Below are 124,651 nucleotides of genomic sequence, written 5' to 3'. Positions count from 1 at the left end.
TCTGTGACTTCCCAAAATATCTAATGGGCCGACTTAACTTGTCCACCCCACAGACCGTTTTAGACTGAAATGAATCCAGGGAGTTTTTAGGGATGGGAAAGTATGCCCGCGCGCTGGCGTTAGTACACCATTCTTCTGAATAGGAATAAGACCCGCAATTGATGCATGCCGGTGTTTTAAGCCCGGCGAAGTGTCGACAGAACAGCTCAGTGTCCATTACTGCCCAATCGACAGTATGCTGGAATTGGGCTAGTAATGCGGCAGCTTTGGCGGAGAACGAGCGATGGTATTCGTAAAATGCCGTGCCCCCATACTTGTGGCCAAGGTCCACCACCTTGTAAAGGTAGAGATCTAATTCTTCTCTACGCATCGGGGACACTGAGCAGATTACGTCTCTGTATAAGCTGAAAGCTAGTACAAATTCGGTGACACTGAGCTTTCTGTTCAGTCTGGTGTCCCTTAATTTTAATATGACTGACACTTCACCACATGCAATAGTTTTATTGTCTGGTACTCGTGGGTGGTTATTAGTAATGAGGCTAAGTTAATGTCCTTACCCTCTAAGATATCTTTCCTCAGATTAGCAGGAATAAAGTGAGACGGGGATATGCTGGGGAAATTGGGCGGGGCATAGACGCCTGTGCCGGCAGATGTTGATGGAACCACCGGACCCTGACTGTCACCAGTGGAAGTTGATGCCCTGCTTTCAATGACCTCGAGTCTGGCCTGAAAGCTGGACATGGAAGAGGACATGGTCCAGGATCTGACTGATGGAAGTTTGTATGGTGTTCATGGAGACAACGTCTTGACTGGGGCCTGAATCCGCCTGAAGAAGATGAAACAGTTCGGCCTTCCTGGCCGATGCGGAAAAAGGGATGCCTCTTCGCAGGAGTTCTGCTGACAATTTTGGAATGGTCCAGGATCTCAGGGAATGGGTGTGACAGTAGATTAAGACTTCTCTGGGAATCGACCGTGCCTTGGCTCCCTTGATCCTGTGATGGTTCCATCTAAAACAGTATGAGACATAAAGGCCCTGTTACCCGAATGTTCCCCTGAATGTGCATGCACTAGTGCGCCCTGGATCTAATCACCTGTGAAGTTCTACCTTAACCGTGCACGCGTACCTGGTGATGACATGGAATGCAATGCGTGCGCCTGTCCCCCAGAACACGGTGAGTGGAGTGACCCTTAGTATCAGACAGAAATGTATGCGACATGACAATAGATTGGTGCATGAACTGAAGGTTTTAGGATGTGACTTATGAGAGTTGTACTGGAATGAGTTTCCGCTCCCTTTTTTTTTTTTTTTTGTAGGGTCCCGCAACTCCCAGAGGTTTCGTATGCCTGTAGTCGTGACAGGACTTAAATTGAGTCCTTAGTACGTGAAGGACTGTGTTTGTCTGTAGACGTGACAGGACTTAAATCGTGTCCAGGATCGTGTTGGACTAGCGTTTGCCTGAAGCCGTGACAGGGCTTAAATCGTGTCCTGACTGCGTGATGGACTTATGGTTTGCCTGAAGTCGTGACAGGACTTGATTATGATCCGAAGGTGTGACGGACCTGTGCGCGTGCGTGAAGCATACGTACGTTCCCTGTGATGTCGGACTGAATATCAGACTGCTAGGTTTTGGGGATGTTGAATTTGTGCCCCTGAAAAGAGCGGATACCGATGATTTTGCATTGAGAAACCGAAAGTCGTGCTAGGGGCCCCCCCCCCCCCCCCCCCTATGCCATTGACCCCAATGCGGAAGTTCTAGTCATGCAACAGAGTAATTTTCACAATCGCCGGCATTTCCCCCCCAACAGACAGATAACCGGTAACCGATGTTACCCTTTTTTTTTTTCATTTATCTTGTTAGTTTGCATTGAACCTGCCGCCCTGTAAAAAGTGTACACATGAAATGAGAGCGTCCCCAGTGTATTCTGGAGCCACAAACCCTGCAGTCCCCTGACAATACATTATATATAATAAACAAATCCTTATATAGTAGATGCCGAAACTGGCCACGTGTCACCACCTGCAAAGAAATACATGATAGAAGCGAGATGAACATCTGATCAGACCAGCGGAACGGGCATGCGCTGCCCGTGACTGCCATGAGTATGCTGCCTGCAACTGAGTATGGCCGTGTGTGCTGCCGGAGCCTGCGCTGTCAATGCCCCCCACTTACCCTCCGTGTGTACTGCCGTACCACCGCTTGTGCTGAGAAGCCCCTGGCCGACAGCCTTCTACTTACCCGACCTAACGATCGCCTCACGCTCGCCGGAGGAAGTTCCGGAAATCACGCTGAACGCCGACGCATGCTCAGAAGAGCACCGGAAATGACATCCTGGGAACCGCCGTAAGACGTGCTGTGAACCGCATCGCTTAGGAGCTCACAGCCCCCAACTTATGTAGCCGCAGCTGGCGCCTCCCCTCACACAAATGCGGCGTCTACCTCGCCTATACATATATATACACCAGGTGGAATTGTAAAATGCACTTATGTATGTGTCTTCTGATGAGATATACAGGTCCTTCTCAAAAAATTAGCATATTGTGATAAAGTTCATTATTTTCTGTAATGTACTGATAAACATTAGACTTTCATATATTTTAGATTCATTACACACCAACTGAAGTAGTTCAAGCCTTTTATTGTTTTAATATTGATGATTTTGGCATACAGCTCATGAAAACCCAAAATTCCTATCTCAAAAAATTAGCATATCATGAAAAGGTTCTCTAAACGAGCTATTAACCTAATTATCTGAATCAACTAATTAACTCTAAACACCTGCAAAAGATTCCTGAGGCTTTTAAAAACTCCCAGCCTGGTTCATTACTCAAAACCGCAATCATGGGTAAGACTGCCGACCTGACTGCTGTCCAGAAGGCCATCATTGACACCCTCAAGCAAGAGGGTAAGACACAGAAAGAAATTTCTGAACGAATAGGCTGTTCCCAGAGTGCTTTATCAAGGCACCTCAGTGGGAAGTCTGTGGGAAGGAAAAAGTGTGGCAGAAAACGCTGCACAACGAGAAGAGGTGACCGGACCCTGAGGAAGATTGTGGAGAAGGACCGATTCCAGACCTTGGGGGACCTGCGGAAGCAGTGGACTGAGTCTGGAGTAGAAACATCCAGAGCCACCGTGTACAGGGGTGTGCAGGAAATGGGCTACAGGTGCCGCATTCCCCAGGTCAAGCCACTTTTGAACCAGAAACAGCGGCAGAAGCGCCTGACCTGGGCTACAGAGAAGCAGCACTGGACTGTTGCATGTCATTCGGAAATCAAGGTGCCAGAGTCTGGAGGAAGACTGGGGAGAGGGAAATGCCAAAATGCCTGAAGTCCAGTGTCAAGTACCCACAGTCAGTGATGGTCTGGGGTGCCATGTCAACTGCTGGTGTTGGTCCACTGTGTTTTATCAAGGGCAGGGTCAATGCAGCTAGCTATCAGGAGATTTTGGAGCACTTCATGCTTCCATCTGCTGAAAAGCTATATGGAGATGAAGATTTCATTTTTCAGCACGACCTGGCACCTGCTCACAGTGCCAAAACCACTGGTAAATGGTTTACGGACCATGGTATTACTGTGCTCAATTGGCCTGCCAACTCTCCTGACCTGAACCCCATAGAGAATCTGTGGGATATTGGGAAGAGAAAGTTGAGAGACGCAAGACCCAACACTCTGGATGAGCTTAAGGCCGCTATCGAAGCATCCTGGGCCTCCATAACCCCTCAGCAGTGCCACAGGCTGATTGCCTCCATGCCACGCCGCATTGAAGCAGTCATTTCTGCAAAAGGATTCCCGACCAAGTATTGAGTGCATAACTGAACATAATTATTTGAAGGTTGACTTTTTTTGTATTAAAAACACTTTTCTTTTATTGGTCAGATGAAATATGCTAATTTTTTGAGATAGGAAATTTGGGTTTTCATGAGCTATATGCCAAAATCATCAATATTAAAACAATAAAAGGCTTGAACTACTTCAGTTGGTGTGTAATGAATCTAAAATATATGAAAGTCTAATGTTTATCAGTACATTACAGAAAATAATGAACTTTATCACAATATGCTAATTTTTTGAGAAGGACCTGTATATAAACCAGGTGGAATTGTAAAATGCACTTATGTATTTATCTTTTGATGAGATATATATACACCAGGTGGAATTAGTCCCTTGCTGGTGATAACATGCTTTATTGTTATGTTAAACTCTAAAACTCAATAAAATATTTAAACATAACTTAAGCGATTCACCGCCAGTGCTGGGCCTTATTAAGACCGGAGTCTAAAATGCCGGTCTTAATAAATATTGCTTAATATTTCCAAATAATTCATAATACACATCAAATAGAGATGAGTGAATCGAAGTTGACGAAGTGGAATTCGATCCGAATTTCATGAAAAATTTATTTGCACCTAATCCGAATTTCCTCACGGTTCGTGGTAATGAATCAAATTTTTTCCTAAAATGGCTGCTGCACATTTGGAGCAAGGAACTCTGGACATGGAGCAAGGAACTCTGGGAGCAAGGGATCACCCACAATACCATGCATGCAGCCAATCAGCAGCCAGCCAGCCCTGTGATTTCACAGCCCTATAAATAGCCTCAGCCATCTTGGATTCAGCCATTTTCCAGTGTACTTAGTGCAGGGAAAGACGTCAGCAGGCGCTAGGGATAGTGGTAGAAAATACTTTTTTGACTTGTATTAATGGGAAAAAAGGGGCTTAATAGCCGTTGTGTGGTGAAGCGCGAAAATTACAGCCCTTTTTGGCGTGTATTAGAGGCATAAAAAATAGTATTTGCCGTTGTGTGGTGAAGTGAAAAAATGTGTGTATTAGTGGCAAAAAAATATATATTTGCCGTTCAGCAGTGCAGTTATATGTTCTAAAGCCCTTTTTGGCGTGTATTAGTGGCAAAAATATATATATTATTTGCTGTTCAGCGGTGCAGTTATATGTTCCAAATCCCTTTTTGGCATGTATTAGTGGCAAAAAAAATTATATTAATTGCCGTTCAGCGATGCAGTTATATGTTCTTAAGTCTTTTGTAGCGTGTATTAGTGGGGAAAAAAGGCTTATTATCCGTTGTGTGGTGAAGTGAGAAAATTACATACTTTTTGGGGGTGTTTTAACTTCCTTTTCATTTATTTACGGTATTTAATCTAAGGCCTCATGCACATGACCGTTTGTATTTTGCGGTCCACATAAAATGGATCCGCAAAAAAAATACGGATGACGTCCGTGTGCATTCCGTGGGAGCTGGTGTTGCGAGCGGTCAGGCTCCTGACCCAGAGACCGTTAAGGAGGACATCAGTGACATGCAGACACTACTCGATGATGATGATGTAGCTAATCGCACTTGGGAGCCTGGTGAAGAGGGTGGCAGCTTGCCCGTGAGGTAGTGGCGGAGCGAGCAAGTCACTAGCATGGCCAGGATTCAGCAGGGTGGCAGCAGTGGGAGTTCGGGAGTCAAACGTGCCAGGGGTAGACCACCCGCTTTGCAGGAGCCTACCTACCCGGAAAATAGTGGTGTAGTGGTTCACGGAAGCAGCGGCGGTAGCAGTCAGTCTGTGCGGAGTGTTGGGGGTAAAATCATCTACTCATCTGTGTAGCAGTTTTTTTGTTAAGCCGCCGGAGGAGGTGAACATGGCCATTTGTAGAATCTGTGGGCAGGGTGCCAATATTGGCACCACAGCCCTGCGTCAACATATGCAGCGTCACCATAAAGTGGCTTGGGAGAACCATGGCTCCGATGTGATGGTCCAGCCTGCTGATTTCAGGAAGTCAAGGCTCCACCACCTTAGCCGAAGGGCGCTGTCTGTCCTTCCTATCACCTGCTTGTCCTGATGTTCCTGCTCCTCCTCGTCCTCCTACTCCTCGTCAGTCATTCCATCAGAAATCGATCACCGAAGCGATTGCCAAGAGACAACAGTATGCATGCACTTATCCAATGGCGCAGAAGCTGAATGTGCTCCTGGTCAATTTGATGGTGCTTCAGTTCCTCCCTTTCCAAGTGGTGGACTCTGCACCTTTCAGAGAACTGATGGCTTGTGCCGAGCTAAGATGGAGAGTCCCAAGCTGTAATTTCTTTGCCAAAAAGGCAGTACCAGCCTGCACACATATGTAGAACAGAAGGTGAGCCAGTCCTTGAGCCTGTCGGTGTCTGCCAAAGTGCACGGCAGCACCGATGTGTGGAGCTGTAACTACGGTCAGGGACAATACTTATCCTTTACAGCCCACTGGATAAATATGGTTCCTGCACAGCCACACCAGCAACTTGGCCAGGTGACGCCGCTTCTGCCTCCACGTTCTCACGCCGTTGGTCCTGCGACAATGTCCTCCTCTACCTCCTCATCCTCCACTGAGTACTCAGCCTCCACTGCAGGGACAATTCACAGTGCCCCTCCAGCATACCACATGTGCAGGACACGGCGGTGTCACGCTGTTCTGCACATCGTTTGCCTGGGCAAACGGAGGCACACAGGGGACTGCTCCGTGTCCTTCATCAAAAAAATAAAATCCTGGCTTTCTCCATGACTACTCAAAATTATACCCATGGTGACTGACAACAGGAAGAACATGACACGGAGCTGCGTCAAGGAGGGCTAAGCCATGCGCCCTGCATGGCACACATGTTCAATCTGATTGTCAAGCGGTTCCTGAAGTCTTCCACCCATCTGCAAGACATCCTGAAAATGGCCAAGAAACTTTGCATGCACTTCAGCCACTTGTGCACCGTAAAGCAGACCCTCCTTGAATTGCAGCGGCAGAATGGCATCCCCCAACATAGGCTGATATGCAACGTTTCCACCTGTTGGAATTCCGCTCTCCATATGTTAGACCGACTATACGAACAGAGAAAGGCCATAAACGATTTCTTGATGATCCAAGCGGACAAGAGTACTCCTCTGTGTAACTTCGATGTTAGCCAGTGGCAGCTAATGCGTGACACCTGCCGTTTGCTAAGGCCCTTTGAGGAGGCCACGTTATTTTTCAGTCGCCGGGACTATGGGATGAACGAAGTCATTCCACTGCTTCGTGTCTGGGAGCAGATGCTACTAAATCTAGCTGGTCGGGGGACTGGAAATGTGGCGCCTAGATCTCACGGCCACATGAACCCTGTGGGGGCTGAACTAGAGGAGGAGGAGGAAGACATTGGAGCACAAGCAATGTGTAGCGAAATGGGTGGTTTTTCTACACAGGTGACAGGAGAGGAGGAGTAGGAGAAGCCAGAAAAGCTACAGGGTTATAAGGAAGACGAGGCAGAGGACCCAGACACACAGTGACAGTATGCAGTAGAGATGGAGGCAGGGAGTTCATCCGAGTCACTTGCACAAATGGTCCGATGTATGCTCACCTGCTTGCGTAGTGACAGCCGAATTGTCAGCATTTGGCAGAGGGATGACTTCTGGCTCTCCACCTTGTTGGACCCTCACTACCAGTCCAAAATGGGGGCCTTTTTTACACCTGCTGAGAGGGAGGACAAACTGAACTACTATAGAGACATCCTATGTACCAAGTTGGCCGCTGCCTATCTGCGCCATCATCCATCCTCTCGCAGGTCTGACCAGGGGGGGCCCTCTGCACTCACGTTCCTCTGCCATGGCTGCTGTGACAGGGTGGGGGGGGGGGGGGGTAGGAGCAGTTCCAGCTCCATCAGCAGCAGCTTGAGTCTAGAGTCGCTGATGAGCAGCTTTGTTCACCCGCTTAGTGAATAAACTACTCACCAGCAGCAACAGCAGCTAGACCTGGAGCAGGACCTGAACCAGCAGATGGTGGCATACTTGGACAGCACCTGCCACCCTAGATTGAAGATCCGCTGGACTTCTGGGCAGCCAAATTGGATTTGTGGCCACAACTCGTAGCGTTTGCCCTGGAGAAGCTGTCCTGGCCGGACAGTAGTGTGGCATCAGGGCGGTGTTTAGTGCGGTGGGGGCCATAGTTACCCCAAGAAGAACTTGCTTGTCCACCTAAAATGTGGAGAGACTTACCTTTGTCAAGTCTGCCACCTCCACACTGTCATTGTGCCACCCTGTGGCCTCCTCCTGATGCTGCTGCTGCCGCCACCTCCACACTCTGTCATTGTGCCACTCTGTGGCCTCCTGATACTGATTTTACTTTATTTATTGGAATCCATTTGGCACCAGGAGAAGTATAGAGTGGCCCGGTATGCATGTGGAACCTGCACTCCCTGAATTTTATGGTGGCCATTTTGGCACATAACAGATAGTATTTAGTGTTAGGTTCCCATCTTATAGATATCGCCTTGACATTTGGCAGACGGGCCCAAATCATTTTGTACAAAATGTATTTTCCAAGAATCTCAAATTAAATAAGCGTATTATTAGCACCAGAATGTTTTCTATAATTATGGCATTTATGTACTTTATTTGTGTTTGCAGAGTGCTGTTGCATTTTCTTTTTTTCTTTGTGTTTCTAGCCATGGCAGCATGCACCTGCTGGGATGTGCTGGCTGACCCCCTTTTTTTTGCAATAGAAGAAAGTTGCAGAGCAGCACAAATGCACCTCCTGACCAATCCGGAATGCACCAGCCGCGATAGAACCACCGATCCACAGCAGTCACACGAACAGTAGTAGATAGCAAAAAGGTTCACAGCAGCATGTCCGGTGTGACTATTTATTGCCAATAAATAGTCACACCGGACATGTTGCTGTGAACCTATTTGCTATCTACCCCTTTTTTTTTACAGTTCTCCTGATACTGCCGCAACCTCCACTGTCATTGAGCCACTCTGTGGCCTTCTCCTGATGGTGCTGCCACCTCCAGACTCTGTCATTGGGCCACTCTGTAGTCTCCTCATGCTGCTCCCACCTCACTACTATGTCATAGGGCCACTCTGTGGACTTCTCATGCTGTTCCCACCCTCCCTACTTCATGACTGGGCAACTATTTTGCCTTTCGGCCTTGCTGACATCATCATTTATTTGACCCCTCGTCTGATCTGTCAAAAGGAAGGAAAAATTAGACACACAATGGATCCTGTCTATGTAACAGCTGTAAGGCCCGTATGACATCGTCCGTATTTTGGATCAGAATTGGCTTATGATTTGGTAGCCAAAAAACAGGAGTGGGTAAAAAACACAGAAGACATGCAAATATTGCATTCACGTGTCATCTCTGTTTTGGATCCACTCCTGTTTTTTTTGGCTCTAGCAATACTGATGGATTACTGACCAAATGCTGACCAAGTGAAGGCGGATGCTCCACAGACAGGATCAGTTTTTTGGGGGTTATTGTTCTGACGGATCAGAGGAAAGGCAAAATAATCAGTGACGTGAACACAAACTTATGCTGACGCCCACTCCACTCTGTCGGGGGGCTGTACTTGTATAAGCATTTAATAAAACTATAGAAATCTATGTCAATCAGTGAATTGGTGTAAATGGAGTGCATTCTTTCACGCTATAGTAGGATCTTGGGCCTCTGCACGGTTCTTTATACCTGGCACTAACATTGACCTGTAAGGCTGAGTTCACACTTGAGTTATTTGGTCAGTTTTGGCCCCATAACTGCCCAAATTAGTGAAGTGTGCAGTGATTCTAAGAGTGACGCCTGTCATCTACATGTCATACTGACTCACAGTATTGTTTCACTACCACAGCAGACTCCCATATGCGTGTTACTGCAAGGCACAATGTTCTACACCACTATAAAAGCTCTCTGAAGCCAGGAAAAAGCCATTTTTTAACGTGATTCACCACGAATAAATTCGGATCTAACCAAATTTTTTCCGAAAATTCGGCAAACCGGCCAAAACAAATCTTTGGGAATTCACTCATCTCTAGTATCAAACATAAAAAAGCTTTAAAAACAGTGAATAAGAGAACTAGGGTCCAAGGAGAGTATTAAAAGTGCATGTTTCAGGCACAGATTGTGGTGAAAGGTTAGTTGTGCCGCAATCTGCGACTTCGCCCCGCTCACACCAGGTCTAAAAAAGTGGTTGTGGCGTTGGCAGGGAAGTGGATGGGCCAGCATGCCCATCTCATTTACCATTTTCTACGCCTGTTTCAGGTGTAGAAAAAGGTCTAAATGTAAGACAGCTGTCTCACATTTAGGGCTCATTCAGACGGCCTTATGATGTCCGCAAAAAAGCGGATCAGTTTTTTTGCAGATTAGATGCTGTCCCATTCACTTCTATGGGGCCCTTTTCTTCCATTGCACGGCTCAGCAAAATTTAACATGTCCTATACTTGTCAGTGAAAATCAGGACATGGCCCTATTGAAGTCTATAGAATAGCAAAAAAAACGGATCTGCAAAAAAAGGATCCTCATTTTTGCGTACAGCATACGGCCGTCTGAATGAGCCCTTAGAAGCAGCGCTGGATTTGACAAAATCATGAAGAGGCTGGGGCTTTATTAAGACCGGCCCCATTGTTTATTTTTCTTCTTTTTGTATATATTATTTACCTGGTTTATTATACACTACTCACAAAAAGTTAGGGATATTTGTCGTGTGGGTGAAATTTCAGGATCAACCTAAAATGCACTCTAACCTTTACAGATGAACTTAATGTGACCTTTTCTAAACTTTTGAATGCACATGTCCAACTGTTCAATGCTTCAGTACTTTTTGCACAACTTGCTGTTCTCTAACAAGGAGACGGCAAAAATTACAACAGTGTTTGATCCATGAATCGCCCAATAAATTTCCTGGTTCAATTAGAATTGGTATTTAAACAACCCTCCTCATCATGCTGTTCACATGTTGACATCATGAGACCAAGATGACACCTAACAATTGATCAGCGTGGTTTGCATGCTAGGCGACCTGCAAGGGACCTGACCACACCACCAGGCACAGGCTGGATGAGGGACCCGTGGGTCTCAGTGCTGTTCACTGATGAAAGTCAATTTACGCTGAGCAGAAATGATGGCCGCCAACAATGTTGGAGACATCAAGGAGAGCGCTATGCATCAGCCACTGTTGTCACTAGACGAGCCTTTGGTGGTGGTGGTGTTACAGTGTGGGCAGGTGTTTCTAGTTAATACAGAACTGCCCCATATTTTGCGAATGGTACAGTGACAAGCCCATACTACTTGAATAACATAATTAATCCAGTCTTTGTGCCTATGCATGAACAACACAGGACGACAATGTACCAGCTCTTTGAGGTCGCATCATAAGAGAATGGCTGCTGGAGACTGGGGTACCTCAAATGGAGTGGCCTGCACTTTCTCCAGACCTGAATCCCATTGAAAACCTATGGGATCAGCTGAGTCGCCATGTAGAGTCGGATGCCATGCCTCAGCAGACAATAAGTCGACTTGTGTACAGCATGAAACATCATTGTCAAGCTGTAAGTGATGCTCAAGGCTACATGACAAGTTTTTGAGACATTGACATTTTTTTTTTCAATAAAAATGTTTGAGATGAGGAAATCACCATTGCATGCTTTTACTTAAATGCCCTACTTTCATGATATAATATCACTGTAGTGTGAACTTTTTAAATTTTGCATAAATTTCACCAAATATCCCTAAAAATTTTTGTAATGATAGTCAATGGTGTCACCCCGAAAAAATCCAACTTGGATGGACTTTTTGTGACTGTCGCATTCCAGTCACAGCATATCACATGTCACACTACAACACCATTGACTATCATTATAAAAAATGTTGCGCGACATTGGTGCGACATGAATGTCGTACGACACATGTGGCTGTGTAGACCTAGCCTAAATGAAGTACTAGAGTCAATGTAGTCATGCAGGTCTCTTAGAAGTCAACATCCACCTATCATAAATGTTATCTGTCATAAATGTTGATTATCATTATTTTTTGTACGTTTTGCTAATAGTGGGTTCCCCCAAATGAGATTGTGCACTATTAACAAAAGCTTAGAATCAGGCTTTTAGTACTGGAGATTCAGATGACTATTTCCTTCCCCCCAAAAAATAAAAACATATTGCTGAGCTTGCGTACAGGATTTAAAATCTGAACTAGTGTCTTCCCACATTCGATAACCCTTTTATGCGGATGTGATACATTTGTAAGTTTGTACGAAGACTGCTTTTCTATGTATCTTTTCTACAGAGAAAAAAATTGACATAAGTAAAGAATATGTAAATTCGACAAAATGTTTAATAAAAAAAAACAACATAAACCAAGTAAAACTCAGTTACATGAAGAAAATAGTCATTTAACCTTACTTTGCATTGGTGGTTTTAAGCCAAAACCAGGATCGGCTCCAAAACATACACAAGAAGCAGTATGGTTTTTACTGTTTAGGTTCCACTGCTTGGCTTTGGCTTAGAAATAATGATGCACAATACTGATACACAGGTGAGAAAAGTGGTTTTCCATAAAGTCATTAAATGTATTTAGAAAAACAAAAGGACTGTACACAGATGTACCTATAGTCCACCAAAACCAGGCCAAGACCCAACTAAGCACACCTATATTCCGATTAAGACATGACCAAAGGCCATGTACTTTTGTGGTCTGTAATTCAAAAGAACATCTTGAACATCTTAAAGGGGCTTTCCAGGAGTTCACTACTAATGACCTCAGGATGGGTCATCAGTATCTGATTGGTGGCACCCCAGACAATCAGCTGTTTGAAGAGGCTTGGCACTCCAGTACGAGCTGCAGCCTGTTCTAGTCTAGTGACATCACGTTCTTTGGCCACATGGCCTACTTGCAGCTCAGTCCCATTCAAATCAACAGAACTGCGCTGCAATACCAAGAACAGCCACTATACAATGTACAGCGCTGTGCTTGGTATTCTTTGCGGAGGCTGTAGTGCTCATAGGAGCACCTCAACCTCTTCAAACAACTAATTGGCAGGGTGCCGAGAGTCAGACCCTCTATCGATCAAATATTGATGACCTATCCTGATGATAGGCCATCAATATTAAACTCCCGGGAAACCCCTTTTAATATTATTAGCCTTTTGACTTACTACTACTATGTGATGAGCAAGACACGGGGCAACAGATTTGATCAGTTAAAGGGGTTTTCTGCGATTTTTATACTGATGACCTATCCTCTGGGTTGGCCATCAGTATCTGATCGTGGGAATCTAATACTTGGGACCCCTGCCAATCAGCTGTTTGAGGAGGCAGGGGCCCTCCTGTGAGTGTTACAGCCTTCTCTCTGTTTTCCCTAAGCTGAGTGACGACCCGTTCACTGTGACAACCGTCACGTGGCCTAGAAGCAGCTCAGCCCCATTCATGTGAATGGGTCTGAGTGTGATGCCAAGCACAACAGATATACAATGTAGGCAGATAGGATACGTCATCAGTTAAAAAAAATCTCAGAAAAAACTTTTTTTAAGTCAGACATTTATCACAAGCGTTACTAAAGTTGGTATTCCTGTCTAAAGGAATAAAAAAAAAATTGGTTTACAAAAACACTTTGAATATCAAAATGTCTGGGATTAGAAAAACCAGCTCTTCTCTCTTTTTTTCAGAAACAGTACCACTCTTTTGCATTGGATGCATCTGGCATAGCAGTCTCATTCCAGTGATCGGTGACGATGAGCTGCAATAGCAGTGACATCCCAGAAAGTTCAGAAACTGTTTTCTAATTCCTGAAAACCCCTTTGGAAATGTATTTTCCCAAATCAAGTATTATTTTTAAAGGGCATACAAAAACTGAAATTTCACACCAAAGTACTGTATATTTACAAAAGTAATAGAAAAAAAAACTTTCTAAAAGTAAGTACCATAATTCTAAGTACTATAACAAGATGCCTCCAGTGAATCAAATGGCAGATGCAATTCTTAACGTTAAAAGGGAGGCACATGTAAGCATTATTTTACTATTACTATACAGATATACATTCATTGACACAACAAAAATAGCACACCCAAATAGAAATGTCACATTGCTGAAAAACTTTGCATGTTGTTATGTCTCAGACAGGCATGTAAATGATTACAGGTTTGCTGTGATCAGACACTGTTTTACCACAAAAGGGCAAAAAGGTGTTTCCGCCGCTGCTCTACAAAAGGCTCTCAGACGCTATTTTGGAGTAGTGTACTTCTTAGTGAGAGAATGTTGGCAGCTAGACATTCCTCTAGGTCGCAGTCGAAGACATTTTGCCCAGTTGAAAAGCTTTGGGAAGGGGAGCATCAAGGATCAAGTTGGTTGTTTCGACGAATTGCCTGCCATCTACGGGGTTCTGAGCTAGTTGTTAGGAGCTGTTGGGAGCAGTGGTTATGTGAGGCATGTGAACTGGCTCCAGACAGCCCAGACAAACCATTACCAGAATTATTTGATCTCCCAACAAATATGAGCAGCTCCCAGTTTTGTTATCCACCATCCAGACACAAGTGGCTCGTTACACAACCCCATCTCTGCCCATGCTATTTCCAGGTGCTTACCAGAAGAATATTTTGTGTCACAACACCTATTACGTGTCCTGCCATTGATAGCCAGCATCCTCATTTACAGTGGTGATGAGAACGAAAAAAACCTGGACTGGAACTGTATCATCTTTGGCAATGAATCCAGGTTCTGTTTGGAAACCCACAACAGTCAGGTTTGAGTATGGAGGTCTTGTGGTGAGTGCTTCAATCCACCTTCGCTCTGAAGTGACACACTGCCCCAACTGCTGGTGTGATGATCTGGGGAGCCATCGCATACAGCAGTTGGGCACCCCTAGTAGTAATATGAAGGACGATAACAATTTTGCGGTATTTGGAGAACATTCTGCAGCCACATGTGTTGCCTTCATGCCAGAACTTCCAGCTGGAATTTTTCAGCAGGATAATGCTCATCCACACAAAGCAACGGCTTCCCAGGAATGTCTCGGTCAGATTGAAACATTTCCTTGGACTGCCCGATTACCAGATTTATTGCCAATTAAGCATTTACAGGACCAGCTAGGATGTGTGCAGGATCTACAGGCCCAACTGTAATCTGTGTGCAGAAACTATGAGTGTGCAGGATCTACAGGCTCAAATATAACATCTGTGTGCATAACCTATGGGTATGCAGGATCTACAGGCCCAGCTGTAACATCTGTGGGGAAATGTGCTGCAGGATACCACACAGAAGCTGTATGCCTCCATGCCCAACCACATCTCATCTTGTATCCAGGCTAGAGGCGGTCTAATAAACTCATCCTTTCACTCTAATATTGTATTCACTTACATATATCATCTTTACATTCACATGTATAAACTCTCATTAGATAACATCAACTTTTTGGTGCATAATTTTTTTGTCAGTGAGTGTACAATTTGATTTTCTTTCTGTATACATTGTATTTGTTATCTTGTGCAGTTTTATTAGCTCTGATAAGAATGAATGTAGTTTTTATTTTACAAACTGGATTCCCAAAAAGTTGGGACACTAAACAAATTGTGAATAAAAACTGAATGCAATGATGTGGAGATGGCAAATGTCAATATTTTATTTGTAATAGAACGTAGATGACAGATCAAACGTTTAATCCAAGTAAATGTATAATTTTAAAGGAAAAATATGTTGATTCAAATTTTCACGGTGTCAACAAATCCCCAAAAAGTTGGGACAAGTAGCAATAAGAGGCTGGAAAAAGTAAATTTGAGCACAGGCCTGCCATTAGAAATTTTGGGGCCCCTTACACAGCTCAAGGCCTGGGCCCCCCCTCCTACCCCACCCCTTTAGAATCCGTCCTGACTCCACCTCCCCTCCACCCCCAAGGACCTACCCCCAATTTCATTTTTTTTTTACAACTACAAAGACAGTAAAAAGTGATAATCAGCGATTTCAGTAAGGAATTAATTTTTGACCAAATAATATGAAGCCTGCTACCACGACAAGGTAGACTCTTTTAAGCAGGACCCTACACTAACACTAACTACACTACACTACCTGTTCTAATCTGCCCTAGCAATCTTCCCCTGGCACATTTAAGAAAAAACACCTTAAAAGCACAAGGTTTACTGTTACAGTGTTATGGGGGGATCTGTGGATGACGTACTGTTATGGGGGGAATCTGTGGAGGACTTACTGTTATGGGGGGAATCTGTGGATGACACACTGTTATGGGGGGATCTGTGGATGACACACTGTTATGGGGGGATCTGTGGATGACACACTGTTATGGGGGAATCTGTGGATGACACTGTTATGAGGAATCTGTGGATGACACACTGTTATGGGGGATCTGTGGATGACACACTGTTATGGGGGATCTGTGGATAACACACTGTTATTGGGGGAATCTGTGGATGACGAACACTGTTATGGGGGATCTGTGGATGACACTGTTACGGGGGATCTGTGGATGACACACTGTTATGGGGGATCTGTGGATGACACACTGTTATGGGGGATCTGTGGATGACACACTGTTATGGGGGATCTGTGGATGACACACTGTTATGGGGTGGTCTGTGGATGACACACTGTTATGGGGGAATCTGTGGATGACACTGTTATGAGGAATCTGTGGATGACACACTGTTATGGGGGATCTGTGGATGACACACTGTTATGGGGGGATCTGTGGATAACACACTGTTATTGGGGGAATCTGTGGATGACGAACACTGTTATGGGGGATCTGTGGATGACACTGTTACGGGGGATCTGTGGATGACACACTGTTATGGGGGATCTGTGGATGACACTGTTACGGGGGATCTGTGGATGACACACTGTTATGGGGGATCTGTGGATGACACACTGTTATGGGGTACTGTGGATGACACACTGTTATGGGGGATCTGTGGATGACATACTGTTATGGGGGATCTGTGGATGACACACTGTTATGGGGATCTGTGGATGACACACTGTTATGAGGAATCTGTGGATGACGAACACTGTTATGGGGATCTGTGGATGACACTGTTATGGGGGATCTGTGGATGACACACTGTTATGGGGGGAATCTGTGGAGGACTTACTGTTATGGGGGAATCTGTGGATGACACACTGTTATCGGGGAATCTGTGAATGACACACTGTTATGGGGGGATCTGTGGATGACACACTGTTATGGGGGAATCTGTGGATGACACTGTTATGAGGAATCTGTGGATGACACATTGTTATGGGGGATCTGTGGATGACACACTGTTATGGGGGATCTGTGGATAACACACTGTTATGGGGGGAATCTGTGGATGACGAACACTGTTATGGGGGATCTGTGGATGACACACTGTTATGGGGGATCTGTGGATAACACACTGTTATGGGGGGAATCTGTGGATGACGAACACTGTTATGGGGGATCTGTGGATGACACTGTTACGGGGGATCTGTGGATGACACACTGTTATGGGGGATTTGTGGATGACACTGTTACGGGGGATCTGTGGATGACACACTGTTATGGGGTACTGTGGATGACACACTGTTATGGGGATCTGTGGATGACACACTGTTATGAGGAATCTGTGGATGACGAACACTGTTATGGGGATCTGTGGATGACACTGTTATGGGGGATCTGTGGATGACACACTGTTATGGGGATCTGTGGATGACACACTGTTATGGGGAATCTGTGGATGACACATTGTTATGGGGATCTGTGGATGACACACTGTTATGGGGGATCTGTGGATGACACATTGTTATGGGGATCTGTGGATGACACACTGTTATGGGGGATCTGTGGATGACACTTTTATGGGGGATCTGTGGATGACACTGTTATGGGGGAATCTGTGGATGACACTGTTATGAGGAATCTGTGGATGACACACTGTTATGGGGGATCTGTGGATGACACACTGTTATGGGGGATCTGTGGATAACACACTGTTATGGGGGGAATCTGTGGATGACGAACACTGTTATGGGGGATCTGTGGATGACACTGTTACGGGGGATCTGTGGATGACACATTGTTATGGGGATCTGTGGATGACACACTGTTATGGGGGATCTGTGGATGACACACTGTTATGGGGGATCTGTGGATGACACACTGCTATGGGGGATCTGTGGATGACACTTTTATGGGGGATCTGTGGATGACACTGTTATGGGGGATCTGTGGATGACACTGTTATGGGGGATCTGTGGATGACACTTTTATGGGGGATCTGTGGATGACACTCAACCACTCTCAAACCCAACTGGTCAAACTTGTTAAATGAATTCCAAACACAATATGCACAATAACACCCCCCACCCACTCCAACACTTAATTAACCCCTTAATGGCCTAAACATTTTTTTCAAAGCAGAACCCAACGCTAAATAGGGCTGGGTGGGCTGGCAAGGGAGGGGTTAATAACAATAAGTGATGGAGGATCCTGGTCCTGTGGGATAATCCAGAAAACAGCTTTGCATTTTACCCCCGAGCAAAGACCACACAACATAGAGCTGCCGAGCCAAGTAGACAACATAAGGTTAAATATGAAAATAAATAATTTGGAGCCTTTGAAATAGCTCAGCTCAGTATGCGGCATAGGCTACTTTCACACTGCTGTTTCTGGGTCCGCCTGTGAGATCTGTTTCAGGGATCTCACAAGCGGCCCAAAACGGATCAGTTCAGCTCCAATGCATTCAGAATGGAGAAGGATCCGTTTAGAATGCATCCGTTTGGCTCCGTTCCGCCTCCATTCCGCTCTGGAGGCCGACACCAAAACGCTGCTTGCAGTCGGATCTTTAGATTCTTTTAACCTGTGACTCATTCGATTCTTAGACTCCCTATATTTGTGTCAGTGACTCAGACCTGCTAGTGCTTGCCTTGCCTCAGCTCTGATTGGTTGGGGGGCAGGGAGGGGAGGGGCTGGCAGCAGCAGCTTCAACTCTAGGATCAGATTACACTCCTTCCTCCCCTCCCTGCTGCCAGCATCTCTGCTATTGTGTGCTAGGTCAGACTGAGCTGTTTCACTCGGATCCGCTCAGTCAGGTGAATCGACTCCGGACATCACTAGCAAGGAATAATCAATTGCCCCCCTCTAGCGATGCAATAAAGTTCAACTCAAGTCACTGACAAATGGGAGGGGGGGGAATTATTTTTATTTTATTTTTTTATTGGAACTGGCCGGGCCCCCTTACTGGGGTATTTGCTGTACCCCCCTGATGGCGGCCCTGTTTGAGCATAACGAAGAGCTGGAAGACCAATTAACACTAATTAGGTCAATTGGCAACATGATTGGGTATAAAAAGAGCTTCTCAGAGTGGCAGTGTCTCTCAGAAGCCAAGATGGGTAGAGGATCACCAATTCCCACAATGTTGCGCAGAAAGATAGTGGAGCAATATCAGAAAGGTGTTACCCAGTGAAAAATTGCAAAGACTTTGCATCTATCATCATCAACTGTGCATAACATCATCCGAAGATTCAGAGAATCTGGAACAATCTCTGTGCGTAAGGGTCAAGGCCGTAAAACCATACTGGATGCTCGTGGTCTCCGGGCCCTTAAACGACACTGCACCACAAACAGGAATGCTACTGTAAAGGAAATCACAGAATGGGCTCAGGAATACTTCCAGAAACCATTGTCAGTGAACACAATCCACCGTGCCATCCGCCGTTGCCAGCTGAAACTCTATAGTGCAAAGAAGAAGCCATTTCTAAGCAAGATCCACAAGCTCAGGCGTTTTCACTGGGCCAGGGATCATTTAAAATGGAGTGGTCCAAAATGGAAGACTGTTCTGTGGTCAGACGAGTCACGATTCAAAGTTCTTTTTGGAAATCTGGGACGCCATGTCATCCGAATCAAAGAGGACAAGGACAACCCAAGTTGTTATCAACGCTCAGTTCAGAAGCCTGCATCTCTGATGGTATGGGGTTGCATGAGTGCGTGTGGCATGGACAGCTTGCATGTCTGGAAAGGCACCATCAATGCAGAAAAATATATTCAGGTTCTAGAACAACATATGCTCCCATCCAGACGTCATCTCTTTCAGGGAAGACCCTGCATTTTTCAACAAGATAATGTCAGACCACATTCTGCATCAATCACAACATCATGGCTGCGTAGGAGAAGGATCCGGGTACTGAAATGGCCAGTCTGCAGTCCAGATCTTTCACCTATAGAGAACATTTGGCGCATCATAAAGAGGAAGGTGCAACAAAGAAGGCCCAGGACGATTGAACAGTTAGAGGCCTGTATTAGACAAGAATTGGAGAGCATTCCTATTTCTAAACTTGAGAAACTGGTCTCCTCGGTCCCCAGACGTCTGTTGAGTGTTGTAAGAAGAAGGGGAGATGCCACACAGTGGTGAAAATGGCCTTGTCCCAACTTTTTGGGGATTTGTTGACACCATGAAATTCTGATTCAACATATTTTTCCCTTAAAATGGTACATTTTCTTAGTTTAAACTTTTGTTCCGTGATTTATGTTCTATTCTGAATAAAATATTAGAAGTTGGCACCTCCACATCATTGCATTCAGTTTTTATTCACGATTTGTATAGTGTCCCAACTTTTTGGGAATCCGGTTTGTATTATTTAAATATACTGTATATATCTTAACTGTAAAATGACAAACATGTGTTTTCATGTTACACTACTTTTTCATCTACACACCCTTAATTGGCATTTTACTTTGCTGCCCAAAGTATAGTCGTATATTGTTTTTGAAATTACAAAATTTCCTCTATGACTTTTCCTCTTAAAGGGAACCTGTCACCCAAAAATCGCCTATTAAGCTGTTTACAGTACCTTATAGTGCTGTATAGTCGTTTCCTGATGCACTTTTTGTTAGTTTTGCAGCATGTATGCTCAGTCAGAAATCGATGTTATATTCAGCTGCTGCCCCGTGCTTCAAGTCAGGCTTGAAGTCACGGGGGCAGCGGCCTCGGCGTCTTACATGGCCCTCTCCCCGCCCCCTGCCTCTGTGACTGACAGCCGAAATCCGATTCCGGGACCGCGCTCAACGGCCGCATGCGCAGTAAAGGGCGGCAGGAGCGCGGTCCCGGCTGCCGCGCGTACTACGCGCCGTCTTACTTTCGCCGCACTGCGCATGCGCCCGACATCCTGTATCAAACGCGCCCGCGCCCAGATGCCGGGCGCGGGCGCGTTTGATACAGGATGTCGGGCGCATGCGCAGTGCGGCGAAAGTAAGACGGCGCGTAGTACGCGCGGCAGCCGGGACCGCGCTCCTGCCGCCCTTTACTGCGCATGCGGCCGTTGAGCGCGGTCCCGGAATCGGATTTCGGCTGTCAGTCACAGAGGCAGGGGGCGGGGAGAGGGCCATGTAAGACGCCGAGGCCGCTGCCCCCGTGACTTCAAGCCTGACTTGAAGCACGGGGCAGCAGCTGAATATAACATCGATTTCTGACTGAGCATACATGCTGCAAAACTAACAAAAAGTGCATCAGGAAACGACTATACAGCACTATAAGGTACTGTAAACAGCTTAATAGGCGATTTTTGGGTGACAGGTTCCCTTTAAGTATACTCATACATACAGAGCCAATAATTGTGCTGTGCGAAGGGTGATAATGCGCTCTTCTGGTCATCACTGGTATTGCTTAGTAGTAATGTGTAACTCTACTGGTGATGTAAATGGTCCCACAGAACCCTGTATCACAACTAGGTTCAAGTATATGGATGTGATCCCACTGAGTCTCTAGGGTGTGATTCCCTTATGGGTGTCCATCCTGGGAGCATGGTGCAGTCAGATTCACCAATCCCTGTAGTCAGATTTCCCCTTTTAGAGCAGATCTCATATTTCAAGGTACGGGGATGCTTGGGCAGCAGCCTAGACTATAACCCGAGCACTTGTACCTTTAGGTTGAAGATAAGGATAGTGTTCCTCCTTTTTATTTTATTTTTTTATATAACGCTTATTGGCATAAAAAACATGCTTTTTGAAAAAAAAACTCACATACATATATTTATGGATTTGGAATATGACAGTTATACATATAATTTTCAATGTAACATCTACAGAACTATAAGCCTACTTTAGATTCATCTAAAATGAAACTCCCACCTTAGCCCACAGGAAAAATAAGGACGGAGTTAAAACATTCAGTTTTGCACAGTTTTTTTTCTCATCTATAAATTGTTTTAATTCCTTTTATAGAACTGCCAAAGCTTCCCTGGCCAACAGAAACTACAATCAGGTCATGAATGATTAGACATTCTGCAATGCAAAATTATGTCTCCAGTTCCCAGCACTTGTCATCACACGCTGCTCCTGTATGTTTTATGGACCCTCATCGGCCAATCCACATTGACCCATTTTAGCAAGACTTTCTGAACATCAACTCTTTTATAGAGTTTACACAAGTCGATCAGCTGTGCCACAGTCCTCTCACTGTTCCGTAACAAGAAACCAATGGTTGGACTTTGCTGCCTCTGCTCCAGGAAACATAATTCATCGTAGCTCATTCCCCACTTACTGGCAAAGTTTCTCCAGTTTTTCACTGTAGGGTGACACGGATCCAATTTTATCTTCAGAGTGTACAGCAGATCCTCATCATCCAACAAGTCACTAATAGTTGGTGGCAAGCTGGTTTCACTGCTTTCTTTATAAGAATTAGTTAAATCTGTGAAGAACAATAATGAAAAATAATAAGATATCTTGGCCAACTGTCTATGAGCATAACCATACTCTTCATATTCTAAAATCAATGAAGGTCATTTATCAAAGACCACTGTTTTATGTTGGTCTTTGATATCCTCTACTCCGTCAGAGAATGTGCTAAATTTATGACGAGGTGCAGACCTCGTCATAAATTAGTTGCAATCTCCAGCTTTTAATGTGCCTAGACTGAAATCTACCCCAGCCCCTAGCTGGATTAGATTTCATGCGTCATTTACATCAGTAGACTACACGCCATGCCCCTGCTTCTCTTCTTTTTCAGAAAGTTGCAAGGGGAACATAGAAACGCCACTTGTGCCTAAATTTGCTACTTTTTTACACCATTTTCTGGTCTAGGGCCCCCCATATTGACCCTCAATATGATTGGAGAGTTGGGCCCCCAGTGTGAGCAGGTGGTCAACACATCCTTCAAACTTTATAGGACAGTGATGGCTAACCTTGGCACTCCAGCTGTGGTAAAACTACAACTCCCAAGATGCCCCCCTTGCTTGGCTGCTCTCGGAACTCTATAGAAATAAATGGAGCATGCTGGGAGTCGTAGTTTTACCACAGCTGGAGTGCCAAGGTTAGCCATCACTGTTATAGGGTCTACCACTCAGTGTTTCATTCTGTTCAACATGGCAGCAAGAACCTTAAAACAAAGCAAATTCATCACGACAACTGCATCAGTTTGGAGACCACCTCCTTTTCTCCAAACCTATTGATCAAAATAATCTGTTAAAAATAGCTTTTATGTCCCTCAAAGTTTAAGGAGATCCATAGAAGTCAAATTTCAAAGGCCCAGAGGATCTTCAGTAGTGATAAAGATTACAGGTCCTGGGTCACATGCCACCTGAGGGACACGTCACTGATGTGTGCCCTTGTAGTCAATGAATGGCCGCAAGACTCCCATCCACTCCAAAAGCTGACAAGCAGGGAACCGGAGCTCAGCAAACCAAAGGAGATAGAACCTAGTGGTGGGGAGAAGTTAAGTATCCCTTCCACCACAGGTCCAGCAGCGAGAGGGGGTTGCGTGGAAAAAAATGTTTTAAAGCTTTCCAACCCCTTTAACAGTAACAAACTGTTGATATATTATTTACATTACTTGTAATGTATTTTACACAATAAGACACTTTCATTAGACAGCCTGGACACACAATTGAATATAATGGGAAATACTTTTTCATTTCTTTTAGATAAAGAATGACACATACTATAGCATAAATTACCATATCTACATGCAGACAGGTAAGGCTACTTTCACACTAGCGTTCGGGCGGATCCGTTCTGAACGGATCCGCCCATAATAATGCAGACGGAGGCTCCGTTCAGAACGGATCCGTCTGCATTATATTAGCTAAAAAAAGCTAAGTGTGAAAATAGCCTGGGACGGATCCGTCCAGACTTTCAATGTAAAGTCAATGGGGGACGGATCCGCTTGAAGATTGAGCCACATTGTGGCATCTTCAAACGGATCCGTCCCCATTGACTTACATTGTAAGTCTGGACGGATCCGCACGCCTCCGCACGGCCAGGCGGACACCCGAACGCTGCAAGCAGCGTTCAGCTGTCCGCCTGTCCGTGCGGAGGCGAGCGGAGCGGAGGCTGAACGCCGCCAGACTGATGCAGTCTGAGCGGATCCGCCTCCATTCAGACTGCATCAGGGCTGGACGGCTGCGTTCGGGTCCGCTCGTGAGCTCCTTCAAACGGAGCTCACGAACGGAAACCCGAACGCTAGTGTGAAAGCAGCCTAACATTTTTCTATATATATTTTAAAAATGTACATATCTACAAATTTAGGTCCAGGCAATATCCAGAATCCGCATAATACTTTAATGTATCCTTTGTCTACATAATAACTTTTTTTCCCTAGAAACAGCCCCACTCATTTAATTCATTTCATCTAACACACGTGAAATGAATGTACTCCAGCAAATGGGCACAGAATGCACTGGTGATTAATTTAATAAAATACACAGTCAAGCCTTATTATTATGACCACTTCCTACTTTCAACATTGCAGTGCGTAGCTCATGAGGGAAGTCACGTATCGTGGGTTGGTTTGGTGGGTATAAAAGATGTGTGATAGGCTGTCTGCACACATGTCCTTTGTTGCTAATGTAAGTAAAAGAGGCCATTTACCAGAGTTGCAAAAAGGGACGATTACTGGCTTTCGGGCCAATAATCTGAAACTTCGCAGTTTGTGCTGCTGTAGTGAACGTGTGAGTGGATGTGAGTGGATTAATGGCTCCATTGCAAATACATCAGCGTTGAAACTGCGGAGCACCATTTACCGTTAATGTGAGAGGTGAACATTGGCTATGAAGGTGCCTAAGAGTGCGGATTGAAACACCACAGTGAAGCAGTTCACTGCCAAAATGAAGCAGGAGGCTACCAGAAGTGTGTCTAAAATAACAGTTCAGCGAACACTACTGTGTATTAAGCTCCAAAGCAGAGGGATGTTTACTGCACCTCTGCTAACAAAGAAAAGGCTTCAGTTTTCTCAGCAGTATTGAAAGTGGACCTCCACTCATTGTCAAAGAGTTGCCTTCTCTGATGAGTCATGTTTTCTGCTTCATTTAACCATTGCTGGAAGAATACAAGCTGGTGCTGGCAGCATTATGGTCTGAGGATTGTTTTTATGGCATTCTCTGGCCCATTAATCCATGTGGAAGGCATTCTCAATCGATTTGGCTGAGATCTTTCAGCAAGACAATGCGACATGTCACACATCTAGAAATGTCCGACATTGGTTGGAAGAGCATGAAGACTTCCAAGTGCTAACCTGACCCCTTAATTCCCCAGACTTGAACCCAATTCAGCATATGTGGGAGCACCTTGATTATCGTGTTCCCTCTATGGATCCTCCCCCAAGCACCCTCCAGTAGCTGTGGGATGCACTTCAGTCAGCATAGCTTCAGATACCTGTGACAATCTACAAGGACCTTATTGAGTCACTCCCAACCTGCTCTGCGCGCTGCACACAGTGGCTACTCTGGATATTAGCTGGTGGTCATAATAATGTGACTTGGGTGTGTATCTTTATAGTGTCCTGCATCTAGATTAATTAAAAGGCTTGTTGGTTGATATCTTTTTCTTAATAGGCTTGGAATAAGTTAAAAAGTCTTACACACCTATACCAGTTCCATTCCGACAATTCCCAGATTTTTTTTCTGCTCCCTTTCTCTGTGTCCTTTTTGACAAATAGAAAATGATCATTCAGTCAATGAGTGATGCAGTGGTGAATTTCCCCAATGATTGACTGAGTGGTCATTTCTTGTGGGTCAAGAGGAACCAAGACCCAGATATCAGGAGGGAGCCAGGAATCATCAGAACAGGTGCAATGAGGAATTTTATAAGGTATGACATTTTTTTCATATTTATTTTACAGCATTCTGAGCTGGTCTTAATAAAGGCCCATAGCTGGTGGTCGATCTGCTCGTGGTGGAGGCTCCAGCCTCTCCATAACTTTGGCGCATTCAGCACCAGTTCTAAATGTAAGACCGCTTCCAAGATGTCTTACATTTAGACCTTTTTCTACACCTGAAACAGTCGTGAAAAATGGTAAATGAGATGCCCACACCATGCCCACAATTTTAGATCTGGAATTAGCGGGTCGAAGTAGCAGATAGTGGCTAAACGTTCCACCGCCATCTGCGCCTGATATACGCCTAATTTAGGCGTATTTCAACATAGTAAATGAACCCCAAAATGTTACTTCTATGTTGGTCTTTGGTGGTCTAGGGCAGTGAAGGGGTTAATGTCACTATGCCTGATAGTCTAGAGCTAAAAAGGGGTTACAAGTCATATTTAATTTGCAGTTGGTTAAGTTCTACTATAAGTTATTACATTGTTCCTGTGATATAAAGTTGATCAAGCTCAGCTTCCCCTTTGTGTCCTTCACTGATGACAGAGATCATGACACAACACGGAATACAGCGTTATGTTATGGCTGCACCCAAGGGGCCTTTTGGGCAGACTCTCACAGCATGGTCAGACCTGTGGAGGGAATCATAGTTACCTGATCCCCACTGCTGGTCTCTGGCTCCTTCATTGCTTCACCACCTTCTTCAATCCCCCACTCCACCGTCAACATCTGGTTTGATGTGGGTCATATGGCCACTAAAGCCAAAAACCCTCAGAAGTGATGTGTACCTCATCATGCATCATGTGACACATGGTGTACACAACCCTGCTGCAGCCAGTCATTGGCTACAGCGTGCAGGTGATCAGAGTCAAAATGGATGTTTATGGGGGAAGACTCAAGATCTGCAGTGGCAGCTGGGGCTTGAAGGACCCGGAACCCAGTGGCGGGGATCAGTTAAGCATAATTACTTCCGCAGGTTCCCCAGGGAGTGAACAAACCCTTTAATTGGTATAGTGATTTTGTGGTCTGTAGCATAAAATAAGAGTGCTGGCCCTTATAAAGATATATTATCCAATGAATGGAAGCTATATACCATTATATTGCATATACGTAGTATGACTACATAGATAAACATGTTGCTCTTATTTTGGATTTATTATTCACTAATATCTGCAAAGTTCTGCAAAGATAGAGAACCCATTTATCTTACCTGACAGAGCATTTATGGTTGTCAGTGGACAGTCATTTTCTTCTGGCTGGAAATTAAATGAAAAAAGCTCCATATTATATAGTCAATTTTGCCACAAAATGTACTTGCTTAATATGGTACATTAAATTGGACATCACATGTGCAGTGGCCCTTAGGAGAGGCAAGAGGATGTGACTGGTGGCGGTAAGGATGGTGGTTAGGTTCCTCTTGGGTACCCCCTGGGCCAAGGACAGAGTAAAGGCAGGGCACACAGTTTCTTCTCCCTAGGACACACCCTGGTTCGGGGGTTTCCTGCTTGCTGGTGGTTGGGGTGCTCTTGGTGTCGGTGAGACAGGGAGATGGAATCGGCGGAGGATGCAATGAGGTGAAACAAGTAACTAGTTCTATACTGAAAACGTTACAGATGGCACATATACATACTAGCAGGAGTAGGCAGACTTCTACATGAGGGTCCTATTAGACCTGCTGATGAAGCAGGTGATTGTCGGGGTGGAAGTGTTCATTCCCGGCAATTGCCTGCTCGCCAGCGGAGGAGACCGATGCTATTACATGCAGCAATCTCCTCCAGAGTATTGGGAGGAGTGATCGCTAATGCCGTTGCTCATCCCCATACTGAAGCACTGATTATATAGCACAATCTGCTGCCAACAAACAATGTTTTTTAAACCTGCTGAAAGAATCGGCAGCAGTATTACACTGTCTGACCATCGCTAATGAGTAGTCATACGAAAGCTAGTTAGCAATGATCTGCACGATTATCTTCAGGTGTAATAGGGCCTTTATTGAACAGCTCCTGTTGCTGCATATATGGGCTTTGAGGTCAAGGAGGCGGTCCTATCAGTGATTGACAGCTTACCTCTATGACTGTGTATACAGAGATAGCTGTCAATCACTGATAGGACCGCCTCCTCGACTTCAAAGCACAGAATGAGCAGGAATATAAATGAATGAGATACAAGATTTACTGAATATTTTCCCAAAAACTATATATCAATCTGCTCAGCTCCTCCTGCTCTATAACAAGCTGCCTGAGGAGTACATTGCGATTTCGTGGTGAAAGGTTCCCTTTAAAGGTTCATTATCTCTATAGACTTATATCATGCACTGTCCCTCTATATAGCTTAACCAGAATACACGCAGTTCTCTTTTGCTCAGGGATTGGCACCTGGTCGCAGGGATCTAACTATAATTCATAGGGCCCCATAGCAAAATAAGATAAGGCCCTCACCACCTAGTGTAGGAAAATTCAAAACAGCAGCATAAGTGTCAATAACTAAAGGTCTATTTAATAGCACAATATATCAGAAAACTCTAATTATAGCAAAAAGCTGCCATTTTGTTATTCCCCACAAAAAGGTACAACATTCTCGCACCTGATTGGGCCGCCTCAACCTCTGGTCCCCATAGAAAATGCTATGACTATAGTTATGCCCATGCCTGGTCCTGTTTGTTCCTTCTGCTGGCTGCTACCAGCTCACACAGCTGCTCTGTGACTGCTTGTATCCCACTCACTGACAAGCTAGAGCGGCAGCCCCCTCTAAAGAGGAGCAGCACCACCTAGCAACTGTTTCTATAGGGTCGTTATTAATCCTATATTCACAGCTCTAAGTGTGGAAAACATAAAAATACATAATCTTAGAGTTTTACCCCTTTCTGCAGTGACCACTGGGTCACTGCACATGGTTGGAACATCTTGAGAATAAATGCAACAGGATTCTTACCTGCTTTATTCTGTCAGAATCAGGTATTGTGGCAGGAATGGGATGGACTGGATTCTCCATTATGATATCTGTCAAAAAACAGTCCTCTGTAGGAGAATTGGTTGTAGCAGTCACTGTAATAAAGATACCAATGTATTAACAAAAATTGTTAAAGAATATTTTTAGATTATTATTCAAGATTGCTTGAAGGGTTTCTGTCACCAGAATCAACCCTATTAAACTAGCTAACATTAGCGTTGTGCTTATGTCAGCAGACCCTAACTCTCCTATTCTTATGCTTATGGCTGTGCCCTTTACTGCACAATGTTAACTTTGATGATATGCAGATTAGCCTCTAGGGGCAGGAGGGGGGGTGTTGCTCTTGCTCCTAGAGGCTCCGTTCTCCCACCTCAAGTCACGCCATGCCGCCCTTGATTGACAGAGCCAGTGTTTGTCTTCTCCTGCCGGTCCTGTGTGCTGAATAAACACAGTGCCGTTTACCCAACACACAGGGCCGGCAGGAGGAGATGAACGCTGCCTGGCCCTGTCAATCAAGGACGGCAGGGCGTGTCATGAGGTGGGAGAATGGAGCCTCTAGGAGCAGGAGCTACGCCGCCCCCCCCCCCCCCCCCCCTGCTCCTAGAGGCTAATCTGCATATCATCAAAAGGGTGCAGTAAGGGGCGCATCCATAAGCCTAAGAATAGGAGAGTTAGGGTCTGCTGACATTAGCACATCGTTAATGTCAGCCAGTTTAATAGGGTTAATTCTGGTGACAGATACCCTTTAAAAAAAATGTGCCTCCAGGTTCGGTATTGATTCAATATAATACAATTTTACTGTTGTTTTATGCCCACTTTGCTTCTATTTAATTTATGAGAACCCTAAGATGACCTATGTGTAAGGCTAGTTTCACACTGCTGGTAGGAGTTTCAGGAGAGAACACCCTGCCTGAGCTCTCTGGATCCAGCATTGCCAGAGGGTACCCGAATGCCAGACAGCCCCATTAACTATAAAGGGATCCGTTCACGATCGTGGTGAATCGTGGAAAATACGCGATTGTGGTGCATCAGAACTAACAGAGTACCCCTTCACCCAGTCTGAAAACCAGACCCAGTGGGGGGGGGGGGGCACACTAAATTTTGTTGTGAGGGCCAATTATATCTTCTTCAGTTTCTTATGACTTGATTGTCAATTAGCCTATTTGACCTCATTTATATGTATCAGTTTAATAGGGTTGTGCATCTTTGGAGGGGTTTTTGGAACCCCCCCCTCTTGAGCAGACCTGCAAAGGGAAACCTACTTACCTGCTTCCAGCGCTGACTCTCCACAATTTTCTCCCCGGCCTTGGCTTCTCCTCTGTGCTCCCAGGATGTCAACTTCCATTTTGATGCCGCAGCAGTAGATCACTGGCTCAGTTGCGTCATGTCAAATAGTCACGTGACGCAAGGGAGCAAGTCACTGTTGCACCAGCAATTAGCTGCAGTGACGGCAAAACAGACATCCCGGAAGTGCCACGGAGCTGCTGAAGCTGCCGAGAGGCGTGGGGAACCATCTCCAGAAAGCAGGCACGTAGGCTTCCCTCCGCAGGTCTACGCAAGAGGGGTTGTAGTGCCCTGGAGCAAGGGTACTTTGAAGTATAGACTATGTGGACATTTGCCCCTATTGCTACGTAAAGCCATCAACTCATTACTATAGTGCACTTGGAAGGGTTAACTGGTACTATGATTTATGCTGCTGTTTTAAATTGTTGGACTGCATTTTACATGTTTATTGTAATATAGCCTGTTCTCTGCAGTGCCCCCCTGAGGAGCTGGTGTAGAGTATAGGAGTGGTAGTGGCCTTGATGAAGTGTTTTGTCATGGTGTACTCCCTGTGGAATTATAGTATAGTACACTTGGCACCAGCAAGGATATAGATGCAGGTTGGTTGGTGGCAATTCAGCATTTAGGTGATACTGGCATAGTGGCTGTTTGGTGAAGGACGGGGCATATCTATAAGGTAGACTATGACTTGGGGAGGGGGCGGAACCGTTTGCCGGGCTGTGGGAGGTGTTTTGATGATCAGGAGGCTGTCTTGGGCACTGCAGGGGGCGTCACTGGGCACCGGAGAGTGAAAAAAAAAGCCCCTCTGGGCACCTTGGACCCGAATTAGCATAACATAAAAATCGCATTTATATCAAAACTACCAAACGAAAATAAGTAAAAAGAAGAGTCCTGGAAATAAGGTACTTTAGTCAACATAGCGATGGTGCCAGCTTAAAATGCTAAAAGCAGGTGACATATTCCCTTTAATCATACAGCTGTTGGGTGCTGGACTGGGCAATCATTATTTAACAGGGCTAGTATTTAACATTATTTAACAATGCTGCTCACTGACTAGCCTAGTGCAGCAGACAGACTGAACTGAGCAGGCAGGACTTCATTCCTGCTGCTGGCATGTATTGCCACTGGCTTTGACTTGATCGAGAATGAGGAGGGGACCACCCGGATAAGCCCAGTCCAAGAGACTGCCTAGCCACAATGACACTGAGGAAGCTCTACAGCGCACGGCACAGCCACAGTGAATCATGAGCAGCAGTGTCCAGTGTGCACTACAGTGCAAAAAGAAAGTTTATGGTGGGGGGGAGGGGCCTGCCTGAGGCACACTATCCACTATATAACATGCATCAACAGGCACTGTCCATGGGGGAGGGGTATGGCACACTATATAATATAAAGCCGACACTGTCCATGGGGGGGTATGGCACACTATATAATATGTGGCAGGCGCTGTCCATGGGCGTATGGTACCCAAGTTTTTTTTTTAAACATATATTTTATTGTTTTCAATATTAAAATGAAATGTTACATAAAGGAGTGTATATTGTGATATACAATCAAGTCTTGCATGAAAGTTGTATTCACAGTAAAAAGTGAAAAACATTAAAATATAATAAACCTAACCAACTTAAATAATAACAGAAAAATAAAAGAGGTGACAAGAAGTTATCTAACATCACAAGAGTAATGAAACTTTGTAACGGGACACTACATTATACACAGCAGAACTCACAGTTCATGGGGCGTATGGTACACTATATAATACTGATTAGAAGGTACAGTTCATGGGGCTATGGTACACTATATAATGTGCAGTAGAAGCATAGTTCATGGGGGTTTAGTACACTAAAAAATACGCAGCAGAAGACACAGTTCACAGGGGGCAAGGTACACTATATAATACAAAGCAGAACACACAGTTCATGGGGTATGGCACACTATATAATAAGCGGCAAAAGGCACAGTTCATGATGGTATTGTGCATTATATAATATGCAGCAGAAGGCACAGTTCATGGGTGTATGGCACACTATCTAATACACAGCAGAAGACACAGTTCATGGGTAGTATGGCTCACTATATAATACCCAGCAGAAGGCAAGGTTCATGGGGGATATGGTACACTATTTAGTAAGCAGCAGTCACAGTTCATGGGCGGTATGGCACACTATATAATAAGCAGCAGGCACAGTTCATAGGTAAGGCAGGGGATTGGCAAGGGGACAATTTATATTCTTGCTATGAGGCCCAATGATTTCTATGTACGCTGCTAGTTGTCTACAGATAGGGACCAGTGTTTAGTATAAGAGACTCTGCCAGACGGCACAAGTGACCAGAAAAAGCCGCTGAGACAGGGATACTCTGCCAAAGACCCTGTTTCATCAGCCCTTTGCCCAGGGAGCCATCCTTCTGAGGGAGAGAGAAGGATAGCTAGCTCAGGCCTTTCCTCAACAGAAAACCTTCTTCTGCCAGGGAGGAGACTGGAGAAGTCAGCTCAGTGTCTTGCCTGTACTGTTTTGTACTGCAGACCCTGAATGTCTGAACTTATTTCCCTTTGAAGTCATCTCTGGAGAGCAGCAATGCCTGGTGACACCTCAAAGGTATCTGGGGGACCCAGTGAAGCCTTAGGATCCAACCAATCCCCGCCACTGCAAAGTCAATTAAAAGTAGATTGCAGTGTATTCTGTATACATAGAAAGTGAATTCTTATAGTGGAGGCCAATTCCAGCATGGCATATCATCTTTAATTTTACAATAGCTGAAGGTTTTCTGATAAGTCTTGTCAATAAGGATGCCTGGTCTCCATGCATTGCTACAGGGAAAATGCATCTAATAGCCAGGAGTTAGAGAATCCAGAGCTAACGCAGTATACTAATTGCTGCCCTCAATAACTCTGAAGCATTTTTCTTAGAATTCCAGATCTTACCAATCTTCTTTTTTTCCACTAGGAAATTAACAAATGTGGAAATGTGCCCTTATTGAGGCTGATACTTTCAGCATTGATTGGACAGTATGATAGTATTTTAGAATATACCTCACTAACAAGAGGAATGATAACACCTAGCTGTCAAATTGTTTGTACATTTTTAGGAGGAATATCAGGGAGACAACACTATGAAGTGTTCTTTAAAGGGGTTGTCCCACGAAAAATATTCTAAATTTTTCAAACCAGCACCTGGACTTTTGTCATCGCAACTAATTAAAAACTTTGTAAAGCCACTAAGTTATTCAATAAAATGCCTCTTGCTGTTTGTTCTTTTTCTTATTTCTTTGTCCTGCTCACTGAGATGGCCGCACACGCTCAGTTTCATCCTTCAACTGCCTCCTGAGCTGTGATAGGTAGAACTGAGACACGCCCCCCTGAGCTGCAGCAGTAAAGACACTCCTATTGAGCTGTCAGCTTGATATATATCTAGCAGAGCAATGAATAGGGAGATTTCTGGATCCATGTGAGGTACAGGGCTGGTTCTATCTTTGTTAGAAAGAGATTTTTATTTTTTAAAGGAATCATGGGATAACCCCTTTAAAAAGTCAATCCAACATTGCTATTTCATAACTATTTGCAAAAATAAATATGTGCTCTCATAAACTGTAATACCCCTTTAAGTATATTATTTTAGACAACTAAGTACCAGAAGTACCTTCCCAAGAGTAGAGGAAAGTGATTCTACATTGACAGCTAGCTATGTAACCACATTTTAACGTTAATATGTAAAAGTTCATGTAAGTCTAAATAACAGATGAAAGAACCCAGCTGTGTCTCTACAGGTCTCTGGCAGCTCCTCCCATCCATCCCTTGGGCGTAAAGCACAAAAATATGGCTTACCTCCAGACAGATGAAAGGGTTACAAGGTATTATCAAGCGCTATTACGAATTAAATTAGTTTATTCCAACTTGTCCCATTAGAACCTATGTGCAGGTAAAAATCCTTTAATCTTCCATGATATTAAACTATTTGTACACAGTTCTAGGAGATCAGCTTAAATCAAATCTGACATTTTTAATGAAGAAAACTATTATAACTGGATTTCCTGCCAACATTAATAATTTCCAACTACCGGTAATTTATTAGAAATTTTTCATGGTATCAGATAACTGCAGATCTGCTGGCGTTTCCTAGAACTCTGTACGCACCTCCATAGCAGATGTCTTTACAGTATATATAATATATTGTGGAAGGTTAATTTATCAAGTAGTCGCTATAAAACCCTTTAAAGGAGTTGTCCACTGCGCAATATTTTAAGTTTCCGCAATGTATTTCTGTCGCCTTCATTAACATCCTGCTGGTTTTTGACTTGGCAGCTGCTCCTGTTAACGGTTCCTGTGCATTGTTTTTGTAGGTCTGACACCTTTATATGACATCACTGAAAATGGCACCATTGCCACGCCCCCTCCGCCCATCCTGCCAGTACTGTGCATTCCGGTCCTGTTTTCTACTGCGCAGACTCCTCAACAAGTGTCCGGCTCCTGCGCAGTAGAATCAGTTCCTGCCTCCAGTTACACCAGTTTTGATAAATTTCCCCTACTGGTCCTTACACAAATGAATTTGGCTCTGGCATTTTCGACTACTAAACAAATCAGAATATGCTCATGCTTTTTTTAAAGAGTTTTTTAGTGCAGTTTTTGTGGCCTTTAAGTGGTGTTTTTTTCTACAGGGATATCTGAACTACATTTTTATGGCTTTTTTCCCTATAGTGAAAGAGATTTTTTTTTTCTAAAGAAATGTCTTTGAAAAGAAGCCAGAAGGACAAAGGACACCACCTAATTAAGAAAATGCTAATGCTTATGTTTTATGCGTCTCATGTTTTCCATAGACCATAGCTGAAGAGCTAACATCTGGAGCTGACACCCCAGATAAATGCCACTAAAAATACAAACGTGCAGAAACACACCACTAAAAACTATGGGGGTCATTTATCAAACGGGTGTAAAGTAGAACTGGCTTAGGCTACTTTCACACTTGTGGCAGAGGATTCCGGCAAGCAGTTCCGTCACGGGAACTGCCTGCCGGATCCGTCAAAATGCATGCAAACTGATGGCATTTGTCAGACGGATCAGGATCCTGATCTGTATTACAAATGCATTGAAATGCCGGATCTGTCTCTTCGGTGTCATCCGGAAAAACGGATCCGGCATTTATATTTTTCAAATTTTTTGCCTGATCCGTTTTGCCAGAACACTCGGTGCCTGATCCGGCATTAACACATGTCAATGGGAAAAAATGCCGGCAAGTGTTCCAGAATTTTGGCCGGAGATAAAACCGTAGCATGCTGCGCTATTATCTCCGTCCTGAAAATTCAAAAAGCCTGAACTGAAGACATCCTGATGCATCCTGAACAGATTGCTCTCCATTCAGAATGCACTAGGATAAAACTGATCAGTTCTTTTCCGGTATTGCCGAAAAGAATAACGCTAGTGTGAAAGTACCCTTAGTTGCCCATAGCAACCAATTAGATCACACCTTTCATTTTTCACATCTCCTTTGGAAAATGAAAGGTGGAATCTGATTGGTTGCTATGGGCAACTAAAACAGTTCTACCTTACACCAGTTGGATAAATGAGCCCCTTTGTGTGAAAGCATCCTTAGGTATGTTCGCACGATGGATTTTGATGCTGTCAAAATCTATTGTGTATTCCGTGGCAGAGGTTGACGTGGTTTCTGCTGCAGTTTTTCACTTTGAATGCTGCAAACCCGCTCACAGTTTAGCACCACAGAATGGAGAAAAACTGCAAGCGACCCCTGCCACGGCTTCCACTGACGTCTGTCCGGACACCACACCAAGAAGGGACATGTCTCTTCTTAGCTCGACTGTGGCTTTAAACCACAAGCCATGAGAATGGCTCTCCTGCCTCCCTTTGCAAACAATGGGAGACCGACACCACGTGCCCACTGCCGCAATATTGGCGCAGAATCAGTGCCAGAATTCTGACGGCAAATTCCGCATCATGAACCGGCCATTTTTTATTTATTTTTTTGCTGCCTGTGTCTGGGGGATCTGACATTGATTACCTATCCTGAGGATAGGTCATCAGTATTTATTACTGGATAACCCCTTTAATAGGACAGGCCGTCACTTAGTAAAGGCTGGACAACTCCTTAAAATCAAACCTGAAACCAGGACTACAAATACAATGATGTAACTTGAAGTTCCTGTGTCCCAATGCAAAACTTGTAACAGGGCTTCTCTCCAAGCAGGTGCCAGAGGGGCCTTTGGACAACCCTGGACACCTTGGTTCGAGCGAGAAAGCTACCTCAGTCTAATTATATAGTTTGGATGGATTTCTTACCTTTTGGAAGTGCTGTATCTTGCACTGGATATCTGTCTGTCTGTTGAAAGAGAAAGGACAAACATATTATGGCATCTACAAATTGTGTTTCTTAGGCCTCTTTCACACTACGTTTTTTTTTTTCCGTTTTGCAGGCCGTTTTTTTATATGGAACCATTCATTTCAACGGGTCCGCAAAAAAAAAACGAAATGTACTCCGTATGTATTCCGTTTCCGTGTTTCCATATCTCCGTTCCGTGCAAAGATAGAACGTCCTATATTTGGCCGCAAATCACGTTCCGTGGCTCCATTAAAGTCAATGGGTCCGCAAAAAAAATGAATGCATAGGTAAATGCATCCGGAACCATCTATTGAAAATGTTTTGCCCAGCCCAATTTGTTCTATGTAATTACTGTATACTGTATATGCCATACGGAAAACGGAACCGAAACGGAAACAAATAAAGCGAACGGATCCATGAAAAACGGACCGCAAAACGTTGAAATAGCCATACGGTAGTGTGAAAGAGGCCTTAGTCTGTGCCCATAGTCTATGCCCATAGTACCTAGCTTTGTTGTGTTTTAGAAAAAAAAAAATGCAACAAAATGGATGCAACTGTATACAAAGCATATATTTATTTTTGATGCATCTATAAAAATATACAGTTGTTATCGGGAAGGTGAAGGTTTTTTTCACCTTTTTATTCTTTATACTGTACTGTACAGGTATACTGTATGTTTAGATCTGTCTTTACATATACTAGTACTTTTCTTGTGATTCTATGCCCTAAAAAAGTATCCAGGATTTTCATATTGATGGCCTATGCTCAGGAAAGGTCATCGATATGAGATTGGCGGGGTCCCAACTAGCAGCACCCCCGTCAGCTCTTTGAGGAAGCCGCATTGCGGAGTGCTTACCAAGCACAGCACTGTCCATTTGATATTGGCTCACCTATTATGTTGCAGAATATCAGTGTGGTAAATCGGGCCGGCATTTCTTCAAGGGGGGTCACGTCATCAGCTTGCCAGCCAATGATCGCGGCTGGCAAGCTGATGATTTTTAAAAAACCAATCAAGTGCCAGATAAGACATCATATTAGTAAATATGATGTGTTATATGGCTGCCCTGCTCCTCTGCTGGTCCTTTTGGTCGGTTGGATCCAGCAGAGGAGCAGGCTTCACAGTGAGTAGCACCAACACCACACTTTAGCCCCAGATCACCCCCTGCACCCCAATTAACCCTTTGATCACCCCTTTGATCGCCCCTGTCAATCACTAGTAAAAGGAAAAAAGTGATCAGTGTAAACTGTCACTTTTTTTTTCACTGGTATTGACTGTTAGGTTTTAGGGATAGTTTAGGCCCCTTGGTTAGGTAGTTTAGGGATCAGTTGACCGCAGTCACTGATTCGCTGATCACGGTCAGATCTATAATAGTATTAGTGTCACTTTAGTTCGCCCTCCACCCAAAACGCAGTGTTTGCCCGATCAGGCCAGATCGGTCGCCCACATGTGCGTTCGCCCGCCCCACCGCAGTGACCCAAAATTTTTTTTTTTGATCACTGCACATTCACTTTACACGCGCTGCGGCGATAAAAAAAATCAGTTTTTATATTTTTTATCAACCGTAGCGGCCTCCGGTACTTCGCTAGCCTCCCATTTGTAAGACAGGCTTGCTTTTTTTCTTGGGTAGTCTCAGGGAATACCCCTAAATTTAGTTGCCCAAATGTCAAACAGGGGGTATTCTTCTGAAGAGGCCTACAGGCTTCTGACCCAGTCGGATGAGGAATGGGAACCCTCATCTGACGAATCTAGCGGGTCAGAATATGAACCTGTAGAAAGCAGTGGCACTCTGACCCAAAGTTCGGACGAGGAGGCTGAGGTCCCTGATAGCACCAGGCATACCCGGCCCCGTGTCGCGCAGGATCCGCTTCAAGGGCAGCAGAGTGGGGCTGGCGCTGTCGGATTACGTGGTGAGGCATACACCAGCAGCGCAGCCCTCCCTGGACCTAGTACCAGCACTGCCGTACAACCTGGTGAAGTGGCGAGCACCAGAAGGGCAGTTGAAGCTGGTACGGTGGCACGAGCAGTAGTTACCCCGTCGCAGCCAACGCAAAGACGGGTCCGTAGACCCCCTAGAATCCCTGAGGTGCTGGCAAACCCTGATTGGCAGTCCCCAACTTCAGCCGCACCTGTAGTTCCCCCTTTCACCGCCCAGTCTGGAGTTCGGGTTGAGACAGCTCAGATCGGTTCGGCCCTGGGATTTTTTGAGCTGTTCTTGACTGCGGAGCTCTTAGACATAGTCGTGGCCGAAAAAAAAAAAACGGTATGCCACACAATTTATAACCGCCAACCCGGGAAGCTATTATGCCCAGCCTTTCCGGTGGAAATCAGTCCAAGTTTCCGAAATTAAAATTTTTCTGGGCCTTCTCCTCAACATGGGTCTAACTAAAAAGCATGAATTGCGGTCATATTGGTCCACGAACCCAATTCATCACATGCCCATGCTCTCTGCTGCTATGTCCAGGGCACGTTTTGAGGCTATCCTGCGTTTCCTGCACTTTAGCAACAACACCACCTCCCGTCCCAGAGGCCACCCAGCTTTTGACCGGCTCCACAAAATTCGGCCCCTCATAGACCATTTCAACCAGAAATTTGCAGATTTGTATACCCCAGAGCAAAACATCTGCGTAGACGAGTCCCTAATACATTTTACCGGGCGCCTTGGCTTCAAACAATACATCCCAAGCAAGCGCGCCCGGTATGGGGTCAAATTGTATAAGCTCTGTGACAAATTTCATGTCTATGAGGGAAAAGATCAGACCCTGGAGCCGGTCGGTTGCCCTGACTACCTGGGGAGCAGTGGGAAGACAGTCTGGGACTTGGTGTCACCCTTATTCGGCAAGGGGTACCATCTTTATGTGGACAATTTCTACACAAGTGTGGCCCTCTTTAGGCATTTGTTTCTAGAACAGATTGGCGCCTGTGGCACAACGGCTCGTTACCACCCGTCTTGCAAGGGGGGAGAGGGCTGCCTTGTGTAACGAAGAACTGCTTGCGGTGAAATGGAGAGACAAGCGTGACATTTACATGCTCTCCTCCATTCACGCAGATACGACAATACAAATTGAGCGAGCAACCCGTGTCATTGAAAAGCCCCTCTCAGTCCACGACTATAACCTTCACATGGGAGGGGTGGACTTCAATGACCAGATGTTGTCTCCGTATTTAGTTTCCCGCAGAACCAGACGCTGGTATAAGAAGGTGTCTGTATATTTGATTCAATTGGCTCTGTATAATAGTTTTGTTCTCTACAGTAAGGCTGGGAGAACACGATCCTTCCTCAAATTTCAGGAAGAGATCATCGCGAACCTCCTGTACCCAGGAGGTTCCGTGGCCCCATCCACCAGTGTAGTTAGCCGTCTACACAAGCGACATTTCCTCAATGTCGTTGCCGGTACCTCAACCCAACCGTCACCCCAAAAAAGATGTCGTGTCTGTAGCAGGAGTGGAATAAGGCGTGACACCCGCTATTTCTGTCCTGACTGCCCTGACCACCCTGCCCTATGCTTAGGGGAGTGTTTCCGGAAGTACCACACACAGGTACACCTAGCATAGGGATCACATCTCACCAGGACACGCACACAGGGCTATTAGGGCCCATTCACACAGCGCTGCTGCAAAAAAAAAACACCAGTAAGCAAAAAGGTTAATGTTCAGTTCAAAAAGTTAAAGTTTATATGTTCTGTTCCAAAGTTAATAAAATTATTGCGTTGCGGCCATTTTTTATTTTTTTTTTACCTTCCAGGTGGACCAACCGATCGACTAGCTGCAGCACTGATGTGCATTCTGACAGAAGCATTGCGCTGCTGTCAGATTACACGCAAGTCGGTGTATGCGGCACTGCAAGGTGAGATTTCTCCTCTGCAGTAAAAGATACGTTTGCCAAGGCATATGAGCTGAGGAGGAGGCGGTGTTCCTATGCTTTGGCAAACACTTTGTATATAAAAAAATAAATAAAAAAATCCTGGCAATGATTTATTCATCCACATCGGTTGATGTGAATGGAGAAATCTGGTTTGCCAGGGCATACGAGCTAAGTGGGTATGGATGTTGGGCGGAGCTCCTATGTCCTGGCAGACGCCTTTCCCTTCTTTTTTTTTTTGGGGCAGAGATTTTTTCATCCACATTGATCGATGCGAATGAAGAAATCTGTGCCGTTCATTTTTTTCTTTCAGCCCAGAGGCTGAACAGAAAAAAAAAATCTCATTACCTGTATGCTCAATATAAGGAGAATAGCAGACCAGGGGCGTACATACAGGGGTCGCAGGGGTCGCAGTTGCGACCGGGCCCGGCACTCCCGGGGGCCCGGCCGCCTGTGGACCCCTGGCCCCGTCCTGCAATAGTACTGTGTTTGCTGCACTGCATGCCTGTATAATAACCAGGGTGGGCGGGCCGTGGGCTGGCCCCCCGCCCAGTGTTGTGCTTCTGTGCGGCAGTGCCTGCTAGGCCAGGCCTACCCTCCCTTGAGTCTCCTCCTCCCCCTGACTCTCCTCTCGGTGCGGCGTGCCTCCTCATTTCCTGTTGGGCGGCCGCACCGGACATAACACACGTTCCCCGTTTGGATCCGTTTGCATTATTCTTTAAAAAATCTTTAAAAACGGATCCGTTTTGACTTACATTGAAAGTCAATGGGGGACGGATCTGTTTTCAATTGCACCATATTGTGTCAGTGAAAACGGATCCGTCCCCATTGACTTACATTGTAAGTCAGGACGGATCCGTTTGGCTCCGCATCGCCAGGAGCAAGCAGCGTTTTGGTATCCGCCTCCAGAGCGGAATGGAGGCTAACTGATGCATTCTGAACGGATTCTTATCCATTCAGAATGCATTGGGGCTGAACTGAATCATTTTGAACCGTTTGTGAGAGCCCTGAAACGGATCTCACAAGCGGACCCAGAAACGCCAGTGTGAATGTAGCATAAGGCTACTTTCACACTGGCGTTTTGAATTCAGTTTGTGAGATCCGTTCAGGGCATCAGATAAGGATCCGTTCAGAATGCATCAGTTTGGCTCAGCCGTTACTTTCAATTTAAGTCATCCACAGATGCCCTAATATACCATAGCTAAACCTGTGGGAGGGAGAGGGTGGAGGGGCCGGTGTCATGCAAATGCAGCGGGGCCGGTGTGGTCACTGTACTCCGGCCCCGCCGCTCACTCACTGCTTTATTGCTTAAACCTTTTCTAATAACTTTAATTAACGTTCCTATTCCTAGCCCCATCTGTACTACCGTACTTACTAAATGTCCTGTAGCAGGCAGAGCAAGGCGGGCGGCCGGCCGGTCGAGGGAGGTTGGGTGGGCGGCGACGGGGAGGGGGCCCCATGGATTAGTTTTGCACCGGGGCCCCATGGATTGTACAAACACCCCACAACTGACCCCATTTTGGAAAGAAGACACCCCAAGGTATTCGCTGAGGGGCATATTGAGTCCATGAAAGATTTAAATTTTTGTCCCAAGTTAGCGGAGAGTGAGACTTTGTGAGAAAAAACAAACAAAAAAAAAATTTCCGCTAACTTATGCAAAAAAAAAAAAATTTCTATGAACTTGCCAGGCCCCTCATTGAATACCTTGGGGTGTCTTCTTTCCGAAGTGGGGTCACATGTGGGGTATTTATACTGCCCTGGCTTTTTAGGGGCCCTAAAGCGTTAGAAGAAGTCTGGGATCCAAATGTCTAAAAATGCCCTCCTAAAAGGAATTTGGGCACCTTTGCACATCTAGGCTGCAAAAAAGTGTCACACATGTGGTATCGCCGTACTCAGGAGAAGTTGGGGAATGTGTTTTGCGGTGTCATTTTACATATACCCATGCTGGGTGAGATAAATATCTTGGTCAAATGCCAACTTTGTATAAAAAAATTGGAAAAGTGGTCTTTTGCCAAGATATTTCTCTCACCCTGCATGGGTATATGTAAAATGACACCCCAAAACCCATTCCCCAACTTCTCCTGAGTACAGCGATACCAGATGTGTGAGACTTTTTTGCAGCCTAGGTGGGCAAAGGGACCCACATATGGGCCCCTAAATTGCCAGGGCAGTATAACTACGCCACAAGTGACCCCATTTTGGAAAGAAGACACCCCAAGGTATTTTGTGATGGGCATAGTGAGTTCATAGAAGTTTTTATTTTTTGTCACAAGTTAGTGGAATATGAGACTTTGTAAGAAAAAAAAAAAAACAAACATCATTTTCCGCTAACATGTGACAAAAAAATAAAAAGTTCTATGAACTCACTATGCCCATCAGCGAATACCTTAGGGTGTCTACTTTCCATCTGGGCATTGTAGAACCTCAGGAAACATGACAGGTGCTCAGAAAGTCAGAGCTGCTTCAAAAAGCGGAAATTCACATTTTTGTACCATAGTTTGTAAACGCTATAACTTTTACCCAAACCATTTTTTTTTTTTTCCCAAACATTTTTTTTTATCAAAGACATGTAGAACAATAAATTTAGCGAAAAATTTATATATGGATGTCGTTTTTTTTTTTGCAAAATTTTACAGCTGAAAAAAAAATCATTAAATTTCGATTAATAAAAAAAGTAAAAATGTCAGCAGCTATGAAATACCACCAAATGAAAGCTCTATTAGTGAGAAGAAAAGGAGGTAAAATTCATTTGGGTGGTAAGTTGCATGACCGAGCAATAAACGGTGAAAGTAGTGTAGTGCAGAAGTGTAAAAAGTGGCCTGGTCATTAAGGGGGTTTCAGCTAGCGGGGTTGAAGTGGTTAAAATCCACAATGGAAATAAGTTTCCCCTATGTGTGAGAATTTTTTGCATTACTGAAGCTTGTGTATGGGGAAGTCAGCTAAACAAGTGGCGTAGTGTGGAGAGGGTGGTCAGTTTCCCCAGGTGCCAAATTGCAGGGGGTGCCCGGCAGCAGAGTCACTTCTTTGGCGGCCAGTTCAATGAGGGCCAACCTCCATTCTGCCTCATCGGCCTGAAGCCTATGAGGCAGTAGAATGGCGCAGGAGATGACATCACCATGACCTCCTCCACTGGGTCTCGCAAGATGACCTGATGACGCGGCTCTGGAGGGCACAGTGATGTGTTCGTGACCACCTGAGCCAGGACACCTGAACTCAGTTCACAAGCAGCGACAGAGAATGAAACAGTTTTTTGTTTTGTTTTTTTAATGCATGTACGCTCATGCAGGCAATACTTTTATGTAGTGGAACTACAGGGGGCATTATAACACAGGGTACACTATAGAGGGTCATTATAATTACATGGGGCACTGCAGCGGGTTCTTTATAAATACCAGTGCTACTACAGGGGGCTTTATAAATATTTGGACCACTATAGGAGGCATTATAACTACTGCAGACACCATAGGAGTCTTTATTACTACTTTAGGGTCTTAAAGGGGAGCCTTATACAGAGGCCTTGTTACTGCTGGGGGCACTATAGGAGGCCTTATTTCTATTAGGGGCACCATGGGGGTATTATTAATATTGGGCATTATTATTAAGCAGAATATGAATTACTACTAATGGAGTTGCTATTGGAGGTACTATAGAGAACACTATTACCATTAAGGACAGTTTGGTAGCATATTATTATGGGGGGCAATCTGTATGGCACTAGCACAGTATTGGGGGTAGCAGCAGAATGACAGTGTTGAGGCACCACGATGGGAAAGAATGACAGTGCAGTGAGAAATGTAAATATTTATGTGATAAACTCTACAGAGATGAGAAGCGGCTGAAAGAAGGTATCATGGCGGTCTTCATTCCGAATGGAGGCGTTGAGGAAAGATTCTACATCAGAGGAGGCGTCACTGGATGTAAGAGGTATGTGGTGCTGTATTCTCCTGTATATTTCCTAGCGATGTATGTATTGCTCATCCAAATATCTCATTCACAGTAGGGTTGGGGGGGGGGGGGGGATTGAGAATTTGTCCCACACCGCTGCAGCCCAGCCCCAGACTTCAGTTCACACTCTGTGTCTTCTAAATTCTTGGGCCTCCCACCCATCTACTACATTATCTGTAATCATAGAGCTCAGAGAGTTATCACTGTGTTATCTGCGGTGTTACATAGGACTGCAGATGACATGTACTACATTATCTGTTAAAAGGGGTGTGTCCACAGGTTGGGGGGGGACCAACTGCCTTATGGAGTACACCTCATCAGGGCCACTACCACTCCCATCCTCTGCACTGGCTCACCAGGGTCTCACTGCACACCTATCTTTGTTGGCTTCACCTGCAGCCAGTTTAGGCCAACATATAATATGGGGTTGCTTTTACATTTTTTTCCAGGGCCACTTTAAGTTCCTCTTGCTTGCTAATCTATACTAGTCCATTTGCAAGATAAAAAATATACTAAAACCAATAACTTGGAAACTAAACGACATGGAATGAAACACAGAAGGCTCATAGAGTGAATAAAATACAGTACATCTCAGCAAATAAGCAATCTTAGAACATGCAAGTACAGTGAGAGTACTGTTACTTACTGTTTCAAAGAGTAGTGTGCTAGGCTCAGTGTCCTCCACAGGTTGTTTGGCCTCATGATCTATTGAAAAAAACAATATCAGATGAAAAGCCAGAAAGGAAACAATGTTAATATCTCCTATCCGCAGGACAGACTGACTACTGGGGCCCACACCAATCACAAGAATGAGGAGTCTATGTTCCAACATGTGAATAGAGCGATGGACACGCATGTACACTGCCGATTCACTCAACTCTGGGGCTGCCAGAGACAGCCGGGCGGTTATAGTTGGCTATCTTTGGCAGTCCCATAGAGCTGAATGGAGATGCAGACACACGTACAGGTCTGCCACTCCATTCAAACATGGGATGATGGCACCCATTCTCGTGACTGGCGGGGACACCAGCGGTCAGACCCCTGCTGATCAGACACATCTTTTATTGTTGTAATGTGACAACCCCTTAAAGAAAAACTTGGTCAATATTTCTCCAAGTCATTTCCTAAAACAAGATCAATCCTATAGCAATTTAAAAGAAGAATTCTGTAGAAATGAGTACTAAATTCTGAATGTATAAGACTAAGCCAATACATGTACGTAAGCAAGTAGCTTACTCAGCACAGTCAACTGCTCAATTATGTATGGTCAATTGTTAAAACGGATCTTATATCTAAGCACTTAGACGAAGTGACCTCACAAGACATCTTAGAACTTGTATACAAGAATCTAGAGAAACTTTTAGGAAGTCAATCGTTCTCTAGTTGTTCTCCAATAATTGTATATCTGTTGCAGCTTTGGATTCAGTGGACATGTTGGAAAAGTTGCTGTTACGGCTCAGCTCATTAAAGTGTGACAAAATTGTTCTCCAAAGTTTTCAATAAGGTGAAAAAGATTAATAAACAAGAGAGTAAAGCTGTGCCCACAGCAACATCAGGCTTCTGTGCTTAATGGATTTGAGTGAAAAGTATAATGGATCCTAACAGAAGACAATAGATTCCGTTAGGGAGTGTTAATTCATCAAGGCATATTTCATCTAGATCAGGCATGCTCAACCTGCGGCCCTCAAGCTGTTGCAAAACTACAACTCCCATCATTCCCGGACAGCCTACAGCTATCAGCCTACAAAAGGGCATGGTGGGAGCAAACTTTTGGGCACCCCAGGTCAAAATGATTGTTACTAAAGATGAGCGAATTTCTTGAAAATTCGGCTGATTCACTGAATTTCACAAAAAAATGTACTTTGTGAATAGCGCCACCCCCGTCATTGTACCCCTCAGATGCCGCGTTCATACATGATCGCGGAATCTCAGTGTAAAATTAACAATAAAATGTTTTTTTTTAATCAAACTTACCACCTCCATTTGTTTGCAACAGGCCGGCCGCCTCCATCTTGCTTGAAGATCTCGGCCGAAATCCTGTTTGGCGCGAGTTTACGTCATCACGCCGGCTGGTGTGGTGACATATGACATCATCACGCCAGCCGGCGTGATGATGTAATCTCGCGCAGCACGGGATTTCGGCCAAGATCTTCAAGCAAGATGTAGGCTGGCGGCCTGTCGCGAGAGCAAATGGAGGAGGTAAGTTTTATATTTTATGTTTTTTATACTATTTCAGGTTAAATCGATTAGCTGACACGAACGAAGAAATTCAGCTCCTAGGCGAATCAAATTTATTCTGAAATTCGGATCTAATTCCACTTCGTGGGATTCGATTTGCTCATCTCTAATTGTTACTGTGAACAGTTAAGCAAGTTGAAGATGAACTGATCTCCAAAAGGCATAAAGTTAAAGATGAAACACACTTTTTAACTTTTTAAGCAATATCTTTATTATTTTGGTTTTGTACAATTTTAGAGTGAAAAAAGTATGGGGACCCAAGGAGATTTTTGAGACCAGGGTCTCAGACCCTAAATAGCTTGTTAGGGCTTGTGCACAATCGTCATTAGGAAAGCTGAGGTGATGCAAATTTCAAAGCTTTATAAATACCCTCTAAACTTCGAATGGTCATCAGAAGAAAACCTCTCCTGTGTTATCACTACAAAATTCAGCGTCAGATGTTGGCAAAAGAACATCTAAACAAGCCTGATGCATTTTGGAAACAAGTCCTGTGGACTGATGAGGTCAAAATAGAACTCTTTGCCACAATAAGCAAAGGTACGTTTGCAAAAAAAAAAGATCATAAAATTTCATGAAAACAACACCTTTCCAACCATTTGGCATAGGGGAGGATCAATCATGTTTTGTGGTTGTGTTGCAGCCAATGGCACGGGAAACATTTCACAGGTAGAGGGAAGAATGGGTTCAATAAAATTCCAGCAAATTCTGGAAGCAAACATAACACCAACTGTAAAAAAAAGCTAAAGAGGATGGCTTCTACAAATGGATAATAAGCCTAAACACACCTCAAAATACACAATAGACTACCTCAAAAGGCGCAAGCTGAAGGTTTTACAATGGCCCTCACAGTCTCCTGATCTGCACATCACTGAAAATCTGTGGATAGACCCTAAAAGAGCAGTGCATGCAAGACAGCCTCACAATCTTACAGAATTCGAAGACTTTTGCAAGGAATAATGGATGAAAGTCCCTCAAAAAAGAATTGAAAGACTCTTGGCTGGCTACAAAAAGCGTTTATAAGGTGTGATACTTACCGAAGGGGTGCTACTAGTTACTAACCATGCAGAGTGGCAAAAGTTTTTCTTTAGGGCTTTTTTAATTTTTTGTTATTATGTAAATGTAAAAGATGAAAACAAAAAATGGTTTGCTTAAGAAACAAAGGGAACGTGTCTTCTTTAACTTTATGCCTTTTGGGGATCCTTCATTTTCAACTTGCTTAACTGTTCTCAGTAATTTTGACCAGGCGTGCCCAAACTTTTGCACGCCACTATATTTGGTTGTAGTATGCAGACGCTAGGCAGGTTGGGACAATAAAACTATTATCACACTATATATTTGGCAGCCCTTGCAGATTAGATAAAAAGGTTAATGCTGGCCATACACATTAGATGAATCTGTTTCAGCAGGGCTGGCCATCAAATGAGTGTAGTGGTGTTGCGACTCTATCCTGATGGCAATTCTCAAGGAGGAGGGGTTGGACATGTTGGATCCATGCTGACACACAAAGGCCCACAAAGGCCAAAAAATGCACATGGACCCTTCACTGACATCTCCACAGATGAAACACTGACCATCTTGTCACGGATGCACATCATGGACATAGAAATGTGAACAAGGCCTTACAGCTTTGTTTCACTGCAGAAAAATTTCACCACACGACTTCACGATGTACAACACCACATAGCTCTAGCACGCCTTGCAGGAGGATGAAAGATTGATTGTGCTTTTACAGGTTATGTAGCATCAGTCTAAGTTTTATGGATTTTATTTTGACTTTTATTGGTATGTGAGGTGCAACACTGAGTCATACAAATGTCATAACGGAAGATTGCATTTGTATTTTATATTGAATATATTTTTAGCAGTAAAATGAATCATCTAATTTCTTTCCATTGTACTTAGGAGAACATTACACCCTTATTGCCAAAAGTGTGCATCTGATCAGTACATCTATAGGTGCTTGTTGAACATCTCATCCGATAAACATGGTCAGTGGTAGACACACCACCTCTGCCGCAAGTGCAGCTGTACAGGAGCCACAAGAGGATGGAGGGACCCTTCTGTCACAGTAAGACTAGGGGGCAATGGCTAATTAGGCAAGAGACTATAGTTTTGAGATTATCTAGAAAGCTGCCTCTAACTTAACAATGCCAAAATGTGTCAATTGTGGGAGTGGCCTATCTGGCCCAGGGTAGGACAAAGGGGTAGTGTACGGTATGTGTCCTGTGTGACATGTGTGACATGTGTTTGTGGGTTCTGTCCATTGTGAGTCGTACATGAATGGTGCTTGTGCATTATGTGTACTATTGCAGTGACTCATTGGATCACTGCCAAAGGGTTAATGCTATAGTTCACTGCTAAAAGGTTAATTATATGGTTTATTGTTAGACTTGAAATGGTTGATTGGTAACACTATATACTTTGTGCACTCTGTACTCCAAAAGGCTGTATATGGGAGGAAATAGTTAATTAGCAGTCTTTGGTTACAGTTGCTGCTTTAATGCCAGCCACACTTCTGAGATGGACTGGCTATCTGATATGGGACTGTACCCACAGTTTGGGCATTGCAGATATATTGGAAACATACGTGCACTCCTGTTTAGGAAGATCTCTGTGTATCTAGAGACTTAGAAGGGGTTATCATACTGCCTGCATCTACACACAGCCTTAAGACTGCCTTGTGATATACCTCTGAACTGTGCCTTCTGCTGATATTTGTACTGTGTAGAACAAATTAGTTCACACCAGGTTTTCTCCGCTGTGCATAGGGTTCCCACCCCAGAATTTAGTATAATGAAAATCACAGCAGTGAGAGGTATACTTTGGTTGCAATTTAATTTTTTGCAGGTTATATGCGACATACACGTATGCCGCATATAACCTGCAAAAAATAAAATTGCAACCAAAGTATACCTCTCACTGCTGTGATTTTCATTATACGATATTTGTACTGTGCCACCCATAATCCTCAGTAAAAAGGATGTTTATGATAATCAAGCAGGCCTGGTTACTGTCTCCATCATCCGCCAGCTCCTGCACCTGTCCTCTTGTCTTGCATCCTACCTACCATCCACCATCAAGGTCACCCCAGCCACGGAGCCCCAATCCCAGTATGTGCCCCGAGGGGAACAAAGGGTGGACACCTCCATCTACTGCAGCTACAGACTTTGGGAGAGCCAGAGTGGGATCAGCCACTGTGAGCACTACTACCCCCTTCTTCACCACCGCAGCCATTCTTATCCTCTCTGCGTCCGTCAGTGCACTTCTCCCTCTATGGTGACCCTCCTCGACTAGCGATTGGCTGTTCGGAGCCCAAGCCATTTCCTGGGTGTTGAGCCTGGCACCAGGGAATGGAGAGCAGCAAGGACTAGAGCAACTAGGGACAGCAGTGGCAAATGATAGGTGTGTTTGACACTATGCATAATTATCTCAGACATGTGGACAACTGCTCTGTTATGGAAACTCCATGTATGATGCTTTTAATAAACTGTCCTTTGGAACATGGAGACACTTTACACCTAGTAGGGGAGATGCAACCAAGGACAGATGAGTTTTAGTTGCTGCATACGTCAGGTGTTACGCAGGCCATTCATATTGATTACCTATCGTCAGGATAGGCCATGAATATCTGATCGGGGGGGGGGGGGGGGCGACACCCCCATCAATAAGCTGTTTGAAGAGGAGGTGGAGCTCCATGGGAGTTTTTCTTCCTGTTCATTACACTGTCCTTCATCTCAGAAGTTTCGGCGATTCAGTGTCCATTCCCTTGAATGGAGCAAGTACAGTATCTCACAAAAGTGAGTACACCGCTCGCATTTTGTAAATATTTTCTTCTATCTTTTCCTGGGACAACACTGAAGATCTGACACGTTGATACAATGTAAAGTTGTCAGTGTATACAGCTTGTATAACAGTGTTTTTTCAGATCCTCAGAGAGTTCTATGACATCAGGTGCCATGTTGAACTTCCAGTGACCAGTATGAGAGAGTGTGAGAGCGGTAACACCAAATTTAACACACCTGCTCCCCATTCACACCTGAGACCTTGTAACACTAATGAGTCACATGACACCGGGGAGGGAATATGGCTAATCGGGCACAATTTGTCCATTTTCACTTAGTAGTGCACTCACTTTCATTGCCAGTGGTTTAGACATTAATGGCTGTGTGTTGAGTTATTTTGAGGGCACACCGAATTTACACTGTTATACAAGCTGTACGCTGACTACTTTACATTGTATCAAAGTGTCATATATTCAGTGTTGTCCCATGAAAAGATATAATAAAATATTTACAAAAATGTGAGGGGTGTACTCACTTTTGTGAGATACTGTACTTGTAATTACACTACGCCACGCCTCCAAAAGAGACAACACGTAGTGTGATGAACAAGAAACTTGCATGCATGGAGCACCACCTCCTCTTCAAACAGCGAATCAGCGGGGGTGCCGAGTGTTGGCCCCCCACTGATCAGATATTGATGACCTATCATGGCAATAGGTCATCAATATATATGTAACCCTTTTAGCAATGCAATTCTGTGAGATAACTGCACACATTTCTCCATATACTTACAGGAATCCAGACAGCTGTGGCAGGGCAGATATGAGACAAAGTGGCAAAGGCAGGATTAGATCTAAACAAAGGAAATGTGCGCCTTTCTTTCACACTTTCCTTCTTCATTGTATTTACTAATGGTCTTTAAAAAGTTTATCTAAAACTGCGCCAAACTGCTGTCAACAAGCCCTATGCTTCCCTGGTCCCCCTGATATCTATTGTCTCTGGACAAGCAGGAAATGGGAGTCTATGACCCAAAAAAATTACTATTAAACCAGGCACAATGGGGAAGATTTATCCTCACCTTATGCCTTGCTTTTGATTTAAAAAAAGTTGCAAATCCGGTTTTGCAACTTTTTAAACGCCATTGCAACTTAATCTACTCTCAAATGGTGTTTTTACACCGCCCTCGCCAGTTTCCAAAAAGGGGTGTGATGAGGGTAGTGCATAGGACCCAGCACATTTATCATCATTTACCCCAGAAGCTGGCGTAAATGATGACTGAAATCTACTGCAGATACGAGCTGGAATAGATTTCAGTCTGGGGCATGGGTTGCCGAAGGAGGCATTTAATTTATGACATGGCTTGCACCTCTTCACAAATTTGTCCCCCTGTAAATTAAAAATGGTTCTGACTGTACCCAGGTGACCCATACTGCGGGTGGCAGATCAGTATAACGCATACAGAAACAAAATTAAAAATAATTATAAAATTAAAAACATCTACCTTTTAGAATTAGGACCAGAATAAAGGATTAAATGCTTGCATGGGACTGTTTTTCATAACTGTGGATAATACCCTACAAAGTAGAACAAATATTGTCCATGATAGAAGGTCCATGTATGGACCTGATCTGAGATGAGAGTGTAAGGATTTCCAGGAGAATGGACTACAGTCTGTTAGCCATAATTTTGGTGACAATTTAAAAATATTTGATTTAGCATAACATTGGTCTGTACAAACCTGGTTGTAAGGGATTCTTGCTCGGTTTAGAAAGGAGAAATATACATGCTTTAGTGGTTAGGCACTGTGTCTGAGTCAAGAATGTGACTGTAGTATATTGTATTAAAAGGTGTGGGGACACTAACAAGTGAAGAGAAGTATTATATTAAATTCTTCTGAACATTTGTTAAATTTTGCACATTTAATAAAGACTGTAGATCCAATTAGATCCAATTCTACTTTTAATATAGGGTTGTTAAGTATCTCTTTATGGGTTGCGGTGAGTATGGGTGGTTAACACTGTCCATTAAAGGGTTTCTATCACCTCGTTTTGACATAATTAGCTATCAGACACTAGCGATCCGCTTGTGTCTGCTCTACCAAACAATGCTATTATAATACCTTTGTGTGCAGCCGTTTGCCTAAAAAACGAACTTTTATTGATATGCTAATGAGCCTCTAGGTGCTATGGGGGCATCTTTTCCGCACATAGAGGCTCGGTCTACTCACACAAAATGCCGCCCAGCGCGTCCCTCCAGCCCGCCCATCTCCTCTGGAATGCGATCCTCCCTCTGAGCCAGCCGCCGAATTCTCGCGCCTGCATCGTGCGCGTCTGTATTCGGCACAGGCGGCGTGACTGTCTGAATGCTTCCTGCGCCGGCATCTCCACTGCGCCTGCGCCGAATACAGACGCGCACGGCGCAGGCGCGAGAATTCGTCCGCTGGCTCAGAAGGAGGATCGCATTCCAGAGGAGATGGGCGGGCTGGAGGGACGCGCTGGGCGGCATTTTGTGTGAGTAGACCGAGCCTCTAGGTGCTGAAAAGACGCCCCCATAGCACCTAGAGGCTCATTAGTATATCAACAAAAGTTTGTTTTTTGGGCAAACGGCTGCACACAAAGGTATTATAATAGCATTGTTTGGTAGAGCAGACACTAGCGGATCGCTAGTGTCTGATAGCTAATTATGTCAAAACAAGGTGATAGAAACCCTTTAAAGAGTGTGGCTGAGGGTCCTGAAGGTTGTAAAATTCGGTTAGCATTTTTCAATATAATAATGTCTGTGGAGGGATGGGAACCTGATTGGTCAACTATAACATTAAAATGTGAAGTGGATAACATAGATTATATAATTTCAATTATATCTGTCAAGGGTTAGGATATATTAAGCAAATAAACTGTCAATTCCCAAAGTTGATGTGCTAGAAGCATGACAAATGGGAAAGCATAAGGATCTAAATGGCCAATTGTTATAGATAGATGACTGGGTCATAAGATGTCCACAGCAGCAGGTTTTGTGGAGTGTTCCCAGTACACAGGGGAATACCTACCTAAAGTAACCCATAGAAGGAAAACTGGTGACCCAGCAGATGGGCCATGGTAACCCAGTTCTCATTGATGTGTGAGGGGATTGGAAACTAGTCCATTAGGTCAAATCCCACAGAAAGAACTACTGTAGCATATATTCTTGAAGGTCTTAATGCTGGCTGTGATAGAACATTGTTAGGAAACACAATGCATGGCAGCTTACAATGGGCACGTTAGCATCAGATCTAGACCATAGAGCAATGGAAGAAGGTGGCCTGGTCTGATGAATCCCTTTTACTTTTACATTATGCGGACAGCCAGGTGCATGGGTAGTGCTTACTTGAAACGGAGATGGCACCGGGATGCACTATGGGAAGAAGGAAAGTGTGATCCTCTGGGCAATGTTATACTGTACATGAAAACCTTGGGTCCTGGCATTATGTAGATGTTTCTTTGAATACCACCTACCTAAACATTGTTTCAGACCAAGTACACTTCCCTTCATAGCAATGATATTTGCTAATTGCAATGGCCTCCTACAGCAGAATAATGCATCCTGTCACACTGCAAAAAGTGTTCAGCTAAAGTTTGAGGAACATGACAAAGAATTGAAAGTTTAAACTTGACCTCCAAATTCCCTAGAGATCAATCGAATCCAGCATCTGTGGGACTGTGTGAAAATCAAGTCTGATCCATGGAGGCCTCACCTCACAGCTTACAGAATTTAAAGGATCCATGCCTATAGATATATGACCTATATCAATGTGTTTATTTCCAAAATGCACATTTTGAATTCCATGCTTTCTCCTACAAATTTAAATGCAGAATGTGGACAGAAAGGGAAGAAAAAAAGAAAGGTTTCAGTAGTTATGGACAAGACCAGTTGTGTGCAGTGTCAGTGAACTACAGGGTGGGCCATTTATATGGATACACCTTAATAAAATGGGAATGGTTGGTGAAGATACGAGATGTGCAGCACCTGAAACTATGGATACTGGAAGCCTGTGCTAGCATTTCTCCTGCGGTGTTGCTATCAATGTGTGAAAAGTGGGAGAAGAGGGTTGCATTGACGATCCAACACAATGGGCAGCACATTGAACACATTTTATAAGTGGTCAGAAACTTGTAAATAACTCATGAAAGAATAAAGTTATGTTAAAACCAAGCACACCATTGTTTTCTTGTGAAATTCCCAATACGCTTGATGTGTCACTCACATGACCCTCTTCCTATTGAAAAAACTAAAGTTGGAATCAAAATGGCCAACTTCAAACTGGCCGCCATGGTCACCACCCATCTTGAAAAGTTTCCCCCCCTCACATATACTAATGTGCCACAAACAGGAAGTTAATATCACCAACCATTCCCATATAAATGGCCCACCCTGTATTTTATTTACTAGGAAAAAGCTTTTAAGAGCAGAATGGTCATTGAAGACAATGCCTGTCAATAAAATACTTTCTTAATTTAGGGAAGAATAAAATGAAACTAAAACAGTGCCAACTGAACACAAAAGTAGTGCAATTTACAGCTCAGCTGAGTTCAAATCAGTAACATTTTTTATCAATATTACATATAATAGCATGGATGTAACTAGAATAAGGTCCCCATAGCACATTTTATAAAAGAACAGCAAAAGGGAATGCAAATCTGCACCTCGTAGGTTCAAAACAGCCATTTAAAGGGAACCTATCACATTGAACTTGCAGTCTGATCTGCCAACATGATATTAAAGGGGTTGGCTTATCACAGACTATGGGGGAATATCGCCAGGATATGCCCCCATTGTCTTATAGGTGTGGGTCCCACCTGCACCTATATCGAGAACGGAGACCTGAAAGTGGTGGAGAGCACACTGCGCAGCCGCCCTCCATTCATTTTCTAGGGGCTGCCGAAAATAGCCGAGCTCTGGCTCAGCTATCTCCGTCGGGCCCTTAGAAGTGAGTGGGAGCTGTGGCTGGTCATGTGTGGTGTGCTCCCGTTCACTTCTATGGGGAGAGCGCTTGGTGGTGGCCGGACCGGAGTCCTCCAGGCAGGGGGGGACTGGGAACTTAAAGTGGCCCTGGAAAAAAATAAATAAAAGTGGCCCCATTTTGTTAGGCAGGTCCAAATTAACAGAAGGTGGGGCAACACAAGTAGGCAGGGTCCACAATACCATGGTGCAAATTATCATCCCTGTAGAACCAAATAACAAAGTGCAGCACAATATACTTCCCCAAAAGCTGTCTCTCTCTGGTGGCCATCAATAGCTGCCATCTGCTGTCCTCCTCCTCCAGTTGTCTATAGAGCAGGGGGCTTAGGAGATGAGGTGTGGGCCACAGTAGTTGAATTCAGAAGGGCATGTGTGGTCGCTGGCTGGGTACATGAGTACCTGATTTCCACAGCGTTAATTACTGTTGAGAGCTCATTATGTACTCGGTCAGCGGCAGAGAGGAGAACTTGGGTGGACCCCTGTGCGTTGCTCCACCGGGAAATTTCCCTGTAGGGTCTATGGCCAATCCGCCCCTGCAGTCAGCAGCCACTTTGTGGGGCTCCATTCCCGATATAGGTGCGGCACCCGCACCTTTAAGACAATGGGGGCATATCCTAGCGATATGCCCCCATTGTGAGAGATGAGACAACCCCTTTAAAGAGCAGTACAAGCTATGCTAATTCATTTATAGTTTTCAGGAAAAACAGTATACAGTATTCAGTATAACTTGTATTTCTTTCATTTAAATCTCTGCTTATTCTGAGTCCAGTGTGCAGTCTTACTCAGTGATTGTCGGCAATCTATCTGTGTACACTTATACAGAGAAGGCTGTCAATCATTAATAAGACCACCCACGAGAGTCCTAAACCAGAATGAGCAGACATAAAAGCTAAAAAAAGCCAGCAGATGGACGCAAGAGAGCCAGCGTGCAGGACTGGAGCAGCAGGGAGCAGGCAAGTATGGTTCTTTCTAAAGTGGGAGCAGGCTGTGGGCATCACTGAAAAGTTATTTATTCCAAGGCAACCCCTTTAAAGGGAATTCCTTTAAAGACATAATTAAAAGTTTTCATAGGTGGGAGTCTGAACACTAAGACACCCACCAACTGAAAGAAGAGAGAAAAGTGCTCAATAGAAGTCTATGGGCCTCAATTCAATAGAAGTCTATGGACCCATCTCGATTCCATGTCCTGCAGCAAATAGAGAGTGTGATATTTGATCACTTCTCTCTCCTTATTCTCGCCACCGATGATTTTTTTTATGTCTGTATGACATATCAAAAGTTTTATCAAAACCCTGTGACCCTTTAAACATTGTTTAGAATCTATAGTTAAAATGTAAGTATAATATATACACCATTTCAAACAACAAAATTACCTATTCCCCTCATTTCCAAGATCACAAATTGCATAAACTATATAAAGTTTTTCCAGAAAAACGATAGGCAATTATTTATATTATGATAGGGCCTTTTTTACAACTACGGTATATTTCTTTAATAAAATTTTTATCTTTAAAGTTAAATGGGGTGTAGGAAAGAAAATTGGAACGTTAAAGAACAGATCCACATGTGCCCATGACAACATAAAGGTAAAAATATTGTATAGAAGAGCAATATACAAACAGCACGTTTCACCTACAAATCCTAAAAAAAAGACTGGAAAACTAGAAGTGCCTGCTGACATGTGACTTTCACATCAAATACATATAGCGTGTAGAGACTTGAGCTCCATGCCAGACAGCTTCTTAATCCTGTATTTGTTGAAACATGAAATGAATTATGGTTTGAACTTGCTCTTTACATTTGGCAAGAAATGCGGCGTATAATGGGCCTGGGTGTTGCAAACTATAACCGGTACTAAAAGCTTGTCTGAAATTCATTTGTAGTTATCTAAACAGGACTGGTGCAGCAGACAGCGTATAGCACTGATAACCAACATGTTATCATTGCTGACAGTTTAAAACTTACACCTACACTAAAGGTCACCGCTGTGTAACCAGGGGCGGATTGGGAACTTAAAGTGGCCCTGGAAAAAATACTAAAAGTAGCCCCGTTTTGTGATGGGATCCAAAATGATGGAAGGCAGGGCCAGCAATAACATATTGTGGCACAGTATACCACCCCAACAGAGCCAAATACCACAGTCCATCACAAAATACTGCCAGCAGCACAAAATACATCCCCAAAAACTTCCACTGGCCGGCCGTGAGGAGCGCCCATGCGGCCCCCTGGGCATCGGACCACTGGGAAATTTCCCTGCAAAGTCTTTGGCCAATCTGTGTTCAACGCTCAATCCTTATGTCCTTATACTGTATATGACATTTTATGTCAACTTTAATAATTGTGCTCACAAGGCTTTTACAATAAATCTAAATCTAAAAATGTTAGTAATTGTTGGGAGGGTGCTTTCCTAAATCTGGTTCGCTTAGATCATAAAAATAAGTGCAAAATGTGCCCCAAAAGCAAAAAGCCTAAATCAAATTTTAAATAAACTCAATAAAATTAAGATTAATGTGAATATGAAAACTTAACCACAGACACAAGTAATTAGTCAGTCCCAGTATATTCCCCATTCTCCCACATGTGATTACACTGTATGGATTCTAATCTACATCCAATATAATATTACTTCACAATATGTTTGCATGTATACATATAAGTTAAAATGCATGTATACATATAAGTTAAAATATACATATTACTATCCGTTCTAGTTTTCCAAGAAAGCACATGTGTTGAAGCCTGACAGAGAGCAGCCTCTTATCAAGAATGACACATGTTCCATGTTGGAAGGGGAAACCCTCTGATAAACATGCAGCAGTAACTTAACCCTTTTCATGAACACGTTAGCAATAAGGTATCTCTGGAAAACCCATGGAAATGAATGGAGCACATGTGCGACCAGTCACTCCAGTCATTTCAGGAGAGCAGCAAGTGGCTTGCATGGGGTATGGGGCCCCCGTTCTCCTGATCGGTGGGGGTCCCAGCAGTAGGACCCACAACGATCTGATAGTTATCCCCTATCCTGTGGAATACCCCTTTAAGGAATCCAAGAACCAGAGGACACCTTCTTCAGAGGACTTGTTGAGACCATGGCTTAATAAATCAGAGCTGTTTTGGTGGCATGAGGATGCCCTACACAATAGTAGGATTTAATGTTATAGTTGATTGGTGTATACTGCATATACAGTATAGTTATAAAACAATATCATTGGACATCATAGAAAAGTATATATACAGTAAGGTTTCACACTAGCGGCAAGGAACTTCCGGCGGGTGAACAGCCTGTCGGGTCCGTGCTGTCGTAGTTTTATACCGGCCGCCTCTTGGCATTTTTCCCGCGCTGCCGCCGGAACTCCGGCCTGCCCCCATTATAGTCAATAGGGCCGGAGCGGTAGTCTGGGGGCACGGTCGCACTAGCGGCAGCACAGATCCGACAGACTGTTCACCCGCCGGAACAGCCTGCCGGAGTTCCTTGCTGCTAGAGAGAGATTTAGTTGTCTCAGTATTTGGTTGTCTCCCAGTTCTCTACTTCCAATCACTTAATAATTCACACTGTATTACAGTTCTGTGTTAGATTGTAAGACTTTCCACCGATTTTTATACAGATTTGCCACAAAATTCACTTTATATATCACACACATTGGCATGCTGTGGACTTTTGTAAATTCTTTCTGTAGCATGCAGCATGTCCACGTTGCTGATCCTATAAAGCCCCTTTCACACGGGAGAGATTTCCGCACGGGTGCAATGCGTGAGGTGAACGCATTGCACCCGCACTGAATCCAGACCCATTAATTTCTATGGGGCTGTGGACATGAGCTGTGATTTTCACGCATCACTTGTGCGTTGCATGAAAATCGCAGCATGCTCTACTTTGTGCGTTTTTTTCACGCAACGCAGGCCCCATAGAAGTGAATGGGGCTGCGTGAAAATCGCAAGCATCCGCAAGCAAGTGCGGATGCAGTGTGATTTTCACGCACGGTTGCTAGGAGACAATCGGGATAGGGACCCGATCATTATTATTTCCCCTTATAACTTGGTTATAAGGGAAAATAATAGCATCCTTAATAGCATCCAATAGGGCTGGAGGGGTTAAAAAATTAAAATTAAATTTTACTCACCTTAATCCACTTGCTCGCGCAGCCCGGCTTCTCTTCCGTCTTCATCTTTGCTGTGCACAGGAAAAGGACCTGTGGTGACGTCACTGCGGTCATCACATGGTCCGTCACATGATCTATCACCATGGTAAAAGATCATGTGATGGACCATGTGATGAGCGCAGTGACATCATCAAAGGTCCTATTCCTGTGCACAGCAAAGATGAAGACAGAAGAGAAGCCGGGCTGCACGAGCAAGTAGATTAAGGTGAGTTAAATTGTTTTTTATATTTTTTTAACCCCTCCAGCCCTATTGTACTATGATTTCTGTATTAAGAATGCTATTATTTTCCCTTATAACCATGTTATAAGGGAAAATATTAAAATCTACACAACACCTAAACCAAACCCGAACTTCTGTGAAGAAGTCCGGGTTCAGGTCTGGGTACCAAACATGCCGATTTTTCTCACGCGCGTGCAAAACGCAGTACAATGTTTTGCACTTGCGCTGAAAAATCGCACACCCACTTCTTAAACAGACCAAAAACATGACACCTGTGTGAAAGAGGCCTAAAAGGTGCCTTCACTCGTGGCAGGTTTTGTGGCAGAAAATTCTGCGACTGACTGAAAATCAGTTCTATTCACCTTAATGGAGCTTGCAGAGGTCCAAACACTTGCTGCTGCATTTAAATGAATGGAACTGATTTTCAGTTGCAGAATTTGCTGCCACAAAATCTGCCACGTGTGAAGGCGCCCTAATATGGAACAGATTTTCTGCATGCAGTTCTGTAACAGATAATCTAAAGCGTACATGCCACAGATGAATTCATTTTGTGCATGATAAGTCAAGTCAATTTAGCAGTACAATTGTTTGGGCTATGAAACCACTTTTAAAGGAAATATTTTATTATAAAACCAGGAAAGGAAAAGTATTGTTTTTTCTAGTGAATATTTGATATACAGTGGTTCTTGACAGTTTTATAACGCTACAAAATTTTCTATATTTCTGCATAAATTTGACCAAAAACTACATCGGATTTTCACAATAGTTCTAAAATTAGATAAAGATAACCAAATCAAACAAATGAGTCAAAAATATTAGACTTGGATATTTATTTATTTATTGAGGAAAAAACTATGCAATATCATGTGTCTGTGAGTGGCAAAAGTATGTGAACCTTTGCATTCAGTATCTGACCCCCTTGTGCAGCAATAACTGTAACTAAACATTTCCAGTAATTGTTAATTAGTCCAGGAATTTTAGCCCATTCCACCATACAATATACCGGTAGCTTCAACTCTGATATGTTGTTGGATTTCTTCCCATGAACTGCTCACTTTAGTTCCTTCTACAACAGTTTTATAGATTTTTTTGTCAAGACTTTGACTTGACCATTCCAAAACTTTAACGTTAATCTTTTTTAACCATTCTTTGGTAGAATGACTAGAATGCTTAGGATTGTTGTCTTGCCGCATGACCCACATTCTATTGAGTTTCTGCTCATGGACAGATGTCCTGCCATTTTCCTTTTACAATTTGCTGGTATAATTCAGTGATTCAATGCTGGCAAGCCATCCTGGCCCAGATGCAGCAAAACAGGCCCAAACCATGATACTACCACCACCATGTTTCACAGATGGGAATTAGATTTTTATGTGGTAATGCAGTGTTTTCCTTTCTCCAAATATAATGCTTCTCATTTCAGTCTCATCTATCCACTAAACATTGTTCCAGTAACCTTCTGGCTTGTCCAGGTGATCTTTAGCAAACTGCAGACGGGCAGCAATGTTCTTTTTTGAGAACAGTGGCTTTCAGCTTGCAATCAGCGTTGTGAAGATCAGACTTTGATAGATCCCTGATCTTTAAAGAGGACCTTTCATAACTAGCAGGTTATGTAGGGCATAGTGCATGGATGTAATATCGCTAACTAGTCTGTCTGTGTGCCGCTCTGTTCGCCTGCTGTGCCCCCCAATCACTTTTCCTGGTATGCTAATGAATAGCATCGGTACAGGGAGGAGGAGACTGTACCGTTTCTCAATAGGCATCTCCTTCTCCCTGGTTGTAGCGCCGTCCAATCACAGCAGAGAGCATCACAGCCAGAGAGAAGGTGAGGTTTTTCTCTCCCTGACTGTGACGCTCTCCGCTGTGATTTGACCGCACTACAGCCAGGGAGAAGGAGACGCCCACTGAGAGACAGGACAGTCTCCTCCCCCCTGTACCGATGCTATTTATTAGCATACCAGCCGGGAAAACTACAGGGGGGCACAGCGAGCGAACAGAGCGGCACCTAGACAAACTAGTCAGCGATATTACACCCTTGCACTATGCCCTATATAACCTGCTACTTATTTCATAATGTCTGGACCCATGAAAGGTCCACTTTAAGTAAAACAGGTCGCCCACTCACACCTGACTCAAATTTTACCTTCAAATTATCTGCTAATCCTAAAGGTTCACATACTTTTGCCACTCACTGACATGTGTTATTTGATCATTTTCCTCAATAAATAAATGACCAAGTTTATTATTGCTGACTCATTTCTTGCTTTGGCTATCTTTATCTACTGTACTTTTAGTACTTGTGTGGAAATCTGATGCAGTTTTAGGTCAGGTTAACATGGAAATGCTTGGGTTGCAGCCAGAAAGCAATGGAAGTGAGCAGTAGCGTACATAGAGAAGTAAGGGCCCCATAGCAAGGATCAAACCAGGCCCCCCACACAGGACAAAAGGGTTTCCACCTAAACCCCTTTCACCCCCCCCCCCCCCCATGGCAATTTTTTCCACTGCCTCATTTGCTAACAGTTGTTCCTTTAGAGGGTAGAGTCCTGACCCAGTTTTCACCCCCTAGTAGAAGAGTTGATGATCCCAACTGGCCCCCCTCTTGCCCTGGGCCCTATAGCAGTCACATGGTCTGCCGCTATGGTAGTTACACCCCTGGAAGTGATAATGCCTCCCTAAGCTTCTACAAGGGAAGGAAATTACTAGGCTCTGACCCTTGCAGGCCATCTAGCTTGGAGGGTCACACAATCTCAAGGAACGTTCTTCTTTTGGGGTGGGCCTATAATTGCTCACATTTTTGTACACTTTGGGGCACATTTATTAAGACCAGTGTTTTAGATCCACCAAAGTTATGTAGAGGCTTCTAAATGTAAGCCAGAGTCCTTGCCATCTTACATTTAGACAATTTTCGATGCCTAAATTAGGCATAGAAAATGGTAAATGAGACCGGCCTACCGCCCCACCGGCCCATCGCCTTCCCTGCCCACTCTTTCAGATCTGGCATGAGTGTGGAAAAGTCGCAGATTGCAGCACAAAGGACCTTTGCACCACAATCTGCATCAGAAATACTCCTAATGTAGGAGTTTATTTGTCTCATAAATGACCTCCTTCATTTTGCACTAAGGTGAATGAATTTCTAATCAACTATATCAAGTAAATTCAATAATGTGATGTTATTTGTAGTTATAGTTACTCTTTAATAGGCCGGTATAGATAAATCCAGAGGATGTATAATAAGTTGTCATATCGTTAATAGACTTTTCAGTATGCAGGGTGAAGGTATGGGTATAATACTAAAGCCATATTGAAATACAGTATAATTTTCAGTCTTTAACTACAGTACAAAAGATGCATAAAATGACAAAATAAATTGTAGGTGTCAGGGATGAAAAATGGCAAAATCGCTCCTGACAAGTTTATAAACCCTGTATTTTATTGTGCAGAATAAATATGCCGCTTCAGGGTGTTATAAGTAAAAAGACATATTAAAAAAACACTTCCTAGAAAAGTAGTAAAAGAAAATTAGTTCAGCTTGTCATCTGGAAGGAAATGTATTGAATGGCTACAAGGCAATGGGCTGCGTTCTCTATAAGAAGGAATATTTGTGACCTTAGTCACAGTCTGATAAGTTCATTTTTGTAATGTGCTTCTGGATATGGGAGCTCATAATTTAGTTGTCAAAATATGTCCATCCTCAGTAATTCTGTAGTCGATGATCTTTGTGGAGTCAGAACACGTTGTATACTCTATATAAACCTCCCACATAGTTTTTATATATTATTCCTGTAAGTATGTAAATTATAGATACGCAGTAGCACAAACCACAATGTGGGCTGCTTTGTGGTTACATTAGCCTATTTTTGCAATATTCTTTAAGGTCTGTCCTATTTTGGGCCTTTAGAACAAAGCATTTTCGCAGGATAAGGCCTCATGCACACGACCATTGTTTGGGTCCACATCCGAGCCACCGTTTTGGCGGCTCGGATGCGGACCCATTCACTTCAATGGGGCTGAAAAAGATGCGGACAGCACTCCGTGTGCTGTCCGCATCCGTGGCTCCGTTCCGCAGCCCCGTTAAAAAATATAATATGTCCTATTCTTTTCCACGCTTTGCGGACAAGAATAAGCATTTTTTTATTGCCGGCGCCTATTCCATTCCTCAAATTGCGGAAGGCAACACAGATGGCTAACGTTTTTTGCAGATCTGCGGTTTGCGGATTGCAAAAAAAAAACGGTACGGTCGTGTGCAAGAGGCCTAAGTTGTAGTTTTTAATTGGCACCATTTTGGACTATGTTAAAAGGTAAAGTCCAACATCTAAAAAAAATGTATGGTTGACCGGACATAGGGCCAGATTTATCATTAGCTCAAGTCAGAATAATGGAATGAAAAAGTCGCAAAAAACTGCGCAAACGCTAAAACTGCGCACAAATTTGCTACTTTTTTCTGCTCTGCACTATGCTCGCCAGTTTTCTGAAAGTGGGCGTGTTTTCTTATGTAAGTGAATCTCTAAACAGATTTACTATTGGGACCATTTAAAAAGTCACAAACAAATCCCAAAAAATGCGCAATTTCACTCCAGTGAGGACCATGCTTATCTTATGAGACTGTTTAATAGAACATGCGACTTTTTCGTAAGGATGTGCGACTTTTGAAAAGCTACTTACTGACAGATAAACTGCTACCGTCAAACCACATTTATCACAGTCTTAAAGGGCCGATCATAAATCTGACTTGGCTAAAACTGACTTTAGCCATATGTGAAAGTGGAGTGAGCTGTCAGTCATGATAAATCTGGCCCACTAAAGCCCACTAAAGGCCCACTAAAGCCACTCACCTGGCCGGAGCATCCCAGTTCCAGGGCTGCAGCTCCTGATTCCCCTGTTACCTGTACCCGTCTAATCAGAAGTGTGCCATTCACATGCACATCATGGCTGCCGGCCAATCAAGAGTTGTCACGAAACCAGAATTTTGAATTTGATTTCGATACCAAGAAAATATCACAATACTTGATACCAACTCAATAACACACAATAAAACAGCAACACGTTAATATACAAGTATTTTTGTGGGAGTTTTTTTTGCAAAGTATTGATTGCCTATTATGTGAAGGTACTTAATGGGGTCACTTCATTTTAGGGTGCATTCACACGTCGTCAAGAGTTTTGCGGTCCGCAAAACACGGATACCGGCCATGTGCGTTCTGCGTTTTGCGGACCGCACATGGCCGACACTTTAAATAGAAATGCCTTTTCTTGTCCATGTCTGCGGACAAGAATAGGACATGTTCTATTTTTTTGCGGAACGGACGTGCGGATGTGGACAGCATACTGTGTGCTGTCCACATCTTTTGCGGCCCCATTGAAAATGAATCGGACGTGTGAATGGAAGTCAAAATTTAAAAACCATGTGCCTCATATTAGTAACCACATCAAGTACCTTCTCACTTAATGAACATGGGGTTAATGCCTGAGGTACATGAGAGAGTTACTTACTATAAATTTGAGGCCATGTGTCTCATATAATATTAAATAACCCCATGAGGACCTCCTCACATAATGGGTAAAGAGGGATTTATTTAAGGTACATGATGGGGATACTTGCTATTAATGTCAGGCACATGGTGTTTTTAATTTTGAACTTCCATGTGCCTCACATTATTACTACATAACCTCATCATGTACCTCACACATTAAGCCCATGTTGCCCATTATATTAGGAAGTACTTGCTGCCATTACTTTTACTATTAATGTGAGGCACGTGGAGGTACTAAAGTAATAACACCGTGTGCCTCAACTCTAATAATAAGTGACCTCATTGTTTATTTTACATAATGGCAACAATGGGTTAACAAGTTACATTATCCTGATACTATGTACACTGATGGTACTCACTTTGTGGGACCCTCTATGACAGCCATTAGTCCTGATGTTACACACCTTGGGGCCCCTGTACAGCAGCCATTGTGCCTGAAGTTATACGCTGTGGGGCCCCTGTGCTCGTGTAGCAGATGTTAGGGCAGGTGCTATTGCTACAACGTATCACAGGTTGAGCAAGACATCTGCCCGAAAAACAAACAGTTGCCCCCTCTCCTCCTGTCCCAGACCCCAACACCCACAGCATCTCGATCATCAGCCGCTGAACCGACAACCATGTGCCCCGTCTTGACATCAGCAAAGAGCGGTCGGGCAGGAGGGGCTGTCGGTCCACTCCCCAATGGCAATGTACTTCCCGCTGTCCATGGCACAGTGGGAAGGGAGGGACTTTCTCCTTCCTTCTCCATATGCAGCAGCTGATGAGAACACGGCGTGCGCTGCGTTGTGTGCGTCCTTTCCTGCTTATATTGACCCAGTGACCATTTTTACTGTAATTATTATTTTAATTATTGTAGTCTTTTAAGATTAACTAGGAGTGTAACTTTAGGATTAAGTAACCTCCTCTGTGCAAAACTGAGCAGTTTATCCATTAGCAGTAACAAGTATATTTCATGTTATCTCATATCTATACATGGTCTCCACAGGGGAATTCCAGTTTTTTTCAACTTCTGTCAAAATACAACTGTTATCACAAAAATACTCAGCACATTTTTCATTCTGTCCCTAATGATTGGCAAACATGGCAAAGAAGCTGTTCAGGAAGCTATGAGGGACAAGATATGGGCACCATCTGAACGTATAACTATGTGTGTTAGTGAATATATAGAAAATATCTCCATAAACGGCAAAAAAAAAGGGGGGTTTCTGCACTATACAAATCTGCAGCATAAGATCTAATAATACGGCTACACTAATATTACCATTTTAACCCTCTGGCTGCAGGAGGTTTTTGGCTATTTTGCACCTGAACCTCCTATGGGTCATCAGATTTGGACTTGCTATAACTCTGATCCTAATGACCTGTTGGAGGTCTGAATGTTGCGTCCACAATATGGGCACAAAAAACCACCTGCATTACACCCATCTCAAAAATGAATTGAAAACTATCTTTTATTGTGACAGTCATACTGTAAATGTCAGAAATATATTACATATTTATTGCTGGTGATAATCCCGTTATCGCTCTTAATTTAGCGTGTAATGAGATTCACTAGAGAACCAGCCAGCACATTTCATGCTAAAGATTGGGTATGGACAGGATAGAACCTGAGATACAGCCATTAAAAGCAAGGATGTATCTTATACATCCATGGCTACTGAACTGCCACCTAGCAGGAATTTGGGAGTCATTGGCAAGGAAAGGAAAAGGGAAAATTATTATAGAGACGATGCTATCTATGAACCAAAGTAGAAAGTAGCTCTGGCAGATAGCCCTGTCCATGCGTCACATGCAGTGGCGTAACTCCAATGGAGACAGACCACGCAGCTGCTATGGGGTTTGTGGAGCAAGGGGGCCAGGCCATGAGGCCCACCCCCTAATTACACTTACATAACTAGCTGTGATGATCAGGGCAGGAATACAGAGCTCAGCAGTTTTGCAGGTGAAGGACCTGTGATGATGTCATCATCATGTGACCAGTGCAGGGAGCAGGAGCTCAGCAGGGGAGAGGAAAAAGTTGTGAACTACATGCGGAGGAGAGGTTGTGGGATAGCCCATAGCATCCTAGAAATACTGAGAGTTGTAGTTCTGGCCTACTGTATACCTCTCCATGTAATGTTCAGTGATGCCCTACAATAACAGTCTGGACATGCTGGGATTTGTAGTTCTCTCCTCTTATAATGTCCACGGATGCTGTATAATAACAGTCTGGCAATGCTGGTGGTTGGAGTTCTCTCCTTTTATACTCTCTCTTTGTAATGTCAACTTGTGTCCAATAATATCAGGTTGGACATGCTGGGAGTTGTAGTTCACGCCTCCTTTACCCCTCCATGTATTGCCCTCTAATTTCCAATAACAACCTGGTAATGATGAGACTTACAGATCTCTTGTATAATGATGTTCTGCTGCAGCTGAGGTGTGTATTAGGCTGTGTTCACATTTGCGCTAGTGACTTTTGCCATTCTGCTCTGTCATAGAAGCACTGCTCTGTCATAGGAGCACAACAACGGAAACCATGGCACATCACAGACAACAACACCTGATGGATACCACTAAATATGAAGAGATGTCATGGATTTCCACCATGGAGAATGGCAAGCTGTAAAATATTGTCCAGCATTTACGACCTGATCTGTGATTGTAGCCCCAACACAGCCGTGATCATCAAAGACTTATATGTTCTGAAACATCAGATTATCATGTTGTGCAGTTGTTGAAGTGTGTATTATGAAGATCTGCAGCAGCTGAGGTGTGTGCTATGCTATTCTGCAGCACCTGAGGTGTGTATTATGAGGTTCTGCAGAAGCTGAGGTGTGTATTAAGATGTTCTGCAGCACCCAAGGTGGGTATTATGAGGTTCTGCAGAGGCTGAGGTGTGTATTAAGATGTTCTGCAGAACCTGAAGTGTGTAATATGATGTTCTGCAGAACCTGATGTGTATATTAATACACACCCCAGGTGCTGCAGAACATCGTAATACACACCTCTGCCTCTGCAGAACATCGTAATACACACCTCAGGTTCTGCAGAACATCGTAATACACACCTCTTCCTCTGCAGAACCTCATAATACCCACCTCAGGTGCTGCAGAACCTCATAATGCACACCTCAGCTGCTGCAGAATTTAATACCTCAGCTGCTATAGAACCTCATAACAGACACCTCAGCTGCTGCACAACTTCATAATACGCACCGCAACTGCTGCAGAGCCTCATAATACACACATCTTATGAGGTTCTGCAGCAGTTGAGGTGTGTATTATATTCTGCAGCATCTTAGGTGTGTACTATGAGGTTCTACAGCATCTGAGATGTGTATTATGAGGGTTTTCAGCATCTGAGGTGTGTATTATGATGTTCCACAGCAGCTGAGATGTATATTATGAGGTTCTGCACCAGCTGAAGTATGAGTTTTGATGTTCTACAGCAGCTGCGGTGTACATTATAATGTTCTGCAGCAGCCGAGGTGTGTATTATGATGTTCTGCAGCAGCTGATGTGTGTATTTTGAGGTTCTGCAGCAGCTGAGGTGTGTATTATGATGTTCTGCAGCAGCTATTGTGTGTATTATGAGGTTCTGCAGCAGCTGAGGTGTGAGGAAATAAAAGCAGGCAGCAGTTCATGGGGGAGAGGTGGGGTATAGCACATTATATAATATAATGTAGCAGGCACAATCCATAGGAGGATGGCACATTATATAAAAGGCAGCAGCAGTGGGCATACTTCATCGGGTAAGGGTAGGTGCACACTTGTGATCAGATTTTGTTATTCTGTTCCAGCATAAAGAGCAAAATACCAGAATTGCATTTGCACCTGCCATATCCCATTCACAATAATGGGGTCTGTCGGGATCCGGTGTGAGTAGAGGTAGTTTACCGGATGAAATACCGCGGCTTGCAGAGTTTTTTGCCCTTTATTTTTGCCGGAACCTCTGCAGCAGATGTGCATGTAGCCTGGGGTACTATGTGTGGCTCATGAGACTACAACTGCAGCACAGTTCATAGGCGGGCTGATAGGATTACAGACACAGTTCATTGCGGAACATGATAAGACTGCAATAGTTCATGATGGTGGGTGAGGGAAGGGGGGTGGGGGGCGTTGAGTTTGTAGCAGTTCATGACGTTTCCCAATACAAATTTGGACTTGCAGTGTATGAATGGCTGGGTGGTGGTACATTTTTTTTTGTGCTATTGAAAAGTGGCAGGCAGGGAGGAGCCAGGCAGGTGGTGTGAAGGGCTACGGGTAAGTAATGGAAGGGATCAGGGGCAGTGTATAGGGCACAATTTAGATTTTTGCTATGGGGCCCAATGATTTTTATTCCTCAGTTTTAAAGTGTTTCTGTCACCAGATTTAACCCTATTAAGCTAGCTGACATTAGCGATTTAGCATTAGGCTAAGGGAAAGACACTCGCAGGCTGCCAGCTTCCTCACTGCGCCTGCACCAAATACTGAACGGCGTGATATTTCAACAGAGCATAGGGCTGGCAGACAGATGCGAGCACAGCCTGGCCTTGTCAATCAGGACTTGGAAGGAGGCCACAAAGGTGGGAGAACGGAGCCTGTAGGAGCAGGAACAACACCCCCCCCCCCCCCCCGCCCCTAGAGGCTAATTAGCATATTATAAAAGTTAGATTTCTGGCGTAACGGGGGCATAGATAAAAGTAGGAATAGGCTAGTTAGGTTTAGCTGACATTAGCACATCTCTAATGTCAGCTAGCTTAAAAGGGTTAAATCTGGTGACAGAATCCCTTTAACAGCTGATCACTAGGTGTTACATAAGCCAGAACCGCAAAGATCTGCTTATTGCCAAGCAAGTTTCGTGAAATAATTCTTAACATTCTGCTAGATATAAGTCTGATTTAACCACTACTGAGAGACTGATGACAGAATGGTATTTTAGTTGTATTTGAAAGAATTACTATAATTGCTAGAATGAAAAGTGATTGTCAATCAAAGATCCTTATGGGCAGAGAACCTACCCATGGAAACGGCTCTTACTTAAAGATGTTCCTTTTTATTACTGATAATCTATCCTCTTTAAAACAAAAAAAATGATGTTTTAGTGTCTCCATATTCTGAGAGCTATAGTTTTAAAATATTTTTGGGTGATTGTCTTATGTAGGGGATCATTTTTGCGGGATGAGGTTTTATTGGTAACATTTTGGGGGGTATATGCCTTTTTGATCGCTTGGTGTTGCACTCTTTGTGATGTAAGGTGACAAAAATGGCTTTTTTTTTTTACACAGGTTTTATTCTTTTTTTTCACAGTGTTTATCGGATGGGGTGGATTATGTGATATATTTATAGAGCCAATAATATGTGTGTTTTTTTTCTTTTTTTTTTTTTAAACTTTATTTCTGTCCCACTCTTTTGGGGGTCTGATCCCCCCCGCAATGCATTACAATACATCTGTATTGTAATGCATTGCCTGTTAGAGTATTACACTGAGTCATACACTAACAGGTTGCCTAGGAGACCCAGCATGGTGCTGGATCTCCTCGGCCCCCGTAGAAGGCAGGTCCCGATGCCGTGCAAGGCATTGGGAAGCCTGTGCACAGCATCAGGCTGTCTTGTCACCCATCGGGTACCTGCCACAGCAGTGTGGGGACCTGATGGGCTTCCTCACCCGCCGCTGTCATCGGCTTTTACAGCGATGCCAGCGGATATAGCATGGGCCAGGCTATCAGTGACTGCCGGGCCCCTGCAGTGATCAGGCGCGCACCGCTCAGGTTCCCGCCTGATCACCTTGACATAATAGTACGTCCAAATATGGGAAGTCACTTGCCGCCATGATGTACTATTACGTCATGTGTCGGGAAGGGGTTTATTTTGCTGCGGCCTATTTGTTTATTACACATTAGTCTTTATTACGTGGGTTTTCTAGAGTAGACCATTGATGACCTATCCCCAGGAAGGTCATCAGTATCTGATCAGGGGGGGGGGGGGGGGGGGAGTCAAACTCCCAGCACTCCTGCCCATCAGCTGTATGAACCAGAGCACCGCAGCGTCTTCCTAGGCCACTGACATCACATTCATCAGTCGCTAGGCCTATGTGATGCTCAGTCCTATTCATATGAATGCTAAGAGACCCCCAGAGCATTTGCTCACGGGGACACATGGCAACACAGTTCCTGAAACCTTCTTATGAGGGTTTAATTTATATAGTTGTGGTGGTGGTTGCTTTTGGAGTCCCCACCCCCCATTCCTCTTTTCTTCTCCTTTGTTCTCGCTCAGTTAGGACTTCCATTACAGGTCTATGGAGCCCTATCTATGTGGGGTTCATGTAAATGTCTGCTGTACAAGGAGTACAAGCCAGTTCTGTGATCTGTCCTGTTGTTGCTATGGGCAATGATTGGTTGTTGTGGGCAGCCGCCAGAAGAATTGCCAGCTGTGATTTGCTTATGTAGGAAAAGAGGGAACACTACTCCCTTTATAAACTTGGTCCCGAGAAGCATTGTGGAAGTCTTTGAAAGGGCTATAGAAACCACGTCCTTCTCATCCTCCCTGTTTATATTGGCAAAGTTTATTCATAGGGGTGTTGTCACCCAGCTTCTGCTGGGTGAACTTGCATGCTTGCCAACGATCTTGAATTTGCTGGGACTGTTCCTTGAGTTTCAGAGACAATCCCGGGAAATTTGAGCTGTCCCGAGCCAAAAAAAAGTGGGGCTGAGAAATCCTGCCCATAAATAGGTGTTTCTGGGGAGTTTTGGGGAGTTCCTGTATAAACAGAAGCCCCAGTAGGTGGACCGATAGTACGTGCATGGTTATACGTCAATGTGTAGCACAGTCTATGCCTTCTCAACTAGTCTTTCATCTTAAAAACAAACAATCTCTACGACTCCCAAGTGAAGCCAAACAAAGAAGGTCTGTGAGCCTGAGGTGAGCAGAAGGGATGTAGAACAAATGATCAAGGAAAACAACTGCATTCCTGTTCCACTCATTTCTCCTCCAGTCATCCTTTCCCAACTAAATAACAGCAAACCATAGACAATGCGGACCACAGCTTCCAACATTCCTTCAGCTATGTTATTACGCACTTCATACTTACTATAGATGGAAATCACTAGTGACTGAATCTACTTTGCTTCTACTGGCACTTAATGTGGAAGACAGGAGGAGATATTGTAAACAGCAGCAAATTTTAGGCTAGGTTCACACCACTTTTTTTTTTTGTAAAGCAGAAGCCAATGGCAACAGGACAGACATGCAAATTTTTCACAAGTCTACTTTTTAACAGAATTAAAAAACGTGGCGCGAAATAAAGAACACTGCACTTGGACATTGTTTCTGAGCGTCTGAGCTTCCGAGAACAAGGTGACAAGGGAGGTTGCCAACTGGGCACTCCCTCCTCTGAATAGGCATACTGGTCAGCTATAGGGAAGGAGTATGGGAGGTGGAATAAATGAGCATGGAGTGCACCTGAGAGACAGGAGAGGTGCTGCTGCTTGGTAGGGACAGATAAGGGCCATAGAGAGTCTGGAAGCACTGAGACGATTTATTCAAACTGTTTGTTGAGATTCTAGGGAAGAAAGCTTCCAAAACATACTGCTTAGCAAAGCTCACCACATTATGCAAATACATAGCTGACAGACATGCTTGGAGTACAGTGTGTATGTGGCAAAGACCACGTATAAAGGCTAGGAAACCTGCTTCTGTAAGGATTTTAGGCCCCAGAGCCTAGAGTGGTGTGGAAGTCCCCTTCCTCACTGAGATACTCCGCCATAAAAGCGCTGGATAAGGGGGCAGCGAAAGGAAAGGTCCTAAGGAATAACAGTGGCTCAGTTATTATTAGCACTGGTGCCTTGCAGAACTGGGGCCCTAGGTTCAAATCCAACCAAGGACAACATCTGCATGGAGTTTGTATGTTCTCCATGTGTTTGCGTGGGTTTCCTCCAGGCACTCTGGTTTCCTCCCATACTCCAAAGACATGCTGATAGGGAACTTAGATTGTGAGCTCCACTGGGGACAGCGTCATGCTAATGTCTGTAAAGTGCTGTGAAATATAGCAGCACTATATGAGTGCATAAAATAAGAGTTTGGAATTGCCTGCTATAAGAAGGTGCCCAACTGCCACTGTGACCTCTACTGTACTCCATACATGGAAAGTTAAGTGGATGAACTCCTGTTTCCTTTTTTTATTCTTCTCAGTTAATCTTGCATGCACAGTCTGCCAATGTGGTAGTGAATTCATTTGGGCATACTGCCATAAACTTACATAGAAGTCATTTTAAACATACTGAATGCATTGTGTGGATGTTTTTTGCCCTGCTACATGTACACTACAGACACACTACCCATGTATATCTAATTTGTGCAACCGCTTTCTAACAGTAGATTTATGCACTTTGACATCCACCTTGGCAATAGCTTCCTGTTGGTCCTGTTAATTTTGGCATTTTGTGCACTGCTCTGAACTTGCCGAGATAGCCTTGCTCAATTATTTAAAATTTTCTCTACATGTAGATGATTTTACAGTCAGTGGAATGAGTGATTACCAGTTGTTTAGTGATCTTTTTTCAGTATCATTCCATAGATATCTATAACTTTCTTATGTCTAAAAGGCCTTGTAGACCTAGGCATAATGATACTACCAATTGCACAAAATGCAGACCAATCTAAATGTCTTATGTTTAAGGATGCCTATACAAATTTTGTCCAGGTATTATGTGTCATGTTTTAAGATAAAACAAGGTTTGTATAGATTTTTTAATTCACTTCTGGTTTTCAAAAACTGAATAAAAAAATGGATGAAAGCATGCATGTGTACAAGAAGCATTAATCAGTCAAGTTCCTCCAAGATCCTCTCTAAGTGTGTCCAGACACGATGAAGCCAAAAAGCGGTAGTGTGCTGAATGCGTCCCTAAACTGACCCTGACTCCTAATCATATGAGTCAACCCTGAAGGTGGGAGGACTCATACACCGGATGCCTTGGGGTCCCTGCTAGCCCTCAGGATTGCCCTGGAACAAGAAGCAGGGTAAGACGACCTGTTCTTCCTAGGAACGGAGGAACAGGAGTCTCACTAGCCAAGCTGCAAAGGGAAGAGGACATAAACGGCCTATGGATATGGCAGGAGGCTGAAAAGCACTTCCACACCTACCTGCCACAGACACACAGACTGGATCCCGTGCAATACAGCAAGTGTCCACACCCAAACACCAGTGGACACAGCACACACACAAACACAAACACACAGGAACCCAGATCCATAGGTGCATAACATCACAAGGAAAACATCAAGTGGACATCACATAAACTTAAGAATGACAATTAGTTTATGACCACAAGGGTGGCCCCCACTGGCAGATGGAAAACACAGGAGGATGCTCCAGCTAACCATGGCTGAAGTACCCCTCTGACCTGCACTATACACTGAGGCTTTATAGGCCCAAGTAGACACACCCACATAGAGACACACACAGAAGGGAATTAACCCTTCCAACACCAGGGAAGAGAAGACAGCAACTTAAAGGGGAATACACACAAATAAACCCTGTGCACACCAGACAAGGAAAGTGCACACATACAAACCAAGTTGCCAAGTGCAACCGCATGCAGATTGCAGCAAGCTGCCTAGCAACAGCTCAGGCTGATCTACTGCAACAATACAATATAACTTGTTGCCCGCGGCAACCACAAGTGAGGAAGCACACTAGCGGCCCTCACCTGTGGTTGAACACCTAAATACAAACCGCAGGCAACAGCATGCGGTTCAAGAGTCACGACCATGACCATGGCCGTGACAGCTATGTTCACATCTGTGCCACTACTTTCATAGGTATACTTTTTAAATTATACCTAAATTTAGACATAAAATTTATTAAAGCATAGTGTAAATCTCTTAAAATTATTTTTCTAATATATAAAAATTTTTATTTTTCCATGCAATATAGGCACGTGAAGAGCTTAGCTCAACTTCGGCAGCTGGGCCCGCTGGGAAGGGCCGGCATGTCCAGACTGCCAGACCAACAGAATGGAGGGACCAGTGAGAAGAATGGAGGATGTGCCCTCTAGAAGGAAAGGAGCTGTGGAGGGCTCGGTCCGCTGCCATAAATGTGGCACTGGTTTTGGAAGAAAGTAGCCAATTCATCTTGCACAACCCCTTTGATTACTTTAAAAGGCATTTTAGATGCGTTATTGGAAAATAAAGTTTGGGCTTTGTGAAAGTATCCTCCCTGCTGTTTTTCGTGTTTTGTTGCATACCCTGAAATTAAAATTAATTTTTGGGGGTTTTGTACTATTTAATTTACACAACATGCCTGCCATTTTAAAGGGGCAAAATATTTCCTTTGCATAAGTATTCACCCAAGTCAGTACTTTGTGGAGCATCTTTTTGGTGAAATTACAGATGCAAATGTCTAGGGGTGCATCTCTATAGCTTAGCTCACTGATCTAGACAATGGGCTTTTGCTCATTCTTCCTGGTAAAACTGCTCCAACTCCATCATATAAAGATACTTTCACATCTCCGGTGTGAATTCCAGCAGGATGTTCTGACGGATCTGGCACTGCCCTATACAGACAGAATATCCGCCAGCCCCATTAAGTATAATGGGGTCCGGCAGAGATCTGTATGCATTCCGGCTGCATGCTGCGGTTTGTGTCCATCCAATTCTCCGCCAGAACAGCCATTCGTCTGCTAGCAGAAGAATAGGAAAAGCACCCAAGCGGCTTACACTCCTAGCAATCAGTCTCTAACAGCATACAGTAAATCCCCCAAAGAACGAGACGAGGCTCTGTGTTGAGGGTCAGGCAGTGGTCAGCCAGAGCTGTGTGTTTATTGTTCTTCTATACACATTCTTACACATTAGTACCACCCACAAGATTTTATAAAACAACCAGTAAACACGTACAATACACTCAGACACTCCCACACAAAATCCTCCCCTCTGCCTGTGATACAATTACCTTACACAATGAGTTAATAAAATTATCACAGGCAGGAGAATACAAAGTTTTTCACAATGTCTTCTGTCCTGGAGACAATTGGGAAGTAATCCAATTTATCTCCAAGGGCAGAGGCAAAACTTTATTAGCCACATGGTAGCAAAAGACAATAAAAGACATAAGAATATTTAACTGTGCAGCTATTGCATAAAACATAGACATTTAACATATCCCCAGATAGCTTGGATCTGAGCGCATTCAATTATTAGGTGAATGGCACTCAGACTACACGAATACAGTTTAATTTCCATGGAGCCAAATTCTTTCACATAGTCTTTGCAGGGGAAAATCAAGCGTTTCAACATGGGGCCAGAGTCTAAAGAAAGCAGGGGGGCAACCAGTCTTCTCCAATGCAATGTGGCGAGATTGGTCTCGTCACATCTCTCCCCTTTTCCAAACAGGCTAACAGGGTATCTGACTTCCTGCCAGTCAGTGCCCTTGTTAGTCCAGCAGCCCACCCACAAAACAGAAACAGCAGTACAGCCCACCCACTATAAATGGTAACTACACCTGAGCAAGGGAGAAACCTGTCCATGTCCATGTGCCTCACTACAGCTGTGTGGGGGACTGGTAGACTGCCTTGGTGGGTTGCTGAGTGGGCAGACACTTAGGTACTTTGCCCTGATGCCAGCGCTACCACGGAAGAAGCCTGGTTGTAGCCTGGTTGTTGGAGGGGGAGACCGACTGTCTCCCCTGTAGATAAACCACCATGCTGCTGTGGGGGGAGACCAACTGTCTCCCCTTTGGCTAAACAGCCCTGTTGCTGGGGGACAGGACTGACTGTCCCTACCCCCTGTGCTGTGAGTGCAGAGACCACGGTCCCATCTGTATGGTTGTGGGGCTTACTGTCTCCCTCTGGTACGTTAAGCTGCCACTGGGGAATGGAGACTGGGCTCCCAATTCCCAACAAATCCTTCTGTTGCTGTGGAATGGAGACTGGGCTCCCAATTCCCTGCAAATCACACTGCTAATGGGGAGAGGGGCTAACAAGCTCCTTTCCCATACATACTTCCAGCCTCTGGGGAGGGAGGCCAACTGTCTCTGCTCCCTATACAGTGTCCTGTTGCTGGGGCAAGGAGACTGTGCTCTCTATTCCCCGTAGGACACTCTGCCGCTGGGGGACAGGACCGACTGTCTCTGCCCCCTGTAACTCAGCCTGCCGCTGGGGAATGGAGACTGGGCTCCCAATTCCCTGCAGGACCGGTGGATAGACCTCGGTCCCACCTCCACCGGCCAACTCGGGTTCTTCCCAGTAAACCTCCACAATATCCTCCCAGCTGAAGGGCTCTGGACCAGGGTCTGACACACTGCTCTCTCGCTGAGCCCTCTCACTGGAGTGGAACAGCTGCTGGTAGTCCTGTTCCAGCTCCATCTCCCGGGTCACCAAGTGGACGAGGTCTTGCTCAAGAGTGTCATCCCAGTCATAACTGCTCTCCTGCCACTCAAAGAGGTCCCTGAACCGGGCTTGTGTAGGGCTCCCAAACTCCGGCTTTGAAAAAGTCTCCCATAACAAGCCAGGACCATCCAACTCCTCTCCCTCTGGCTTGTCATGCTCGGCTGTCCAGGGCAGGTACTGTGCCCCATACCACCAGAGCACCTGGTAGGCATCTTCCAGCCACATCTCCTGCCATACTAAGTGTCCCAGTTCCTTCACCCATTCCTCCAGGGGCTGCTCTCCCAGGAAGTGCATTACCAGGGCTACTCGTTTCTGCAACCGCTGGTCTTCCTTGGGGAACCTCCCGACCTGCTGGTACTCCTCCATACCCAGTGCCTGGTACCAGATGCCATTCCTTATTGCATCTCGGTCATCCATGACACCCTCATCGTACTCCACTGCTGGTTCCATTCTGGTGCTGTCAGGGTCGCAGTACTAGGACATGCGTTGCCCTCAAATTGTAAAATCCATGGAATGGTGTCTCCTGTAGCTGTCCTTCTGGCTGTGGGAACGATCCGGCCGCTTGCCCCCAATTGTTGATGTGACAAGACCAATCTCGCCTCATTGCATTGGAGAAGACTGGTTGCCGTCTTCTTCCTTTAGACTATGGCCCCATGTTAAAACGCTTGATTCTTGATTTTTCCCTGCAAAGACTATGTAAAAGAATTTGGCTCCATGGCAATTAAACTGTATTCGTGTAGTCTGAGTGCCATTCACCTAATAATTGAATGCGCTCAGATCCAAGCTATCTGGGGATATGTTAAATGTCTATGTTTTATGCAATAGCTGCACAGTTAAATATTCTTATGTCTTTTATTGTCTTTTGCTACCATGTGGCTAATGAAGTTTTGCCTCTGCCCTTGGAGATAAATTGGATTACTTCCCAATTGTCTCCATGACAGAAGACATTGTGAAAAACTGTGTATTCTCCTGCCTGTGATAATTACATTAACCCATTGTGTAAGGTAATTGTATCACAGGCAGAGGGAAGGATTTTGTGTGGGAGTGTCTGAGTGTATTGTACGTGTTTACTGGTTGTTTTACAAATCCCTGTAGGTGGTACTAATGTGTAAGAATGTGTATAGAAGAACAATAAACACACAGCTCTGGCTAACCACTGCTTGACCCTCAACACAGAGCCTCATCTCGTTCTTTGGGGGATTTACTGTATGCTGTTAGAGACTGATTGCTAGGAGTGTAAGCCGCTTGGGTGCTTTTCCTATTCGTCTGCTAGCAGCTATCCGTGAGGTTCCGTTCGGGAGTTTGGAGTATTCCCTTGTATGCCGTTCGGGAGTTTGGTGTTCTGTAAGTAGCTGTGCCTGTAGCTCTGGAAGGGAAGAGCGCCTAAATGGTATTAACCCCTTTTATGCCCGGGGTGCCGTTCCAGCCACTCCTAGGGAGAGTAGCAGCAGTGCTGAACTTTCTCCATTTATAGACAATTTGTCTTATCATGGACTGATGAACAGCAAGGCTTTTGGAGATACGTTTATAACCCTTTCCAGCTTTATGCAAGTCAACAATTCTTAATCGTAGGTCTTCTGAGTGCTCTTTTGTGCGAGGCATCATTCACATCAGGCAATGCTTCTTGTGAAAAGCAAACCCAGAACTGGTGTGTGTTTTTTATAGGGCAGGGCAGCTGAAACCAAAACCTCTAATCTTATCTCATTGATTAGACTCCAGGTGGCTGACACCTCACTCCAATTAGCTTTTGGAGATGTCATTAGTCTAGGGGTTCACATACTTTTTCCACCTGCAATGTGAATGTTTACATGGTGTGTTCAATAAAAGCATAGTAGCATTTAATTCTTTGTGTATTATTAGTTTAAGCAGACTGTGATTGTCTATTGTTGTGACTTAGATGAAGATCAGATCACATTTTATGACCAATTTGTGCAGAAATCCATATCATTCCAAAGGGTTTACATACTTTTTCTTGCAACTGTATAATGGAATTTTAGGACGGAATTTAAAATGGAACCCTTTAAGAGGCATTCCAATTTGCTCTGTCCTATTGCATTTCTATAGGCACAAATAATGGTTCAGTTTTTTTTCTATGCAGGTCCTGCCTATAGAAATGTAATAGGATGGAGCAAAATGGAATGCCTCTTAAAGGGTTCCGTTTTGAATTCCGTCCTGAAATTCCGTCATATTCCGTTATACAACAGAACACTATAACAGAATAACTTAACGCTGACACGAACCAGCACTTATTAGACGGGTTGCATTGGTGTACAGCAGTCTTCAAGTCATGCCACAGATTCTCAATCGGATTGAACACTGGGATTTACCTAGGCCATTCCAAGATATTTTAACCCCTTAATAACCGGTCTCATTTTCACCTTATTCAACCAACAAACTTGTAGGACCTTCAGGAGGTGGCCACACTGTATTTATTTACATGTAAGATTCAGGGGTGCACGTCATCCCCTGAAGATGCCGGTCATACGGCAAAACATGTAGGGATGCAGGTGTAACATTTTAGTTCAGATTTAGAGAGGAGGGAACCCCAGCAGGGGAATTAATACACAGCTAAATATACCGCTGGTGTAGAGATTAGAGTAATCGGAGGTATAAGGAAAGGGGGACAGTCCTGAGAAGTCATCAGGCACCCCGCCAGGGAAAACGTGTATTCAGATAACTGATATAACTCCCACCTCTCAAAATTCTGAGGAATTTTAATCTTAGTAGTTAAGAGTTCAAAGACACATTTTAAGATGAACTAATAAAATGTATGTTTTATATAATTAATTAGTCAGTGAGGTGTTAAAAAGTCACAGTTTGGTCCTAGAGACACCTGAATCTTACATTTTCACCTTAAGGACCAGGTCATTTTTTGCAAATCTGGCCAGTATCACTTTATGTGTGAATAACTTTAAAATGCTTTTACTTATCCAGGCCATTCTGAGATTGTTGTTTTTTTTTGGCACATGTTGTACTTCATGACACTGGTAAGATGGAGTAAAAAAAAAAACATTTTTATTTATAAAAAAATACCACATTTACCCAAAAATTTAAAAAACTAGCAAATTTCCAAGTTTCAATTTCTCTACTTCTATAATACATAGTAATACCTTCAACAATAGTTATTAATTTACATTCCCCATATGTCTACTTCATGTTTGGATCATTTTGGGAATGCCATTTTATTTTTTGGGGACGTTGCAAGGTTTTGAAGTTTAAAAGCAAATCTTGAAATTTTTCAGAAATTTCCCAAAACCAACTTTTTAAGGACCAGTTCAAGTCTGAAGTCACTTTCTGAAGCTTATATAATAGAAACCACCCAAAAATAACCCCATTTTGGAAACTACACCCCTCAAGGTATTCAAAACTGATTTTACAAACGTTGTTAACCCTTTAGGTGTTCCACAAGTTTTACTCGAAAATGGAGATGACATTTCTGAATTTCACTTTTCTGGCAGATTTTCCATTTTAATAATTTTTTTCCGCTAACAAATCAAGGATTAACAGCCAAACGAAACTCAATATTTATTGCCCTGATTCAGTATTTTACAGAAACACCCTATATGTGGTCGTAAACTGCTGTACGGGCACACGGCAGGGCGCAAAAGGAAAGGAACACCATATGGTTTTTGGAGGGCAGAATTCACTGGGATAATTTTAATTTGCCATGTCACATTTGAAGACCCCCTGATGCACCCCTAGTAGAAACTCCCAAAAAGTTACCCCATTTTGGAAACTATGGGATTAGGTTGCAGTTCTGTTGGTACTATTTTACGGTACAGATGATTTTGGTTGCTCTATATTACACTTTTTGTGAGGCAAGGTAACAAAAAATAGCTGTTTTGGGACAGTTTTAATTTTTTGTTATTTATAATGTTCATGTGACAGGTTAGATCATGAGCTATATTTATAGAGCAGATTGTTAAGGACGCGACAATACCAAATATGACTTTTTTGTTGTTGTTTGATTCAGTTTTATATAATAAAGCATTTTTTTTTATTATTATTTTTTAGTGTCTTCATATTTTGAAAGCCATATTTTTTATTTTTGGGGCTCATTTTTTTCGGTATGAGATGACGGTTTGATTGGTACTATTTTAGGGTGCATATGACTTTTTGATCCCTTTCTTATTACACTTTTTGTGATATAAGGTGACAAAAAAAATTGCTTTTTTTACACCATTTTATTTTAAAAAAAATTACGGTGTTCACCTGAGGGGTTAGGTCATGTGATATTTTTATAGAGAAGGTTTTTACAGACGCGGCGATACCTAACATGTCTACTTTTTTTTATTTACACTAATATTATTTTTGAAAAAATAAATAATGTTTTAGTGCATCAATAGTTTCAGAGCCATAGTTTTTTTATTTTTTGGGCGACTGTCTTATGTAGGGGCTATTTTTTTCCGGCATATGACTTTTTGATCGCTTGGTATTACACTTTTTGTGATGTAAGGTGACAAAACAATGGCTTTTTTTACACCGTTTTTTTTTTTTTTTCTTTTTACGGTGTTAGCCTGAGGGGTTATGTCATGTGATATTTTTATAGAGAAGGTTTTTTATGGACGCGGCGATACCTAATATGTCAATTTTTTTTATTTACACTAATATTTTTGAAACAAAAAAAACATGTTTTAGTGTATCAATAGTCTGAGAGCCATAGTTTTTTTTTTTTTTTGGGCAACTGTCTTATGTAGGGGTTCATTTTTTTCAGTATGAGATGACGGTTTGATTGTACTATTTTAGGGTGCATATGACTTTTTGATCGCTTGGTATTACACTTTTTGTGACGTAAGGTGACAAAAAATTGCTTTTTTGACACCATTTATTTTTATTTTTTTACAGTGTTCACCTGAGGGGTTAGGTCATGTGATATTTTTATAGAGAAGATTTTTACGGATGCAGCAATACCTAATATGTCTACTTCTTTTTTTATTTACACTAATATCATTTTTTAAACAAAATAAAATCATGTTTTAGTGTTTCAATAGTCTGAGAGCCATATATATTATTTTTTTGGGGTGATTGTCCTATGTAGGGGCTCATTTTTTGCGGAATGAGGTGACGGTTAGATTGATACTATTTTGGGGGTCATATGCCTTTTTGATTAGGGGAATAAGGGGAAAGGGGCGTTTTATCTTTTTTTTACTTGAAACTTTATTTATTTATTTATTTTTAAAACACTTTTTTTTACTTTTTTTTTTAAACTTCATCTCTGTCCCACTCTGGGACTTCAACTTTTGGGGGTCTGATCCCCTCTGCAATGCATTACAATACATCTGTATTGTAATGCATTGCCTGTTAGTGTATGACTCAGTGTCATACACTAACAGGTTGCCTAGGAGACCCAGCATGGCGCTGGATCTACTCGGCTTCCGTAGAAGGCCCAATGCCGTGCAAGGTATTGGGCAGCCTCTGCACCACATCGGGCTGCCTTCTCACCCATCGGGTGACTCGATGGGCTCCCTCAACCACAAACAACTGTACACCCTGTGTCCTTAAGGACTCGGACATCAGGGCATACAGGTATGCCCTGTGTCCGTAAGAGGTTAAAGGGAACCTGTCATAAACTTTATGCTGAGCTCACTGAGGGCTGCATAAAATAGTGACAAAAATGCTGATGTCAGTGGTGTGTCACTCATGAGCTACAAGTAAGTGGTTGCTGAGAACCAGCATCACAATCATTGCAGCCCAGGCCTTCAAAAGAGTCATGGTTATTCATAATCTCCTGCACTCCTGACTCCTATTTAACATGATTTTGAATGTGATTGCTTAATTCTGAACACAGCTACATCCCCAGTTATAAGAGGGTGTGCACACTTATGCAACCACATTATTTTAGTGTTTTTTTTCTTTTTCTTCCCTACACCTAAAAGATTTCAGTTTTTTTTTCAATTGAGTGGTACCGTTCATAGGTCACATTAAAGGTGGAAAAAGTTATGAAATTTGTCTCATTTTTTTACACCACGGAAACCTGACATTTTAACAGGGGTGTGTAGACTTTTTATATCCACTGTAGGTTCTCGGCAACCACTTACTTTTAACTTTAAGGCTACGACGAAATTTGTCGCATGACAGATAGGACACAACTACACAGCAACATTTGTAGCACAACATTTTATTGCACCAATGTTGCGCGACAATTTTTAAAGTGGCAGTCTATGGTGTCGCGCTGCAACATGCTGCGACTGCGACGCAACAGTCGCAGAAAAATCCATCTTGAATGGATTTTCTGTGACTGTTGCGTTGCAGTCGCAGCATGTTGAATGTTGCAGTGTGACACCATAGACTGCCATTATAAAAATTGTCGCGCGACATTAGTGCAACAAAATGTTGCGCGACAAATGTCGTCATGTAGACGTAGCCTTAAATGACAGATCACTGAAATCAACTCACCTGTCTCTACTTTAAGCTGCCGTTAGTATGGGCATCATAAAGTTGATGACAGGTCCCCTTTAATGTTTCCTCTTAAACCATTCCAGTGTGTATCAGTATGTTAAGTGTCATTGTCTTGTTGAAAGGTGAACTTTTATCCCAGTCTCAAAACAGGTTTTACTCTAGAATTGCCTCTATTTATCTCCACCCATCTCGCCTTCAATCCAGAACAGTTTTCCAGTCCCTGCAAATAAAAACCATACGAACAGCATGATGTTGCCACCACCATGCTTTACTGTAGGGATGTTGTTCTTGGTGTGAAAGTAAGTGCTGAGCTTGTGCAACACACAGCATTTTCTATGATGACCAAAAAGTCGATGTATTTGGGGAGTCTGTGTTTTTTCTGGCTTTCTGGAAGCAATGTCTTTCTTTCTGGACACTCTTCCATAAAGTCCCACTGCTGGGGATCTCTGGAGTTTCTTCAGTATTATCGTTGGTGTCTTCATTGAAGTTTTGGTGGAAGGACTTCTTTTGTCAGGTTTGCAGTTGTGCCATGGATGCTCTGTGGGATGTTCAAAGTTTCAAACATTTTCTTTTTATAACACAAAGCTAATCTATACTTCACCATAACTTTATCTGTAGCCTGTTTTGGAGAGTTCCTTGGCCTTCATATTGCTTGCTTAGCAGTGTTTCAGAGGGGGTCATTCAGACCAGGTATAGTTATTAGAGATGAGCGAATTAAAGCTGACGAAGTGGAATTCGATCCAAATTTCAGAAAAAAATTGATTTGCAACGAATGCGAATTTCCTTGCACTTCGTGGTAACGAACTGCAATTGTTCCTAAAATGGCAGCTACACATTTGAGGACAAAGGGCAAGAAACTCTGGTAAGGTGGGATGACCCATAATGCCATGCATGCAGCCAATCAGCAGCCAGCCAGGCCTGTGATGTCACAGCCCTATAAATACAGCAGCCATCTTAGATTCAGACATTTTCCAGTGTTCTGAATGCAGGGACAGATGTGAGAAGGCACTAGGGACAGCAATAGGAAAAACCTCACTGTGAAAAAAAAAAATAAGATTTAAAAGTGCAGGGAAAGGATAGGGAGAAATCATTTCACAGCACCTTAGTGCAGGGAGAGATGTCAGAAGGCGCTAGGGACAGTGCTAGAAAAGCGATTTACAACTGCAGGGAAAGGATAGGGAGGAATAATTTCACAGCATCTTAGTGCAAGGAAAGACATCAGAAGGAGCTAGGGACAGTGATAGGAAAAACCTCATAGCAAAAAAAAAAGCTATTTACAAGTGGAGGGAAAGATTATTTGGGGATTCAAATAGCCATTATACAGCTCTGTCATTCCAGCAATTTGTTTTTGGAGTGCAAGTGTTTTGTTTAAAAGCTTTTAGCGGCTTATATCTGTGGAAAAAGAAAAATATATACGCAGTTCACTTCTGCAGCTATATGTGGTGAAAGCATTTAGTGGCGCATTTCAGTACAAAAAGAAAAATATATGCGCAGTTCACTTCTGCAGCTATATGTGTTGAGAGCGTTTAGTGGCGTATTTCATTACAAAAAGAAAAATATATTCTTAGTTCACTTCTGCAGCAATATGTGGTGAAAGCGTTTAGTGGCCTATTTCAGTACAGAAAGAAAAATATATACGCAGTTCACTGTTGCAGTTATTTGTGGCGAAAGCGTTTAGTGGCCTATTTCAGTACAAAAATAAAAATATATACGCAGTTCACTTCTGCAGCTATATGTGGTAAAAGCGTTTAATGGCGTATTTCATTACAAAAAGAAAAATATATATGCAGTTCACTTCTGCAGTTATATGTGGTGAAAGCGTTTAGTGACATATTTCAGTACAAAAAGAAAAATATATACGCAGTTCACTGTTGCAGTTATATGTGTTGAAAGCATTTAGTGGCCTATTTCAGTACAGAAAGAAAAATATATACTCACTTCACTGTTGCAGTTATTTGTGGCGAAAGCGTTTAGTGGCCTATTTCAGTACAAAAATAAAAATATATACACAGTTCACTTCTGCAGCTATATGTGGTAAAAGCGTTTAATGGCGTATTTCATTACAAAAAGAAAAATATATATGCAGTTCACTTCTGCAGTTATATGTGGTGAAAGCATTTAGTGGCCTATTTCAGTACAGAAAGAAAAATATATACTCACTTCACTGTTGCAGTTATTTGTGGTGAAAGCGTTTAGTGGCCTATTTCAGTACAAAAATATATTCTCAGTTCACTTCTGCAGTTATATATGTTGAAAGCGTTTAGTGGCCTATTTCAGTACAGAAAGAAAAATATATACGCAGTTCACTGTTGCAGTTATTTGTGGCGAAAGCGTTTAGTGGCCTATTTCAGTACAAAAATAAAAATATATACGCAGTTCACTTCTGCAGCTATATGTGGTAAAAGCGTTTAATGGCGTATTTCATTACAAAAAGAAAAATATATATGCAGTTCACTTCTGCAGTTATATGTGGTGAAAGCATTTAGTGGCCTATTTCAGTACAGAAAGAAAAATATATACTCACTTCACTGTTGCAGTTATTTGTGGTGAAAGCGTTTAGTGGCCTATTTCAGTACAAAAATATATTCTCAGTTCACTTCTGCAGTTATATATGTTGAAAGCGTTTAGTGGCCTATTTCAGTACAGAAAGAAAAATATATACGCAGTTCACTGTTGCAGTTATTTGTGGCGAAAGCGTTTAGTGGCCTATTTCAGTACAAAAATAAAAATATATTCTCAGTTCACTTCTGCATTTATATGTGTTGAAAGCATTTAGTGGCCTATTTCAGTACAGAAAGAAAAATGAATACATACTTCTCTGTTGCAGTTATTTGTGGTGAAAGCATTTAGTGGCCTATTTCAGTACAAAAATAAAAATATATTAGTCGCTTTCAAGGGTGTTTTAATTTGCTTTAATTTAGTTCTGCTAAAAGTATGTCAGACAGAGAAGTGCCAGGCCATGCACAGAGGAGTGGCAGAGGCCTAAATGTTTCTAGCGTAGGCAGAGGTCACAGCAGAGTAAGGGGGTGTGGCAGCAAGAGTTGCAGCAAGACCCCTGAGCTCCCGGCGTCAGCTAGCGGTCGTGTCTTGATTGGTTAACTCGATCATCCACTTTATCCCAAGTGACATCAGACACCCCCAGCCAACAGTCGGTGGGTTCCTCAGACACAACCCTTAGTTGGCATGGCCCAGGAGCAGGCCCTCTGCCCTCACCTGTCCTCAACCTGCCTCTGTCTTTTTCTGATCCCTCACTGCGAGAAGTATTATATGCTGTAGGCTCTGCCCCACTTTTCAGCAAGGAAACGGTACTAGAGGATACTCAGCAGCTACTGCCCAGCCGAGATCTGGAGGAGACATCTGCTGCTTCCTCTGCTAGGCGGGCAAGTAGAATGAGGAGAGTGGCGTGGGAGCTGGTGGTTGCGAGCGGTCAGACTCCTGACCCAGAAACCATTGAGGAGGAGATCAGTGACGTGCAGACACTACTCGATGATGATGAAGCCGATCGCACTTGGGAGCCGGGTGTAGAAGGGGTTTAATCATCATCAGGAGAAGAGGGTGGCAGCTTGCCCGTGAGGCAGCGGCTGAGCCAGCAAGGTGGTAGCATGGTTGGGAGTCAGCAGGGTGGCAGCAGTGGGAGGTCTGGAGCCAAACATGCCAGGGGTAGACCACCTGCTTCCCAGCAGCCTACCTGGCACCACCCGGGAAGTAGTGGTGCAGGGGTTCACAGAGGCAGCGGCGGTAGCAGTTAGTTAGTGTGGAGTGTTGGGGGTAAATTCACCTACTCGGCGGTGTGGCAGTTTTTTGTTAAGCCGGAGGTTAACATGGCCATATGTAGAATCTGTGGGAAGAAGGTGAAACATGGCCAGGGTCAACATATGCTTGGTCACCATAAAATGGCCTGGGAGAACCGTGGCTCTGATGTGGTGTTCCAGCCTGCCGCAGCAACCGCTGCATCACCCAGTGGCATGCACCCGGTTTCAGCCAGTCAAGGCTCCACCACATCAACCAAAGGGAGCTGTCTGTCATTCCCATCTTCTGCTGGTCCAGATGCTCCTGCTCCTCCTCGTCAGTCATTCTATCAGCAATTGATCACCAAAGCGATTGCCAAGAGACAGCAGTATGCGTGCCATCATCCAATGGCACAGAAGCTGAATGTGCTCCTGGCCAAGTTGCTGGTGCTGCAGTCTCTCACTTTCAGAAGTGCTGCAGTCTTCTAGAACAGAAGGTAGGCCAGTCCTTGAGCCTGTCGGTGTCTGCCAAAGTGCATGGCAGAGCCGAAGTGTGGAGCTACGGTCAGGGACAGTACATGTCCTTTACGGCCCACTGGGTGAATGTGGTTCCTGCACAGCCACACCAGAAACTTGGCCAGGTCACTCCGCTTCTGCCTCCACGTTGTCACGCCATTGGTCCTGCGAAAATGTCCGCCTCTGACTCCTCATCCTCCACCATGTCCTCAGCCTCTACTGCAGGGACAAGTCACAGTGCCCCTCCAGCATACCACAGGGGAGGAACTGCTCCATGCCCTTCATCAAAAATCCTGGCTTTCTCCGTGACAACTCAAAATCATAACCATGGTGACCGACAACAGGAAGAGCATTGTGTCGGCGCAGCGTCAAGGAGGGCTGAGCCATGCTCTCTGCATGGCACACGTGTTCAATCTGGTTGTCAAGCGGTTCCTGAAGTCTTCCACCCATCTGCAAGATATCCTAAAAAAAGCCAGGAAACTTTGCATGCACTTCAGCCAGTCGTACACTGCAAAGTACACCCTCCTTGAGCTGCAGCGGCAGAACAGCATCCCCCAATATAGGCTGATATGTGACGTTTCCACCCGTTGGAATTCCACCCTCCATATGTTGGACTGTACAAACAGAGAAAGGCCATCAACGACTCCTTGATGATCCAAGCAGATAGGAGTACTCCACTGTGTAATTTTGATATCAGCGAGTGGCAGCTCATGCGTGACACTTGCCGTTTGCTCAGGGCCTTTAAGGACGCCACGTTAATAGTCAGTCACCAGAACTACGGGATGAACAATGTCATTCCACTGCTTCATGTCCTGGAACAGATGGTGGTAACAATGGCTGGTCAGGGGACAGGAGACGTGGCACCTAGATCTCACGGCCACATGAGCCCTGTGGGGGTTGAACTGGAAGAGGAAGAGGAGGAGGAGATTGGAGCACAGGCAATGTGTAGCGAAATGGGTGGTTTTTCTACTCAGCTGACAGGAGAGGAGGCGCAGGAGCAGCCAGAGGAGCTACAGAGCACTGAGGAACACAAGACAGAGGAACCAGACACACCGTGGCAGTATGCAGTGGAGATGGAGGCAGGGAGTCCTTCCGAGTCACTTGCACAAATGTCCCGATGCATGCTCACTTGCTTGCGTAGTGACAGCCGAATTGTCACCATTCGGCAGAGGGATGACTTCTGGCTCTCCACCTTGTTAGACCCTCGCTACCAGTCCAAAATAGGGGGCCTTTTTTACACCCACTAAGAGGGAGGACAAACTGAATTACTACAGAGACATCCTATGTAGTCAGTTGGCATCTGACTATCTGCGCCATCATCCATCCTCTCGCAGGTCTGACCAGGAGGGCCCTCTGCGCTCACGTTCCATTGCCATGGCTGCTGGGGAGGGGTGGGGCGGCAGGAGCAGGAGCAGTAGCAGCTCTATCAGCAGTAGCCAACCTCAGAGTGTACAGTCGCTGATGAGTAGCTTTCTTCACCCACATAGTGAAGAAATTACTCACTGGCAGCAGCAGGTAGACCTGGAGCAGGACCTGAACCAGCAGGTGGTGGCATACTTGGACAGCATGCTACTGCAACACGCCAGACAAGCAGGGTATAGCAAAGTGAGGTCACGGTTATGGGCAATCGAGGGTTACTCACTGTAATGGGGAACCCTGGGCAGGCGCGTGGCAGTGAAGGAGAGGTAGACACGGTTCCTCTGGGGCACACTCTGTATGGAGGGACCAGGCCTGATGGTGGATGAGGTGCCCTGGATGTTACAGGTATTTTGAGTGCCTGGGGCAAGGTCCCTGTTGGATTCGTGACGCCAGTGCCTTTGACGGTGGCACACCGGTTGGTAGTTGGAATGATGGAGGTACACAGGTAGAATAGTGAACCAAACGTTACTTTACTGAACAGTCCAACTTTGTACAGCAGGTGGTAACACAGTCCTTCAAATCACAGTTTCACAAGTAGGCTTTCTCCACAAAATGGCAGGTATTAATTATGCAAGATACGCAGAGGGTAAATTCACAATGCACTCAGAAGCAGGTTGTACCTTTCCTCAGAAATAGTGTACACTGTTCTTTCTAGAACTCCTGTTCTGGCTTTCTATCCCAAGGCCCGGATGCCTAAAGGGTGGCTTAAATTCTTGGTAATTATATCTTCCTCTGGTATTAATTAAATCCTTGCTTTCCTTTCTATTTGCATCTGCCCATCAGGGTTACTTATCTTTCCCTGGATCTTCCTTACTTGGCTGGTGATTGACTGTGGGTTTCTCCCAGGAGGTTCTGTCCTGCAACTGGGGTGTCTTCAGAGCTAACTAAGGCTCTCTTGGCTTCAGGCAGGCTGGATCTCCTCACTAGCCTCCTGGACATAGCTAGCAGCCAGGGCTATCAAGCTGCATGTCAGGAGCAGGCTTTTTAACCTCTGTCTTCTCAGACTCCTGACTCTGCACACCAACTCTCCCTGTCTAGGCCTGGACATTTATACTAGGGGCTCCCTATCTCCCTCTAGTGTCTGGGATGTCTAACTACACCCAACTAGGCCTGCTATTGCATCACACAGGGGAACATTGCATGTAAAAACACATTAAACCATACATTAAAGGCACAATTAAATATAACATTTCTGTCCCTTGTGAATAGGAGCAACGCGCACACCAATTGACCCTTGTGTAGTGCCCACCCCTACCTAGTGGGACACTACACTACCAACCAACATTGAAGATCCGCTGGACTACTGGGCAGCCAAACTGGATTTGTGGCCGCAACTAGCAGTTTGCCTTGGAAAAGCTGTCCTGCCCGGCCAGTAGTGTGGCATCAGAGCAGGTGTTTAGTGCGGCTGGGGCCATAGTTACCTCAAGGAGAACTCGTCTGTCCACCCAAAATGTGGAGAGACTGACCTTTGTCAAGATGAATCAGGCATGGATCGGCCAGGATTTCCACCCACCAATACCTGATGCATCTGATTAGATCATCCATGCCACCTCACTCAAACCTTGCAAAAAGAGACCAGTTTCTTCTGGCTACATGCCTCAGCTACTACTCTGATGCTGCCACCCGCCTGATGCCACACATCTGATGCCAAGTGCTCCTTATTTCACCCACCTTCATCAGCGGGTACTGGTATTGCCACCCACCGCCCTACTCTGTCACCAGGTCACTTTGTGGTCTCCTGATGCTGCTGCTCCCATCTCCACACTATGTCACCTTCACACTCTGTGGTATCCTGATGTTGCTGCCATCTCCACACTATGTCACCTTGCCACCACCTCCAGACTCTGTCATTGGGTCAATCTGTGATCTCTTCATGCTGCTTTCACCTCACCACTATGTCATAGGTCCCCTCTGTGGACTCCTCATGCTGTTCCCACCCTCCCCACTTCAGGACTGGTCCACTATTTTGGCTTTCGGCCTGGCTGACATAATCATTTATTTGACCTTTCTTCTGATCTGTCAGAAGGAAGGAAAAATGAGACGCACAGCGTATCCTGTCTGTGTAGCAGCTGTAAGGCCTGTATGGTCCCATCAGAATGGGTACAAAACACAAAAGACATGCAACTATTCCGTTCACGTGTCATCTCTGTTTTGGATCCACTCTCGGTTTGAACACTCTTGAGTTACCCCGTGACTGCCCTAATAAGAGAAGTGTGCAGCAATTCTAAGAGCGAAGCCTGTCATCTGCATGTCATACGGACTCACGGTATTATTTCACTACCACAGCAGACTCCCTATGTGTGTTACTGCAAGGCACATTGTTCTACACCACTATAAAGGCTCTCTGCAGCCAGGAAATTGCATTTTTTTTCCCCATAAAAATCGGTGAACCGGCAAATCGAATTTTTGAAAAATTCGCTCAATTCTGATAGTTATACTCAAATTACGTGACTGGTCATGTGATACTTTATTTTCACACAGGGGGATCTTAAGGCAAATTTATATGGTCCGAGCAAGTAGACAATTATCGGAAAGGAAGGGTTCGTTCCTAAAACCTGCCTGCTTTTCAGTGGAGGTTAAGAGCAGCACGATCTGCTGTCCAGAAACAATTTAATGTGCTGCATGCAAGATCACTTCACCTGATGAACAAGAGTTTTGCTCATTCATCTGGTGATCTGCAGCACATTTACACAGGCCTGTTATTGGGAACGAGCATTCTTAGTAACACTTCTTCTTGATAATCATTCCAAAAATTCCTGTTTTTAATGCAACTAAATACCAAGGGGGTGAATACTTTTGCAAGGCACTGTAACATTTTAAAGTTACTATCTGATGTACTGTATATTGATTGAGATGAACTGTTGATTTAGGATCAATTGTCATTACTGTACTGGAGTTTGGAAATTGCCTCATAGGAGTTATTTCTGCCTTTACATGCATGTCTAGGGGATAGCCAGCAGAGACAGCTGTCACTTTGATTGACAGGTATCAAATGTGTATGGCCAAGATTAAGGAATCCACGCATCTTCACCAAGTTAAAGAAGACCAGTCAGCTAGCAAAAACTTCCCCATGAAATAACAATAACAATGCATCTTCTTTAAGAACTCTACACTGCGTAATTCCTATGTTCTTCCTAAAGGTATTTTCACACTTGCGGCAGAGGATCCGGCAAAACGTACGCAAACTGATAGCATTTGTCAGACGGATCCGGATGCGGATCCGTCTGACAAATGCATTGAAATGCCGGATCCGTCTCTCCGGTGTCATCCGTAAAAACGGATCAGTTATAAAATGTTTTTGCATTTTTTTCGGTATGGACATGAGCCAGATATATTTTGCCGGAACACTTAATGCTGGATCCGGCACTAATACACTTCAATGTAAATTAATGCTGGCAAGTGTTCAGTCTTTTTGGATGGAGATAAAACCGCAGCATGCTGCTGTATTTTCTCCGTCCTGAAATGGCAAAAAGACTGAACCGAAGACATCCTGATGCATCCTGAACGGATTGCTCTCCATTCAGAATGCATTAGGATAAAACTGATCAGTTCTTTTCCGGTATTGAGCCCCTAGGATGGAACTCAATGACGGAAAAGAATAACGCTAGTGTGAAAGTACTTATGTATGTACGAACATGTTAGCAACTAAGAGTTACAATTCCTGTTGTTAGTGGGGGAACATACCGTCATAATGTGACACTGTCCAATCAATACACAGAGTCACACCTTGCTGAATGTCCAGTTAAATTATTAATACATTTACAGGCATTCTAATAGAGGATTGGCACAACACAGATGCAAGATACTGCTATTTCATGGGGCTGTTTTATCTACAACTGACATGTCAGGAGAGAACATGTCCATCAGCTATGCTAATTGAGCTAAAGCCCAAGGGTATGGCCACATTTTCAGGTTTTTTAATGCAGTTTTTGAAGCCAAAATCAAGCGTAAAATATATAGAGAAAGTGTTGAGGACAGATACAGCTTCTCTTTTTTTGAATTCCCTCCTAGTTTTACATTTCAAAACTGCTCAAATCCCTTTAACTATAGCTCCACATAGCCAATTTTTTACCAATGAATATTCAGTGGTTTGAAAAAGTTTCTCATGGACATTTTCATTACTATAATCCCAAAAGAGCAGCACTTACATTTATTGATTTTCATGTATTCACAATCCATTTAGAAAATGACGATTTCCCCACCAGTGCTCTTCCCTTTTAGGCTACATACACACGACCGTTGTGTGTTTTGCGGTCCGCAAATTGCGAATCCGCAAAACACAGATGGCGTCCGTGTGCATTTTGCCATTTGCAGGCACGGACAGCCATTGATATAACTGCCTATTCTTGTTCGCAAAACGGACAAGAATAGGACAGGTTATATTTTTTTCGTGGTCCACGGAACAGAGCAACGAATGCGGACAGAACACAGAGTGCTGTCCCCATTGAAGTGAATGGGTCTGCATCCGAGCCGTTAGAACTGCGGTTCGGATGCGGACCAAAACAACGGCTGTGTGCATGTAGCCTTATTGAACTGCTCCTGCTTGTAAGGGAAGCAATTCCAAAAACTGAAGAATAATAGTGGATTGTTGTGCGTGCAATTTTCCAATATGCAAACAAAACAATTGTCACAATTCTGCTTACAATAAAAGTGCTATAGTAGTAAACATAGAGACCAGTTCTATGTAGAATAGGATCCATAAAACATCTCAAACACCAAATCAACCAAAAGATACCTACAAGAATAGGCTAAATGGTGTAAAAGATAAATGTTCTCAATCCCGCCTGGATCCTGCAAACACCCCCAAAACGTCTTTTCCATCTCAGTGTCAATCAATAACAATGTTCTATCCAAAAACTTTGTTTCAAATGTTCGTCGTAACTTTGCAAAGACGAGTGACATTACATTGTCAGCTATGCCACTCACAGCTAAGTAACTTTTCTTCTTAAAGAGAGCGATTGTAGTTATTAAAAGAAATAAAAGAAGCAATAACAGCACACATAAGGAACTAAAACATCCTTACCTTCAGAGTGCAGGCTCCTCAGAAGCCATGTGTCTGTATTGTCCCAGGATTTCTTGTCTGTATCTCACAACAAGTAAGGTTATGCTCTGAACTAAGCTCCTTACTTCCTGCTTCTACAATAACCATCTTCTATTTTTTTTTTTTTTTAAGAAAAAGTGACGTTTCAGAAGCATATTCACACCACCTACTGGATATGGTGTTTATCTGAATGTAACACCTCTCCTCCTCCTTTCAACCTCCCCACCCTGTTCATAAAGAGGCCCATTCAGACATACCTTTATTGTATGCCTGCAGCAGATTGTCGAGCGAGAACAGACGCCTCGGGCTATTATCCACACCACAGTCATCACCCTCTTTTCAGGAGTCTTCTAATGCTTTCTGCATTTCCCCATATATCTGTCATTCTTTAACCTGGAGCAGTGCAAGGATGTATGGAAAATACAGAAATACTACACCAGTCGCAGACAAAGTTCTCCATGAACTAAATGATTCATTGTAAAGTGAATTGTCGTTCACATCTCCCCATACTGCTAAATATATAAAATTACAATTAATGGGGTTGTACTTCAGTAAGTTTTGTGCACAAACTTGAAGAATTAATTTTGACCAACTGCCACAATTCTTCATGATATATTGATATAGCACCAACATTTACCAAAGTGCTGCAGAGATTATTGCCCTTCACATCACCTGTCTGCAATGGGGCTTATAATGTAACGTTCCTAACTCAGACAGACACACATCAAACCATCAGTATGTGTTTGGAGTTTGGGAGGAAACTGGTATACCTGGAGGAAAACTCAAGAACTCCATGCAGATGTTTTCATTGGTTGGCTTCAAACTCAGGACCGTGGCGCTAACCACTGAGCCACCATATGGCCCCCATTTGTATCTTAAAGTAAATCTCCAGCCCCCCCAACCCCATTGAATCTCATTTGCCTCAGTATATCAGTGGAAGTTCCCTAATAAGTCAAATAGCTATCGATGACGTCTGATTAACTATCGGCAACTGCAATTAATACACATATATCATATGAAGAGAGGTAACAGGGCAGGGCACAATATATACATGTGTACATGGATGTAGTTATTGAGGGAGTCATTTATGAAATTAGAAATGTGAGTTTTGTGGCGTAAAAAAGTCGCAAGTCATGGCAACAGCGACATTTACCTAGCAACATTTTGTGATCCTCGCCGCTTTTGACAGTGGTCTATGTATGAAATTAGACCTAAATTATGGCTCATTTACTATGTGTAACTTTGGCAAAAGTCGCAATCCACGGCAAGCAACACCATGGTCTACATTTACACTTAAGGGTACATTCACACGACCGTGCCATGACTTGCAGTCCAGAAATTGCGGCTCCGCAAAACACGGATGCTGTCCATGTGCATTCCGCAATTTACGGAACGGAAGGCCCATTATAGAAATTCCCCACCTTGTTTAATAGGTAAGTAATTCCATTGGGCCCCGATTCTCAACTTGTGGTGAATAAGCTGTCTAATACTACTGTTATTGGGGTGTCCACATTGACATTGAATAAATTTAAATTATTTTACATATACACTTACGGTACAGTGGGTCCAACAAAGAGGTGCCAGGGCCCTCCAAAGGAACGAGCAGTGACAAAAATGTTGCTGGAACCCACAGAAGGGGTGGTGGTAACAGTAGCCGCATTCAGCGGTCGCGTTTTGTCGACTAATCTCACTGTTCGGTTGACTCGGTCTTCAACATCATCTCAGCAGCCAGGAATCTGTGGGTTGTCCTGACACCACACTTAGTTGGCATGGCCCAGGAACAAGCTCTGTGCCCTCAGCTGTCTTAAACCTGCCTCTTTCCTTTACTGCTCCTTCTGCCAGACAAATGATGTATGACGCCGGATCTGCTCCGTTTTTCGGTGCGGAAGATATTATTGAGGTTTGCAAATTGCGGATCCGCAAAACATGGATGCTGCCCGATATAGAAATGCCTATTGTTTTCCTGCTCTATATTTTTTGCGGGCCGCGGAACAGAACAACGGATGTGGACGGTGTGCTGTCCGCATCATTAGCGGCACCATTTAAATAGATGGGTCCTCACCCGTTCCACAAAATTTCTGAACGGATGCGGACCCATTTATACTGTTATGTGAATGTACCCTTAAGGTGTAAACCGCAATACACTCACGCCAGATATATTGTGCACCAAAAATGTAGTGCAGGCACACAATGCAAAGCCAGACACAAAGACAACCTGAAATGATAGATGACCCCATGAGTGTGTAGATATGCGTAGTGAGTTGGTATTTGCAGATTTATGTACTGAGAACGCATGCACAGGTATCTGTATTTACTGAGTGTACATACTGTATGTACATGAGAATGCATGCACTGAGCATCTACTGTATATGTTTGTGCATATGTCTTATCTGTGTGCTTGCATATATTGAGTTTGCAATGACTTAGAATAGCCATGTGTGCTTACATATAATGACTGTGGGGGCATTTATCAAACTAGATACATCAGGTTTTTCATGTAAACATGTTGCACGACATGCCAATTGTGAGTTTTTCACAACATTTCTGCAACATTCAGTGATCTATGTTTAAAGGGAACCTGTCATCACCTTTATGCTGCCCATACTAAAGGCAGAATAAACTACACACAGGTGAGTTGATTTCAGCAGTCTTTCATTTATAAGTTAAAAGTTAAAAATAAGTGGTTGCCGAGAACCAACATCACAATCATTGCAGACTAGGCCTGGAAAAGAGTCATGGCCACCTGAGAAGAGTCATGGGTATTCATGAATTCCTACTCTCCCTGCCCACCTGCTGATGACTGACAGTTTTGTACCTAGTTTTCTCCCTTTCTCTCTAGGAGAGAACTGCCAATCATCTGCAGATGGACGGGAGAGCAGGAGATTATGTGTAACCATGACTCTTCTCAGGCAGATTATGATGCTGGTTCTCGGCAGTCACTTACTTTTAGCTCATGAGTGACACACCACTGAAAATCAGCATTTCTGTCACTAATTTTTGCTACCCTCAGTGAGGTCAGCATAAAGTTGATTACAGGTTCCCTTTAAGGCAAAAAAGTGAGATTAGACCTGGATTACAGCACATTTGCTATCTGGGGCACCGGAAATGTCATACAAAAGTCGCAACCTACTCCAGGTAGCCACCTCATATATTTTTTAAGACTAAGTGATACAGCATAATGTAGTTGCACAAAATAAATGAAAACTGTGCACCATTTCAGAATTTGGTGCAACCACACGATGAAAACAACAGACTTAAAAGTGGCATGAAAACAATCTGAAATGAAGATTACTCTTACCGGTAATTGGATTTTCCTGAACCCACGACAGCAACACAGAAGATCCGCCCCCAAAGACAGGAAACCTGAAGTAAAAAAAGGCGGCTCTCCTCCCACTTCAGTATGTTTTTCCAAGGATGAGAGGAACTCCAATCAAGATATGTTTTCATATATATATAGATATATATATATTATTAATATTATTATTTTTTTGCGAAACCCGTGAAAAATGTGCACCAACCACCAACACAAACAGGGAAGGGAAATAAGGGTACTGTCGTGGGTTCAGGAAAATCCAATTACTGGTAAGATAATTCTTCACATCACCCATGACAGCAACACGAGAGTGAATAACAAAGGAGACCCTTAGGATGGGTTGACAGCCAAAAGCACCTTAGTAGCAAAGGTTAAATCAGAAGAAGAGTCTAACTGTAACGTCTGAAAAAAGTGATCGGAGAAGACCAGACTGACGCTTTACAGATATCCTCAATAGAGACAGAAGCCCTTTCAGCCCAAGAGGTAGAAATAGCTCTTGTAGAATGGGCCCTAAGGCTTTCGTGAGGAGACTTTCCTGAAGGTGAATAAGCCAAAGATACTGCTAACCTACTCCATCTAGCCAAAGTATTTTTAGATGCGACATGACCTTAACTTTTTCCCTGAAAAACAACAAACATCGAGGAAGATTTCCTCCAGTCTTTAGTTTTGGACAAGTACTGTATCAACCATGTTAGGAACATTAAGACAATGAAAAGACTCTTCCTCCTCCGTAGTTGGTGTGTCATAAAAGGTTGGAAGAGTAATCACCTGAGACCTGTGAAACTTAGAAGCTACCTTAAGAAGGAATGTTGGATCAGGCCGGATGATTACTCCTATCTTCCTATAAGAAGGATTAATAGAAATGCACTTTCACTAATCCAACGGGTCGACGTTAAAGCTACTAAGAGGCATAACGTAAATGACAAACTTCTGATAGAAATCTCTTCAATAGGTTCAAAGGGTTCAATAGGTTACCCCTAACTTTACCGCTACTCAGAGAAATTTTAGATAATCCTTATGAATAGGGAGATGAAAATAGGCATCTTTTAAGTCCAGTACTGCCATGAAGCAATTGGGAAAGAGCAGATTTATAGCTGATCTTATAGTCTCCATTTGGATTTTTTTACGAGCAAAAAACCATTTAGCTTTTTTAAATTTATAATGGTTCTGTAAGAATCGTCTTGTTTTCTCACCAGAAAGAAAAGAGAATAAAAACCTTCTCCCTCCTGACCACTCGGAACTCGTATCAGAACTTTCTTTTTTATCAGTTCTAGAACCTCTTGTTCTATAGAGTTATTTCCCCCTCCAGCAGTCTTTGTGACCACAAACCTTACCGGAGGAGGAGAACGAAACTCCAGCTTTAACCCCTGACCTATGCTGTCTAAGATCCAAGAACTGCTGGAAACTTGTTGCCATGCAGGAAGAAAATTTGCTAACCTTCCTCCTACATGGAATATGGAGTCATTGCTGGTCGGACTTTTTCTTTTCACCCAAGGATTGACTGAAGAATAAACCTCTTCTGCCTCTCCTTTGTGAACTAAACTTAAATTCCTTGTCTTTTTTAATCTCCTTCTCTACTACCTCGAAAGGGACGAAAGGAACGGTCAAATCTTCCCCTAGAAGAAAAAGCCTGAACCGGAAATTTTTTCTTTGTATCTTTTGCTTTCTCTAAAAGCTCATCTAACGCAAAACCGAAAAGATACTCTCCCTCACAGGGAACAGCACATAACTTCTTTTTTTTAAGTAAATCTACACCCCAGCCCTTTAGCCATAAAGCCCTACAGGCAGAAGGGCGGAAGATCTAGCTGCTCACCTAATAGAATCAGCCGAGGCATCCGCTAAAAAATCTGCTGCTTTTTTAATGGTGGGAAACCCTGCTAAGATTTTTTCCCTAGGGCATTTGTTTTTAAATCTGGTCCTCTAATTCTGAAAGCCAAACAATTAAGGAACGGGCCATACAAGTGGACGCAATAGAGGGTCTAAAGGAAGCTGTAGAAGCTTCCCAAGCCCCTTTTAAGAGTCCATCCGCTTTTTTATCTAAGGGGTTTCTAAGAGAACCCATGTCTTCAAAGGGAAAACACGACCTCTTAGTCACTTTAAAAATAGCTATGTCTATATTAGGCGCTTTATTCCAAGAGGCACAATCCTCTTCTGAAAAGGGGTATTTCCTTTTAATATTTTTAGAAATATAAACCCTTTTATTGGGCCTATTCCACTCCCCTTTAATCAAAGTTGTTACATTTTTATGGACTGGAAAACATCTTTGATGCCTAATTTCAAGACCACCGAACATTATATCCTGCACAGATTTAGGCTCTTTCGAATCTTCGATTTCATTGCTTTCAATAAAAGATCAATATCCTCTACTGGAAAAAAGGTTCTTCCCATTTCTCTTTCATCTTCTCCAGAAGAATAAGATGAGACCTCAAAACAGGGATTTTCAAAGGAAGAACAAAGAACATCTGCATAGGGCACACTCTTTATTCCTCCTTTTGGCTAAAGCCTTTTTGGGTTCTCCCTGTAACATATATATATATTATACACCACTAATGCAGGCTTTTTAAGAAAACAATGGCTAGAAGCCACTCACCCCCCTTTTGCAGGTACCAGAGTTGGAGTAGAAAGAGGATTGTCCGCCATATTATTTCTTTCTTCTTCCTTAAAAGCTTGCAAGCGAGTTCCGCGCTCCTAATCTGGGCCGTCTAAAGAAACCCACCAGGAGACATTCACATGTGGTGTTAAACTCCCATGTAACCCGCTGGCAGCTTCATCCAGGTTTCGCACTCTTTATGCGCCTCCCCTGACGTCATCACTCATCACGCCATGCCACATCCGGCACTTGTGCGTTCCAGGCCTCATTCTCAGACGCCTTTCAGATACAGGAAACCATACTGAAGTGGGAGGAGAGCCTCCGCCTTTTTGTACTTCCTGTCTTTGGGGGCGGATCCCCTCTCGTGGTGCTGTCGTGGGTGATGAAATTTTTTTGATAATGTGTGTGTATTGTAATAACCTAGATGGGAGAATAGTGGATGGTCAGTACGTCTCATTGAGGATGTATTTCTCAGTTATATAATTCCCGGGAAGTAGTACACCAGTAACATTAGGTTGCTTGGAGGTTTTGATTAAAGTATATTTTGGGTCTGGGTTTTAGGAGTGACCAGAGAGTTTGCGTGGGACAGGTCACTCCCGTACTCCATCCAGGATTTTTTCCTAAAGGTGCAGTTAAAGAGGCTGGGGAGATCTCAGCTAGGGAGATCAAGTGTGGATGGGCTATCTGAAAGCTGAACAAGCTGGGCTGGGAGTTGGTCTCAGAAAGATCCCAAAGAGTGGTGAGATTCTACTGTTTTGTTACCCTGCTTGGACTGAACCCAGAGTGTGAGACTTTATGTTATCAAATATGTGTGGGCTGAAGAAAGCTTAAAGGATAACTGTCACACTTAGACCCTAATTTCAATTTTCATATATGTAGTTACTAATAACATGATATTCCAGAATCAGTTACTATTAGACTGACTTAACCCATATTTAATAAGATTCAGCCCTTAGCAACCAGTCTGCATAAAACTGCAATTTCACTATTCAGTTAAGATGGCCGCCACTGCCCTCACCCTGAGGCTAATCCCGCCTGCCTTCACTAGCCAGTAACAATACCGCCCCAAAAGTGTCAGTAACCAGAGCCCTTCCCCCTAAAGGGTTAATCTCCTGCAACACAAAGGGGTCCTCTTACCACATGTTGCTTTCATTTATACACTGAGCAGATGGCAGATCTCCCTTCCCTGGTCTGTGCTGCTTCCACTCTGCATTCTCCAGCTCTGCTGAGTGAGGGAGCGTCTGCCAAGCGCAGGGACAGGGAGAAGTGAACACAGCCCAGGCACTGTTATCAGCTGCTGGGGAGGACCTGGCTTTAATCATTTACTTACAGTCCCTGGCTGTCAGTAATCTGACCTTGCACACAGCCTGCTTCTGCATCCTCCGTCCTTCAACACATAGACGGACCATGCCTAGCAACCCTATTTTAAGCAGAGGTAAAAGTAGGCAGTACAGGGAACTAAACTGTGGAATTAAGGGGTAATTGAATACACAGTGAAAAGTTGAAATAGGGCCACCAAGGTGATATTAATCAACACAATCCAATACTCCCCCAAAAATATATATGACAGTTATACTTTAAAGCTAAAGCTTGGACATGTTTATTATTGTTTGCTGGAATAAACTCTGCCTGTGTTGAAGATTAAATTGACGCATGTGTGTGGGAACAGTGACTGAGTTAAAACCCCTACAGTATATATGTACTTCATTTCTGTTTTGGGTAACTATACGGCAGTATCATTTGAGCTCTACGGGGGTCATTTATCATTTGCAATTCTTTTTATGTCACTTTAAAATCTGATTTTGCATTGTGTGGTTGGACCAAATTTATGAAATGGAGCACGTTTTCATTCATTTGGTGCAACTGCATTGTGTTGCTTGACTTACGGTATTTTTCAGACTACAAGACAAACTTTTTGCCCCAAAAGTGAGGGAAAAATGGCAATGCGTCTTATAATCCAAATGCAAATGACCGATTCCATGCAGAAGGCGCGGGGGCAGTGAGAGAAGCACTGCGCAGCCCAATACTCACCCCTGGTCTTTTTCTGGGCTCCACTCTGCCCTGTGCCCTGATGGCGTACAGTGTCAGGACGTAGTGCACATAGGCATGCACTATGACCTGATGCTGTGTGATGTCAGGTCACAGCACAGGGCAGGCCGGAAGAAGGCCAGGGAGTAGTGAGTGGCAATGTCATTTTTTGAGGTCTGATGGGGGTCTGTTCTGAGGCTGATGGGAGTCTGATCTGAGGCTGAGGCTTTCAAAGGTCAACGCCAGGTAAGGAGCCATTGTGGTCATACTGCCACGGCTGAGGATGGGGAAAACCCTCAGCCGTGCGATGCCAGAAGATGTTAGTGGCTGCTCGGCCAGGACGACAGAATTAGGGAGCAGGTCACCTCCTATCGCGTCCCTAATCTGACCCTGACTCCTAACCATATGAGCCAACCCTGATGGTGGGAGGGCTCATACACCGGAACCTATAATCCCTGCTAGCCCTCACGATTGCCCTGGAACAAGGAGCAGGGTAAGATGACCTGTTCCTCCTAGGCACGGAGGAACAGGAGTCTCACTGGCCAAGCTGCAAGGAAAAGGGGAACACAAACAGACATATGGATTTGGCAGGTGAACTACACTAGTTCCAAACCTACCTGCCACAGCCTTGCTGACTGGATCCCGTGCACACATACATATACACACAGGAACCCAGATCCATAGCTGCATAAAACATAGAAAGAAAAGCAACATCAACTAAACATCACATATAACATTTATGACCACAAGGGTGGCCCTCACTGGCAGATGTAGAAGACCAGGAGTACCCCTCAGACATCAGGTCTCAACTGAGGCTAAATAGCCCATGTAGCCACACCCACGCAGACACACCCAGTGCTCACAGACTAGGAAGGGAATTAACCCTTCACACACCAGGGAAGGGAAGACAGCCACTTAAAGGGGACGTGCACCCATAAACAAATACACTGCAGCTGTTACCGCAGGCAAAGACATGCGTGGCAACCATGTCCCGGGAGTCAGCCAGGAGGCCGAGACACTGCCACCACATGTACACAATACAAAACATTGCCACGGGCAGCCACAAGTGAAGGGAATTTTCACAGTGCATACCTACATAAACCTCGTGCACACCAGACAAGGAAAGTGCACACAAACACACACACACAAAGCCAGAGGCAACCGCACGCATACCTGTTGTCCGTGTCAACCGCACTTGAGGCAAACAACCAAGTGCCCCCAGCTGCGGTTGACACACCACCCAGACCGCGGGCAACTGCATGTGGCTCCCAAGGAGTCACGACCATAACCATGGGCGTGACAATTCTATGCCTGCCTGAATGTAACTATCCGTATCTTGGCAATTATTTCAACAGATTATTCTCAGATCTCCACTTTCCGGCTATTTATCCTACTAGCTGGGATCTTAAATCTGTATCTATATAAGTCACATTCGGGGAGGCAGCATGTCTATTGAGGTTTTTCCTATCCATAAATTCATTTTGTTTGTGCTCTAATATAGCACCCTGCCGTTGTGTGTTTTGCATGAGGTGTCTGCAGTACACCAAGTGCGGTCACTAAGTTTCAGCCACACTTAAACTAAAAACTGGATTGCAGCTCCCCCAACATGTTTAGCCGCAGATGTGGCGTCTTCAGGGGAAATGGAGCTACTGTCAACAGTGCCCCCAACAGTGATAATGCTCCCCAAGAGTGCCCCCATTAGTAGAAGAGCCCTCGAGTATTAATAATGCCCTCACAGAGCCCCCAGTAGAAATAATGTCCCCTATTGTTCCCCCAGTGGTAATAAAGCTCTCTGAAGACCCCTTAGTAGTAATATGGCCCCCCATAATGCTCTTAGTAGAAATAAGGTGGATATATAAGTCCCTCCCATAGAGCCCCCAGTAGTAATAAGAACGCCTAATGTCCCCTGGATTTATAATACCCCTACAGTGCCCCCAGTATTTATACTGCTCCCTGCAGTGCCCCCTGTAGTTATACTCCTCCCTCCATCATACAGTCCCATGTAAATAACATCACACATCTCTCCTGGCCCCTCCAACATACAGTCCCATGTAAATAATACTATTTCCCTCACTCCGCCATAGACTCACCTGTAAATAACATCACACTATCCCTCCAGCCCCTCCAATATACAGTCCCATGTAAATAACATACCTCTCTATCTACAGCCCCCTCCAAAATACAGTCCCATGTAAATAACATCACCTCCTCCCCAGCCACCTTCAACATACAGTCCCATGTAAATAACATTGCCCCCTCAACATTCAGTCCCATGTAAATAACATCACTCCCTCCCTTAGACCCCTGTAACATTCAGTCCCATGTAAATAACATTACTCCCTCCGACAGCCGCCATCAACATACAGTCCCATATAAATAACATCACTCCCTCCGACAGCCGCCATCAACATACAGTCCCATGTAAATAACATAATCCCCTCCCACATCCGCCTTCAACATACTGTACAGTCCCATGTAAATTACATCACCCTGCCCCAGCCCCGTCCAACATTCAGTCCCATGTAAATAACATCACTCCCTCCGACAGCCGCCATCAACATATAGTCCCATGTAAATAACATGACCCCCTCCCCAGCCACCTCTAACACACAGTTCCATGTTAATAACATCCCTCCCTTCAGCTCTAACATACAGTCCCAGTTAATTTACTACAACTCCCAGCATTGCTCTGCCTCTCACTTCACTTACCTCTCCTGATGTACAGACATCACCACAGCTTCTTCCCCCAGGACTTCTCATCTTCACTGCCGTTCTGTCCTGCACTGGTCACATGATGGTGACATCATCGCAGGTTCTTCTCAACCACTGCCTGTTTTGCTGGTCACATGACCTGTGATGTCACCACAGGTGGTCCTTCAGCACTTCCACTGCATTAGATTCAATTGTATTGCCATCCTTGGCAATACAGTTGTATCTACCTGGCAGGCAGGACATTCGGGGCCTGGGACAAAACATGAGGCCCCACATGTTTAAACCCAGCAATGCCCCTGGGTACAGGCCTACATGAAGGTGCAATTACGCAATAGCACTGTGTTACTGATATGTGGCAAAGCTGATATTAAGGAAGGCGTCCCAAGCAGGAGAGTTGTTGTTGTAGTGAGTTGCTGGTCACAGCTAGTAGTAACGCCTGGTTTTGTATGAAGTTATGAGACCTCAATGCAAAGAGCTGCAAATAAACCTCCAACATTAGGCAGGTCTTAACCTGTTAAAACTTAACGATGTACTATTACATCTCTGAGCGAAGGTACTTAACGCTTAGTGCCGTAATAGTATGTCATGGCAATGGTGCGGTCTCAGGAGCTGGGCCTGCGCCGTTGCTTGTGGACACCACTGCAGGACTCTCACTGCCTAGATCGAAGATAATTCCAATCCCGACAGTTAAAACCCTCAGATGCTGATGTCATTAGTGTCCACAGCATTTTATTGGTTAGACAGAAGGGGGAAGCAGCCTCCTTTCAGTTGTACTGTTTTCCCCCAAAAATGTATCCTTTTGCTCTACTATTGTAATCATTTATATATAGTATCATTACAGTCACACACAAAAATTTTCATTCAATTCCAACTACTGTCAGTGGCAAGCTCCAGATGTGAAGCTGATTGAGGGATGGCTGACATCACCAACAATCCAACGCAGGCCAGCAGTTGAAACATTTCATTTGGTGAAATAAATGGATCCATTTTTTTAAAATTTCGGAGTGCTGCCCCTTCGCCTTCTTTTCTACATACTGTGTATCTGTTTCTATATGTGTGTATATATATATATATATATATATATATATATTTAGAAAATTAATCTATACTCTCTATTCTAGATTTTTGGACAAGGGACTGGAGCCATTTTGCCAAAAGTACATCAGATTTATTGTCTTTGGAATAGAAGCGGTGATTTGTCATATGCATACAGTTGAAGGTGCATAAGGTGCATTTAGAGGTACCGACAAGCAGCAGATTGTCGGGAAGAAGGCGCTTCTTTCCGACAGTCTGCTCCTTGTTCAGTGGAGGTGAAGCTCTGCATTTACATGCCCTTGTCAAAAAATGGCAGTAGCATTTCAGTCCTGTCACAGGACCTTCTTTAAGCCTGAAAAAGGTCCTGTGATGCTGTGACTGGACTGAAATGTTGCTCCTTCTTGTTGGTCAGTAAATCAATTTTTGCACTTTATTACCTTTTTGGAGTGCTGCAGATTTTGTCCTCACATTTACACTGGCCTCCTACTACTGCGCCCCCATGCACCCAACCTAAAGCTTGCATAAATGCGCTGCCTCTGCCTCCTACTGCCACGCCCCTTTACACCTGAACTGAAGCCTGCATTATGCGCTCCCTCTGCCTCCTACTGCCGCGCTCCTATACACCCCAAATGAAGCCTACATCAGTGCGCTCCCTCTGCCTCCTACTGCCGGGCTCCTATACACCCCAAATGAAGCCTACATCAATGTGCTCCCTCTGCCTCTTACTACCACTTTCCTGTACACCTGAACTGAAGTCTGCATTAATGCGCTCCTTCGGTCTCCTATTGCCGTGTTTCCATACACCCGACTGAAACCTGCATTACTGTGCCTGCCTACCAGGCTGAAAGCTCTAGCCCTTGCAGTGACGATGCTGGATGGTTTCTGGCATCCTGAAGAGATGCAGTCCTCAAAAGATGCTTAGACCATGATCATGGAACTGCCTTAGCTGATGGCAAGCTCTGCATTTCCCTCCCAACTGACTTTTACCGAGGGAAATGCACGACATTTTAATCCAGTAGAAATAAAAAGCAGGAACGGAAACCGCATGCATACCGCAGGACACATTGAGTTTATGTTGTAAATAAAACACTACACAAAGACGATTCACACTGGATTTATGCAGGCATCGGAATATCTGTAACATCTATGTATTGTGCCATTGTACAAGTAATGTAGTCAATATTGTTATATAGAGGAACGAGTAAAGGATTCATATAATGACAAACAATATATGAGAAACATAGACTAATCGTATGGGAAAATGGGTGATTGGGAAGTCCACTTCAGGTTTTGAAACAAGAAGCCAATTCACACAGCAGAGGATGATTATCCAATTGCCAAAAGACTACATAAGGAAAGGCAGAAGGGGGTAGCATTACCACTGAGGAAGGGGTAACAATAGACCCCGAAACGCGTTTGGTGCTAGGACCCCTGGATGGACTTGGACTCTGTGCGCTATTACACCGCTCGCATCGAAATTACTCCTGTCTTAAACTGCAGATCCTACACGCACTTCTGAGGACAGGCTGTAAGAGCATATCACGCTCACCTATACAGCAAGCCCAGCGTGGTACAAGGAGTCTGTAAACTTACCCAAGTGCCGGCTCTTAGATCTACGGAGCGGCGCCGGGAAGACAGCTAAGGGATTGCGACTATCATCAAACATCCCTGAATTACAGCACGGACATAGCGGCGGAGCACAAGTGTACAGCGAAACAGTGAGTAATTGCGGGACGCCGCTTCAACAGATCACTGCAACATTAACTATATTGCCATTTCGTTTTGTGGAGAACGTATTCAACACTCCCAAAAACGATCTCTCCTACATCCAAATTAAAGTTGGAGGGACAGCACATTGGAAGTCTTGTTTCATCCCTCAAATACCCAGAGACATTCTATATTTTATTAATTTTATGTGTGATCGGTACCAAATATTTGAGGAATCTTTTTTATTTATATTGCATGTTTTATTATCTTAAGTAGTCAATTATTAATTGTTTATGTGTGGTATTATCAATAAACTATGAGGTTCCTATATTAAGAGAGTGCCCAGTATCTGTTTAACATTTTTCTATATTGTAGCAAAGGAAGGGTGAGTCCTTTTTACTGAGAGCACCTCTCCAGTTGTTGGCACCAATCCAGTGCGCCACTTCTTTTCACTTAACATGTGGAATTATATTCATAACAAAAAAGTGTGAAACAACTAAAAATATGTCATATTTTAGGTTCTTCAAAGTAGCCACCTTTTGCTTTGATTACCGCTTTGCACACTCTTGGCATTCTCTTGATGAGTTTCAAGAGGTAGTCACCTGAAATGGTTTTCACTTCACAGATGTGCCCTGTCAGGTTTAAAGAGGACTTTTCACCAGAATGAAACATCTAAACTAACTATACAGACATGTAGAGCGGCGCCCAGGGATCCCCCTGCACTTACTGTTATACCTGGGCGCAGCTCCATTCTCCCGGTATAGCCTCCGGTATCTTCATAGTTAGGCTCCACCCAGGGGAACCTGCCGGCGTCTCATTCTCCCATGCTGAAGCGCTGGCCAATCGCAGCGCTCAGCTCATAGCCTGAGAGGCTTTTTTCTCTCTCAGGCTATGAGCTGAGCGCTGCAATTGGCCAGCGCTACAGCATGGGAGAATGAGACCCTGGCAGGTTCCCCTGGGTGGAGCCTAACTATGAAGATACCGGAGGCTATAACGGGAGAATGGAGCGTCGCCCAGGTATAACAGTAAGTGCAGGGGGATCCCTGGGCGCCGCTCTACATGTCTGTATAGTTAGTTTAGATGTTTTATTCTGGTGAAAGGTCCTCTTTAATAAGTGGGATTTCTTGCCTTATAAATGGGGTTGGGACCATCAGTTGCGTTGTGGAGAAGTCAGGTGGATACACAGCTGATAGTCCTACTGAATAGACTGTTCGAATTTGTATTATGGCAAGAAAAAGCAGCTAAGTAAAGAAAAACGTGCTTTGGTCTGATGAGTGCAAATTTGAGATCTTTGGTTCCAACCACCGTGTCTTTGTGCGACGCAGAAAAGGTGAACGGATGGACTCTACATGCCTGGTTCCCACCGTGAAGCATGGAGGAGGAGGTGTGATGGTGTGGGGGTGCTTTGCTGGTGACACTGTTGGGGATTTATTCAAAATTGAAGGCATACTGAACCAGCATGGCTACCACAGCATCTGGCAGCTGCATGCTATTCCACCCGGTTTGCGTTTAGTTGGACCATCATTTTTTTTTCAACAGGACAATTACCCCAAACACACCTCCAGGCTGTGTGAGGGCAATTTGATCATGTAGGACAGTGATGGGGTGCTGCGCCAGATGACCAGTCACCGGACCTGAACCCAATCGAGATGGTTTGGGGTGAGCTGGACCGCAGAGTGAAGGCAAAAGGGCCAACAAGTGCTAAGCATCTCTGGGAACTCCTTCAAGACTGTTGGAAGACCATTTCAGGTGACTACCTCTTGAAGCTCATCAAGAGAATGCCAAGAGTGTGCAAAGCAGTAATCAAAGTAAAAGGTGGCTACTTTGAAGAACCTAGAATATGACATATTTTCAGTTGTTTAACACTTTTTTGTTATGCATATAATTCCCCATGTGTTAATTCATAGTTTTGATGCCTTCAGTGTCAATCTACAATTTTCATAGTCATGAAAATAAAGAAAACTCTTTGAATGAGAAGGTGTGTCCAATCTTTTGGTCTGTACTGTATATATAATTAGAAAATGTCAGATTATAGATACATATACTCTGAGAGATGCATTTAGGGACTATTACTTTCAACTATACAATCTCAAAGATAATGCTAATACTCCTCAGCCTATTCATAAACAAATGAATAGCTTTCTAGATACAATTAGTTTCCCATGTTATCACAGTAACAGCTTTTGTCCTTGAACAAACCTATTTTAATAGCTGAAATTTCCCAGGTTATTAGAGCTCTCCTCCTTCACTCCCTGACGGATTCTCTAGCAACTATTATAAAGAAATTTAGCCATATACTGTCTACTCACATATCTTCTGTTTATTCAGCAGCAATTAACTCTGGCTCTCTTCCAGAAGAGATGTTGTCCGCATTAATTGTAACAATCCCTAAGCCAGCAAATATTCCTTACAATCCAGCTATCGTCTGATTTCACTATTAAGTAGCGACGTAAACATATATGCTTAGAAAATAGCAAATAAGCTGATGAATATCATGCCTCATTTGATTAAAAAAGACCAGTCTGGTTTAACTTTAGGAAGGCAAGCACCCAAGAAAACAAGGTGACTTTTTCACTTTTCCAGCTAGAAGAGGCATCAAACTCTCCAGTCACTTTCCTTACCCTAGATGCCAAGAAGGTATTTGATCGAGTCAGTTGGAGTTATGTCCTTTTAGTGTTAGAGAAATTTAGCTCCTCTGGCCCATTTCTGCCCTTTATTCTTACTCCTGCACTATCGTTTTTACTAACAGTTCCCTCTCAAAAGAGTTTGCCTTGACCAATGGCAGTAGGCAGAGCTGCCCGCTTTGTCACCTATTATTTTATCAGTAGAACCTTTGTCAGAACTGATTTGTAATGACTGATCTCTGGGCAACAAGCTGGCTCCTATGACCATAAACTCGCCTTGTTTGCAGATGACTTAAACACTAATCTCACAAAATCTGTAGCTGAAACTTTTAGAACTATTACTCCTTTTAGAAATGTATTGTACTATAAATTAAATGTTCACAAAACCCAGATTCTCCCCATCAACATAGCATCCCTTCCCCTCCTAGAATCATGACTAAAAGAGTTATATCCACTGGACTGGCAATCCTTAGTTAGGGGTCTAGCTAACATTCCCAGCAACAAAAGCCTACAAACAAAATTTCCTCCCCCTGTGAGACACATTCAAGAAAGATATTCCACCCATAGCATCTTATTTGACATCTTAGTATGGTAAAGTAGCAGAATACAAGATGCTTCTGCTATTAAAGCTATTATGCCTATTTAGGATCCTACCAATATCCCTACCAAATGCCTTTTTTCAAAGCCTATAACCAGAATATAGATTTTATATAGAACAATAAACAACATTGCATTGCTTCCTCTACCCTGATTGCTCAAACAAAGCAAAATGCTGATCTTAGGGAGACCAACTACAAAAAACACCGTAGAGCCTCATCTAAGAGTCTCAACACCTTGAAACAGCTGTCTGTGGATGGATAACTGGCTTAGGTCTTCCCCTGTCACATCCTTTAGACTTGTAATAGAACTGGATCTTGATATAGGGACCACTTAATATGGTGGATATTGTGATCTCTATAATGGGGACACCCCTTTGCTTGGTTTTCCTTCCCTCGAGGGGTATCTGGCTTTCACTGTGTTGAAGACCCATAACTGGAGCTCCACGGTTATTTTGCATGTTACACCATCCTGAATGGTCATAGATCATTGGGTGGGACTGGCATTCCAAACTTGAAGAACTACCACCGAGCCTATATTTTGGACCCACTGATTTACCAACTGATTAACCCCTTCACTACAACACTTTTCAACTTAAATCCCTGGCCGATTTTTGCAAATCTGACATGTTTCACTTTATGTGGTAATAACTTTAGAAACGCTTTTACTTATCCAAGCCATTCTAACACTGTTTTCTCATGACACATTGTACTACATGACAGTGGTATTTTCAGTCGATATAGTTCACCTTCATTTATTAAAAAATCCCTAAAATGACAGAAATTTGGGAAAAATTCACTATTTTCTAAATATGAATTTCTCAGCTTTTATGGCAGATAGTGATACCTCACAAAATAGTTATTACGTAACATTTTTCCTATGCCTACTTTATGTTGGCTTCATTTTGTAAATGTCATTTCATTTATTTAGGACGTTAGAAGGCTTACAATTTTAGATACAATTTATAAAAATTTCAACAACCATTTTTTAAGCACCAATTCAGTGATAAAGTGATTTTTAGGGGCTTATGTAATGGAAACCACCCATAAATGACCTAATTTTAAAAAGCTACACTCCTCAAATTATTCAAAACTGATGTTACAAACTTTGTTAATCCTTGAGGTGTTCCACCAGAAGTAACAGGAAATTGAGGTAAAATTTCTAAATTAAATTTGTTTTTCAGATTTTCCATCTTCTTCTATTTTTTCTGTAACATAGCAAGGGTTAGAAGGAAAATAAACCTCATTATTTATTACCCTGATTCTCCAGTTTACAAATCCCCCCAAAAATGTGCTCAAAAACAGTCGTATGGGCGCATGGCAAGGTTCAAAAGGGAAGTAGTTCTTTTTTGAAAAAGAAAAATTTTAAAAAATTCCAGAAAAAGTTGCTTTACACCCATATTTTTCACTTTCACAAGGGGTAACAGGACAAATCGCACCCCACATTTTGTTACCCATTTTCCCATTAATACGGCAACACCCCACATCTGCTAAAAAAACGGATACATGAGCGCATGGCAGGGTTCAAAAGGGAAGGAGTGCGATAGGTCTTTTAAAGGACAGATTTTGCACGATTGGCTTTTGGGAGCTATGTCGCATATGAAGACACCCTGAGGTACCCCTACAGTAGAAACCCCAAAAAGCTACCCCATTACAGAAACTAGATCCCTCAAGGAGTATTTCAAGGTGTGTAGTGAGCTATTTCACCATCAGGAATTTCACAGAATCAGGAAACACTTGGCTGTGAAAATGAAAAACTAAAATTTTTTTCAGAAAAAGTTGCTTTACAACCACATTTTTCACTTTCACAAGGGGTAACAGGACAAAATGCTCCCCACATTTTGTTACCCATTTCCCCCTGATTACAGAAACACCCCATATATCTTTGTAGCCTGCTGTATGGGCGCACGCCAGGGCTCTAGAGGCAAAGTGCGAAATATGCCTTTGGCAGGCTTGAATAAATAGACATGGATTTTAGGTGGCATGTTGCATGTTAAAAAATTTCTGAGGTCCCCAGAAATCAAAAACCCCAAGTGACCCCCATTTTAGAAAGAGCACCCCCGAACGAACATTTTAAGTGGTGGAAAGGGTACTTTTTAGCAAACAGGTGTCTGACAGAAGGCAGAAACACTTGTTAAAGGATTTCAAAGCACACATTTGTGAAAATGAAAAATTACTAGCAGACCCCAATTTATCACTTTCACAAGGGGTTAAAGTAGAAAATGCACCCCTGTATTTGTTCCCCATTTTCTCCCGATTAAACACCCCATATGTGCTTGTAGCCTGCTGTATGGGGGCACAGCAGGGCTCTAGAGGCAAAGTGCAAAATATGGTTTTTGCAGGCTTGAATAAACAGACAAGTATTTTAGGTGCCATGTTGCATGTTAAAAAATTCCTGAGGTCTCCAGAAATTAAAAACCCCAAGAAGTGACCCCATTTTGGAAAAAGCAACCCCCTGTACTGACATTTTAAGGGGTGGAAAAGGCACTTTTGACCTAACAGGTGTTTCACAGAAATTAATATATGTAGTGTTGGTGAAAAGTGGATCTGTAAGCTATGCGGACTAAATCAGAGATGTAAGGTGGTAAAACTACAGGGTACATCAAGGATGAAATTAAATTAATACTCCATGGATGAGTGGTAGATTCTGAAACAATCCTTGATGCACAGGCCAGTTTTTTCAGGGCAGGTTTCGCAAATGGTAAATAGTGTCTTTCCTTATCCCCCATTTGGAACACACCCTGCATCTTTTTGGGGTCCTTCCCTTCCTCGCTGTTTGGGGAACTTCACCAGGGAAATGTTGTCCTGGTACAACTCAGGCACCATAACCTGCAGAAGTACTGGGGCCCTCGATTGCTTCGTTTGGAAGAATTAGGGCCTTTATCACCACCTCTTGAAATTGTAGGAATGTTCTTGCCTGGCCTATAGATCTAAATAGCACATACGCATTGTACAGCACCATCTGTAAAATGTGCACGGCCAGCTCCACACTGTTGTTTTTCGTGTGGCACTGTAGGGCTTCAGAACTAGATCTGAAAGATCAATGCCCGCCCATGTGCCTGTTGTAGTCCAGAATGCAGTCTGGTTTGGGGACAGTGGTAGTGGTACGATGTACAGGGGCAGGGGAGCTGGTGTTACTGTGAATGGTGGTCAGCAAAAGGACATCCCTCTTGTCCTTGTACTTTGTGGTGTTGTGGGGTTCTGGGAAATAAATTGCTGGGCGTATAAATTCTTTTGGGTTACCATCAAATTTATAAAATATCAGGAAAAACTCAGGAATTTGGAGCTGATAATTCTCAGGGGGTGGGGTCCATGTGGGCTCACTCTCTGGGGGACTGCCACAGCTGTTGTTCTGGGGCTCCTTCTAGAGGGTCCCTCATCAGCGGATGATGATGATAATGAGGGGGTAGAGGAGTAGAGGAAAGTGGCAGACTCAGTATCGGAGGAAAGCCCATATGGCGTATGCCTCTTCAGCTGAGTATTCTCGTTGAAATGGAAGGGCCATTTTTATTTTATTGTGACGTGTAAAATGTGTAAACCTTTATTTAGTGTGAGGGTGTGTATGTTGTGTTTTTACACGTGAAGAGGCTTGTTATAAACCCGAAATTAAATTTAGGAGAAAAAAAAGGAGAAAAAAAATTGACCAAAAAAATGTATTTTCTATACAGAAAAAAGTCTTTTCTGCACAAAAAAAAAACTTGCAGTGCAAACTGAGCAGACGTGATCAGTAATGGACACTACTGATCGATGCTCAGTGGTTGCAAAATGCACGCACGCACACAGATGGTGCATTTGTGCAAAATTCTAAACTTACGCTAACTGAAATGTATATATATACAGTATATTGTAGGAAAGTGCAAGGGGCCATCATTGATGGAAGATATGTGTCACCGAGGTTCCTGGCCTCGGTGAGGTAAGAGCCGGTAATTTTAAGTGTCAGCGGCAGTTAGTACTGACTGACACTATTGGTTATTTATAGTGTGGCTGTAAAGCCAATCCGGGCCGGCTCTTACTGGGAGCAGCCAAAGTGCAGGGTGGGTGGCTGTTCCCCACGTTCCAGGCCAGGTTTTGGTTAGGGGTATAAAACCCAGACAGCAGTCTCAGCTGGGTGTGGCTTATCCTCCATCTGACAGTCGTGCTTTCATCCAAACAAGATAGCAGGCCTTAATCCGGGCCTGAGAGGTTGGGGCCGGGATTAAGGCCTGCTATCTTGTTTGGATGAAAGCACGTGGACTTCTGTTTCACCCAAGGACTTATGTGTTGCTGCCTGGTGTGCACAAACACAAGACTCAAGGTGAATTTTTTTTCCTTAAAACTGACTTTTTGTTGTCACTTTTCTTGTGTGAATAAAACACTGAACTGTTTAAGTTAAAGACGTAATTGCCTCTATACTGCGTCCTCAAGCCTTTCTAGCAGAGCAAATCCACACAATTGGTGTCAGATGCGGGCAAACACAGTGAGGCAGGCCTGAAGGCTGAAATTATTTTGTTTTCCCCCATAACAAGTGCATGTCCTACATGTCCTAAGCCGGCAAGGTTACGTCCCCTGACAAAATGGAGGCAGTCGTGAAAGCCCTCATGGAGGCTAACTTGCAGCAGCGGGAGGCTAACAAGCAGCAGCAAGAAACTAACCAGCTGCTATTACAACATGTAATGGCATTGCAAGTGTCAGGAGCGTCCCAGAACGTCAAGACCTATCTGGCGGTCTTTGAAAACGTGGCCGTGAGGGAAAAGTTACCATGAGACCAGTGGCTGAGGTCTTTGCTCCATTTCTGGGGTCTGGACCCCAGCAATTATTTTTTGATCCCCCCGATGATCAAGCAGCCAACTACGGATTCAGTGTGAATGTATTGGTCCGGGCCCAGTGGGTGCATCAGTGGGAATTTAACCCGGCTGAACCCGCCAGACCACAATATTATTATCTGCTGCACCAACTGCAAAAATGGCTGCAGCCTGACATATTGACTCCCACTGCTATGGTGTATCGGCTGTTAGCGGATGTGTTTTGGAGGGCTTTGCCGTACCCTATCCAGCACTGGATGGGCCAGGTGTCTCCTGATAATGCTTTGGAGATAGATGGTCGATCTGGTGGAGCTTTAGGAGGCCACCAGAAATCTGCAGGGGGGTTCTTTTGGGAGGGGGCCAGTCAAACCCCAGAAATCTCCATTCCAAACCCAGCGGCTATTGCCAGCCAAACCCACCCGGGACGTACCGCCTGCAGACCCAGCCCTGTTGGTCTGCTGGCGGTGTTACAAGCCTGGACACATAAGAGAATAATGTCCCCATCGGGGTTAACCCATGGATACCAACTATGGCTGCCGCCACTCATTGTATGCCAGGAAGCTGTGCGCCACAGGTACCTCAGAGACTGTAGACAATCTGTAGACAATACCAGCTGTGCCAGGTGGAAGTGGGGGACACTCTGCTGGATTCAGGGAGCCTGGTGTCCCTGGTAAGAGCTGCCCTGGTGCGGCCCACCTAGTATACTGGCCGAAAAGTCGGCATTGTCTGCATTCATGGGGACTTAAAGGACTATCCCACTGCCCTGGTCTCTCTGTCATTGGTGGCCGGCAGGTGGACGCATGAGGTGGCCATCGCCACAAAGTTACCGTGTGAGTTAATAATTGGGAGAGACTTCCCTGGTTTCCCGGCGCTATGGCCGGATACGAAAGTTGCTAATATCCGGGAGACAGATGAAACCCTAGCAAAGTGGCCCGGCTCAGGGGGGAGACCAGAACCCTGAGTCAGAAGGGCCAGCAGTAGGGATGACCGCCACTTCGGTGGAAGAGGGGGAGAAAATCCAGCTAAGTGTGATGGTGGGAGACGTGGAGGACTTGCCGCCGAGTCCTAAGCTGGCAGACCTCGATGTCTCTTCTGTTCTTCTTTCAGCAGCAAAAGGTCAAATTGCAGTGGTGGCGCACCACAAGTCCCAGCAAGCCAACAAGCAGCACAGATAAGGACAGAACCTCTCTGCACCCAGTCACCAGCTATAATGGCTGCCTGCAGACAGGTTCACCTCTTTCCTTTGCTGCTATAGCACTGCCTTTGGATGGAGCATTGTTCCAGCCATTCACAGCACTGGCAGGGGACGCCAAGCATGGAAGTCCTCTGCCTGACCTTGGGGAAGACAGTTGCTGACTAGGTCAGCATCAGTCACCCCTGTGCACCCTGCAGCTCCTTGAATAGTTAAAAAACCATCTGGGGCTGCGATTGCCTGGTCTGCAGAGACCGCTGCAGGGGAGCGGAAAAATCTCCCTGTGCCCGTAGCAAAGATGGCTGCCTGCCGTGCAGAGCAGCCATCGTACCCCGGTCACCGAGCAATTTCGCTCAGTGACTGGGTGTACACAGCGCCGTAGCTGTACAGCGCTGGGATTTATGACCTACTTTCCAGCGCCGTACATGTATGGCGCTGGTATCCTATGGGTTAATTAATGGCATGACCAGGAGATAAACACTAGACTACTATTAAACGAGAGGTAGCTGCTTTTTCCTCCCTGAGGTCCCACTTCAATGGTGGACCATGGAGTTCTCATCCTAGCCAAACAATTTATATCTGCAGGTAAGATCTCTAATAAATCCTGGCTAGATTTATTACCATATTTTTAGGGGACATGTTTCATTCCGGACTCTGCAATCCCAACTACCTTCCTAGAAGACCATATTCCAACCTTAGGTCTAGCACAATGAAGGGCCAAGGGTATTCTTCTACTTCTGGATCTGTTAGATCTAGTGGGCACCTTCATGTTTTCCGACCTGCGAGACCAGCTCTCCATACCACACAGAGAGTTCTATATATTCTTACAAGTTTTCTCCTTTCTCCTACACCAGAAGCCGACATCCTGCTCCATTTAATCACCAGAACCACTAAGAATAGGGGTATTTCTTTTTTTGCCATTATCTTAACAAAGCAGTGACATTTGTCAAGACTTCGCCTTTACTGAAAGAAGAAAAGATTTAAAGGGGATGTCTGAGTTCTGAAAAAAAATTAAGCACTGTAAATATGATGGTCAGCAATATACAGTTGAAACCAGACGTTTACATACACTATATAAAAAGACACATATGCATGTTTTTCTCAATATCTGACATACAATCAGAATAAACCTTTCCTGTTTTTGGTCAATTAGGATTATCATAATTATTATTATTTGCCAAGTGCCAGAATAATGAGAGGGAATGTTTTAAGGCATTTTTATTACTTTCTGCAAAGTCAAAAGTTTCCATACACTTCATTAATATTTGGTGCCATTGCCCTTAAACTGTATGACTTGGGTCAAATGTTTTGGCTATCCTTCCACAAGCTTCTCACAATAGTTGGTCGGAATTTGGGCCCATTCCTCCTGACAAAACTGGTGTAACTGAGCCATGTTTGTTGGTCGCCTTGCTCGCACCTGCCTTTTCAGCTTTGCCCATAAATTTTTAATAGGATTGAGATCAGGGCTTTGTGATGGCCACTCCAAAACATTGACTTTATTATTCTTAACCTCTTCCCGACCGCAATCCGTATATATACGTGATAGCTGCACATACCCCGTGCAGCTACCACGTGTATAGACATCATGGCAGCTCTTTAATCTAAGCGCTGCAAAGCGCTTGGATTAAAGCTTCTGCCTCTGTCCTGCTGCTGTCACTGACAGCATACAGTTGTGTAATGCTGGCAAGGGACCAATCAGAGTGGCCCCTTGCCGACAAAAGATCCAATTGGCAGCGCTGATGCACCTCCCTTAATGTTGGCCGTACCCCCCTTCCCTGTTCCAGCGCTGCCCCCGATGCCGTGCGGTCCCCCTGCTGTGTGTGATGGCCATCAGCAGAGAGTGTCAGCTCTATGCTGACACTCTGCTGTAACCCCATAGATGCCGCGGAAGCGGCATCCTTGGGGTTAATAGAGGGAGGGGGCTCCCTCTCTCCACCATCGGGGTTGCTGCACTGCGATGGCAGCACCCGATGGTTGCCATGGCAACCAGGCCACCTACAGGGCATCTGATTGTATTACACTTTGCAATGCAAGAGCATTAAAAAGTATAGTACAGCCATCAGCCCCACTGGATCTTCAAGATCCAAGAGGGACTTGATTAAAAAATAAAAGTAAAAATAAATAAATAAATAAATAAATAAAAATGTAAAATTAAAAAAATAAATTGCCTTTTCCTATAAAAAAAATGGGAAAAAAATACACATATTAGGTATCACCGCGTCCGTAACGACCGTCTCTATAAATATATCACATGATAGACCCCGTCCTATAAACAGCATAATTTTTTTTTTTTAAACTGTGTAAAAAAAGCCATTTTTTGTCACCTTACATCACAAAAAGTGCAACAGCAAGAGATCAAAAAGGTCTATGACCCCCAAAATAGTACCAATCAAACCGTCACCTCATCCCGCAAAAAATTATACCCTATTTAAGACAATCACCTAAAAAATAAAAAAGCTATGGCTCTCAGACTATGGAGACACTAAAACATCATTTTTTGGGTTTCAGAAATGCTATTGTGTAACACTTAAATAAATAAGAAAAAGTATACATATTAGGTATTTCCATGTCCGTAACGATCTGCTCTATAAAACTGTCACATGACCTAACCCCTCAGATAAACGCTGTAAAAATAAATAAATAAAAACTGTTCCAAAGCTCCTTGCCCCATAAAGTGCAATAATGAATGATCAAAAAATCCTATGTACCCTAAAATGGTACCAATAAAAACCTCAACTCTTTCTGCAAAAAACGAGCCCCCGCACAAGACGATCGGCATAAAAATAAAAAAAACATATGGCGTTCAGAAAATGGACACACAAAAACATATTTTTTTTTTGAAAATTGCTTTATTATGTAAAACTGAAACAAACAAACAAAGAAAGTAGACATATTTGATATCATTGCGTCCGTAACAACCTGCTCTATAAAAATAGCACATGATCTACCCTGTCAGATGAATCTTGTAAAAAAAAAAAAAACTGTGCCAAAACAGCCATTTTTCAGTTACTTTGCCTCACAAAAAACTTAAGATAGAGCAATTAAAATTCATATGTACCCCAAAATAGTACCAATAAAACTAGTTTCCAAAATAGGGTCACTTTTTCGAGTTTCTACTGTATGGGTGTATCAGGGGGGCTTTAAATGGGACATGGCATCTAAAACTAGTTTAGCAAAATCTGCCTTCCAAAAACCATACGGCGTTCCTTTCCTTCTGCGCCCTGCCGTGCGCACTTACTTCAGTTTACGACCACATGTGGGGTGTTTCTGTAAACCGCAGAATCAGGGTAATAAATGTTGAGTTTTGTTTGGCTGTTAACCCTCAATGTGTTAAAGAAAAAAATTTAATAAAATGGAAAATCTGTGAAAAAAGTTACATTTAGAAATTTCATCTCCATTTTCCTTTAATTCTTGTGGAACACCTAAAGGGTTAACAAAGTTTGTAAAATCAGTTTTGAGTAACTTGAGGGGTTTAGTTTCTACAATGGGGTCATTTATGGGGGGTTTCCACTATGTAAGCCCCACAATTGCTTCTAAACTTCTAAGTTTTAGAAGCAGAGAAATAGAAATGTTGAAAATTGTGAATTTTTCAAATTTTTTGATAAATTTGGGATTTTTTCATAAAAAAAGGCGAAATATATTGACTCAAATTTATGACTATCATGAAGTACAATATGCCACGAGAAAACAATCTCAGAATGGCTTGGATAAATAAAAGTGTTCCAAAGCAATTACCACATAAAGTGACGCATGTCAGATTTGTAAATTTTGACCTGGACACTGGGGCATCAATGACCCTTGGTCATGAAAGGGTTAAGCCACTTTGTAACCAGTTTGGCAGTATGCTTCGGGTCATTGTCCATTTGGAAGACTCATCTCCACCCAAGCTTTAACTTCCTGGCTGATGTCTTGAGATGTTGCATCAATATTTCCACATAATCTTATTTCCCCATGATGCCATCTATTTTGTGAAGTGCACCAGTCCCTCCTGCAGCAAAACAACCCCACAACATGATGCTGCCACCCTCGTGTTTCAAAGTTGGGATGGTGTTCTTAGGCTTCCAAGCTTCTCCCTTTTTCCTCCAAACGTAACGATGGTCATTCTGGCCAAAAAGTTCAATTTTAGTTTTGTCAGACCACAGGACACATCTCCACAAAATGTAGGTCTTTTTTCCTGTGCATTTGCAAACATAAATCTGAAGAATCCAGTGGGAGGGGAGACAAAGGGCAGACAGCTAAGCCAGCAGATCAGGCAGTGAAGGGGGCGCTGCCTGTCACTCCAACCAGCACAGCTATCACACTGACAATCCCTGCACCAAGGCAGACCTGCTCCCTCAGGCTTGTACATAGAACGTCATCAGAGCAGGGAAAGAAGCTGACATCACAGGTCATGTGATGCTCAGCTAACCAGGAGAACAGGGCCACTGTAGATGAAGTAATTAAACTGAAAACCCCTTACATACAAAGAACAATAAAAATAACTTTGAGAACACCTTTAACCTCTTCCCAACCAGTGCTGTAATAGTACGGCGCTGAGGGAAGTGACTTCCCGACCAGCACCGCAGTAATATGTTCCCGTTAGCCGGACCCCTGCTGTATGCGCCAGCATCTGTGAAAACACTGATGCGGATGCATTCACCCTCACTATGCCGCGGTCAGGACTGACCGCGGCATGTGTGGGGTGTGTGGAGGGAGCTCCCTCCCCATCCCCATCGGGACCCCGCGCTACTGTGATGGGGACCCGATGGCTGGGATGGCAGCCCCATGTTTTCCTTAGGCATCGTGGCTGCCATCCCTGTGAGCCTGTGAGATTGAGCCCCTTGGATCTCACAGGCAGGAAGGCTGTAAGTGTATTACATTGAGTTATACACTTACAGCCAACGCATTACAATACAGATGTATTGTAATGCATTGGAGAGGGGATCAGACTCCCAAAAGTTTGGGGGGGGGGGGAGTTAAAATAAAGTTTTGCATAGTTAAAAAAAAAAGTATTTTCCCATAATTAAAGGGGTTGTCCCATCCCAGACAATGGGGGCATATCGCTAGGATATGCCCCCATTGTCTGATAGGTGCGGGTCCCACCACTGGGACCCACACCTACAATGAGAACGTAGCGAGTAAATGAACAGAGGGCGCACGGCGCATGCGCAGCCGCCCTCCATTCAATTCTATGGGGCCCCCGAAAATAGCCGAGCCAGCTGGCTCGGCTTTTTCCGTCTGCCCCATAGAAATGAATGTGAGCAGGGGCCGCACGTGCGCGGTCTGCTCCCATTCTCTTCTATGGGAGCAGCGCTTGGTGGTGGACGGACCCTGGGAAATCCGGGGTCCTCCAACTCTCCCCGCTCCATTCTCGTTGTAGGTGCGGGTCCCAGCGGTGGGACCCGCACCTATCAGACAATGGGGGTATATCCTAGCGATATACCTCTATTGTCTGAAATGGAAATACCTCTTTAAGTAATAAAAAATTTAGGTATCGCCGCATCCGTATTGACTGACTCTATAAAAATATCACATGATCCACCCCGTCAGGAGAACGCTGTATAAAAAACAAAAAAAACTGTGCCAAAACAGACATTTTTTGTCATCTTCCTTCACAAAAAGTGTAATACCAAGTGATCAAAATGTCTTATGTACCCCATAATGGTACTAAAAAAATAACTCATCTCATCCCGCAAAAAAAGAGACCCTACCTAAGACAGTCGTCCAAAAAAAAAAATATAGGGCAACACAAAAACAAGATTTTATTCTGTTCAGAAATGCTTTTAGTGTGTAAAACGTAACAAAAATAAAAATAATACACACATCGGGTATCGCCACATCCGTAACAACCTGCTCTATAAAAATATCACATGAGATTCCCCCTCAGGTGAATGCTATAAAAAAATTAAAGTAAAAACTATGCAAAAACATTCATTTTTTGTCACCTTGCCTCACAAAAAGTGTAACACCGGGCGATCAAGAAGTCTTATGTACCCCACAATGGTACCAATCAAACCATCATCTCATCCAGCAAAAAAAGAGGCCCTACCTAAGACAGTCACCCAAAATTTTTTAAAAATAGGGCTCTCAGAATATGGCAACACAAAAATAAGATTTTATTCTGTTCAAAAATGCTTTTACTGTGTAAAACTTAACAGAAATAAAAATAATACACACATCGGGTATCGCCGCAACCACACACAACCTGCTCTAAAAAAAATCACATGAGATGCCCCCTCAGGTGAATACTGTAAACAAAAACAAATAAAAACTATGACAAAACAGCCATTTTGTGTCACATTGCCTCACAAAAAGTCATATGTCTCCCAAAATGGTACCAATCAAACCATCATCTCATCCCACCCTACCTAAGACCATTGCTCAAAAAGTTAAAAAAAAATATGGCTCTTAGAAAATGGCAACATAAAAAACTTATTTTTCTTGTCAAACATGCTTTTATTGTGTAAAACGTAACTAAAATAAAAATAATAGGCATATTAGGTATCGTTGCATCCGAAACAACCTGCCCTATAAAAATATCATATGACCTAACCGGCCAGGTGAATGCTGTAAAAAAAAAAAAAAACTGTGCCAGAACAGTATTTTTTTTGTCACCTCATCTTACAAAATGCGTAATATCATAATATCAAGTGATCAAAAAGTCATAAGTACCCCAAAATGGTTCCAATTAAAATGTCACCTCATCCCGCAAAAAATTAACCTTGACATAAGACAGTCACTTAAAAAATAAGCCAATGGTGCCTGTAAACCAATCTATCAAAATCTGTGTTGCAAAAGGCATATGGCGTCCTTCCATGTGCCCCCACAGCGGTTTACCACCACATATGGGGTGTTGCCGTATTCAGGAGAAAATGGGTAACAAATTTGGGGTGCTTTTTCTCGTGTTGCTCCTTGTGAAAATGAAAAATTTGGGGCTAAAGCAACATTTTATTGGAAGAAATGAAACTTTTCATTTTCATAACCAATTTCCGTAAAACGCTTATGGAGTCAAAGTGCTCAGTACATCCCTTAATAAATAGTTTGAGGGGTGCAGTTTCTAAAATGGGGTCACTTTTTGAGGGTATCCACTGTAGGGATACGTCAGGGTCTCTTCAAATACAAAATGGTGCCCAAAAAACATTCTAGCAAAATCTGCCTCCAAAATCCAAATGGCGCTCCTTTCCTTCTGACCACTGCCACATGCACATAGAGCAGTTTACCACCACATATGGGATATTTCTGTAAACCGCAGAATCAGAGTAATGCATACTGAGTATTGAGGTTTATTTTGCTGTTAACCCTTGCTGTGTTGCAAGCAAAAATTGAATTAAATGACAAATCAGCCAAAAAAATAATTTAGACATTTTGCCTCCATTTTTTTAAAATTCTTGTGGAACACCTAAAAGGTTAACAAAGATTTTAACATCGGTTTTGAAAAATTTGAGGGGTATAATCTCTAAAATTGGGTCATTTATGGGTGGTTTCCATTATGTAAGCCCCTCAAAAAATTTACTTGAAAATTTGAAAAATGGCTTCTAAGCCTTCTAAC

At 43.7% G+C, this 124,651-nt stretch overlaps 1 protein-coding gene and 1 long non-coding RNA gene across 3 annotated transcripts; one reads left to right on the top strand and one right to left on the bottom strand.

Moving 5' to 3' along the window:
• Positions 1-21,284: 21,284 nt before the first annotated feature.
• Positions 21,285-94,675, bottom strand: EDARADD (EDAR associated death domain). 2 transcript variants are annotated; one of them, XM_044290976.1, is made up of 6 exons: positions 94,528-94,675; positions 44,823-44,881; positions 36,332-36,371; positions 28,744-28,856; positions 27,023-27,068; positions 21,285-22,410 (listed from the first exon to the last, which is right to left on the bottom strand). In XM_044290976.1, the coding sequence occupies exons 4-6, from the start codon at positions 28,801-28,803 to the stop codon at positions 22,046-22,048; spliced, it is 471 nt and encodes a 156-aa protein (XP_044146911.1). In that variant the 5' UTR covers positions 28,804-28,856; positions 36,332-36,371; positions 44,823-44,881; positions 94,528-94,675; the 3' UTR covers positions 21,285-22,045. The 2 variants fall into 2 exon arrangements, with proteins under 2 accessions (XP_044146911.1, XP_044146912.1); XM_044290977.1 differs by lacking the exons at positions 36,332-36,371; positions 44,823-44,881; positions 94,528-94,675 and adding an exon at positions 29,132-29,189.
• LOC122935212 lies at positions 69,301-75,270 on the top strand. The gene is made up of 2 exons (XR_006388786.1): positions 69,301-69,343; positions 74,994-75,270. It is a non-coding gene; the product is annotated as an uncharacterized LOC122935212 (long non-coding RNA).
• Positions 94,676-124,651: the final 29,976 nt, after the last annotated feature.

Source organism: Bufo gargarizans, chromosome 4, assembly GCF_014858855.1.
Source record: "Bufo gargarizans isolate SCDJY-AF-19 chromosome 4, ASM1485885v1, whole genome shotgun sequence".
NCBI lineage: Eukaryota > Metazoa > Chordata > Amphibia > Anura > Bufonidae > Bufo > Bufo gargarizans.
This window is presented reverse-complemented; position numbering and strand designations above follow the sequence as displayed.

Coding starts and splice junctions, on each gene's coding strand:
- EDARADD (XM_044290976.1), bottom strand. CDS start 28,803: ATGGAGAATCCAGTCCATCCCATTCCTGCCACAATACCTGATTCTGAC. Junction 27,069..28,743: donor ATTCTGACAGAATAAAGCAG/GTAAGAATCCTG, acceptor TTTAATTTCCAG/CCAGAAGAAAATGACTGTCC. Junction 22,411..27,022: donor AACCATAAATGCTCTGTCAG/GTAAGATAAATG, acceptor TGTTCTTCACAG/ATTTAACTAATTCTTATAAA.